Source organism: Lagenorhynchus albirostris, chromosome 11 (assembly GCF_949774975.1).
Source record: "Lagenorhynchus albirostris chromosome 11, mLagAlb1.1, whole genome shotgun sequence".
NCBI lineage: Eukaryota > Metazoa > Chordata > Mammalia > Artiodactyla > Delphinidae > Lagenorhynchus > Lagenorhynchus albirostris.
This window is the reverse complement of record NC_083105.1, coordinates 32,415,330-32,559,508: the sequence shown is the minus strand read 5'-3', so window position 1 is coordinate 32,559,508 and position 144,179 is coordinate 32,415,330.

Sequence of the window (144,179 nt, the reverse complement as noted above, 5' to 3'; positions counted from 1 at the left end):
GAACAATTGACTTACCATAGTTTTCATTTGTCTTCTTATGTGTTTCCTGATTTATTTGGCTTTTGTCCTATTTCACTTTGTGCTGTTTTCTGAACTTCAGCTCTCCAACTTTCCACACAATGCAGGGCTGTGGGTGTGGTGCACTGGGGAGAACAGGGAACTGGCCTTCAGGACATCTAGATTTGGGTTTCCATACCTGACTCAGGCAATCTGCCTTTGGACAACACATGCACCCAGTTTATTCCTGCATTATGTTATGTAGTGATTTGATATGATTTCAAATCCACTTGTTTATGACAGAAATGAAGTTGCTTTTATAGGTAAAGTTGTTTTGATATAAGTGAAATTGTTGTGCCAGGATGTCGACGACATTGACATCTATGGTTGCTGATAAGCATTCAGTAACTCAGTGGCTGAGGGGTGCCACTGGGGGCTTAACAATAAGAACACATGGAGAAGCAACTATGGGGAGGGGACATTTAGACTATAAATACCAAGTTTGTGAGGACTGCCTGGGAGTGTTCAGTCTGAGCAAGGTGACTCTTTGCTGATGTAACTATCTCTACAAAGACCTTGGGGCAATAGCTCCTGCCATGCAGTGAAGAAAACCATGCAGTGGCCCCAAGAAGATTATCTTGCTGGTCAACACCAGTGTCTTTGTTTCCTAGCAATGTGATCTAGCAACAAGGGACTTTCTCCGGTGCTCCAGCAACTGGACTGTCAGCTCTTAGTTGGCTAAGCTGACTCTCCCGAGAACCAACTGGTAAAAAGGTACACCTCAACTAAATTTGGACTTTATTCCTTTTATCTGCCCTTTCCTGGAACAACAGTGTAATTGATCTATCAATGATTTGGAGTATGTTTTTTCTTTATTGGCTTATTAAGAGACATTATCCTGTATGCTATTGTGAAATTATTATAATTCCTGCAATGAACCTATGTTAAATAAAATATTGGCAAAGACAATCTCAATCTCTGAGCATAATTTTTCCCCAAAGAAAGCAAGTTTCCTCAACCATAAAATAGAAAAGTTGGATTAGATGATGACTCCGGCTTTAAAAAACTTAAATGGACACAAATGATTTCTAAGGGAAGAATGTAATGCTATTGTATAATAATCGTATTTTTTTCTTTTCCTCTTGTCTCTTTAGTTTAACTACAGCTCGGTTTTGTTCTGTTTCCTTTCATTCTATTTTGACATTTTATTTATTGGTCTGTCACACTTTTTTTCTAAAATTAACATGGCTTATACTATACTCTTTTGTAGATTTCTCCACTCTGTTCTAATTCTTCTAGTTTATTACCAGAATGCACTTTTCAAAATAAACTTACAAACCATAAAAGGTAGTACCAATCAGAGAATTATTTTCTATAGTTTAGGGAAGAATTAATTGGTCAAGTTGAGATCAATTTTGTTATGTAAATATAGGATTATTCTTTTGCTACATTTTATTCCTTTTAAATAAGATAAGAAGATATAGTCGCTGTTTTGGAAACTTTGCAAACTTAAAAATGAAATAAAGAAATTATTAAAAAACTATTCTGCAAGGTTTGAAAATGACAAAATATTCAAAATTATCTATGACTATTTGAAATACTGATTATGTCAACTATGCTTAACATTAACTTCACTCAAAGAATATATTGTGAGCAAAATTCTTAACTAATGATAGCAGTACATATGCACAATTAATAAATAGAAATGTACTCATATTGGAGAGAGAAGGGCTATTTTTTTCTTTTGCTAAGAGTGCCTAATAAGCATTTTAAAGACTAATAGTCTAAAATATTTGTTAAATGGTGTAAATCAATCAAGTTAGAACACACTCTCACACCACACACAAAAATAAACTCAAAATGGCTTACAGACTTAAATATAAGACATGACACCATAAAACTCTTAGAAGAAACCATAGGCCAAACGTTCTCTGACATAAATTGTACCAATGTCTCATTAGGTCAGGCAATAGAAATAAAAACAAAAAGAGGGACTTCCCTGGGGGCGCAGTGGTTAAGAATCTGCCTGCCAATGCAGGGGAAACAGGTTTGAGCCCTGATCCAGGAAGATCCCACATGCCGTAGAGCAACAAAGCCCGTGCACCACAACAACTGAGCCTGGACTCTAGAGCTTGCGAGCCACAACTACTGAGGCCATAAGCCACAACTTCTGAAGCCTGCATGCCTAGAGCCCATGCTCTGCAACAAGAAGCCACTGCAATGAGAAGCCTGTGCACCGCAACAAAGAGCAGCCCCCGCTCGCTGCAACTAGAGAAAGCCTACACAGCAACGAAGACCCAACGCAGCCAAAAAAATTAATAAATAAATAAACTTAAAAAAAAAAAGGAAAAAGAAACAAATGGGACCTAATCAAACTTACAAGCTTTTGTACAGCAAAGGAAACCATAAACAAATGACCAACAAGGGCTTAATTTCCAGAATATACAAACAGCTCATACAACTCAATAACAAGAAAACAAACAATCCAACTGAAAAATGATCCAATGTCTATTTAGGGCAGAAGACCTAAGTAGACATTTCTCCAAAAAGGGAACCCTCCTACTCTGTTGGAATATAACTTGGTACAGCCACTATGGAAAACAGTATGGAGGTTCCTCAAAAAACTAAAAATAGAGTTAACATATGATCCTGCAATCCCACTCCTGGGAATATATTTGGAGAAAACTCTAATTCAAAAACATATGCGCGCGAAATACATCTATGCGTGGAACAACTCCTACGGAGCACCTACTGAACGCTGGCAGAAGACCTGAGACCTCCCAAAAGGCAAGGAACCCCCCACGTACCTGGTTAGGGCAAAAGAAAACACTAAACAGAGACAAAAGGATAGGGACGGGTCCTGCACCAGCGGGAGAGAGCTGTGAAGGAGGAAAAGTGTCCACACACTAGGAAGCCCCTTCGCGGGTGGAGACTTCGGGAGGCGGAGTGGGGGAGCTTGGGAGCCGCGGAGGAGAGCACAGCAACAGGGGTGTGGAGGGCAAAGCGGACAGATTCCAGCGCAGAGGATCGGGCCGACCGGCACTCACCAGCCGAGAGGCTTGTCTGCTCGCCCGCCGGGGCGGGCGGGACTGGGAGCTGAGGCTCCGGCTTTTGTCGGAGCGCCGGGAGAGGACTGAGGTTGGCGGCGTGAACACAGCCTGCAGGGCGTTGGTGCGCCGCGGCTGGCCGGGAGAGAGTCCGGGGAGGGGTCTGGACCTGCCGAAGAGGCAAGAGACTTTTAAGTCCCTCTTTGTTTCTTGGTGCACGAGGAGAGGGGATTAAGAATGCTGCTTGAGAGAGCTCCAGGGACGGGCGCGAGCCGCGGCTAAGAGTGCGGAGCCCAGAGACGGACATGGGACGCTAAGGCCGCTGCTGCCGCAGCCAGGAGGCCTGTGTGCGAACACAGGTCACTAGCCACACGCCCTTCCGGGGAGCCTGTGCAGCCTGCCACTGCCAGAGTCCCGGGATCCAGGGACGGCTCCCCCGGGAGAGCGCTCGGCGCGCCTCAGGCTGCAGCTTCACGCCGGCCTCTGCCGCTGCAGGCCCGCCCCGCACTCCGTGACCCTCCCTACCCCCCGGCCTGGGTGAGCCAGAGCCTCCGAATCAGCGGCTCCTTTAACCCCGTCCTGTCTGAGCAAAGAACAGATGCCCTCCGGCGACCTACACGCACAGGCGGGGCCAAATCCAAAGCTGAGCCCCTGGGAACTGTGAGAACAAAGAAGAGAAAGGGAAATCTCTCCCAGGAGCCTCAGAAGCAGCGGATTAAAGCTCCACAATCAACTTGATATACCCTGCATCTGTGGAATACCTGAATAGACAACGAATCATCCCAAATTAAGGAGCCTTGTGGATGAAAGGCTCTTGGTGCTGCAGCCAGGAGTCAGTGCTGTGCCTCTGAGGTGGGAGAGCCAACTTCAGGACACTGGTCCACAAGAGGCCTCCCAGCTGCACATATTATCAAACAGCAAAAATCTCCGAGAGATCTCCATCTCAACGCCAGCACCCAGCTTCACTCAACGACCAGCAAGCTACAGTGCTGGACATCCTATGCCAAACAACTAGCAAGACAGGAACACAACCCCACCCATTAGCAGAGAGGCTGCCCAAAATCATAATAAGTCTACAGACACCCCAAAACACACCACCAGACGTGGACCTGCCCACCAGAAAGACAAGATCCAGCCTCATCCACCAGAACACAGGCACTAGTACCCTCCACCAGGAAGCCTACACAACCCACTGAACCAACCTTAGCCACTGGGGACAGACACAAAAAACAACAGGAACTACGAACCTTCAGCCTGCAAAAAAGGAGACCCCAAAAACAGTAAGATAAGCAAAATGAAAAGACAGAAAAACACACAGCAGAGGAAGGAGCAAGATAAAAACCCACCAGACCTAACAAATGAAGAGGAAATAGGCAGTCTACCTGAAAAAGAATTCAGAATAATGATAGTAAGGTTGATCCGAAATCTTGGAGATAGAATGGACAATAGAATGGACAAATTGCAAGAATCAGTTAACAAGGACCTAGAAGAACTAAAGATGAAACAAGCAACGATGAACAACACAATAAATGAAATTAAAAGTACTCTAGATGGGATCAATAGCAGAATAACTGAGGCAGAAGAACGGATAAGTGACCTGGAAGACAAAAACATATGCGCACCCCAATGTTCATAGCAACATTATTTACAATAGCCAAGACACTGAAACAACCTAAATGTCCATCAACAGATGAATGGATAAAGAAGATGTGGGGTGTGTGTGTGTGTGTGTGTGTGTGTGTATACACACACACACACACACACACATATACATATGACGGAATATTACTCAGCCATGAAAAAGAATGAAATAATGCCATTTGCAGCAACATGGATGGACCTAGAGATTATCATATTAAGTGAAGTGATAAAGAGAAAAACAAATACCATATGATATCACTTATATGTGGAATCTAAAATACGACACAAATGAACTTACCTATGAAACAGAAACAGACTCACAGACATAGAGAAGAGACTTGTGGTTGCCAAGGTGGGGAGGAATGGATTAGGAGTTTGGGCTGAATAGATGCAAACTGTCTTACATAGAATGGATAAACAACAAGGTCCTACTGTACAGCACAGGGGAACTATACTCAATGTCCTGTGATAAACCATAACGGGAAAGAATATGAAAAAGTATGTATATACATGTATAACTAAGTCACTTTGCTGTACAGTAGAAAATAGCACAATATTGTAAATCAACTATGCTTCAATGAAATAAATTTAAATAAATAATTTATAAAGTATTTTTTAAACAGATGAGTGAAGCAGAAAAAAATAAGTAGAGTTCAAGCATAGAACAGTAAGAAATATTGAGCCAGTAAAGCTTTTTTGGAGCAGGAACATGACACACTTAGAAAAAGAATTTGGGAGTCATATTCAGTATGAATTTGTCCAGGAAAAGGCTGAGTGGTGAGCAGTACATTTATCTTGGCTGAATTTTTATACCTAGTTTATGGCGCCAAATACCTTTGCTTTGTATTATGGTGTTGTGTCTGCTTGTCATTATTACATTAAATGTATCCTTGAAGTCTTCCTCTCTGTATTCTCCTCAATACTTGAGGAAATGAAAGATGTGAAGTATTTGCTGCATGAGCGAAGGGTCAAATGATGGCAATGATCTAGGGATTCTAATGGTAATCAACTTGATACTGTGATGTGCCAGGATTTAGTCTAGCAAAATTTGTTTCAACCCCTTTTAACATTGGACTTTTTCTTCCTCATCTAAAACAATTAGGATAACAAAAACAATAATAATTGCTTAATCATACAGATGTCATTTATCCAATGCTATCATATATATAACACAAATAGAAGAGCTATTAGAAATAATGGGGATAACAGAAAATAATTGCTTAATCATAGAGGCATCTTATTGATTCAATGCTATCACATATAGAAAACAACTAAAATAGCTATCTATCATAATGCATCCTCCATTTATGCTATTTCCCTCTCTGAACACAGACCTCTAGAAACCATCTCTTGGTCTAATTACTTAACCTAACGTGTAAACATCTTTGTGAACTTTCCTTATGTACACAGGTATGGGAGAAACATAGAAGCAAGTAAAGTGTAATTTATTTGCCAAAAATGTTCAGTGTGATTAGGAAGAATATTATGCCTGATTTGTGTACCAGTCAAATTCAGGAATAGTGATCAAAGCTCCAGAGAAATATTCTAAACTGTAATCTCTGTTTTGGGGTGAAGAGAAACTATCCATAGGAAAAGCAGGTTTCACTGCTTCTCAAGATATCAAACTCCTTTAGGGCACCCAAAACCTGAGAGCTTGTAATGGTGGCTCCAAACCACAGGCCACAAAATCACTTAGTTACTACTGCATATAAAATTGAAGAGAAAAAAAGTCAACATATAATATATAAATAGTAAAAGAGCTTTACAGTTTGAATAGAGAAATGTTTAATCTTTTGGATAAGCTGCTACTTAATCTACTTGAGTTTAAAATTAAGGAGAAACTGAAGTGAGACATAATGTATCTATATTAAGATAGAGTGTTTTGGCAAATATACACAGCTCCTAAATTATTTTCTTCTGAAACGTTTGTACATCCAATCCATTTTGTCTTTCCTAGGCATAATAGGTAAGGTAGATTCTAAGTTAAAAGAAGAAAGTGGAGGAAGGGGAGGAAGAAGGGAAGCATGAGGAAGAGGGTGAGGAAGAAAAGAGGAAAATCCAGATTATAAGATTTTCATAATTTAGTTTCCTTAGTTTCTTTCCTCAGGCAAGATGACTCTGTATATAATGGCGTGTATAAATGTCACTTTTTTTCTTTTTTCTGTCACTTTTTTCCTTAAGTACCATTATTTTATTTTGCTTAGTCTCTGATTTACAGAGAAATCAGTCGACTCTGGCCTGCTATATTACATAAAGAATTTGGGAGAGTTTTATACTGCATTATTTGAAAAAGATATGCTAGAATTTCTCCACAAGTGATTATGCTTTTTGATTCTCAAAGTCTTCCAAAACACTGCAGAGGCAGGAACACTCCCAAATTCATTCTACAAGGCCACCATCAACCTGATACCAAAAACAGACAAAGATATCACACAAAAAGAAAATTACAGACCAATATCACTGATGAATATAGATGCAAAAATCCTCAACAAAGTACTAGCAAACAGAATCCAACAGCACATTAAAAGGATCATACACCGTGATCAAGTCAGGTTTAATCCAGGAATGCAAGGATACTTCAATATACACAAATCAATCAATGTGATACACCATATTCACAAACTGAAGGAGAAAAACCATACGATCACCTCAATAGATGAAGAAAAAGCTTTCAAAAAACTTCAACACCCTTTTACGATAAAAACTCTCCAGAAAGTAGACATGGAGGGAATTTACCTCAACATAATAGAGGCCATATATGACAAACGCACAGCCAACATCATTCTCAATGGTGAAAAACTGAAGCCATTTCCAATAAAATCAGGAAAAAGACAAGGATGCCCAATCTCACCACTATTATTCAACATAGTTTTGGAAGTTTCAGCCACAGCAATCAGAGAAGAAAAAGAAATAAAAGGAATCCAAATCAGAAAAGAAGAAGTAAAACTGTCACTGTTTGCAGATGACATGATACTATACATAGACAATCCTAAAGATGCTACCAGAAAACTACTGGAGCTAATCAATGAATTTAGTAAAGAAGCAGGATACAAAATTAATGCATAGAAATCTCTTGCATTCCTATACACTAATGATGAAAAATCTGAAATAGAAATTAAGGAAACACTCCCATTTACCATTGCAACAAAAAGAAGAAATACCTAGGGATAAACTTACCTAAGGAAAAAACCCTGCATGCAGAAAACTATAAGACACCGATGAAAGAAATTAAAGATGATACAAACAGAGGAAGAGATATACCATGTTCTTGGATTGGAAGAATCAACATTGTGAAAATGACCACACTACCCAAAGCAATCTACATATTCAATGCAATCCCTATCTAACTACCAATGGCATTTTTCACAGAACTAGAACAAAAAAATTCACAATTTGTATGCAAACACAAAAGACCCCGAATAGCCAAAAAAATCTTGAGAAAGAAAAACAGAGCTGGAGTAATCAGGTGCCCTGATTTCAGACTATATTACAAAGCTACAGTAATCAACACAGTATGGTACTGGCACAAAAACAGAAATATTGATCAGTGGAACAGGATAGAAAGCCCAGAGATAAACCCATGCACATATGGTCACCTTATATTTGATAAAGGAGGCAAGAATGTACAATGGAGAAAAGACAGCCTCTTCAATAAGTGGTGCTGGGAAAACTGGACAGCTACATGTAAAAGACTGAAATTAGAACACTCCCTAACACCATACACAAAAATAAACTCAAAATGGATTAAAGACCTAAATATAAGGCCAGACACTAAAAAACTCTTAGAGGAAAACATAGGAAGAACACTATAAGACATAAATCACAGCAAGATTCCTTTGACCCCCCTCTAGAGAAATGGAAATAAAAACAAAAATAAACAAATGGGAGCTAATGAAACTTAAAAGCTTTTGCACAGCAAAGGAAACCATAAACAAGATGAAAAGACAGAGAAGATATTTGCACACAAAGCAACTGACAAAGAATTAATCTCCAGAATTTACAAGCAGCTCATGCAGCCCAATATCAAAACAACAAACAACCCAATCCAAAAAATGGGCAGAAGACCTAAATAGACATTTCTCCAAAGAAGATATACAGTTTGCCAATAAACACATGAAAGGATGCTCAACATCACTAATCATTAGAGAAATGCAAACCAAAACTACAATGAGGTATCACCTTACACAAGTCAGAATGGCCATCATCAAAAAATCTAGAAACAATAAATGCTGGAGAGGGTGTGGAAAAAAGGGAACCCTCTTGCACTGTTGGTGAGAATGTAAATTGATACAGCCACTATGGAGAACAGTATGGAGGTTCCTTAAAAATCTAAAAATAGAACTACCATATGTCCCAGTAATCCCACTACTGGGCATATACCCTGAGTAAACCATAATTCAAAAAGAGTCATGTACCAAAATGTTCACTGCAGTTCTATTTACAACAGCCAGGACATGGAAGCAACCTAAGTGCCCATCGACAGATGAATGGATAAAGAAGATGTGGCATATATATACAATGGAATATTACTCAACCACAAAAAGAAACGAAATTGAGTTATTTGTAGTTAAGTGGATGGACAAAGAGTCTGTCATACAGAGTGAAGTAAGTCAGAAAGACAAAAACAAATACCATACCCTAACAAATATATATATGGAATCTAAAAAAAAAAAAAAAAGCTTTCTCCATAGACATCTAAAAAAAAACAACATAGGGGCAGGACAGGAATAAGACTCAGATGTAGAGAATGGACTTGAGGACACAGGGAGGGGGAATGGTAAGCTGGGACAAAGTGAGAGAGTGGCATGGACATATATACACTACCAAATGTAAAATAGATAGCTAGTGGGAAGCAGCTGCATTCCCCGGGGAGATCAGCTTGGTGCTCTGTGACCACCTAGAGGGGTGGGATAGGGAGGGTGGGAGTGAGATGCAAGAGGGAGGGGATATGGGGATATATGTATACATATAGCTGATTCACTTTGTTAGCAGAAGCTAACACAACATTGTAAAGCAATTATACTCCAATAAAGACGTTAAAATAAAAAAACTGTAAAGATCAGAGGTTCTCACGAAGTAGATTTAAATTCACTGTGAAAAAGATGTGGAAATAATTGCTTGTAACTTTTAATATCTATTTCCATGAAATATGAAAAAGAAATAGTTCACATTTAATTATTCTTAGATCTAAAGAGACACGAAAGAATTTAGTCTGATTGCCACAAAAGGTGAGTATTGCATTTGGATAGTAAGGCTGTAGATTTCATACAATAATACTAGAGGTTTACAAATCTCAAAGAGGACATGTAATTAATTCAACTTTGTATCAGTCACAAAAGTCACAAGAGTTCTCCATGATGCTTATAAGGTTATTTTTTCAATCATTCAATGTTTTTGGTAGAGCAAATTATAACAAGGTCTCTGAGGGACAGCTACTTTTCCTCAAACATACACACAGGTTAAATTCTTATCCTAAACTTTTCTTCTGAATAAAATGGGGCAATGAGAATATTAATATACTCTAAATGACAATATTTTAGGATAGATTTTCATATATATTTATTTTAAATGCTGGGATATAATCATAGGATTTAGATGTAATTTATAAAATATAGGCATATATGCTGTGGTGCAGTGAGACAAACTGTAGTTTCAGATTGACACTACTTGCATGATTTTTATTAAGTCCTATACTGAAAAATGAGAAGGCAGGTAGTTAAATTAATTGATTTGGTAGATCCCTACTGGTTCTAAAATTGTATTATTTTAAGTAATTTTGTTTTATATGAACCTTAAAGAGTACTGAAGGTCAATAAATCATTCACTTCTGAGGACTGATAAATGTATATTTTCTGAATAACTTCCTTCATTTATTTTCCTAAAATTAGTCTAAACCTCAGTGAATGATTCATTAATTCCACGCAGCATAGTTGTTCAGAAATTTCCGTCAAAATGAAAACAGATACATTCTCTCTTGATTCCAGCAGAAAATTACAGCTCTCTTCCTCCATGAACATCTACCAATCCCAGTAGGTCTGAGACAACCCATTTTGTAAAGTAAAAATAGAAAATAAGTGACCTGCAAGGATGAATATTTTTAGAGCAAACATAATATTTTCCTAGGCCATTATTATACTTTATAATATTGTGAAAACTATCATTACTACATGTAAATTACCATGAATTGAGCTTCATCATGTGCAGTGGCCAAAAGTACATCATTACATTTAATATTATCAAGTGCCCTATGTGAGTAGGTACCATTATTACCCAAATATTAGAGATGAAAAACACACAGTAGTTAGGTTGCAAAGGTGGGATTTAAGTTTACTTCTGTCTGATTCCAAAGCCAGAACTCTAAGCCATTACATCTTTTTTTTAAACTATTTATTTTTAAATAATTTTAGATTCTTACAAGAGTTTCATGGGGTACCGAGTATTCCTGTACACCCTTCACCCAGATTCATAATCATAATTGTATCATAATCATGATACAATTTTTAAGATAAGAAATTAACATTGATATAGTACTATTAACTAAACCAGAGGTACGTAAACATTTTCTGTAAATAGATACTTAGTCATTATTTTAGGCTTGTGGACCGTATGGTCTTTTCCCCAAGTCATCAACTCTGCCCTTATACTGTGAAAGCAGCCTTTATGGAAACATTACATAAAGAAATGGGTATGGTTGTACTCCACTAAAACTTGAAAAACAAGCAACTCGACTGATCAGGCCCATGGGCTGTAGATATCAGAGTCCTAAACTAAACTACAGATTTTACTCAGGTTTTACCAGCTTTGCTACCAATGTCCTTTTTCTGTTCCAGGATCCAATCCAGGATGGCACATTGCATTTAGAGGTCATATATCTTTAGTTTTTTTTTCCATTTGTAACATTTTTGCACTCCCCTTTTCTTTCATAACCTTGACACTTCTGAAAATTAATGGCCAGGATTTTGAAAATGTCCCTCAATTTTGTTGTCTGGTGTTTTCTCATGATTAGATTGGGGCTGTGGATTTGGGGAAAGAATATCACAAGTGTGATTTTGCCCTTCTCCTTGCATCATATTATATCTTTTTTAAAGAAAATTTAAGCCATTAGTTTTTAGCATTCCCTAAATCCTGGCATTTCTGATTTCCAATTACTCTAATTCAACTTCTAGCATTATGGAGATCATGAAAAACCTTGGGGATTGTGATGCAAATATTACTATTTATGCTTTATTGTCAACTGTAAAATAATATTCAAGAGCTACCAATATTATTAGCACTTAGACTGGGAACATAGTGAATTATTAGAGCTGTAGTATACTATTAATATAATTTAATATACTATTGATACATTTGTCAAAATTTAACAATAGCCACCAAAAATATACTCATGGAAAAATAACAGTTCTCAGTCATTTGTTAATTATAAGTCAATTAGTTTAAATATGTAAGAAAAAGAACCAAGATATCTAAACTTATAGATAGAACAAGATATCTAAACCATATGATTTACCAAAATTTTTTTCTCATTAGTCTAAAGAGTTTGATATCTCCAGTGAGTCAATCCAAAATTTTTGTTCATCTAGCAAGATCGTCTCCATCTTAATTAGACATGTGAAAGTAGAAATGTATGTTCTAAGTGAATCCCAAAATTAACTTTAAAAATACATTTCTTCAATAATATTTTATGTAATGATGTTAGCTTATTTTTTCATTCTGGGTACCTACTGAGTGACAAGACATTCAAAACTTTTATAATTTACATCTAAAATCTTCTCATCTGAAAATTACAAATATTTAATGTTTTTTATGAGCGTCTTCTCATACTTTATAATCAGATATGGTAGTTTTTGCATTAGTGTCATCAAAAATATAAGAAAAATTTTATGGCCTAAATTTTTCACTCATTATTTCAGATACACGTTAACATCTGTTAACTTGCTGATCATATTTTTGTTGACCCATATGTTTTTATTCTTTCTGGACAAAGTTATCTGAAGTCCAACAAGTCTAAAACTAATCACATTACATTGAACCTTATATGAGTGTGGTCTTTTGTGTTCCATAAGTAAATGGGGTCCATTTGCCCATCCTCATAAACTAAAAATTTTCTGAATAAACTTGACTATTTCATTTAACATAATATCCATTTTCCTTCCAAGTCCAGTCAATTCTGCAACAGAAACTTCTCATAAATATGACTTCAACTCTTAGTCCTCATAGCAATATCTGAGTCCTATACTTTATTATTTTCTTTTTGACCTTAACCCATTATCCTGACAACACCTTCTTCTACTTAGAGTCTGTTCTCCACAATGTTAGCATACTTCTCTTTCTGAGAGATATATCTGATCATGTCACTCTGCAGATTAAAAAACTCTTGTACTCTTTACCTAAGATGAAGGATAAATCCCAAGCTTCTAGGCATGGCATATAAACCCAATATGCTTGCAATCTTACCCCTTATATTCAGAACCCATCACGAACCACCCTCACCTCCTGAACTTGCTCCAGAGTAAATCTGAATTTCATATGATATTCTCGTTGTTGCTCTTCTCTCTTTTATGTCTAGTTCATTCTTTAGATATATTGTCCTAGTATATATTTCCTAATATTAAGATGTTTTCTAATATTTCAATGCAATTTTTCTATATTTTAAATAGTAGTGTATGTTACTTAAACTTTTAGTTCATATGGAAAATATATACATGTATGATAGTATCTTTAATAATGGAAATATATAATATGTGTGATTGATTTTAAGAGAGTTTATTGCCTCTTTCATATATGCCTCAGGAAATGGATCAAGAATACCATTTTTCTTTATAGATGGTCAATATACCAAAGATGGAAAGTTTTTACAAGCTTTAAAACTTAATCTAAAATCAGTTCATTCTATACTTGGTAAGAATAACACTTTGGCAACATGTTCAATTTCTTCTACAGTTACTGGTCTAGTCTGTTCATGTTTTCCATATGATATTGTTTTACATATTTTTGAAGAAAATCTTTCAACTTCATTAAAATTCCAAATTATTATTATTTAACAGCATAGCATTTTCTAATATTGTGAATTTTTTTTTTTTTTTTTTTGCGGTATGGGAGCCTCTCACTGTTGTGGCCTCTCCCGTTGTGGAGCACAGGCTCCGGACGCGCTCCGGACGCGCAGGCTTAGCGGCCATGGTTCACGGGCCCAGCCGCTCCGCGGCATGTGGGATCTTCCCAGACCGGGGCCCAAACCCGTGTGCCCTGCATCGGCAGGTGGACTCTCAACCACTGGGCCACCAGGGAAGCCCTGAAAGTTTTATATATTTTTCTTTTATCATTTTTGTATTAACTTGTATATGTACTGTAGTCATTTTGTATTTATTTTCTATTGCTATGCATCAAAATGCCACAAATTTTGCAGCATAAAGCCATATTGATTTGTTAACTCAGTTTCTGTAGGTCAGAAGTTTAGCATGGTATAACTAGGTTCTCTGCTAAGAATATCACAAGGCTGTTTTCAAGATGTTGGATAGGCTGAGTTCTCGGAAGTCTCTGGGGAAAAATTCGTTTCCAAGATCATTTCTTGTTGTTAGGAAATTTCAGTTCCTTGCACCTATAGTGACTGAATTCCCCTTTCCCTTGCTGGTTATAACCCAGGGGTCACTCTCAGCTTCTAAAGGCTGCCTAGACCCTTGTCACGTGGCCTCTCCATCTTCAAGCCAACAGTGGCTCATTGAATCCTTCTCACACATTGAATCTCTGACTTCCTCCATTGTGACCAGCCAGAAAAAGCTCTCTGCTTTTAAAGGACTCATGTAATTAGGTCAAACCGACCTGGATAATTTCCCTATGTCGACGTCAACTGTGACATATATTATAACCTAGTTACAGGAATAAACTTTGTCGTATTCACTGTGCCTTGGACTATGCCTGGTGTGTGCAACAGGGGTGGGAAATCTTGGAAGCCATCTTAGAATTCTGCCTACCACAGTATCCATAATTCCTTCTAAAATAAACATATTCTTATGTATTCCAGGTAAATGAAGTTCCAATTCATCCATATATCCACACTGGATACTTTAGATTTGCCCAATCCATACACCACACCTATCCTTACATACAAGAAGAATATTTTAGCAAATAACTGAAATGAAATTCTTTCTCACAAGCATCTCTGGAGAATAATCTTTACTGTTTATCCCCACTGACAGAGTGCTAGTTCAGACCTTATCAACTCTGGTCAGACTGCACCTGCCTCTCCCTATTTATACCACCAGCCACTTCTTATTTTAAACCATTTTCAGTCTGTAAATAAATTCAGCTTATTAAAAACCAAATCTGATACCTTTATTTCTGTAATTTAGAATATATTTCGATTCTCTTCCTGCTTTATGATAAATTTCAAACTCCTTGACATATCAGTATAAATCTGTGAGGGCAAAAGGCAGTGTGAAAGAACTGTCTGGTTTATAACATGTATTTGATAAATATTTGTTTACTGAATTATAGGAAAAATGTTAAGCTCAAAAATCATCTTATTTCATTTCCTCAGCTTCAACTTCTGCCACTTTACCTCACTCTGTATTCCGATGACATTAAATATCTCACCTTTCACAGAACAAACAGCCATTTCACACATTTTTTTTTTTTGGCTTGACACATGCTCTTAGCTATCACAGTAAAACCTTTTCTCACATTCTCTGCCTCCTCATTTTGCAAGATCCATCCCAAATGTTTCCTCCAGTATGAACTCTTTTATAATACCCCCAATATTGAAATTGCAGCCCAGTATATGCATAGAGGAGTACTACTGCAGAAGAGTAGGATCAGCACCAACAGTGGTCTACATGGGGGAGGAGTGGGGACTGGAAGTGAGAAAGGGCCGGTAAGAGTAAGTGGGCTCTGCAGTAGCTGGTGTGTTTTAACTTCCAAATCAAGGTCAGTTAGCAGTAACAGCAGAATCAACTTCCCTGCAAGAATAGTGAAGTTGGGATATACGAGGAATTGCTGACATCTGGGAATATCAAGGGGCACAAATTCAAGAAAAAAAGAACAAAAAACACTTAATCAAATTCCAACAAACAGAATTCATTTCTTAGGAGTGTCAGATTAATCAGTATGAATTGTTATTCACAGTCCCAGATTTTCTCATGTAAATGAAATAACACTTCGAAAATCCACTCATCTTTCAAAATTTTCTTTCATTTATTTGAGATATTAAAATTATAGAAAAATATTTTAAATGAACAAAAACAAACAAAATACAGGTATGGGACAAAAAATAGATACATATATATTGACATACTAGACACAGTCTGGTAAGCTAAACAAAATGACCTCCCAAAGATATCCATATCTTAATGGCTGGAACCTGTGGATATTACCTTATATGTCAAAAAAAAAAAAAAAAAAAAGGACCTTGCAGATGTAATTAAAGATTTTTGAGAAGAGGAGATTACTCTAGACTTTCTGGTTGGGCCCTAAATGGACTTACATATATACTTATGAGACACAGAGGAATATTTAATACATGCACAGAAGAAGGTTATATGAAGAAGCAGAGAGAGACTTGAAGATGCTGTCTTTGATGATTGGAGTAATGTGGCCAGAATTCAAGGAAAACTGGCAGCCACTAGAATTTGGAAGAGGTGAGGCTGGATTCTTCCCTAGAGCCTTTGGAGAGAATGTGTCCCTGCTGACTTATTGGTCCCAGCCCAGCGATAAAAATTTTGGACGTCTGGCCTTCAGAACTTTGAGTGAATTAATCAAATACACTTTGAGTGTATCTTGTTTTAAGATAGCAAGTCTGTAATTAGTTACAGCAGCTACAGGACACTGATACACACAGAATGATGAAATAGACAAATTCGGTAAATCAGGAAAAAAAATAGCTTTATATCTTTTAAAATAGCTCAATGAGATTGGTAGTGGTGCTGAAGAAATTTCACTTTTCTAACAATCTAGTCTAAACACAATTAAGGCTTTCCAATTATGATTACTTCATCTTTCACTTTAGCTAATTCTCAAATAACCAGAATAACTGAGTCAGGGGGAATAAAGAGATGCACAGGCGAAGGCAGAGAGTTTTGAAAGATAAAAACAAGCAATTCAAAAATTAGAATGAAAAACAAAATTGTATGAAGTAAATATTGAAGTGTAATATAAAATTGCATCCAGTATTTATGAATATATTTCCATTCTAAAGGCATCATCCAAAAGTATTAATATGTATGAAATAATAATTTTATTATTCAAAAATTACTTAAATAAATCTGGCTAAAATATGACAATCCCCACATAGTAGCTCAGGAAACCATTTTTAAAAACACATCATGCCACTCACTTGTTTAAAATCTTCAAATGGACCTTAACATAAAGCAAACCTTCTTCCTATGACCAGCAAGGAAGCAAGGCCTTAGATAGGCCACATCTTGCTTATCTATTCAATCTCCTCTCCGTTACTCTCTTCTCACTTTTACTCCTCCAGTATCCCGTGATCCAACTCTGTCAGTCTGCACTTTGTTCTTGTACACACCAAGGTCTTTCTGCTCTCAATGCCTTTGCATATCTTGTTCCCTCTGCCTGGCAATCATTCCCCCAGATCTTTTCATTGTTGTTTATTTCTAGCATTCAGGAATCTATCCAATCTATCCCATCAAAGTCTAGTTACTAACTTTTATTTTCTTCATATCACCATCTAAAATGATTTTTTTCATTTATTAAATAGTTTATTTTTCTGTTTCAACTAGAACTTTGAGCAAGAATTTTGGCTTATTCAAAACTGCATAACACTTAGAGTTGTGCCTGACAGGAGACAAGCTTTGAAATATTATTTGAGTGAATAAACATCTCTAGAGAGGATAGTATGCTTTCCCCTTTGACTTTTTAATTAAACCTGTTTATTGTCTTTAGGTCTTCTTGATCGTGCACTGGAGCCAGTCCTTTCTTCACAAAACAATATTCTTAATTATTTTTTCTTTCAATATACCATGAAATACAATCACTGTTCATTTTCCAAACCCAGGTAATTACTAATCTAGTCTAAATTATTGTCAGTTAAGAATTTAAAGACACAAATTCTTAACATCAATTTACTCAAATTCATTTCTCTTTCTACTGAGAGTAACTTGCCTGGCTCAGCAAGGTAAGGTATTGAAAAAAAAAATTCAAAATTGAAAGATTTTAGGGAAACGTCTTTGAATATAGATCCTTAGATCTTAGTCACAGAGTTCAAGATTTCGATATCCAGTACCTCTTCTGGAGAGGAGACTTTCCATCATTCAAACTAGTCATTTATTCAGTTATTTATTGGTGTCAACTACATGCTTGGATCTTAGAACATAGAAGTGGATAAAAACAAAGTGCTTGCCTTCTAGAGCTTACATTCTATGGGTGAAGACAGCCAACTACCAAATAAATGAGTAAATATGTATTGATTAGATGGCGATGAGTATAGTAGAGGGAAAAAAATCTAAGTGGCAAGGGGAGTAATAAATTCAGTGGTTGTGAGTATGCTATTCAGTATCAGATATTGAGAGAAATACCCGCCCTCATGGTGAGCAGAGTCCTGGAAGAACTAAGGATGTAATCCATCCTTATATGTGAAGAAAGAACATTCTAGACAGAAGGAATAGACAGTGAAAAATCCCTGACTGAAGTGAGAGGGTGTCTGGTATGTTCAAGAAATAGCAAGGTCAACGTGGAAGAGCAATGTGAGTAAAAGAGAGAGTGGCAGCAGATGAAGTCTGAAAGGCCAAAGAGTGCAGGGGGTAGGTCATGAAGGGCCTTCTAGACCATTTAAAAACTTTAAACTTTAAATCTGAGTCAAATGGCCAGCTAAGGGAGGGTTTGAACAGAGCAGTAATACGATCTGAAATAGTTCAAATGAGTCATCCTGGCTGTCACGTTGAGAATGTATTTCTCCCACATTTCAACTAAGAAAAATTCTAAAGATTAAGAATTTTCTAATTGCAGCCAAAAAACCATAAGTGGTTAGATAAATATTTGATTGCTAAAGAGGAGAACATCTCCTGATAAAATAAACTGGGGTACCTAATTCTTAACTTGAACCACTGGAAATGTCCAATATTCAAGAGTTTTTGATTTGCAAAAAGAAGAAATTTCATATGTTTAATCTAGTAATTATTCCATAATACTGAAAAAGAAGATGTTTTTAGGTATGTATTTTTTGGTAATTTTATGTATTTTCCAAATATTCTGCCAATTATTCTTCTTCACCATGGTTAACCTCCAAACCCAGGTATCTGTGCCTATATAAGTATGTTGAGTTACACAGTTAACTCTGTTAATAACTTTTCTGAATTTAAGTGATTGTTCTTATTTTGCTTACTCTTTGGGCGTATGATGGTTACATTACTAAATTTTGGTGAGAAATATAAGAATTTAAGTGTAGAATGCAACTTACAATTGGGTAGTTGCCTTCTAGAGCTTACATTCTATGGGTGAATTTTGTGGGGTAATATTCTCCCCACAAAAAAAGATGAAATGAACAGAAATAATTTCATGAAAACTTCTATTTCTAGGATCTGCTTAGTTTACCCTGAACTTTTAGATGTATGCCTTCATTAGCACTTGTAAAATGTGGTAAATACATCTTTCTCTCATATTTCAATGGTTAGTCAGAAAAAAAAATAAATAATTGGGTAAAAATTACTAAAATAACTTGGGGGATATCAAAATCATGGTCATGCAACTTGACCCTTTCAGAAGAAAATGGCATGTGAGGAAATTTTTCATAAATTCAAAAGTGTATTCACATGTCTTTTCTCTAATTTTTATTTTCCCATGATTAAAATCTATTGTGAAATAAATTATGAGGAACAGTGACACATTAGCACAAAATAAGTAATATGGACAGAATTACAGAAAAGAATTATAACCTAGCTTCAACTTAGTAGGAGAAATACACTCCAAAATTATATGTTCCCTCAAGAGAGCTTGGTTAAAGTGTAGTTTATGCTCTTAAATTATCAACTGTACTTGAAAGAACTATTTCCAAAGGAGAATTTTACTCTCCTTTGTGTTAAAATTGCATAGCATGTAGTAAGATAGCTGCACACAAGAAAGACAAAGAGATCCTGCAATATTAACTATGGGTTAGCAATATATAATCCTAAAATATAATATTCTAGGTCACACATATCAACAAAATGACTATTAATGGCAAAATGCCACTGGGATTTTTTTTGCCTCTGATCTAAGCTTTATTTATTTATTTATTTTTAATCAAGTTAATTTAGTTCCCTGACAAGTTGTTTCACAGGTTGTGCACACAAACTAATTAAGCCTGTTTTCTTAGGGACTTATGACTTACGGTTGATTGACTTTGTAACTGAATTACATACTAATGCTCTTGCTTTATAACCCCTGATATTTTTGTCTTTACAATATTCCTTTTACCAGATAATATCTTTAGGAATATGTTCACAGAAACTATTGTTACTCTAGAATACAGATTTAAAATAGCCTCAGTGTTGCAATGGTGCTCATATTATAGCAATGGAAATGCTTCACATGTAAGAGAAGTCCTATCAGAGCAATGGTACAATACATACCAGCCACAGCCATCATTAGATGTTCAGTTATACAAAAGCAGGTAACATAGGTGCATATAACCGAATCACAGAGTAATAAGTACAGTGAAATGAATGTGTAAGTGGTAATACAAACTTTTCTGGACCCGAAACTGTGGTTTGAAAGTAGTTGTAATAATTGAGAAGGGCAAAATACCTAGTGTTTCCAGCTATGGAAAATACTGTAAATGTTTTATGCAATATCATTTTGAACCTCCATATGCAAAAGCTATCGAAAGCTGTTATCCTATGCCAAGAATTTAATAATGAAAATGACCTGATTTTAAAAACATATGATTAGGCTTTTCCTTTCCATTTACACTGTAAAAGGGAAGTAAATCTAAGATCTTCTGAAATATTACATTTTAAATTATATCATGCATATTAGTTCACTCTAGAAGCCCTTTGCTTATTAAAATTTGGTTGTGTCCTCTCCTGTGGAATCTCAACACTTTCTTATTTGCACCACCAATTATAAACTCTATAGAGCAGCGGTCCCCAACCTTTCTGGCACCAGGGACTGGTTTCATGGAAGACAGTTTTTCCACGGATCGGGGAGGGGGACGCTTCAGGCAGTAATGTGAGCGATGGTTCAGGCAGTAATATGAGCAATGGGGAGCTATGCGGGGTGGCAGATGAAGCTTCACTTGCTCGCCCGCCACTCAGCTCCTGCTGTGCGGCCCGGTTCCTAACAGTCCAGTCTGTGGCCCGGGGGTTGGGGGCCCCAGCTATGGAGAGTAGGTAGGTTGTAGTTATGTAGTTCTTCTATGTACACTATTTATTTGATCTAGCTAATTGAATAAGTTTTTGTTTCAAGCCTAGCTCTCTATTGTCTAGGCCCGCTCTCTCCTTTATTTTCAGCACTGAAGAGTTCTTATTTCCACATTTCACCATCACTCCTGTTCCCAGTATCCATCTAAAATATTACTATCATTCTCACCTAAGTGAAAGAAAAATAAGGTCTGTTATCTATCTACACACATTAGTCCAAGGAAAAGTTCCCTGCTCTCAGTTACAAAAACTCTAACCTGGTAATCAAGTTTCCGAGTTCAGCTCAAAGATGTGTAGCCTAACACGTGTTTTCAAATCTTTAAACTTTGTGGGACAGAGAAAAAGAATAATTTAGCCGTCTGGAAAGTATATGTCCAAGGTCTTTCAGATAAGCAGGAGACAAACTCTTGACTGAAAAAAAATTTTGCAAAATGCAAAATTGCTTTCATTTTTTTAATTGCAATTTAAAGATTTGATAGATATTTGTGTACCTGTTAAGAAACAGAATAGGAGAGTGTGTGAGCTTACTTCCAGTGAAGGGTAAACAGATTGAAAGCTCTTGTTTGTTTAGCTTCTAGATAAAAAACAAGATAGTATCCATCAGGAAGCCTAGCCTTACCGCCATCAACAGTCCTGTAGTATGAACACACATCCATTCAGTAAGAGGCCACATGAGTGCACACACAACACACTCAGCTAATCAGAACTATCAGCTATTCCACTCACTATTTGCTTTTTTTTTTAAATTGTGGTAAAATATTCGTAACATAAAATTTACCATTTTAACCAGTTTTAAGTGTAACCATTTACTTTTATAGGCTTTTTTCCTATATGAACCAGATCATTGGGGGCTTATAATTTTCAAACTTTATGTCTCACAAATAGCAAAGTCATCATATAAGTTCTCTGAACTGAATGACAGGCTTGTTCTCCTCTCTGACTTATGCCAGAAAGTTGCATGCAGAAATGCACTGAATGGTCAAAGCAAACTCACACAATCATGATCTTAACCAGCACAAAAATTAATTAATGATTAGAAAAGGATATAAGAAAACAGCAGGCACAGATGAAGCATCAAAGCACTGGTTTCTTGAAGGGATCTAAACCATCAAACACAGCTTAAAACACAAAAGTTCCCTTTTCTGCCTTGAGACATGTCTGTCATCTCAAAGTAACAGATGAGATCTAATGATGTGTCCAGTATGACTTAAGAGACAAGAAAGCTTCTCAGATTTGGGTTTCTTGTTTATACTTCATTATTCATTCAGATTCAGAGCCTACAGGACTAACTTTTGTTCTTCAACCAACTGTATTCCACAGGTCCATAACTCCACGTGTGTTTATAATAAGCAGTCAAGACAGACCAGATATATCCTGTGAAAAACATTCTCAGATAATGGCTTCCTTGGTTAACTCCATGTCAGAAAATGGCAACACAGTGTTGATGAGGTCTATCAAAAAGTTGCCTCTCACATCCCTGAGGAGTAGAGAGCAGGTCACAGTGATAAAAGGTATTTTCATATGTTTAAGAATTGATCTGATACCACTCACCCCCTAAATTGGAGATTACTATAAAATATAAAAGTGCTAGTCTAACTAAGAAAGCTACAAAGCATTTCTTAAAACTACCATTTAGCTATTTGCTTCACATAGCTCTATGTAGATAAGACAAAAAATCCTATTGATTGAAAATGTCACAATTATTCAAAAGTTGAAATGAGAAATGAAAAAGAGACCCAAGTAATTATGATTCACATGAAAAACTGAAATAAACTCATCCCAATTTCAGTGAATCCTAAGTGTGAAAATCACCTGGGTTGCTGGTAAAAATTTCAGTCTCTGATACATACTGGAAATTATACTTTACCAGCCATCTTAGATAACTCCAGTGCAGGTGGTATCCAAGCACATTTTGAGAAACACATTAAATGATACAGATGCATCAGTTCATGGATATTGATGGCCACATATGAGCATGGCTCTTCACTACAGAAATTACGAAGTGTAGTTTCCTAGTACTTAAATTACTACATTAAAAGTACTTGGGAAAATCTTAATGATGAACATGATGGTTGCAGCAAATATTACATTTATGTTTAATGTATTCTGTATGAATTATACAAAGGCTCTTTTTTTTTAAATTGGCAATCCAGCTGTAGATGCTCTTTTTAACCATCATACTCAATTAAGCCTAACACTTCAATGCTCAAACACTTTGAAACAATAGAAGATAATTACTGTGAAAAAAATATGACTGTGAGGAAAATCAGGCAGATGTTTTAACTACCTGAAGAGTGTTTGTGTGTGTGTGTGTGTGCAGTAATTATCTTTGCTTTATTAAAACTGTTCAAATTATGTCAGTTGCTACTATTAAGCAGTACATTTGTATACTTATGCTTGCAATGTGTAGAGATCAAACATGGGAATCACTCTTAAGTCCTAAGGAAGAAAGAATGATGCTATATCATGATCTAGCTTTTTCTCCTCATTTTGAAGACATGGCATCCATGTCAGGCAACTAAATAATAATTCTACTCTAGGCTATTGTTTTCTGTGTGGACCAGAATCATGTATCATACCCTTAATATGTATCATACCATATATATATATATATATATATACACACACACACACACACACACACACACATATATATAAATGTAATTATATATCATATATAAAAATATATATATATGTATATACACACACACACACACACACACACACACACACACACACACACACACACACACACACAGAGGTCCCTGACTTATTATGGTTTAAGACTTTCTGACTTTCAGATGGTGCAAAAGCAGTATGCATTTAGTAGGAACAATGCTTTGAATTTTGATCTTGTGAGACAATTACCAATACGCAGAACAATACTCTCTCCTGATTCTGGGCAGCAGCAGCAAGCTACATCTCCCAGTCAGCCATGTGATCATGAGGGTAAATAACCAATATACTTATTATCATCCTGTACCCATACAAACATTCTGTTTTTCACTTTCAGTAAGATAGTCAATGAATTAAATGAGATATTTAACACTTTATTATAAAATAGGCTTTGTGTTAGATGACTTTGTCCAACTATAGGCTAAGTGTTCTGAGCATCTTTAGGGTGAGCTGCTGTTCAGTAGATTAGGTGTATTAAATCCATTTTCGACTTATAATATTTTCAATTTATGATGGGCTTATTGGGACATAAACCTATAAGTTGATGAAGATCTATCTATCCATCTATCTATTGAGAGAGAATATAGATCCCAATAGGCAGCAGCGTCATAGGAGATGGGAGGTGATTTATTTCTTATCTTTTGATTTGCAGTTACCTTCCTTTAATCACTTTATTAGAGGATGGAGGACATAAGAATCCTGGGAACAATGTGTTTGCAGGAGTGTATTTTTTTCTTGAGCAGCTCTTGGTCAAAGATGTTTTACACACTGTGCTATATTATTGACACATAAAATTATCTACAGAGAAACTATGTAGCACAGGAGAAGATCCATTTAATTCCTTCAGAGCTATACTAGCTGAAGACTTGCTGGATATAAGGAAAAAAAGGAGCCAGTTCTCAGTTATCTCCTCTCCAGTTTTAAATTGAGAGCACGACTCTACATCCACCAAGGGAATGGGGAAGAGGGAAACGTTTTCCAGATATCCCATATGCTGGTCATATAAAGAGGAATAAAATAACTTTCCATTTAAAATCATGTCTAACTAATGGTCTATAAATCAACCTCTTTTAAAAAATATAGATGAAGATTTCAAAAGAAAACACACACACACACACACACACACACACACACACACACACACACACACAAGACTGACAGACACCCAGACAATTGTCACATCCCAGGAGTAAATTCCACTAATTGCAACATCCATGAAACTGAAATCAGAATATCAGTTACCTCACACTCCTTGTAACATAAAAGAGAAACTGAGAGCTCCTAGTAGATGTCTTTCCCCTTTACAATATTTTGTTCCTGGATAGAGTTCTAGGGTCTGTGCCAAAGAAAAAACTGGGCAGCTAACCTTCTGTGGTACAGATACAGCTTTTCAGGTGGCCAAAATATGCATATAGGAGTACAAGTCATTCTGTCTTTTATTCTGAGAATTTAATCCATGAAAAACAGCATATTAGAAGGCAAATAGAATTGGTGGTATCACATTGCAATATTAGTTGAACTGTTTCAACAAGTAAATGCATTTATTGTAAAAAGCCACACTATCTTCACTCTCATCTCCTCCTTCCCAGAAAAACGTGTTCATGTGAAGACAGAGAGGAGGAATATGAGGCCTGAAAAAGAAAATGATGTAGTATCCCCCAAAGCAGAAAATACGAAGTAAATATTGATAAAATTGACTAAATAAAAATAAAAACACCAGTATATCAAAATTCTACCAGGTAAGAAGGTTTGAAGACAAACAGCAAACTTGGGAAAGCATATGCTACATTAATGGAAGGCAAATGTCAGTGTCCTCATTGCCTACAGAGTCATTACAGTGGAAACAAACAAAGGATGAACATTGCATAAGTTAAACAAAGAACCTGAACCTAAAATTTACAACAGAAATAAATGTGGCTGATAGACCTAGAGAATATCATACTAAGTGAAGTCAGACAGAGAAAGACAAATATTATATCATATCACTTGTATGTGGAACCTAAAAAATAATACAAATGAATTTGTTGACAAACCAGAAACAGACTTACAGACATAGAAAACAAACTTATGGTTACCAAAGGGGAAAGGGGGAGAGGTAGAAAAATTAGGAGTATGGGCTAACAGATACATAGCACTATATATAAAATAGGTAAACAACAAGGATTTGTGTATAGCACAGGGAACTATATTCAATATCTTGTAATAATCTATAATGGAAAAGAAGCTGAAGAAAGTATATATATATATATATATAAAACTGAATCATTTTGCTGTACACCTGAAACTAACACAATACTGTAAATCAAGTATACTTTAATTTAAAAAAAGAAGAAATAAAGGTAGTTAAAAGCTAACAATAATGCAATTTCATCAGTTTAAACAAATTAAATACCTTCAAGTAAAAACAAGATTCCATAGTTCATCTAATAAATTAGTTTTTAAAAAAGGAAGGAAGAGGAAGAGAGATAGAAATATTTTGTAAGTGTAATGCTAAATGTCATCAAGAATTCTGTATAATCAATTCTTTATATGCTGCATATAAAGGTATAAATTTATATAACCTAGCTGGTTAACAATTTAGAAATCAAGAGTTCTATAAATATTTATAGTTTTTGACTAAGTAATCCTACTTATTAGAATCTGTACTAGAAAGTAATATCAAATAAGGAAAAAAACAGGCATACACTAACTTATTGAAACATTATTTATAAAAAGATAACTTAAAAACTACTTTAATATTGAAGGATGGGAGAGTCATTCAGTAAATTATAATACATTAATATAATGCATTATTATGCATCTGATTTTTAAATAAAATAATAAAACACTTAGGTTATAGGACAATGTATAACAATATGTTACTAACTATGCAGAAAGAAATCCCAGAGGAAACAAAATGAGAATGATATAAGAATGAAATACACAAAAAGGTCAACAGTGGTCATCTCTGCATCTCCATAACTACCACAGAAGTTCTGAACTATAGTTCTGTGGTGAATACTAGACATTTGCTTCCCAAGGGATTCTGATGCAGGCAGTCCATATTTTGGAACCCTGGCCTAAAGAATAAAATCCATATCCCAATAAAATCCAAACTTGTGTTCTATAAAAGGCACTTCATGACTTAGTTTCTTCCCACATCCAGTTTCATCCACCCCTTTCCACCTACTCCCAAATCATGGGAAGTGTCATTCTTTAAATAATTATTTATTTAAGAGTGGACAAAGGTGAATACGGGAACAGAATCTCTGGGGGAGGGACCTAAAACTACATTTTTAAACATGCCTCATGATTTTGATGCATCAAGATGGACTTAATATTCCCCTTAACTTGACTACACATTAGACAGATTTATTCTTTACTATAGGTCAATGACCTCCCTTTACTTAGAAAATTTACTTTAGAAAGCTTGCAATTAAAAATTCTTTCTCTGCCCCTTTGAAATGTACGTAAATCTTCCAGCCTCTTGCCAGTATTACAACCCAGGACATAGCTTTCTCAAAAATTCAGAAACCACCTCTGAAATGGAAATATCAAAAGGGAAAGCAACCCTACCTCCCAGTCTCTGAGGGAAGGAAGGAAGCTTCACTGGGTGACAATTAGCAAACCCAGATGGCCGTATCACAGACACAAATATTTGTAAACTCAGGAATAACTCCATGTGCTAGACACATTTCATTTATCAACCTTACCCTTAATGTTTTCCAGTACTTTTTCACTAGCTCACTTCAGCACTTACGTATCCTTCTGCTTTTTCTTTCAGTGCAGTTGGAGTTCAGTCTCTCCCCTATTGCAATAATCTGAATAAAGACTTTCTTGCCTGCTTAACTTTGCCCAGTGCAATTTCTACTTTAACAGTACTAAAACTGGAGGCTTCCGTGATGGTCCTCATACTCTTCCCTCTGCCTAGAGGGTTTTCTTCTCCAGCATACTGCTCACCTTGATAAGCTGGCTAATACCTAAAGACTTAGCTTAACTCCCAACTCCACAGAAAGTTTTCTTTAACCATCCCTAATCCTTTCCATTCTTCTCTCTCCAATCCCTGACAAATGATATTGCCTATAATTTATTGTGTTATAACAAAAAAAACATGAGTTTTGGAATCCTAAGTGATCATACCAATTGTACTGCATGCCAGCTTTGTGATCTCAAGCACTGAACTTAACATTGCAGGACATGGGTTTTCTCAGGCTTAACACAGAAATGACAATATCTTTTTCTCAGGGTATATTCATTGGATTAAAAATATATATTTTTAAGTGCCTGTAGCATAAACCTATGTTTTGTTTTGTTTTTGAGTTGTTGTGTTTTTATTAAGACTTTATGGTTTTAAAGCTCTTCTTGGTCCACAATAAAATTAAGGGGAAGGTGCAGAAATTTCCCATATACCCCTGCCCCTACACATGCAGAGCTTCCTCACCATCAATAGCCAGAACCAGAGTGGTACATTTGTTACAACTGATGAACCTACATGGACACATCATAATCACCCAAAGTTCATAGTTTACCTTGGGTTTTACTCTTGGTGTTGTACATTCTACGGGTGTGCACAAACATATAATGACATGTATCTACTATCATATTATCATACTGGTATTTTCACCACCCTAAAAATCCTCTGTGCTCTACATATTCATCGACCCCCACCCCACCCACTCCCCACCCAGCCCATGGCAACCAGTGATTTTTTTTACCGTAGCTTTGCCTTTTCCAGAATGTTCTATAATTGAAATCATATGGTATTTAGCCTTTTCAGATTGGCTTCTTTTACTTAGTAATAAACATTTCAGTTTCCTCCACCACTTTTCATGGCTATTTGACAGCATTTTTGTTTGTTGGATATATGCATAGTTTATTTGAGAGGTGGTGTCTGTTCTGAACAGCTTTCCTCTTCTTCTGATGCAGTATCTCCCTTTCCTTTTTGGAGCTGCTTTTTCTCCCCCAATTAGGACTGTCAATCACTAGATCCTGCCTATCTTAATTAATAGTAGGCATGTGACATACACAAAGAGACAGAAGAGCTTCCTCCAGAATGTAAATCAACAGCTTAAAGAAATTCTTGCTTTGAAAAAGAAAATGACAGCTGATCTAAAGAATATGCTCAGTGACAAAGGTGATGTCCTTCCTGGCAGAAGCCGTGTAACTGCTTGTAGGCTAGTAACAACAGTTGATGGACCTCAGCTGGTTCATGGACAGACTGAATAACACTAACTTTCCCCAGTTTAGGGACTGGCGGGTACATGACCCAAGTTGTTCCAAAAGTACTCATTTCACAGCATATATCACCACATAAAATATGAGAGAGAGTTTACAGAGGATTTCTTTCTCCGTTTGAGATTGTGTAGAGTATAAATAATGAGTCAGAAGCTGCAAAGGTAACATTAAAATGAGGAAAGGTCCCTGATTCTAAGAGAAAGTCAGGAATATAGATTTCTTAAAAATGGTGTATTAGGCAGTGTTCTCTTCAGAAACAGAATCAATAGGATGTGTGTATATAGATTTATAAGAAGAGATTTATTATAATTGGCTCATGTGATTATGGAGGCTGAGAAGTCCCAAGACCTGTATTTGGCAAGCTGGCGACCTGGGAGAGTTGGAGACAGTTCCAGTCAGAGGCTGGAGGCCTGAGAACCAGGAGAGCCAGAGGTGTAAGTTCTAGTCTAAAAATCAACAAGCTTGAGAACCGAGAAGAGATGATGTTTCAGGTAGAGTTGGAAGTCAGGACGAGATATTCAGGTAGGAGTGAGTCCCCCCTCACTCAGTCCTTTTGCTCCTGTCAGGCCTTCTACTGATTGGATGAGGACCACTTTTATTAGGGAGGGTGATCTGCTTTACTCAGTCTACTGATTCAAATGTAAATCTCATCCAGAAATACCCTCATGGACACACCCTGAATAATGTTTGACCAAATATCTGAGAACCCTGTGGTCCATTCAAGTTGACACATACAATTACTATTACGAACAGTAAGAAAAATAAGTAAAAAGATTTGAAATAAATATTGCTGAAGTTGATATCAGATAGTCTCATTTTTCATACCTTGCAAATTGGAATGATATACAACCTAAAACATCTTTTTAGTAAGAGTAATTTCCTTTTTTTTTTTTTTTTTGGCGGTAAGCGGGCCTCTCACTGTTGTGGCCTCTCCCGTTGCAGAGCACAGACTCCGGACGCGCAGGCTCAGCGGCCATGGCTCACAGGCCCAGCCGCTCCGCAGCATGTGGGATCTTCCCAGACCGGGGCACGAACCCGTGTCCCCTGCATCGGCAGGCGGACTCTCAACCACTGCGCCACCAGGGAAGCCCAAGAGTAATTTCTTTTTAAACAATATTCCTATGACAGATCACTTAGAAAACCAAATTTAAAAAAGAAACAGATATAAGGATAACAGACAAGTTATCCTGACCAATGTGGTGGTGGTAGTTACAGAGCCACAATTACTGTGCTCCTCCTGGTCACCCTCACCCACACATATATCCCTACAATGGCTGCCATCCTGGAATAACTTTAATATCATTGGAGAAGATAATTTAAAAGTTGGTTCTAGCTTCAAAAATCCATAATTCATACTGGTAAGGATAGTTAACTTCACTAATTTGTCAGAAAAATTTCACAAAGCCAAAGAACTAAAATAGACAAATAAAATTTATTAGGAAAACATATCCCGAAATTCATGTTTTCTTTCACTTAAGAATAAATTGGGGGGACCTGCAAGATGGTGGAGGAGTAAGACATGGAGATCACCTTTCTCCCCACAAATACATCAAAAACACATCTACATGTGGAACAACTCCTACAGAACACCTACTGAACCCTGGCAGAAGACCTCAGACTTCCCAAAGGGCAAGAAAATCCCCATAACACCTGGGTGGGGCAAAAGAAAAACAGAGACAAAACAATAGGGATGGGACCTGCACCTCTGGGAGGGAGCTGTGAAGGAGGAAAAGTTTCCACACACTAGGAAGCCCCTTCACTGACAGAGATGGGGGGACGGCGGGGGGATGCTTCAGAACCATGGAGGAAAGCGCAGAAACAGGGGTGCAGAGGGCAAAGCAGAGAGATTCCTGCAAAGAGGATCAGTGCCGACCAGTACTCACCAGCCTGAGAGACTTGTCTGCTCACCTGCCAGGGTGGGTGGGGTCTGGGAACTGAGGTTTGGGCTTTGGAGGTCAGATCCCCGGGAGAGGACTGGGGTTGGCTGTGTGAAGACAGCCTGAGGGGGCTAGTGTGCCACAGCTAGCTGGGAGGGAGTCCGGAAAACAGTCTGGACTTCTCTAAGAGGCAAGAGACAATTGTTTTGGGGTGCACGAGGGATGGGGAATCCTTTCTGATCTGTCCACAGAAGGCAGAGCACCGCCTAAATAAGCTCCAGAGATGCGCGTGAGCCGCGGCTATCAGCTTGGACCCCAGAGACGGGCACGTAACGCTAACGCTGCTGCTGCAGCCACCAAGAATTCTGTGCACAAACACAGGTCACTATCCACACCACCCCGGGAGCATGTGAGGCCTGCCACTGCCAGGGTCCCATTATCCAGTGACAAGTTCCCCGGGAGAACACACAGCACACCTCAGGCTGTTGCAATGTCACGCCAGCCTCTGCTGCCACAGGCTTGCCCCGTATTCCAATTATAACTACCGTACCCCTCACTCCTCCCAGCATGAGTGAGCCAGAGGCCCCTAATCAGCCACTGCTTTAACCTCCTCCTATCTGGGCAGGGAATAGATGCCTGAGGGCAACCTAAACCCACAGGTGGGGCCCAAACCAAAGCTGAACCTCAGGGGCTGTGCAAAAAAAGTAGAGAAAAGGAAATTTCTCTCTGTAGCCTCAGCAGCAGGAGAATAAATTCCCACAATCAACTTGACGTACCCTGCATCTGTGGAATACATGAATAGACAACGAATCATCCTAAAACTGAGGTAGCTGACTCTGGGAGCACGAGTACACTTGGGGTTTGCTGTCTGCGACTGATTGTTTCTGATTTTCACGTTTATCTTAGTATAGTTTTTACCTCTTGTTATCATTGCTGGATTTGTTTATTGGTTTGGTTGCTCTCTTCTGTTTTTATTATTATTACATTTTTAATTGTTTTGTTTTAATAATTGAAATTTCTTTTTATTTTAATATTTTTAATTATTATTTTTTTATTTCTCTTTTTCTCCCTTTTCTTCTGAGCCATGTGGCTGACAGAGTCTTGGTGCTCCAGCCTGGTGTCAGGCCTGAGCCTCTGAGATGGGAAAGCTGAGTTCAGGACATTGGACGACAAGAGATTTCCCAGCCCCACATAATACCAATTGGTGACAGCTCTCCCAGACATCTCCACCTCAGCGCTAAGACCCAGTTCCACTCAACAGCCAGCAAGCTTCAATGCTGGATGCCCCATGCCAAACAACTAGCATGACAGGATCAAAACCCCACCTATTAGCAGAGAGGCTGCCTAAAATCATACTAACTTCACAGACACCACAAAACACACCACCTGCCATGGACCTGACCACCAGAAAGACAAGATCCACCCCACCCACGAGAACACAGGCAACAGTCCCCTACAACAGGAAGCCTACACAACCCACCGAACCAACCTGACCCACTGGGGGCAGACACCAAAAACAACGGGAATGATGAGCTTACAGCCTGTGAAAAGGAGACCCCAAACAAAATGAGAAGACAGAGAAATATGCAGCAGATGAAGGAGCAAGGTAAAAACCCACCAGACCAAAAAATGAAGAGGAAATGGGCAGTCTACTTGAAAAACAATTCAGAGTAATGACAGTAAAGATGATCCAAAATCTTGGAAATAGAATGGAGAAAATACAAGAAACGTTTAACAAGGACCTAGAACTAAAGAGCAAACAAACAATGATGAACAACACAATAAATGAAATTAAAAATATTCTAGAATAAATCAATAGCAGAATAACTGAGGCAGAAGAACGGATAGGTGAGCTGGAAAATAAAATAGTGGAAATAACTACCACAGAGCAGAAAAAAGAAAAAAGAACAAAAAGAATTGAGGACAGTCTCAGACTTCTGGGACAACATTAAACACACCAACATTGGAATTACAGGGGACCCAAAAGAAGAAGAGAAAAAGAAAGGGACTGAGAAAATATTTCAAGAGATTATAGTTGAAACTGCCCTAATTTAGGAAAGGAAAAGAGTCAATCAAGTCCAGGAAGTGCAGAGTCCCATACAGGATAAATCCAAAGAGAAACACACCAAGACACATATTAATCAAACTATCAAAATTAAATACAAAGAAAAAATATTAAAAGCAACAATGGAAAAACAACAAATAACATACAAGGGATTCCCCATAAGGTTAACACCTGACCTTTCAGAAGAAACTATGCAAGCCAGAAGGGAGTGGCAGGACATATTTAAAGTGACGAAAGGGAAAAACCAACAACCAAGATACTCTACAAAGCAAGAATCTCATTCAGATTCGATGGAGAAATTAAAACGTTTACAGACAAGCAAAAGTTAAGAGAACTCAGCACCACCAAACCAGCTTTACAACATATGCTAAAGGAACTTCTCTCGGCAGAAACATAAGAGAAGGAAAACACCTACAAAAACAAACCCAAAACAATTAAGAAAATGGTAATAGGAGCATACATATTGATAACTGCCTTAAATGTAAATGGATTAAATACTCCAACCAAAAAACATAGAATGGCTGAATGGATATAACAACAATACCCATATACATGCTGTGTACAAGAGACCCATTTCAGACCTAGGGACACATACAGACTGAAAGTGAGGGGATGGAAAAAGATATTCCATGCAAATGGAAAGCAAAAGAAAGCTGGAATAGCAATTCTCATATCAGACAAAACAGACTTTAAAATAAAGACTATTACAAGAGACAAAGAAGGATACTACATAATGATCAAGGGATCAATCCAAGAAGAAGATATAAAAATTGTAAATATTTATGCACCCAACATAGGAGTACCTCAATGCATAAGGCAAATGCTAACAGCCATAGAAGGGGAAATCAACAGTAACACAATAATAGTAGGGATCCTTAACACCCCACGTCCACCAATGGACAGATCACCCAAAATGAAAATAAATAAGGAAACACAAGCTTCAAATGACACATGAAACAACATGGACTTAATTGCTATTCACAGGACGATCCATCCAAAAACAACAGAATACACTTTCTTCTCAAGTGCTCATGGAACATTCTCCAGGATAGATCACGTATCAAGCATGGTAAATTTCACAAAATTGAAATCATATCAAGTATCTTTTCTGACCACAATGCCATGAGACCAGATATCAATTAAAGGAAAAATCTGTAAAAAATACAAACACATGGAAGCTAAACAATACACTATTAAATAATCAAGAGATCACTGAAGACGTCAACGAGGAAATCAAAAAATACCTAGAAACAAATGACAATGAAAACACAATGACCCAAAACCTATGGGATGCAGCAAAAGCAGTTCTAAGTGGCAAGTTTATAGCAATACAATCCTACTTCAAGAAACAAGAAACACCTCAAATAAACAACCTAATCTTACACCTAAAGCAATTAGAGAAAGAAGAACAAAAAACCCACCAAAGTTAGCACAAGGAAAGAATTCATAAAAATCAGGTCAGAAATAAATGAAAAAGACATGAAGAAAACAATAGCAAAGCTCAATAAACTTAAATGCTGGCTCTTTGAGAAGACAAACAAAACGATAAACCGTTAGCCAGACTCATCAAGAAAAAAAGGGTTAGGCTCAAATCAATAGAATTAGAAATGAAAAAGGAGAAGTAACTACTGACCCTGCAGAAATTAAAGGATCATGAGAGATTACTACAAGCAACTATATGCCAATAAAATGGACAACCTGGAAGTAATTGACAAGTTCTTAGAAAAGTACAAACTTTCAAGAGTGAACCAGGAAGAAATAGAAAATATAAACAGAACAATCACAAGCACTGAAATGGAAAGTCTGATTAAAAATCTTCCAAAAAACAAAAGCCCAGGACAAGATGGCTTCACAAGCAAATTCTATGAAACATTTAGAGAAGAGCTAACACCTATCCTTCTCAAACTCTTCCAAAATATAGCAGAGAGAGGAACACTCCCAAACTCATTCTACATGACCACTATCACCCTGATACCAAAATGAGACAAAGCTTCCACAAAAAAAGAAAACTACAGGACAATATCACTGATGAACATAGATGCAAAAATCCTCAACAAAATCAATCAATGTGATACACCATATTCACAAACTGAAGGAGAAAAACCATACGATCACCTCAATAGATGAAGAAAAAGCTTTCAAAAAACTTCAACACCCTTTTACGATAAAAACTCTCCAGAAAGTAGACATGGAGGGAATTTACCTCAACATAATAGAGGCCATATATGACAAACGCACAGCCAACATCATTCTCAATGGTGAACAACTGAAACCATTTCCTCGAAGATCAGGAACAAGACAAGGCTGCCCACTCTCACACTATTATTCAACATAGTTTTGGAAGTTTTAGCCACAGCAATCAGAGAAGAAAAAGAGATAAAAGGAATCCAAATTGGAAAAGAAGAAGTAAACTGTCACTGTTTGCAGATGACATGATACTATACATGGAGAATCCTGAAGATGCTACCAGAAAACTACTAGAGCTAATCAATGAATTTGGTAAAGCAACTGGGTACAAAATAAATGCAGAGAAATCTCTTGCATTCCTATACACTAATTATGAAAATTCGGAAAGAGAAATTAAGGAAACACCCCATTTATCACTGCAACAAAAAGAATAAAATACCTAGGAATAAACCTACCTAAGGAGACAAAAAACCTGTATGCAGAAAACTGTAAGACACTGATGAAAGAAATTAAAGATGATACAAGTAGATGGAGAGATATACCATGGTCTGGGATTGGAAGAATCAATATTGTGAAAATGACTATACTACCCAAAGCAACCTACAGATTCACTGCAATCCTTATGGCATTTTTCACAGGACTATAACAAAAACTTTCACAATTTGTATGGAAACACAAAACACCCCGAATAGCCAAAGCAATCTTGAGAAAGAAAATAGAGCTGGAAGAATCAGGCTCCCTGACTTCAGACTATATCACAAAGCTTCAGTAATGAAGACAGCATGTTACTGACACAAAAAAAGAAATACAGATCAATGTAACATGATAGAAAGCCCTGAGATAAACCCACGCATATATGGTCACCTTATCTTTGAACAATGAGGCAAGAATATACAATGGAGAAAAGACAGCCTCTTCAATAAGTGGTGCTGGGAAAACTGGACAGCTACATGTAAAAGAATGAAGTTAGAAGACTTTACACAAATAAACTCAAAATCGATTAAAGACCTAAATGTAAGGCCAGACACTATCAAACTCTTAGAGGAAAATATAGGCAGAATACTCTATAACATAAATCACAGCAAGATCCTTTTTGACCCATCTCCTAGAGAAATGGAAATAAAAACAAAAATAAACAAATGGGACCTAATGAAACTTCAAAGCTTTTGCACAGCAAAGGAAACCATAAACAAGACCAAAAGACAACTCTCAGAATGGGAGAAAATATTTGCAAATGAAGCAACTGACTCATCTCCAAATTATACAAGCACCTCATGCAGCTCAATATCAAAAAAACAAACCCATTCCAAAAATGGGCGGAAGACCTAAATAGACCTTTATCCAAAGAAGATATACAGATTGTCAACAAACACATGAAAGGATGCTCAACATCACTAATCACTAGAGAAATGCAAATCAAAACTACAACATGGTATCACCTCACACCAGTCAGAATGGCCATCATCAAAAAGTCTACAAAGAATAAATGTTGGAGAGGGTGTGGAGAAAAGGGAACCCTCTTGTACTGTTGGTGGGAAAGTAAATTGATACAGCCACTATGCAGAACAGTATGGAGGTTCCTTAAAAAACTAAAAACAGAACTACCATATGACCCAGTAATCCCACCACTGGGCACATACCCTGAGTAATCCATAATTCTAAGAGTCATGCAGCACTATTTACAATAGGCAGGTCATGGAAGCAATGTACGTGTCCATCGACAGATGAATGGATAAAAAAGATGTGGCACATATATACAATGGAATATTACTCAGCCATAAAAAGAAACGAAATTGGCTCTTTGTAGTTAAGTGGATGGATCTGTCATACAGAGTGAAGTCAGTCAGATGGAGAAAAACAAATACCGTATGCTAACACATATATATGGAATCTGAAAAAAAAATGATTCTGATGAACCTAGGGGCAGGACAAGAATAAAGACGCAGACGTAGAGAATAGACTTGATGACATGGGGAGGGGGAAGAGTAAGCTGGGATGAAGTGACAGAGTAGCACTGACATATACACACTACCAAATGTAAAATAGATCGCTAGTGGGAAGCAGCTGTATAGCACAGGGAAATCAGCTTGCTGGTTTGTGGCCACCTGGATGGGTGGGATAGGGAGGGTGGAGGGAGATTCAAGAGGGAGGGGATATGGGTATATATGTATACATACAGCTGATTGACTCTGTTATACAGCAGAAACTAACACAATATTGTAAAGCAATTATACTCCAATAAAGATGGCAAAAAACAAAAGAATGAATAGGAAATATAAAATACAGAAAATGTGTTTATTCCCACTGGAATAAAAACCAGATACAAGAAAGTAATAAAACTCATCCAGGTAAGCATGGAATGAAAAATATTTTCCCCTAATCTCATCTGCTCAATTCCAATGGAATGGCAATAAATCCATCTCATTAAGTCCCAACATGAAATTGGCCTGATGAGAGAATATTTAGTCAGTTCATTACCCTGACTTTGTACATTTTCTCTATAAAAGCAGATTTCAAGATTCCAAATGACTTTCAGATTACTGATTCTACCACCAGCTGTTGCAATACAACTCAAGTTTTTGGCTATGAAACATATTTTTGTGTGCTCCGATATTTATACTTTTGCACATCTTTTTAACAGGTGCTAGGCTGCAAAGATAGGCTAAGCATTAGGAGCCTAGAGAAAAGATTTCTGAGGTAAACTAACTTCTTTCTTGGAAATATACTTGCCTCTTGGCACCTATGACTTTTTAGCTATAGCTTGATAAATCTACACTCGAATCTTTGGTTGCTACAGCAGTTGGTCTTGAGAGGCTGTCTGGTTTCAGTTTTCCTACAGTGGAATGGAGCATGAAGACTATCCTCAAGTTATTTATGCAAAACAGCATTGGTTCTACCAATTCTAATCCTAAAGCTAACTGAAAGCTTTATTTAAAAAATCACATAAAATAATTTATGGGCTATTTGTTCTAAATAAAATAGTTTCAAAAGAATTTATGATAGAATGTTGAAAATAATAATTTGGGTGAATTAACTATTTTTTGTGAAACGAGAAAAATTTTGAAAGAATGTGTTGAGGCAGAAACTTACTGCATAGATTTTTCTACTGCCTCTCATGCAAATGCTGGCTTTGTAGACTTTTTTTTGAAGTTTTGAGTTTTCATAGCTCAAGGTCACTCTCCATTTAAAAACTCCAGAAAGAGCTAAAGGAAGCCTCACAAAGACACCTGGCTTATTCAGAGACCTGAGTTATTTCAAAGTGTATTTCTAAATGGAATCACTGTATTCATATATAAGGGTCAGTCATATTTGGCCATAAAAGCTAGATTTTATACTATAAAAATTTTTCTTCTTAGAATAATATTTATAACATGTTTTGAAGCACAGTTGAATCAAGAACAATATATATTTCATTTATAGTTTTCTTTTAAAAATGATTCATTAAATGCTAATAAAGGTAAATATTTTATTGAGAAAAAAATGACTACTGAATCATTACCTTGCTTCAAGATTATCAATACTTTTTTATTAACTTTACTATAAATAAAATTTCTGCAAATAGAAAACACAATTTTCATGACAGCCCCTTACCTAGCCCTTCACCCCCTTCTCTGGCCAAGGCTTCCCTTATATCCTACACTCAAGCATTTTCTCCACAAATTTGTTCATTCTGCTTTCTATGCCTGAAATCATCTAAACGCCATTCCTCCACCTTAATGATTTCAGCTCATTCTTTATGTATCACCTAGATATACTTTTTTTCTGGGTAGTCTCCTTGAAGATACGTTCTGCCCACTCTACCCTCACCTCACCATGTTAGTTGTAATTACCTCTTTACTCTTTGTTTTCTCATAATAATTCCTGAATTCCTTGGAGACAGAAGCTATATCTAGTTCTACTTTGAATTCCTAGCACCTGTCTTTGTGACTGAACAAGGATCAATTTATTAATTGTTTGCTGAATAAATGTATAAATGAAGTGTATACACTGCTCCCGACCCCTGTTGTATCAGGGTTGACTGTGTGAGGGGCAATAAATCCTTATATTGCCTATGTTCTGCTCATACAAACTGCTCTCTAAGGTGCTCTTGAAAAAAGATAATTTGGAAGCTTCTGACATAATAATAAGGTTATCAATAAATGCATGGATGGCTTCTGCATTTAGGTCTATGTTTAAAGAAGTGAATTGATCTGAATAAAGTGCATATTTTTTATGGCATGAAAAATAATTAAGAACTTAGGAGTTGGGGGCAAGTGGGGAATACAGATAAAAGAGAAGATGGGAGGGATGAGAGAAGAGAAAGACCAGGCCAGCTTGCATCAGGTTAGAGCTTATGGGTAAAAGTGTCTCAAAATTCATGTTGATGGATTAACCAAATGTTGTTTAAGGATGGCAATGTCTGCTTTTAATTCTAACATGTTAGCATTACTGTGAAGTAAACCCCTTCCTTAATCTGAAATCTTAGGTTAAGACCATCATGAAATACAAACGTCTAAGGTTTTTGTTTTATATTGCTTTTGTGTACACAAGGGAAATAGGGCTGAGTTTCAAGTTAAGGCAGAGAAAAGAGACAGAAACAGCCTCAAGAGATGAGACACAAGGGATTTTCAGCAGCATCAGAAACTTGGAAGCCAAATGTGCCATGAAATTTTAAGCCCCAGAGAATTCACTTAAACCTGGGGAAGGTCATTGGACAGGGATGTGGTTTAGGATGCTACAATTTAACTGTGTGCATGTGCATGTGCGTGTGCGTGTGCGTGTGTCTGTGTCTGTGTGCCTGTGTGTCTGTGTCTGTGTGAAAGAAAAGGGCAACTTTAGCTGACTTTCAAGATTCACATAACTTAGCTTCATGCAACTATACTAAATCATTAAATTAACGTCAAGAACTGTATATAATTTACTCTGTCATATTATATCCTCAAAGATATCAAAATATTAGTAATATTAGTATCAAAGATACTTACCTATAAAATAGTAATTAGAAAAATACCCCAAACTTTTGTTAAATATTATAAATATGAAGTTTTGGCTTAAGAAATAATTGGAAAATCTAAGAGCAGACTGATTTTTTTCTTTTCTTTTTTAAGAGAAAAAAATTTATCCTAGTACAAGTTTAAAAGAGTAATAAAGAATATTAATTCTTACTTGTACCATCATTTTTATAGTAAATTGCATATTATTGCTTCTCCAACATTATCTAACAACCTTTAAAATGTGTTAATGGGGCTTCCCTGGTGGCGCAGTGGTTGAGAGTCCGCCTGCCGATGCAGGGGACACGGGTTCGTGCCCCGGTCCGGGAAAATCCCAGATGCCGCAGAGCGGCTGGTCCTGTGAGCCATGGCCACTGAGCCTGCGCGTCCAGAGCCTGTGCTCCGCAACAGGTGAAGCCACAACAGTGAGAGGCCCTCTAACCGCAAAAACCACAACAGTGAGAGGCCCTCTTACCGCAAAAAGAAAGTGTTAATGGAGTTTTAATATATGATATACTATATTTTATTTATAAATACTTTAAAATAAACAGCTATGCCTTGTGGCAGATGAAGTTTATTAAAACACATTATACCTTAAGTTAATCTATGAAATAAGTGTGGTGTACTTTTCATATGGTTTTATAACATCAGTAAACTCATATAAAAAGAACAATATTTTGAAATCAATTTAATAAAGTAGATAATTCACAGGTAAAAGAACCACAGTGGTTCTTACATAGTACAAAAGATCCTCTTCATATTAAATGATGGGATAAATGCCCACTACAATATGGACTATGTTGTACATTGCTTTTCTTGTAACTGTTTCTGTTTGGTACTTTTAATTTGACCAGTTCATGATGTGTCAAGATAAATTATGTTATAGTATTACTCTTGTGAGAATGCATAAATTCTAGGGTGTTTATGTCATTTAATATCAGTTCAAAGCTTAAGAATTTTCATATTATATTTTATGGGACCTGGACCTTCTCCAGATCTCTTGAATGCCCTCATTGTAATGAGATCCCATTTTGCCAAGTAACCTTGATTCATATAAAACCATAGGCCATTAGCAAGCTGGCATATATATGTATACATACACACATGTATCTACATATGTATATATATATATGTAAAACACCAAGTGCTACCTTCAAACAATTTATACACCTGCTTCTTCAGTAGTAGCCTATCCCATTTCTTCCCTTTAATCAATGGCACAGCAGTGCAGTTAGCAGTTCATTGACATTCTAATCACTGTGAGGTCTTGCAGCTATTGTTGATATACATAATTATGTAATTAGTTTTAAGAATCTTTGTATCACTCTCAACAAGAATTGAATTTTAACTTATGTTCAGAGAAAACAGACTTACAGTAATCTCTATCTCTGATATCATGACAATTCCCATTAAATACACATATACTAAGATAGTTCAATTAAGCATTTAATTAATAAGGAATTTAATGATTTTCCTTATCTCCCCCCCCAACATCTTCTAGTCCAGTTGTTAGGGCTATATAACAACCACATTAAACCTAGAGTCATAAAACAACCCTTTTATAGACAGATTATCTAGGCTGATTGTATACCACCTGATTAACATATTCAAGATTGTTAGAGTGAGAGTGGGCAGAGAATTTGGCAGAAAATTGTGTACATCAGATAATGTGCTACTACACACAGTGCCCAAGGTGGGCTGGACTCTGTGCTAAGAACTGCTGGAGGCTCTAGGTAGGAATCAACACGGATGCTGGTTTGGGAGCTGGCTGGTGATTGAGAGATGAGATGATCCGTAATGCCAACTGTTACAAGACAAATCTGAGAGCAGGCTGGGGAGAACCAGTGCAGTTCAGAGAAGATAGGAGACAGCATCAACCTGGCAGGACCTGATAAGGAGAGCATGAATAACTCCAGTCTATCAAATGTTGTCTCACATGGAAGGGTTTTAAAGTTTCAAAGATGAAAATCATTAGCATTTCCTTCTTATAATTATAATCATTTAGGTAGTTGCAAGTTTTAAGGTGTACTAACAAAGGTCAGACTTTGCTATAATACATATATATTATTTTTATCGTTTATGTATTCTGTTTTAAAAATCCTATTTGCTTGATGTTTTTTAAAAATTCAGAGCTAAAAACACTTTTTAAAGTTTCTGAAAAACATGATTTTATAAAACTTCATGACTATTTGGGCATTTTCATCATTTTGACATGCTCTGGTATACCAGGAAATGTGCCAGTTTGTGCTGTCCCTGGTTTTGTACTTTGTACATCATTTTGGTAAGTAAACTGCTATCATTTCTGCCAAACACCTGTGAGCAGTTCACCAAGCTGCATATTTTAATTCTGATATGCTTATAAAGGTAAAAATATTATAGCCACCTGGACCTTCTTTTTTATAAAAAACAAGTTAAGCCAGAATATAATTTTTTTTTATTGTGCAAATTGGTAAAACTGTTTCAGCATCGCTAAACTACTTGAACATAAAGTACTAAAAATTTGAAACAATAGCCCAGTAATTAGATACAAGGAAATTGTGTCAAATGTAAAAGGAAGTTTTTGTAAACTGTGTTTTGTTTTAGGTTTGGATTGTAATCATACAAATTGAGTCTCTAGATAACATCTAACATATCTACAGGGCCCTAGATTGCAACATTTTTTTAACTAGAATGTAATATTATGTCTTAAAAATTTTTGTTTTGTTTGTGATCTTGTTTTGAAGAAATCAGTTTTACTCCAAAAAGCCCAAGTAATGGGGAGGGTTATTGTAAAGATTTAAGTAAGATAATAAGGAGATAGCACTGTCATGGAAATGCAATAACAGAACTGGAGGTCATAGAGAGTTGAGCTGGAGGTTAATTTTGGTTTCAAGATGTCTTAGCTCGGGCTGCCAAAACAAAATACATATGGTACACTGAGAGGCTTAAACAACAAAAATTTATTTCTCACAGTTCTGGCGCCTGTAAGTCCAAGATAAAGGTGCCAGTAGATAAGGTTCAGGGTGAGAAACCTCTGCCTGGCCTGCAAACTACCAACTTCTCACTGTGCTCTCCTATGGAGGAAAGAGAATGGGCTCTGGTGTCTCCTTCTTCTTGTAGGGACACTAATGCCATCATTAGAGCCTGACCCTCATGACTTTATCCAAATTTAATGATCTCCCAAAGCCCTTAACTCTAAATACCACCACATTAGAGGTTAGAACTTCAACACATCAATTCTGGAGGAATACAAACATTCAGTCCCTAACACAAGGCATATCCTGGGACATGAGGAACAGGGCCTTGAAAACACTGATTACAGAACTTGGCCATTACTGTGACTAAACAACATTTCCCATTAGCCTCTTTTTAGCCCAATACCAAATGCCTAATACCCAATAATCAATGCATTGGTTTTCCTCTAGTTTTTCAGAAACTCTACTCAAGAATGGATCTGATAATCCTCTGTTAGTGTTATTTGGAGCAAATATACAGTTAGTTTTATTCTCTCTGCACGACTGTATCTTGCGTCTCTGAAAGTTTTAAAATCTGTATTAGGAAATCTTATTCATGTCCCAGAAATTTTTTTAAAAAGACTAAGTGAAAAACTTGAAAATAACATATACAGATGATTGCAAATGAAGGTGGAAATATGGCATGGGGAAAGCATGTTCATCTCTAATTTCATGAAGAAAAAATAAAATTGAAATAGTCTGCATTTATTATGAATCTATAACCTATAGGCCTACTTGTTTAAGGCTAAAGTTGCATGTTGAAAGGTATTTTAAAAGTTTTTCATCAAAATCAGAAGTAAACACCTACCACCATATCCCAGAAATCTATATTCTCCTGCATTACATATTGCATCTTTGAAAGAAAATGTTTATCACATTACATGTTTGAAAGCAAAATTTATGTGTGGGTGAAGGAATGTATATATAAAATCACTTGTGTTTCTTTCACTGTTAATCTTCTTCTAAAGGGCCTCAACAATGTTTCCAAACTCAAGTACACAAATTCCATACGAATATACAGTACTTTTTAATATATTAAATAAACAAACTTTCCCTTTGTAATATTTAGGACACATGCTCCATCAATAAAAGCTCAAGAGGGGACCTCCCTGGTGGTCCAGTGGTTAAGATTTCGCCTTCCAATGCAGGGGGTGCAGGTTCGATCCCTGGTTGGGGAGCTAAGATCCCACATACCTCACGGCCAATAAAAACACCAAAACAAAAAACAGAAGCAATATTGTAACAAATTCAATAAAGACTTTAAAAATGGTCCACATCAAAAAAATCTTTAATAAAAAAGGTTCAGGGAAGTCTTCTTAAAACATTTATTTCTTATTTTATAATGAAAAAAATGCACACCCATTATAAAAACTTGGAAAACAAAGAAAAGCATAAAGAAGAAACAGAAATAACTCACAATTTCACTACCACCAAATATATAGTTACTGAAGCTAAACAGTCCTTAACCAGTTTTTAGTTTTTCTTTGAAAACTTGGGACGTTTTCTCACTATAGTACTTCTTTGAATGTCACATATTAGATTCCAAGATAACTCTACGTACGCACTCTCAGAGATTCTTTATTAGAGGAAACTAAACTTAAGTTCCTTCCTATATCAGCTTCCTCTTCAGATTTCCATTTTTCATTAATGTCCCACTGATTCCATTTCCTTAGGCTCAGTGTCAGAATCATGTTTGGTTCATTTCTATCTTCAAAAGTCTTGTTGATTTTTCTCTATATCTGTCCTGAGACAGACAGGTGTTCTTTAACATCATGTGTTATGTTCTTTAACATGGGACTGTAGCCAACCTGGGAGTTAAAATTAACTATCTCTCAAGAACACAAAATAAAGCATATAAAATCTTCCTCTGAGAGTTAAAAGCAACAAGTCAAATGTTAAAGAAAGTATATCTATTCAACTAAAAGTGACCAAATCACCTGCTTAACTCCAAGGCAATTAAGAGTTAACCATGACCATTGCTTGAAAGTATTAACATACCCTATAAAGGAATGAGTCCATCAGAAGGGAAGATAGCAAGACTGGAATGCCATGGAAAAGGAAAGTTACAGAACAAACATGTTGGGATGAAAAGTATTCATACATTTTTGAATTCATACATTTTGATAGTGTGAATTTTTAATAATGTCATGCTGGATCACTGCCTAACAAGCCTGCTTCAGAATGATCTGATACCAGATAACAGCACTTTGATTTACTGGTTATACCTCCAATCCTTTGCCACGATTAGGAAAATGAATAAGATTAAATGACTTTTATCTGCCCATAGAAGATAACCCCAAAGATTATGGTTTTACTGTCTTATGTTAATTATTTTCTAATTCAGGATTTAAAAAAAATAACTACATTAAATACCAGTTATTATATCTTCCTTTAAACTAGACTTTTAATCTTGCAAACTCTATCACTAGTGAGTTAAATAAACTTTGGCAATAATATCTAAAGTATGGAAATGGATACATCAGATTATCAGTAACTGACATCAGTAAACATATAAATCATCCAATTTCTCTTACTCTGATCCTAGTTGTTCCGATTATCATTTGACTTCCCAGTGGCATGCTTTCTGGAACAGAATGTGCTGGTCAGATACATCAAGTGTCTGGCCTCCTGATTTAGTGTAAGTCCATCTTTAAGAGACAGACGTATTTTTTGGTGTGTATACAAAATCTGGTCTCTAAGAGAAATGAAGGACAGGTTCTAGATCATGACCAAGTTGTTAAATTTATGCTAGGCAACCAGTTAGCCTTCCTCTGTCTAAACATGTCTTAGTGAGCACCTGGCTGTCCTTTACTTCTGTCAAGGAAAAGTTGCCCCTGACCTGATCTGGGAAAGAGCCGTTGTGTGTCATAGGATTCATAACCTCCTTCTGGGAAGAAATCTGTTTTCCTAACAAAATGTGTTAGTAAGGTTTTGATAAATGCATATGAGATTACAAATTTCTGGGGAGTTTGCCCACAACTGAATTTCAGTTTAGAGTATTAATCTTTAACTAAATATTCTTTCCTTTTAATATCTGCTCTACTCTCATAATGGTTATTTAACCTCTTTTTCCAGAACATGTCTCTACAAAGAGAGCAATCTTAGAATTGGTTTGCTTGAGGCCTTTCTCTTGCAGCAAGATTATAATGCAGTTTTGATTGTCTGTTTACTTCTTTCAGTTTCTTTAAGGCCAACAGTCTTTCCTGTCCATTAGTCCTCTAGTTTTATCCCATTCTACTTACAGCAACCAGATTATTTTTTAAAACGTCCCTTATATGTCACTACTTTGACTAAAATATCAATGGTTCATTATTGACTACCAAACAGTACAAACCAGTAGCACATAATTCATACCTCAAGTCATTTTCTTAATCTGAGGCTTCACTGAAGGCTTTCTATGCCAGACAAAAAGAATCATTTACTCAACAAAACTCTGTTCTTTTTTCCCTTTTGGTCTTTCTTTATGCTTTTATCTAAACTCTCCTCTCTTACTCCACTTTCATCTGTTAATATTTATATGTAAATTAGAACTCAAATACCACCTATAATGTATACCTTATCTGTTCAACCAGAATTAATCTCTTCTGCTTCTAAAAATACATTAATTCACCAAGATATTTTTTCTTCCAGTTTTAGTGAGATATAATTGTCATACAGCATTGTACAAGTTTAAGGTTTACAGCATAATGATTTGACTTACATACATCATGAAATTATCATACTAAGTCTTGTAAACATTCATCATCTCATATAGATACAAAATAAGAACACTTACAATGTACTCTCTTAGCTTTCACATACAACATACAGCAGTGTTAATTATATTTTTTATGTTGTACTTTATATCCTTATTTATTTTATAGCTGGAAGTTTGTACCTTTTGACTGCCTTCATCTTCTTCCTCCTCCCCCCAGTCCCTGCCTCTGGTAACCACAAATCTGATCCCTTTTTCTGTGAGTTTGTTTGTTTGTTTGTTTGTTTGTTTTTGAAGTATAATTGACCTACAACACTATGTTAGTTCCTGTTAAACAACATAGTGATTTAATATTTCTATACATTCAAAATGGTCATTATGATAAGTCTAGATACTACCTGTCACCATACAAAGATATTATATAATTATTGATTACATTCCCTACCCTGTACATTTCATACCTGTGACTCATTTCTTGTGCAACTAGAAGGTTGTACCTCTTAATCTCCCTCACCTATTTCTCTCCTCGCACCACCTCTCTCCCCTCTGGCAACCACCTATTTGTTCTCTGTATCTATAACTCTTTCTGTTTTGTTATGTTTATTTGTTTTGCTTTTTTAGATTCCCCATATAAGTGAAATCATACAGTATGCATCTTTCTCTGTCTGACTTACTTCACCTAGCATGATAGGACTTCTGGTGGAAATGAGCTTGGCAGGTTCCAGGTAATTCAGCTTTCCCTACTTACTATACACTACCCTTGATAAAGAAACCAGCCACTATAACAACAAAAGGTCACAAATCCTTCAGTAGAAAAAATATATTTATATCTTCAAGAAACTAATAAATACTTAATGCTTTACTGGACAGATACTGTGACAGCTTTGAAATATATGTAAATAGTACTCTTTAGGGAAAACATTTTGAAGCTTACATTTTTATCTTATGTCTGGAATATCAGCCTTTTCTGAATCTAACCAGTCTTCCCCCCAGCCATTCCCAAATATCACAAGACAATTTTTAAACAGAGTCCTGAGGTGCGTATTTTTACAAGTTTTCTATTTTTAAACTTGTAATTAAAACATAATTAAGAGATAGGTGTGTGAGTGCTCCCTTCATTTCCTTCTTAAATACAGATTTTAATAAATTTTAAAATATATACTATTTAAAATTTTAAGTCTATAACCTTATGTTCCATACCACCTTGTATCATAGTAATGGGAATAGATCTCTCTCAAGGTCATAAACTTCCTGAGAGCAGGAAACATGCTTCATTTATCTTAGTACCTGCTTACTGATTACACATTTTCTTGTATAATAGTTATTCTTAATACCTATTTGTTGAATAAAGAAAATACATATATATGTAACTTCCATAAGGAAAGGCTTTGCAACATTACAGATTCTAAATTTATCTCATTTTTTTAAAATAAGATAATTAATAGTAAGTAGTGTTATGACGACTGTATTGCTTATTACCATTGACTCAATCTAGCAGTCTTGGTCTGTAGTAGGGTAGCAAGTACATTTTGAATATTGAACTATAACTTCTCTGACTGTATTCAACCAAATGAATATTGGTCTGCAAAGTAATCAACTCAGGAGTCCATTTGCTCTCTCCAAAGATTCAACCCTTGCTCAAATGTTACTGAAAAAGAAAAAAGCTAATTGACTTCTGAATAAGATTTCAGGCTTCACAACAAAGTCAGATGGGCTTCCTTACACATCTGGTCATTGACCAGTCACAGCCACTAACTCTAAATTCCAAAAAATATTTTCTGTTTCAGCAGACTTTCTATAATAAAGTAATAGTTGAGGAAGTGCTCAGACTTAAATAAAAAATGTGTTCATTTGATGTAAAAATTCAGGTTTTAGAAAAAAATTACCAATACGTTAATGAGGAAATCAGCTCCTCTGTAATACATGGATGCTGTCAGTAGAAAGAAAAAGTCCCAACATAATAATTGAGCTTAAACATTTGATTAAACAATGTAACTGTTTTCAAGTGTGTATTATTAGCTTAAGTTCCTAACAGTCTTTCTGAGCTTTACTAACTCAAGACTCATTTCCCTTTATCTGGGGAGTATCACAAGCTGTCTCCTCTCCCTGAGAATCACAAAGCCTTGCGTGGTGATTACCGGGTAGTGCTTGGGAAAGCCCTCAGGTTGTACTCACATATAAGTTTTAAAAGCTTATAATCTTGATGAATCACATAACTAGGATGTGGTGGTGGCTACTGCATATGTATCTCTTTCCTGAAATGCAGTTATTAATCATGGCAAAGTGTTGGGAGTCTTTGCATTCTGCACCTATGGCCTTTATTTCCACCATAAAAACCTAAGCTCTAATAGTCATGGTATCAACATGTAGTATATTCTAAAGTATATGTGAGATCCCACTGTCTATAGTATCTTAAGGGTCGTTATCAATTCTCAATCATCAAATTTATGTGCAACAACCAAGCATGCCCAAAAATGTTGCCTTTTCCCTCTACCAGACATTTTTTAATCAGATAACAAATCAGGGTGAGTTTAGTCAAGGGACTCATTTTCCTCTGGCAGTGATTGCATTAGCTGTCATAACTGGAGCTAAAGTCATGTACTTTGGGTCACATTTTCCTTGATCCAGTTCTGTTCCTACCTTTGGCAATATCAACAGCTGTGATTATTATAACTACCCACAGGTGACAAAACTCAGCATTTCATTGTGGGGGGGAAAAAGGCAGTGAAAACAGATGGAAGGTGTAGTATCTATATAATGTTTATGACATTCTCAGGTACCATACAGCTAAAAGAACAAACACCATTTAATCATGCCTGCCTGGGCTAGAGCAGAGGGCACCATATATGGGCAATCGCTCAGGCAATAATGCATTAACAATTTCTGCCCCAGTAATTTGAGTCACATTGAAAAAAAATGTTGCAGTTATTTCAAATCTCTTTCTAACCTCAGTCCTACTGGATGCTACATTGGTGTTCTTTCCTGATTCTCTTTGTTCCTTATTTCTTTCCAGATCAAGGAGAAATCAATGTTTAAAAACAATCTTTCTGAAGATTGATATTTGTTCTGTAATCCAAAATAAAATTATTTAAAAAATCTGATAAATCAGATTTATCAGAAGATAAATGCTAATTTCTCTGAAAACTAAATTGGTTAGTGGGCAACCCAACGTAAGTTCATATACATGCACCACAACAGTTTCCAAATAATATAAATGAAGAGTTTCCCAGTTTAAAGTCAAGCAAGTGGTCTCACATGTGAAATATGCTGCATCTTCAGCATACAAACATTTCTGCCATTACATTTTGTGCTGAGTTTTAACAGTGAAAAGAAACTCTACTGGGGACCAGGGCTCAATTGTGAAAGTTTGCTTTTCATTTTCTTGTTATTTTAGCTGCATCCTTCCCTCCTTACGCAAAATCCACCAAGGTCTTTTCCTGGCTGGTATTTTTGGAAGCAGTTGACCTCCTTTAAAAGCTTTAAATGATTGAAGTGTTCTATTAGATGTGTCAGGAAGAAGAGTTTTTGTGAAGCAGGTAAATAAACACCTATACAGAGGTGTGCCCCAGCCCTTAAGTCCTAAAGACACATGAAAAACTCTAACTTAGTTCATAATTCTAAACCAGTTTAATGTGGAAGCTCTTGATTTGCAATGACAGAAATGATTTTAGAAAATGTTTTTATTTGTTTGAAATTCACCCATCCATCTCACAAGGCCTGCAGATGCTATATCCCTTTCCATTTACATGTGTGTGCATGCATTCTCAATTTGAGTCTCTGAAAATAAGCTATTAAGTGTCCCCGAGCTCTGACTGATACACTGGAGATGGCTTAGTGAAAATAAGAACTTGATATCTTAATCACAGTTCATCTTGAGAGCAAGAGCCAAGGGGTGAAAGCGTTAAGTCCTACTTTCATCTTTTGATACTTCTTTCTGGCTCTATGCTGAGTACCCTTGAGGTCAAAGGTAAGCTAGGATGCAGCAGCCCTGTCACCACCATGGTGGCACTTAGGGATGGTGGGGAAAATTCCTCTTGCCACTAAACCATTCAGGGGCTTTACACAAATCAAGAATCCAAAAATATGCCACATTTCCTCAGCATCCTTTAATTCTGCAGTACATTCCACTCTTTGCAGCCAGAGTTATAGTTGTTATAAACACATTAATGGCTTCTTACATGAAAGCTGTGTCTTTTTAAAGCCTAGATCATATTCACAAGCTGAGTTGTCTTTACCTTGTGAGTATAAGCAACATTGGTGTCTAGCATAAACTAATGAGTTAAAGTGTCTTAGACACTCAACTGTTCCATCTTGTAAGAGAATTAAATTGGAAATATTTGGAAGCTAAAAGACCTTTAATTCCTGAAAAAAAATGCTGGTTTGCTCTTTGACTACAGTATGTGTATATAACCAGTTTACAGAATAGGTTGAATTATGGAAAGGAGGGAGTGAGGGGGTACAAACACAAAACATTTTAAATGTTTCCCAATCACAGCTTTCAACCATGCTATGATAATGTCATTATTCTGCTCAAAACCCTATAATAGATTAAATGCCAATACTCCCCTACTTGCCCTGGTTCCTTCTCTGCTCTCTTCTCCCACTGCTGTCTTCCTGACCTCCTTGTTCTCCGATAAGCATGACAGTCATGCTCCTTTCATAGGACTTTGCATAGCTGTTTCCTCTTCCTGGAATGTTGCTTGACTAACTCGCTTCAAGTCTTCATTTAAACTCCATCCTCTCATTGAGATCCACCTTGATGAGTCTATTTAAAAATGAAACTGTTCTCCCTATCAAATACCTGATTTCCCCCACTTTGCAATATTTTTTTTTTGCCATAGCACTTTTCACCTTTAACATAGAATGCAACTTACTTACTTTTCTGTTTATTATTTATTGTCTGCCTTCTCCCAGCACTATGTAATATCCATGATTACAAGGACCTTTGTTTTGTTCTGTGATCCACCTAAATCACTGAGAACAGTTCATCCTATAGTGTGTGCTCAATAAATCTTTAAATGATGTAGCTTGTCATTTAAGGCTGTTTGGCGGATGCCTTAATATCCAAATCACTTTTAGGTAAAAGAAAAGATCAAGCCAATTTAATACAGTTTAACATTTTAATGTTATATTCTCCTTTGTGTCCAACACTTACTATGCTTCAGTCTGAGGGACTTTGAGAGCATAATAATTTACTTTTCACTCCTCCTGTGAAGGCCCGTTTCTTGTTTCTTTGTTGTTGTTTTATTCCTAGGTATTTTATTCTTCTTGATGCAATTATGACCAGTTTTATGTGTCAACTTTGTTGCGCTATAGTCATCAGTTATTTAATTAAACACTAATCTATGTGTTGTTAAGGTATTTTACAGATGTGATTGAAGTCCATAATCAGTTTAAGTCAGCAAAATTAACCTTGATAATATGGATGGGCCCGATTCAATCAATTTAAAGGCCTTATAAGAAGAACTGGGGCTTCTTTTAAGAAGAAATTTAACTTGTGGATAGCACCTTCAACTTGTGCCGAAGAGTTTCAGTCTACCCTTCCCAAAAGCCTGACCTCCAGATTTCAGAACTGCCCAGCCAGACCTCACAATTACGTAGGTTAATTCCTTTTTTTTTTTTTTTTTTTTTGCGGTACGCGGGCCTCTCACTGTTGTGGCCTCTCCCGTTGCGGAGCACAGGCTCCGGACACGCAGGCTCAGCGGCCATGGCTCACGGGCCCAGCCGCTCCGCGGCATGTGGGATCCTCCCGGACCGGGGCACGAACCCGTGTCCCCTGCATTGGCAGGCAGACTCTCAACCACTGCGCCACCAGGGAAGCCCCCATTACATTTCTTAATGCATACCTCCTACTGGTTCTGTTTCTCTCATATAACCCAGACAGATACACCTCCTATATAGCCAACCCCCTTAAATGTGTGTTGAGGCCACTGCTGAATCAGGGAAAAGAAAAACTTTTTTTTTTTAATCGACTAGGTGTTGTGGTTTTATTTTACTCACACTCCAGGTTACTGATGTCTTTTGTGAGATAGACTAGATAGTCAGGTGCTGCGTGGAGCACACAAAAGAGCTTTTAGGTATGTGGCAGAGATCTCCCTTCTGCATATTCCCCAGGAAGGAATATGTGATCTGATCTGTCATTTCTGGACCACTTCAACTACCCTCAACAAAAATCTGCCCCATAGCCTCTTGATTCTGTTTTCCTCACCTGGAAGCCTTCCCTCTTAGGTCAGGTCTTGCAAGACGTTTCAAACCTTGGTATTTCTGTGACACACACCTTAAGTTTATACATCCTTGACTCATCATATAATGGGAGTGACAATGCTCCATACTGTATCCTCTCTCACCCTTGCATCTTTCTGCAGTCCTCTTCTGCTCAAATATACACAGAGCAAATCACAAGCTTGCTATCAAAATCCAACTTGAGAATACGTTGGTCTATCCATCTCACAGCCATTATTGATATTCTCAAGGGATTTTCTTGGCAACCTACTTACTTGTCATCGAGTGGGGCTGCAGAGGGCAAGCACACAAAGAGAGAGAAAAGCCACAACAATTCCCTTATAAAGCAATGATTCCTAACTCTATTACTAAACATATAGAACTCTGAATATGCAAATACAGATCAGGATGGAAAGTCATGGTAAGGATGAGATAATAATATCAGGGCCAATTTTATAGTCTCTTAGTAAATCCTAAAGGGATGTGTCAGCTGGTGTGATTTTGGGGCTCTTTTTAGCATACGAGCTATTTTGTGCCATTTGTGTTCAGGTATGAGCCTTTAGCCAAATTTCCAGGAAACAGAGAAAGTCTCATTCAGCATCTTGTTACAAGATTCATCAATAATTAAAGAGGAAGGAAATTCTGATAAACGCTGTAACACAGATAAACCTTGAAAACATTATGCTATGTGAAGAAAGCCAGACACAAAAGGACAAATATTGTATAATTCCATTTATATAAAGTACTAGAATCATTAAATTCATGGAGATAGGAAGTAAAATGGTGATTTTCAGGGGCTGGAGGAAGAGGAAAATAGGGAGTTATTGTTTAATAGATACAGAGTTTCAGTTTGAGATGATGAAAAAGTTCTGGAAACGGACAACGGTGATGATTACACAACAATATGAAAGCACTTAGTGTCACAAAACTGTAAACTTAAAATAGTTAAAATTTTATGCAATGTATATCTTACCATGAGAGAGACAGATTCATTACAAGGACTTAACTCCTCTGAAGTTTAAGACCTTATTTGGTGTGTTAAGAACCATAACACAATCTAAGCAAATTTCATAGGAATCTGGCTATTTTCTGTGCATTCAACAGAAATAATCATTACTAATTGGGGACATTTGAAGTGTTAAAGACATTATGTACTACATATATAAATATACAGCATTTCTTAGAATTAAAAAAAATATTTACTCATTACGAACTGAATTTCAGATGCTCTATTACTTTTCTGTGGCTGCCATAATAAATTACCAAAAATTGGGTAGCTTGAAACAATAGAAGTTTATTCTTTTACAGTCCTTAACTCCAGAAGTATGAAATCAAAGCACTGGCAGAGGCACCATTCCTACAGAGGCTCTAAGGGAGAATCTGTTTCCTGCCTCTTCCAGCTTCCACTAGTGACGGTCAGTATTCCAAGGCTTGTGGCTCCATCACCTTCTACTATATGTATTAATCCTCTCTGTGCATCTCTCTTGTAAGGATACTTGCCATTGAACTTGGGGCCTGCCTGGATAATACAAGATTATCTTCTCATCTCAGGATCCTCAATTTATTTAACTCTATAAAGACCCTCTTTCCAAAGAAAGCACAAGTTTCAGGGAGTAGGATGTGGATGTATCTTTTGGGGGCTACAACGCAGATAATGTAGCCCACTACAGATAATTATGTATGGATCATAATTGTTTTTCTTAATCCCAAATAATTTATTTATAAGTAACATGTGGGAAAATGTTTTCATTGAAATTGCCTTTGAACTAGACTCTTGGCTTCCTCCATAGCCCTCTTATCTCTTGTCAATACAGCAGAGAACATGATTCTTCTAAAACATAAGTGAAAACACATCACTTATTTGCTGAAAACCCTCCAGTGATGTCTATACTATCCAACTCTGATCTCACACAGCATAAAAGCTTAGGTGTTGGTGTGCCCACTAGGCCTACAACATCTTCTGTTTCCTGCACTTTATCTTTTCTGGCCTCAGTTTGTAATACTCTCACCCTCATGTCATCTGCTACAGTCACAGCATTCAGTATTTCATTAGCTGTTCTCTGAGCTTGTCAGAAAGGTTCCCACCTTTGTATTTGCTCTCCTTTCTGCCTAAAATTCTTTTTCCTAAGGTATTTATGAGGCTTGCCAATTTCCTTCCTAAATCCTGGCCCAAACATCAAGTTTTTAGTGAGGCTTGTGGTTGCCAGCTGTTCCTATCCACTAACTTTATTTTTCTCCAAAATGTTAATCATCTTTTAATATAGTATATAGTTTGCTTATTAAATTTTTCTATATTATATGTTTCATCCCATAAATTTGGAAGTCCAGGAACATAGAGATTTTTAACAGTTTTGTTCACTACTATATCTCTGGAGACAAAACAACGCTCAACATATATGAGGTTCTCAATAAATATCGGTTGAATGAATGAAACTGTAAAGAACTCATCCATGTGTGGTTCTTAATTCTATACAAATGTTGAAGAAAAACATATAAACTAACCCAAATATCTCCATGTAATTGTACTTTTGACTAAGTTTAATATAAGCCAGCATTCTGATTAACATTAAAATATGATCCATAGATTTCTAAATATGGCAATAATAAGTATTTCTTAATATAATAAAGTATGCAATATTTGGAAGTAGAGGGGAACCTCTTAAAGAAAATTCAGGTAGAAGGCATAAAATAGGAATCAGAATCATGAAGATAATTTTGTTTTAATGCTTTGACATTAACTTATAGAAAGAAGTCATTTTCCATATATGTGTGTGTGTGTGTGTGTGTGTGTGTGTGTGTGTGTATAATTTCCTTAATTCTGAGCCAGAAGGGGCAGATGCACTTGGCAATAATGATAATCAGTGCCTTTCGTACCCTGCCCAGCAGTGTCCTGGAACATCATGTTCAAATTACATATGGGATTAAAAGCTCTTGTCCATGTGGAAATGAGACTTAGTCTATAGCAACTGCTTCTTTCTGGGATTGTGTGATTTTGTTTAGATAGCACAAATACCTTTGAGATTCAAAAATTAACTCATGTCACCAACATACAAAGAAATTAACTGGAACATTTATTTTTCTGTGGGCAAATAGCAATGGCATAAAAACTAGCTTTCTCTGCTTTTCGAAAGTTCCTTATCAGTGATACAGATCTTCGGTATCTGATTTAGGTAGGCAGTAACAGTGCACAGTGAGAAAGGGTGCTGCATTATACCTATCTTTGCAATTCAAATAAGGATGTGATGAAGGTGTCTTTCAAAGCCCCTTAACCACATAGTAATTGTTTTTTTTGTATGTGTGATTTTCCACTTAGTATAAAGAGTTCTGATATCTGTCACTTATTGTTTCTTTGTGGCCCTGTAAGTTCTGAAGTCTTGTAGACCTCTGAAAAACCTGAAGAGGTTAGCAGAGGGTGAAGGTAAAAATTGGGAAATCAGCCTATTATTTAAAAAAAATACTTTTTCTGTGGGAGAAATAACAAAACCGTCAGAAAACCAAATAGGTCCCAATCTCTAAGCTGCCTCTTCAAGCACTGCAAGTTGATTTGAGGTCAATGAAATAGTTCTGCAATACTTTTGTTGGCAACAGAAAAAAATATACTGAGGAAAGAGACATCCATTCAAACTTCTTCTGATACCTTTCCAAAAGAAAAACTAAATAATTTCCCAAAGCAAAAAATAAATCATTCATCCAGTTAATTCCCCAATCCTTCTAAATTCAACTACAAATAACATCAATTTCAATATTAAATTACCAAAGCTCAGAATGAGTATTTACTATTTTAAAGTCAAAATCATAATGTAGTCAAAATGAAACTGTTACACCTGATTTCTGTCTATTAGGCTGTCACTAGCATAACACTCCTTCTTCATCTGTTAATCCCCTCTGAAGGTAGAACAAGTTATCTGCTCCAAGTGTTTGAGATTATGATCTTGGCACGCTATGGCTCAATGCTTCCTCTTCCTTAATTTTGGGACCCAAAATACTGTCCACAGGAAATGTACATTGTCTTTTGCTCCTCCCTGCTGTAAATATTCCAGGGGCAGAGAACAAAACATAGAGAAGTGTACAACGTGTAAATCTTTATAAATTTGAGATTAAGTATTAGGTATCTCATTACTCTCACATGCCTACATTCCCCTGTATCAGCATCTTCAGTAATAAAGAGATATTTTATCTGGCTTCTTTATCTTATATTTCAAATGGTTCAGAACATGGGGGGGGAAGGAAAAGAAGATCATTGTTTTTTGGTCTCTCTTCAAACTTCAGTGATCAAACTGCATTTTTATTTGCTAAAAGTTTAATTTATAAAGCATTGGAATTTCACATATAAACAATACGTGCAATGATCTCTTTTTAATAGCTTTTATTATTTCTAACATTTAAATAAATATTGAAGGTCTTAATGGACATATATTTCTTCCTATGAAGTATTTAACTATACTAATTTGTATAATTATTTAATTTATATTTATTAAATACCAAACAGGGCATCAAGAAACTTATGTTAGGGCCTTCCCTGGTGGCGCAGTGGTTGAGAGTCCGCCTGCCGATGCAGGGGATGTGGGTTCGTGCCCCGGTCCGGGGGGATCCCGCGTGCCGCAGAGCGGCTGGGCCCGTGGGCCATGGCTGCTGGGCCTGCGCGTCCGGAGCCTGTGCTCCGTGGCGGGGGAGGCCGCGGCGGTGGGGGGCCCGCGTACCGCCAAAAAAAAAAAAAAAGAAAAAAAAAAAGAAACTTATGTTAGATTAATAACCTACCATAGGCAGGTGTTTTGAAACACTTCAAAATCTCTTTTAGACTTATGAATAAATGAGTTAAGGTATTCCATCCTCAAAACAAACCCTATTTGAATTTTCTTCCCACAGTTGCTGAGACTATTTGTACACATATTTTTAAAAATAACCAACTCTAAATGTAGTCAGTACCTCTAACTTTTTCCAAAGGAGGTAAATAAAGAACTTAGCGCTTCAACTCTCCACTGTACAGGTCTCATCAATAAAAACCTTATTATTGTTTTCTAGAATTTCAGGTCTACCTCTTATTATAGCACCAAACAATTGGTATGATTTTTTCTGCTATCTACTTAAAGCACTTCTTTCTTCCAAATCCACAGTATTATCTTGTTTTTCTCAAATTATAATTGTATCAGAGTTCATTCAAATACACAGAAGGTTTTAATACAGGTAATTAGAGGCCTGCACAAACCCTGCAAGGGCCCAGTGAGGGAAAGTCAAGGAATCCTCTATAAATAAATCAACCTGAAGCACCAAAGCAGGCACTTCTTAGGAGCTTACTGAGTAGCTACTGAGATCTCAAGAATCTGGGTCGGGAGGAGGGAGCGGCAATTGGTGGTAGTGGCTACTTAATGCTTGAATATCTCCAAATCCCCACATTAAACCAGGCAGATAAACAGCAAAGCCAAAAACTCATGGGCAATAATTATAACAAAACTAAGTAGCAGGATATAACCAGAAACACTAAATTACACGCAGGTGAAAACAAACTGCTGTTACCCATAAGACCTGTAGAGTATTAGAGCAAGAGGAGGCAGAGGAAAGCAGCAGAGCCTCTGAAAGACCTGCAAACAGGAGAACATGAAAACAGTCAATGTGAATTCATAGTGGCTTGAGCTGGGAGAGGGCCTGCCCAATTCAGTAGGTCACAAAGTCCCTCAGCAACGTCTGAAGATGCTAAAGCAGATTACAACCTCTGAAATCTCAAAAATGACCAAACAGGGATCCCTTTCATGAAAGCCTCCTCACTAAGAGAAATCTCCTGGGATTAGAATCAAAATTGAATAGAAAAGGGATAATAGAGATGGAGGAGAGAGAAGCCACCCATAAAAGTGGGAAAAATAATAAGACTGGTGAATTTCAGAATATAATTTGCCATATTTCTGAAGACGTGTAAACAATAGGAGACTCTCTGAAGTTAATAAAGATTATTGTGTATCTAATTCCTTCTAAAATTTAGAGAATTTAATTTAGCATTGAAAATGAGCATAAGAAAATATTGTAGTAACAACCTAGATAAAGAAAAAAGAGAATATGAAGCAAAATAGCAAAATGGCAGTGCTCTGAATAATAACATTATAAGAAGAAGATATAACCACAAAGTAAGTTAAAATAAAACTGTAACTGATGCAACATTTTCCATCTTAAAAAATAACTCTGGAAAAGAAACAGAAATTAAATAAAACAATCTTTTCAGAAATGAAGACTAAAATACAAGAAATGCAAGAGCAAATAAAAACAACAATCAGGCAACTAGAGGATGAAAATAAGTCTTTATTTTCTTAAAAGTGAAAAGAAGAAAAAGATAAGAATGATTTGTCAGAAAATAATGTTTACATTAGGCAAAGAAATCCAACATATTTATAAATGCAGTCCATGAAGAAGAAAACCAAATATGAGAACAAATACTAAATATTATTCAAGAAACTTTCCTGAAATTAAAAAAAAATTATATATTGAGAGAGCACCCTACATAACTGAGAATATCAACTTGGAATAACCAAAAGCAAGTCATATTCTTATAAAATCATTCAACATTAACAATAAAAATTCCTTTGGAGATCTAGGGAAAAGAGCAAGTGACTTATAAAGGAAAGGGTAGTTTATTATCATCAGACTTCATAAAAGCAATGCAATATGCCATAAAATAAATGGAGTAACATATTTAAGATACCTAAGGGAAAAAAATATGAGCCACAGACATATAGCCAGAAAAACTGGCTTTTAAGTACAAAGAGTAGGGCTAAACATTTATCACCAAAAATTTATGGATTCTTATTTTCAAAGGCCTTTCCTGAAGAATTTACTAGAAAATAAGGTGCAGACAGCCAACATAACTGAATAGATATTAAGACCAGCAATGAGCTTTAAATATGTATAGTTACTCATTGAACTAAGAACAAATGAAAGTTAAAAGGGAGAAATAGTGAGTAATGGCTTTATGTTGTGATAAGATATAGTCAACTGTGAACCATGGGTGGAAAATGCGGAGAGCTTAACCAAAAATTGTTAACTGATTTCCAAGTCATACAAGTAGTGGTACTATTAGTATTGTTAATTTGAGATGTTTGTAATTGTCTTAGCTAGGGCTGCCATAACAAAATACCACAGGTTTGGTAGCTTAAAGGACAGAAATTTATTTTCTCACAGTCTGGAGGCTACAAGTTCAAGATCAAGATGCCATCAGAAATGGTGACTCTCTTTCTGGCTTTAAAATGAGCACCTTCTTGCTGTATCCCCCCATGACTTCTTTGTGTGTGCGACAGAAAGAGAACTCTCTGGTGTGTCTCCCTCTTCTTGTTTAGGACAACAGTCCTATCAAATTAAGACCCCATGCTTATAACCTCATTTAACACTTATAACCTCCTTATATGCCCTATCTCCAAATATAGGGAGGTAAGGGCTTCAACATGTGAATTTTGAGGGGATACAATTCAGTCCATAACAGTGACTGTGATGTGGTAAAAGTAAATGAATAATCACGAAACTTTCTAATTGCATCCTCTCCTGTGCACAAGTGAATGAGTATTCTCTGGGTGCAACAAAAGAGATACAGATATAATACAAAAGAGGTTAAGTATAAACCCTGTAACCCTGAATTTAATTGGGTAGGGTCATTGTTTACTTATGTAGTATTTTATTACCATACATACACATACACACATACACACACTACACACTAGCTTTGTCTATTCAAAAGGCCTAGATGAAATTAGCGACTCAATAGCAAAGAGTATCTCTAACATCCACATTGTAAATGACATTCCCTTTGGAACGAAATCAGGGTCCTTTAGAGAAATGGCTGCTTCCAGGAATTGAGCAGTAAATGTATAGAATTATCATGAAATACCTTGTCATATTTCTTGATAGCAAGAAAGCAACTAAAGATCGTTAGAGTCATATCAAAAAAATTTCAGGGGTAACATTAAAAGATATACGCCGGTCAAAGAAGAGAAAATTTGAGCATCAATAAGGAAAATCATTGCAATGGATTGAAACTCATCAAAAACTTTTAAATTAATGAGTTTTTACTTTGGAGAATAATAAAGGAGCTCATTCATTATCTTGACAATTGGAAATAAAAGAGAGAAAAACAAGCATGAATGTCCTACCTTTTTAAAAATTAATTAGTTTATTTATTTATTGGCCACATGACACAGCATGTGGGATCTTAGTTCCCAGATGAGGAATCGAACCTGTGCCTGGCATTGGAAGTGTGGAGTCTTAACCACTGGACTGCCAGGAAAGTCCCTGTCCTAAATTTTTTATATAAGCTGTACCACTGGAAAACCAAATAATACTTTAAAGAAAGTGCCACTTTACAGAAGTATTTCTAGTTGATAATTTTTTAATTACTAAAGTACAATACCATCACTTTGAAGTCCCAATGAATGAACGGATCTAAGCATCGACCATCTACAGCTGTAGATGCTACAAGAATAGAGCGAAGCAGACATTGCATCCCTCCTGAAGAAAGAACACACCACTAACTTAAGTTTTGTCAAAGGAATGGAATCTGAGTCTGAACAAGCCTCTGAACCCACCTGCCAATATACAGAAAAAAAACAATGGACAGAAGTACTTCTTTAACTGCACAATGAGTTTAAAATCAGCAACATTTAGACTGTGGGGAAGTCTACAGGTTAAACAGTTCAGGTTTTTTAACATCTTGAACTGCACCGTTAGTATGAAATCAGCAACATGGAAACAGTAGATCAAAGAACAAGATGAAGGGTGAGCCTGTAGACTATTACATACTAAAAAGATAACACATTTTTTAAGGGGAAGGGGCAAGACAATATTATAGTGTCTACTGTAAAGTAATCAAAATTAGCTCCTTAGAGAGCAGTAGTATACCCTTGTCAGTTTATACCTCCAAGGATTAACATCATGCTCGGTATATGATAAGTTTGAAATGGGTTTTGTTTGTTTATTTTTTGTGGGCAAATGTGTGTATATTATTTTATTATTGGTAATGATAGGTGGCTGTTTTTCCCTGAATAAATGTTGATCATATTTGCAAAAATACAATGCAGAAGAAAATATGTATCTTGTTTTAGTATGAATAAGAATTCACTGTTGCTAGATGTAAATTTCTCCCTAGATATTTCCCATGTATATTACAACACTAAGGCACTCGGACCCTGAAGAGAAATTAGGTTCCTATTGGTTATCTGAAGACGTAGAGCTATGCCACAGTGCAGGTGCAAGGCTATGCCATGATAAGAAACATTGTATTAATACAATAAGAATGCAGTGCTCCTAACTCAGAGTGAATTATCGATAGGAAAATCCCCAAAGAGGCTTTCAGTTATATTGCCCTATTCATCCTCTGCTTGAGACTCTAGGAAGGGGGAAATTTATTGAGATCTTAGAAAATGGCTAATTTATTTCTTGGAAGATAGGAAAACAGTTCTACATGGAACTAGTTACACTGAAATTTCTGGTTCTCTTCAATTTACTTGCATCATTTTCTACCAAATAAACCACATTTCACAGAGATCTTAGAAAAAATTTTAATGACTTTGGGATTACTCCCGGGCCCTAACTCATTAAACAGTCCTGTCAACTTCCACCAAATAACTATCTCTAGTCCCTGCCCAATGAATGTTGGAAAGTTCTAGAGTTACTATCCTTTTGTGAGAATACAAATGAAATACGCCTGTCTTCATCCCTAGAGCCTCACCAACTGGGAATTCCCAACATTATGCCAAACCCAGTGGCATACAGACAAAAACCAAACCAAAACAAAAAAAAAACCTCAAGCAAATTTTCCTAAACAACACTGGTCAACCATTACCTATCATATTTTGAAATGTCCTAAAAGCATCCATGTGAGCATAGATGCAGATTGTAATGTTAGCCATGATAATATTTTTAAAAGATATAATTCACATTTATAAAACAGTTTTACTTTAACAAATATATATTTTATTTCTTCTATATATTTATTTTTATGCTGTTAAATATTAATATTTCTGCACTAAATATCACAAAGAAGTGTTTTAGTTCTTTGATAGTCTATAAAGCTTAAGGACCTATCTCAAATCAGAAAAATCGTGTAAATAAATAAAATATATAAAATTATAAAAAGTAATTATATTCAAATAGCTATTAAAATATTTTAATTGTAATATAGTAAAATAATGTCTGCACTTCTTGATTAATGCATTAAATATTAATATCTTGCAGTGAGTCTAATAACTACCATAATTTTAAAGTAGTGATATTTCAAGATTACCTGTAATGACTGCAATGAGATATGAAGATATCTGATTGATACTGCTAATACTACTATGGGGTAATCAAAATTTATGATTGAAGAAAAGCTAAATTTCAGTGAGAGGTTCATGAAAATAAAGATGTAATTTTTTTTTCCATCCAGCTGTCAGATTATCTAAATTCTGCCCGATTCTAGGGATATTCAGCATTTAAATTAAAGACCTCTGAGTTAAGCCAATATAATGAGGACTCTATTTCTAAAGGAAAGAAGTTGCCTTAAGTTGATTCTTAATCAGTTTATGTATCACATTGCATATATATTTCATATAACATTAGAAGTATTATATTTAAATATTTTAGGTATGCTCAATGGCTTAGATAGCAAGTGCAATTAAGAATATTAATAATTAACATGTATATATTATAATCTTAGTATTTCTTCTACATATGACAGGGAAAACTTTACCTTTATGGTATAATTCTAATATCCGTAACAAAAGAAAAACTCAACTGACTTCACATTATATTGAAGAACTTATAAAAGCTATTTTCCAATTTAGGCTTTATTACATTTCAAAGTATATATATTTTTTCCAAAGCTGAAATTAGCCCTTTGGGTCTAACAAGTCATGGAGGCTCAAAGGACTTTCCACAATCACATGACCAATCAATTTACAACCCTTTGCTGCTCCTCTCCTCTAACAGCCTAAAGAAGAACAGAACACGATTTTCAGGGACAAGCAAAGGGCCAGAGGATAAAGTTAGAAACCTACTACATTCACATTCACAAGAAAATTATTCTTCCCTTAAATCTAAAAAAATTAGTACTAATTTGGTATATATCAGAAGAATACCAGAACAATATATTTAACTCAATTCAATTCAAGATCATTTTCTGTGAAAGTGATACTGTCAGACACTATGCTGTTAGGCACACTTAGATGAATCACAAATATTAAGAGCAAGAAAATAATATTATGAACTATAATATTATGAATTTAAAAACTTAAGCAATGAATATATGAAGGTATGAGATAAAGAAAAGTAGTATAAATGCCTACGTGATTCAAGAATGACAAAAAGTAAAGGTAAATTTTAACAAAGACTTTAAAAGCACATTAAATTATAAAAATAATATTACAGATATCAATATTCCCAAGACCTAGCATTAGTAATGATTAATATTTTTCTATATTTGTTATATATTTATGTTTAATTTGGACCTCAGGTACTATTCATTACACACTATCTCCGTCACTGTGCAAAGCCTCTCCCTTATATTACTTAAATTAAAAATATTTAAAATATATTTTGCTATAAATACAATTTCTTACTTTTAATGTAAAAGTGTATTTTAAGAACTATCCTATTTGCAGTTTAAAAACCTAAATCATTATGAATTCTTGTTATATTGTATTCAAACCTAGGTATATCCCACAATTTATTCATTGTATTAAGTCAGGTTATTCTGCAATAATGCTGCAGAATAAATTCTCAATTTAAATCTCAGGAACATTTGGCTCATTAAAATATGCTTTTTAATACTTGTTCCAGTTTTGACTGTTTATATTTCTAGAATTCATCCACTTCATTGAAATTTTCAAATATATTGGCTTACAAGTTTGGAAAATATATTTTATCAATCAAAATTATATTTTATCTATAGAGTTGGTTCTCATCTTTATTCCATATTTTAATCATTTTTGGTATAACATGTACTACAAAATGCACACATTTAAAGTATGTAGTACATTCCTACACTGATATAATTTAACTTGTTTCTAATTTATAAACATTATTCTATGATTATCTTTGTTGATGTCTCTTTTCTAAAGCCCACGAGTGAGAGATTCTTTGTTGTAGTGTTTTTAAATCTGTGAGTTGTGAGTCAGTAGTAGGTTCTAAAATTAATTTAGTTCACACCCATCATTAAAAAATTAGAAGAAAATAAAATGAAGGATATAAGACTATAACACATAACAGGTGTAAATCATGTTTCATGAATCATAAGTCAATTTAAGGTTTAGGTGTTTTTGCTACTGGATCCTAATGTAAAATGTAATGTTTACTGTGGGTTGTAGTCTAAGAAATTGAAAAAGAGCACTCTAAAACATATTTCCTGAAACAGAGTCCTGTATTCTTAAGATGAAGACTTTATAGTTTAACTTTTCTTTCTTTTAACAAATGTCACTCTTATAGCACAGTTTGGCTGCATTTCCTCAAGTTGCTATAGTTCCCAGGAGAGTCTACCTTCTCCTTTTTCTCCTCTGTTGCTAGACTATAGCCTTTGAGGATCTAAAAGGGAAAGTATATATCTCTGAAATTTGTTTTGGAACCTGGACTCTGAATTTTGTCCTTCTAGCCTAAGAAGTTGCTAAATGTACCCTTCAGTTTCTTAGCTTTTGGTTGCTTATTCCTGGAATCAGCAAATGCCTCCACAAAAGAAATATAGGACTCAACACTCTGGATTTCTGTCTTCCTTTTCCAGTGATTCTTTACTATACTGCTAATTTTCTCATGCTGTCAAAGAGTCTTTTAATTTTTTGTTGTTGCTTTAACCTTTTTTTTTTTTTTTAGTTATACTCATTGCTAGGATAATGAGTTATTTGCCATTACTGGAAAAGATTAAATTTTTTAACAGCAATATTTAATTCAAACTTGAAAAGTCTAAAAATGTCTATTTTCCCTCTCAATAAAATAAGGAAAATAGTACACTTTAATTTCTCTTCAGTCTCCTTCAACTTATAACTTTCTCATGATTATCTATTACCTACGTTTAGCATTTTAAAATACACATATCCACAGTGACAGACATTTTTTTTTATTATTCTGTTTCTGGGACTATTATTTTTGATCCATTACTTATTTTGTATCACCATTATCTACCAATATTTTGGTTCACTATTGCTTTATTAGTGCAGCTTCTTTTCTCTAGGTTAATACTGAGGATATAGAAGATCTTTTTGTAATTCTTCAAGGAAAATTTTGAGTAGGAAATATTTAGGTCTTTGTATGCCTGAAAAAATATTTATTTTGGCCTTATTTTTAAAGAATGGCTCGGCTAGTTTGGAATTTTAGGTTTATGATTATTTTCCTTTTGCACTTTGTCTTCTGGCATCTATTTTTATCTGTGAGTGATATCCTGCCTAGCTGATTGCCATTTCTTTGAAATTTGTTTTTTTACCCAGCATGTTTCAGGAATTTCTGAATAATATTTGATGTTCTACAATTTGGATTAACTGTAGAACTCAATTTTTTTATGAATTTGAAATAATTATCTAACTCATCACTCAGAAGGACCAACCTAGGATTTTATATCTTCTTTTTTCAGTAGTATCATTGAGGTATAATTCACATACCATACAACTCATCCATTTAAAATTGGTTTTAGTATATTCAGAGTTGTGTAACCATCACGACAATCTAATTGTAGGACGTTTTCATCAATCCTCAAAAGAAACTCCATATCCATTAGCAGCCACTTTCCCCTACCCCACCCAAATCACCCATTTTAAGGCAACCACTAATTTAATTCTGGTCTCTATAGGCTAGCCTAATATGGACATTTCATACAAATGGAATCATACAATATATGAATATTTGTGACTGGGTTTCTTCGTCTAATATTTTAAGGTCCATCCATGTTGAACCTTGTATCAGTAGTTTATTACTTTTATTGCTTAATAATATTCCATTTATGGGCATATTATATTTTGTTTATGCATTCATTAGTAGGTGAATATTTGGGTGGTTTCTACTTCTTAGGACACTATAAATAAAATGCTATATCTACTAATATAGTCACGTGATCTTTCTTTTTCAGCCGGTTGATATGATGGGTCACAGTAATTGATTCCATATGCCAAAATGGCCTTGCATACCTGGAATAAATCCTACTTGCTCATGGTATATAAATCTTTTTATACACTGCTGAATTTGATTTGCTAAAATTTTGTTACATCTATATTCATTAGAGATCTTGGTCTGTGGATTTCTCTTCTTGAAATGTCTTTGGTTTTCATATTAGGGTAATACTGGCCTCAAAGTATGAGTTAGGACATATTCCCTCTATTTCTATACTCTGAAAGAGATTGTAGAGAATTGATATAATTTCTTCCTTAAATGTTTGATAGAATTCACCAGGGAACCCATTTGGGCCTTGTACTTTCTGTCTTGGAAGGTTATTAATTATGGATTCAATTTATTTTCCAGACATAGGCCTATTTGGATTGTCTATTTCTTCTTGTGTGAGTTTTGACAAACTATATCTTTCAAGGAATTGATCCATTTCATTCAGGTTATCAAATTTGTGGGAGTAAAATTGTTCATACTATTCATTTACTATCCTTTTAATGTCCATGGGATCTATAGTGATGTCCCCTCTTTCATTTCTGATATTAGCAATTTGTCTCCTCTTTTTTTTTTTTTTTAGTTAGCATTGATCTTTTCAAAGAGACCCCTTTTGGTTTCAGTGATTTTTTTTTTTAACATCTTTATTGGAGTATAATTGCTTTACAATGGTGTGTTAGTTTCTGCTTTATAACAAAGTGAATCAGTTATACATACACATATGTTCCCATATCTCTTCCCTCTTGCGTCTCCCTCCCTCCCATCCTCCCTATCCCACCCCTCTAGGTGGTCACAAACCACCCAGTGATTTTTTTATACTGATTTCCTGTTTTCATTTTCATTGACTTATGTTCTAATTCTTATTATTTATTTCTTCTGTTTATTTTATATTAAATTTATCTTTCTTATTCTAGTTTTGTAAGGAGAAAACTTAGATTGACTTTGTATCTTTCTCCTTTTTTGATATATGCATTCAATGCTATAAATTTCCTTTTAAGCACTGATTTCACTGCATCCCACATATTTTGATAAAGTGTGCTTTCATTTTCATTTAGCTCATAATATTTTGATATTTCTCTTGAGATTTCTTCTTTGGTCCATGTGTTATTTAGAAGTTTATTGTTTAACCTCGATGTAGAGGCATACTTTATTTTATTGCACTTCACTTTATTTTGCTTCACAGATATTGTACTTTTATCAAACTAAAGGTTTTTGGCAACCTTGAGTCCCCAAGTCTATTGGCACCATTTTCCTAACAGCATCTGCTCACTTTCTGTCTCTGTGTCACATTTTGGTAATTCTTGCAATATTTCAAACTTTTTTTCATTATTATTATTATATTTTTGGTGATCTGTGTTCAGTGATTTTTGATGTTATTACTGTCATTGTTTTGAAGTGCCACAATCCATACTCATATAAGACAGCAAACAATCTATAAATGTGTGTGTTCTCACTGTTCCACTGACCAGCCATTTCCCCATTTCTCTCCATTGTCCCGAGCCTATTTCTTAAAACACAAAAATATTGAAATTATGCCAACTAATACCCTACAATGACCTCGAAGTGTTCAAGTGAAAGGAAGAGTCACATGTCTCTCACTTTAAATCAAAAGCTAGAAATTATTAAGCTTAGTGAGGAAGGTACGGCAGAAGTTAAGATAGGCTGAAAACTAGGCCTCTTGTGCCAAACAGCCAAGTTGTGAATGTAAAGGAAAAGTTCTTGAAAGAAATTAAAAGTGCTACTCCAGTAAACACATGAATTATAAGAAAGTAAAACAATCTTATTGTATACAAAGAGAAAGCTTAAGTGCTCTGGATAGAAGACAAAACCAGCCTCAACATTTCCTAAGCGAAAACGTAATCCAGAGCAAACTTCTAGCGCTCTTCAGCTCTGTGAAGGCTAAGCACAATGAGGAAGGTTCAGAAGAAAAGTCTGAAACTAGCAGAGGTTGGTTCATGAAGTTTAAGGAAAGAAGTCCTCTTCATAACATAAAAGTTCAAGGTGAAGCAGCAAGTGCTTATATAGAAGCTGCAGGAAATTATCCAGAAGATCTAGCTAAGATAAGTAATGAAGGTGGCTACCCTGAATAACAGGTTTTCAATGTAGATGAAACAGCCTTATATTGGAAGAAGATGCCATCTAGGACTTTCATAGCTAGAAAGGAAAAGTCAATGCCTGCTTCAAAGCTTCAAAGGACAGGTTGACCCTCTTTTTTAGGGCCAATATAGATGATAACTTTAAGTGGAAACCAATGCTCATTTACCATTCTAAAAACCCTAGGGCCTTTCAGAATTATGCTAAATTGACTCTGCCTTGCTCTATAAATGGAACAGCAAAGCCTGGATAACAGTATACATGTTTAAAAAATGGTTTACTGTATATTTTAGGCCCTCTGTTGAGAACTACTGCTAAGAAGAAAAGGTTTCTTTCAAAATATTAGTTCTCATCTACAATGCACCTGGTCACTCAAGAGCTCTGATGGACATGTACAATAAGATTCATGTTGTTTTCACACCTGCTAACACCACATCCATTCTACAGCCATGGATCAAGGAATAACTTTGACTTTCAAGTCTCATCACTTAAGAAATACATTTTTTAAGGCTATAATTGTCATAGACAGTGATTCATCTGATGAATCTGGGCAAAGTAAATTGAAAACCTTCTGGAAATGATTCACTATTCTAAATGTCATTAAGAACATTTGTAATTCACGGGAAGAAGTCCAAATATCAACATTAACAGGAGTTTGGAAGAAGTTGATTTCAACCCCCATGAATGACTTTGAGGGGCTCAAGACTTCAGTGTGGAAGTAACTGCAGAGGTGGTGGAAATAGCAAGAAAACTAGAATTAGAAGTAGAACCTGAAGATTCTAGAAAACTAGAATTAGAACCTGAAGATTGAATTGCTACAATGTGGTGATAAAAGTTGAATGGATCAGGAGTTGCTTCTTATGGATGAGCAAAGAAAATGGTGTCTTGAAGTAGAATCTACTCCTGGTGAAGATGCTGTGAATATTGTTAAAATGACAACAAGGGATTTAGAATATTACACAAACTTAGGTGATAAAGCAGCAGCAGGGTTTAAGAAGAGTGGCACTGATTCTGTAAGAAGCTCTACTGTGTATATAATGCTATCAAACAGCATTGCATGCTACTACAGAGAAATCGTTCATTAAAAGAGGAGTCAATAGAGCAAACTTCACTGTTGTCTTATTTTAATATCGCCACAGCCACCTTCAGCACCCACCACCCTGATCAGTCAGCAGCCATCAACATCAAGGCAAGAACCTCTGCCCGCAAAAACATTACAACTCGCAGAAGACTCAGATGATGGTTAGCATTTTTTAGCAAGAGTACTTTTTAATTAAGGTACTTTTTAGACATAATGCTGTTGCACACTTACTAGACTATAGCATAGTGTAAACATAACTTTTCTATGCACTGGGAAACAAAAAGTTTTGTGTGACTCACTTAATTGCAGTATTTTGCTTAATTACAGGTATCTGGAACTGAACCCAAAATATCTCCGAGTTATGCCTGTATTGGGGGATTTTCTATTTGTATTTACATTATAGATTTCTAATTCAATTCCATTGTGGTCTGAGAGCAGATATTATATGATTTCTATTTTTTTTTAATTTGTTAAGATTTGTTTTATGGTTCATAATGTAGTCTAGCTTGGTGAATGTCCCATGTGAGCTTGAGAAGAATGTGTATTCTGCTATTATTGGATGATGTAATTTATAGATGTCAGATATATCCAGTTGATTGATGATGTTCTTGCGTTCAACTATTTCCACTCAGATTCTCTGCCTACTGGATATGTCCATTTCTGATAGAGGGGTGTTAAATTCTCCAACTATCATAATGGATTAATATATTTCCCCTTGCAATTCTATCAGTTTTTGCCTCACATTGTTTGATGCTCTTTTTTGGGGGCACATGTCTGCTTGGAGAATTGACTCCTTTACCATTATGTTATACCCTTCTTAATCCCTAATAAATTTTGTTTTGAAGTTTGCTCTGTCTCAAATTAAGATAGTTATTTCTACGTTTTTTCATTAGCATTAGTATAGTGTATTTTTCTCTTTCCATTTATTTTTAATCTATATGTGTCTTTATACTTAAAGTGGGTTTTTAATAGAGAACATATAGCTGCTTCTTGTGGGGGCCTCTTGATGACTAGGTCCCCTAAGAGTTTTTAACTCTCTGAGCTGTCCACACTGAGCCTCCAGCAATTTTCCAATTACAGTTCAGATTTTTCTACCCAGACGTTGCCTCCCATTCTGCTTGCAATTCTCTGCTCCAGTAAGCTATGCCTCCCTGTATTAACTTGTTTGAATGTCCAATTTGGGGGGTAGTAGTTTGCCCTGTGTCCTTTCCTCTCTTACGAATCCAAGAAAAGTTACTGATTCTTCAGTCTGTTGAGCTTTTTACTTGTTGTTAGGACAGAGTGGCGACTTCCAAACTCCTTATTTGCAGAACCAGAAGCCAGGACTTAGCAATATTACTATTATACAATATACAATTAGTAATTTAATAAGTCCATTTATGCTACTATTCTTTATTCTGTAGTATTTAATAGGTTGGGTCTAATGTTATTGTGATTAATATAACAGTATCTTTCCTCAGAGTTTATTACAATCTAGGAATTATGACATGTATAAGGTTACCATGAGCTCTCTAGTGTTTCACTTTTCTACAGTTCAAATTAATATCAATTTACTATTTGCTAATTAATTTTATCACCTGCTAGTATTCATTAGTAGAGAAGAGGTTTCTGGTTCTAAAGGATTACGAAAAATTTTATGAGAGAAAGTTTTACATTAAGAAAAATATCCCAATTTAACTTTTACCACTCACTTCCTGTAAAATGGAAAAAGATTTCTACCATTTGATTTTAGGAACAGAAGATTTGTTTATGTCACAAGCCAACAGTTCCATATAGGAGTAGAGTGTGAATATCAGTGTACTAATTCTTTTTAACCTCCAACCTCCATCCCACACTTTATGGACAAGGAAGCAAGAAAAAGCAAGGCCAAGACAGGAAAATGAGTTAAGAGCAAAGTATGTGTTAAGAATGCAGATCTCTTAAATCTGATCCTTATTTTAATTGTCTAGCCAGAATGGACAATAAGAAATAAAATTTTTCTCTCTGTGAAACTCATCAATATTGACTATCCTTTGACATGAGTTTTAAGCAACTACACTAATACATGAAGTATTTAATTGTTATTATTCTTTTTATAGGAAAAAATCCATGAAGCCATCTCCATTATAGGTAAGGAACAATAGTGCACATAGCTCTGCATAAATAACACTTTGACAAAGGAATAATACAATTATTCATATTCAATATTCGGTATTCAAATTGACTTATCACTAAGTTTGCAATCCATATAGCCTGCAGTCATCTGCCGTTTTCCCAAAGACGTGCATCAGATATCAGCAGATGGAAACAACATATATCTTTTTGTAGTGACATTCTAAGACCTCAAAAAATCTTGACAAAATTAATTTGCTCAAGTTTCAAGAAATGACTAAATTGTAAAATGTTATACTCTTAAAAATTGGCTGAGTTTTAAAGACTCAATAATAGAAATATATATGCATATTGTGATCAAATTATATCTTATCTGTGCAATGAGTATTTGGTTCAATTATTCTCAAATACCAAGGAAGAATCTTCTCTGGGAAGATAAAAATATAAATGGAGTTGTTTACTGTGTAGACTTGAACAAGTTATTTAAGTTCTCTGGACACAGATAGCATCATATCTGCCTTGCAGTGAGGTAAGGAAAGGGAATAATCATAACCAGTGTCCTCAAGTGAAATAATTTAAGTAGAGAGTAAGTCAACAATGAAAAATGGAAGCTTATTAGATGGTGACTATCAAGGGCAATTGTATTTGCTGACATTTAACTAAGGCTCTAAAGTAGAGTCTGTAAGATCTTATTTACATTTGTTAGAGTGACCGACATTTACATAAACATAGAATAGTCACAGTTCTGTTCCTTTCATTTTCAATTCCTCCTTGGTCAGTAGGGATTTCAAGACAGAGACAATGGAAGTGAAACAATTGTATCTGTCACACAGAATCAATGAGGCAGAAGTTAGGTTTAAAATAAGATCAGGCTGGGAGTCCCTTATGCATCCTCTTCCAACTTCCACAAATATACACATAAAAGGCAGAAATTTTTGAAAATTCCCAATGCAGAAAACTATGACAGTCAGCCAATTGCCAGATATGGGAAGGATCTCCTCCAGGTAAAGCCTGAGAGAACTGCATTGAAATATAGCAGAAAGCCTTCCTGTGCTAGGCTACAGTCTGATTTCTGGAAAGTAGGTAAGGAGAGATTTATTTTCTTCTCCATTGTTTGCCATTTTCATTAAAAACAAAACAAAACAAACGGAAGACTGCAGAGTATTGGGAATCTACCTCTTTTTAGTATGTGTGCTGTTTTTTAGATATCCATAAGGCTGATTGATCCTTAATTCTCCTTCCACTGGAACCCTTTCTCCATCCAAAGGAACAGGGCAACTCCCAGAAAGTTTGGCAGAGCCGGAGCATTGGTGATTAAAGGCAGTCTCCTACCAGTTCCCAGCAAAATTACCTGGGAAACCTGATTCCTCAGCAGGATTATCTCTGGAAACCCTGGAAATACAGATTCCTTTTTTCCATTTGCAGAGATTCTGATTTCAGTCAATCTGAAGAGGAGCCTGAGGACCTATCTTTCAACATATCTTCCAAGTGATTAGAGAAACAGTCTTGCATGGGAGTCAGTGATTTAAGGCTCATGACTGATAGGTGCAGTACACTTTTCTTTGGTTATGGACTCTGAAATCACAGTATCACTTTCTATCATGTTTTTCCATCTATCACAAATCAGTTTTCTCTTGATGATGAAAAGTAGGTCCAGTGTAGCAATTCCCCTGAGTGCTTTGTTCACCTTATCATGAAACATTCAGCAGGGCAAATAAGAAATTATCAATAATGTTTAAACCAGGATGGGATTTCTGATTTTTCTGGGTTGTAAAAAGTTCAATGCCATAGCATCATTTAATACCTTAACTTTGTGATGTCTCTTTCTCGTTGCATTTACATCCTCTGTATAATGTTAGCCCAACTTTCACCTTCAAATTTGTTATTTTCTATAGCATAGTATACTCTGCAGACATCTATTGTTACTTCCCTTTATTCTATTAAATATATTTTTAATAGTAAGAACTAAAATATGGCTTGCCATGACAGTAAATAAAGGATGTTGCATCACACTGCTGCAGCCCGGATGGTGAGCATTTAGGGAACTCAGGATGGAGACAAATGGGCTACCCATTGCCAAGCTCACCTAGTAATCAGCTGCTGCTGCCACGTGCCCCAACCAGTGAGCCCTGAGGGAACTCAGGAAGGAAAAAAAAAGAATGTCAGTCATCTAGCAGTCATCAGACTGCAGCTACTCCTGAAGGTGCAGCATGAGGAAACTCAGGATGAGAAAACACAGGATAGTGGCCCAAGATAGCTGAGGTGCATAACAAAGGAAGGATTTCAGTGAGCCCAGACTATTGTATCTTTGCATACATAGAAAAGCACTAAATTCCTTAACTAGAGACGTCTGGTTTCTTTAATTAACAATAATCTTTTGATGTCCCAACTACCTGCCCTTTGTTGCAAAGCTCCTATATATCCTAGCTCCCCCCTCGTCTCCTCAGAGCAGTCTATCAGGGTTATTTGAGATGCTGCCTCCCGGGCTTGAAGTCCTAAGAATGTCTGCCAAATAAAACATAACTCTCAACTTTTAGGTTGTGCATTTTTTTCAGTCAGTAATAAGATAGGTCCTTTCGTTGTATATTCCAATTATGTGTCACACTTTAGCAAATATTAATGACACGTATGAGATTTTCTTTACATTCTTGTGATAAAATTTCCTCTTGACTTTGTTTATTATCATACTCTCCATCTGATTAGACATATCTATGGCTTTTCTAAGATTCTTTTGATATGCTTGCTTTGAGAGAAGAATATCAAAGATGTATATTCTTTTCAATAACAGAAGTGAGTGAATTCTGAAACTTAATATTTATTTACCAAGAAACAATTGAAATGATCATAAGTCAACCTGTCGTAGGAAGACTGTATCTTTTGGCTTTTATCAATGGAAATGATCTTCACGATACAATCAAATTAAACTCGTAGTAGAATTGTAAGTTATTTGATTTTTTATATTACATCAGAACTGTAATTCTATCATTGTAGCAATGTGAAGAAACTGACATTATAACAACTGACTTGCCAAGCATAACTTAATTACTGAAAATAATTATCACTAATATGGAAGCTACTATCATGGTCCCAGAGAGATTAAATAGTTTGACTGAATACCACTCAGTAATATGCTGATTGTCAGCTGTAAGGACTTCAAAATCTAGAATGAATAGGTCTGTTATACTCTTAAATTTAATATTTTATTAACTAGTAAGTATTATAAAAATCAAGCAAAAATTTTAACACATTATGACTTAGCTTTTTATGGTAAAGCAACCTCATAACAGATATTTATTTTCAATTTAGGCAAAATGTTTGAAAGAAATGTTACTGAATAGAAATGTCTCCTGATTACATACAGAGTATGACTCCAAAGAAATGTGATTTATTTTAATAAGCATGTCAGTACTTGGACATTTACGTGAGTAATGTTTTTGAAGTATTAATTTAAGGAGGCTACTTATTTATTGTGACATAGATGTTATTACTCAAAATATATAGGTAACTTCTTGGGAATTGCTATCTGTGCCGATAGAACATGTATTTAAACATCCATAATGGCGAAAAATATCTGTCCCTTCAGAACTGATTTAATTACGAAAACATCTCAGAATCATCTTGAAGCAAGCGTTAGGAATAAATTTGATGATCAGGCTGAATATTAGAGTGTGGGTCAGGGATAAATCTAAAGTAATGAAAACTAATTTGTTTGCACAGCTTATAACCTACTTTTATGGTAATTATCTCTCCCCAAAATACCAAAATACATTTGGAAATGGCAACATTTTTTAGTACGTATATAGATTACCAAAGATAAACCTCACTAGATAGGAAAGTTTGAATATAATAATTAAAATCAATCTCTGCAGAGGGCAAAGTGGAGAGATTCCCGCACAGAGGATCAGTGCCAACCAGCAGTCACCAGCCCAAGAGGCTTGTCTGCTCACCCCCCCGGGGCGGGTGGGGGCTGGGAGCTGAGGCTCCGGCTTTGGAGGTCAGATCCCAGGGAGAGGACTGGGGTTGGCTGCGTGAACACAGCCTGAAGGGGGCTACCTACCAGGGAGGAATCCGGGAAAAAGTCTGGAACTGCCTAAGAGGCAAGAGACCATTGTTTCGGGATGTGCGAGGAGAGGGGATTCAGAGCACTGCCTAAACAAGCTCCAGAGACACCGTGAGCCACAGCTTTCAATGCGGACCCCAGGGACGGGCATGAAACACTGAGGCTGCTGCTGCAGTCACCAAGAAGCCTGTGTGCGAGCACAGGTCACTCTCCACACCTCCCCTCCTGGGAGCCTGTGCAGCCCACCACTGCCAGGGTCCTGTGATCCAGGGACAACTTCCCCAGAAGAACACACAGAGCGCCTCAGGCTGTTGCAACGTCACTCCGGCCTCTGCCAACACAGGCTAACTCCGCATTCTGTACCCCTCCCTACCCCCGGCCTGAGTGAGCCAGAGCCCCCTAACCAGATGCTACTTGAACCTCATCCTGTCTGAGCAAAGAAAAGACGCCCTCGGGTGACCTAAACACAGAGGTGAGGCCAAATCCAAACCTGAAACCCAGGAGCTGTGCAAACAAAGAAGAGAAAGGGAAATCTCTCCCAGCAGCCTCAGGAGCAGCGGATTGAATCTCCACAATCAACTGGATGTACCCTGCATATGTGGAATACCTGAACAGACAACAAATCATACCAAAATTGAGGCGGTGGACTTTGGGAGCAACTGTAGAATTAGGGTTTGCTTTCTGCATCTAATTTGTTTCTGGTATTATGTTTATCTTAGTTCAGCATTTAGAGTTTCTTATTATTGGTAGATTTCTTTATTTATTTGGTTGCTATCTTCCATTTTTTAAAAACATATAGATACATAATTACTTTTCCTTTTTGTCTTTTTGTGAGTGTGTATATCTATGCTTCTTTGTGTGATTTTGTCTGTATAGCTTTGCTTTTACATTTGTCCTACGGTTCTGTCTGTACATTTTTTTTTTCTTTAGTATAGTTTTTAGCACTTGTTATCATTGGTGGACTTGTTTATTGGTTTGGTTGCTCACTTCTTCATTTCTTTTTTTATGACTTTTTAACATTTTTATTTTTAATAATATATATATTTTTTATTTTAATAACTTTATTTTATTTTTTCCTTCTCTTTTTACTTCCTTTTCCTCTGAGCCGTGTGGCTGACAGGGTCTTAGTGCTCCGGCCAGGGGTCAGGCCTGTGCCTCTGAAGTGGGAGAGCCGAGTTCAGGACATTGGTACACCACAGACCTCCCAGTTCCTCATAATATCAAACGGCGAAAGCTCTCTAAGAGATCTCCATTCCCACGCTAAGACCCAGCTCCACTCAATGACCAGAGAGCTACAGTGCTGGACACCTTATGCCAAACAACTAGCAAGACAGGAACACAACCCCACCCATTAGCAGAGAGGCTGCATAAAATCATAATAACGTCACCGACACCCCAAAACACAACACCGGATGCAGTCCTGCCCACCAGAAAGGCAAGATATAGACTCATCCACCAGAACACAGGCGCAAGTCCCTTCAACCAGGAAGCCTACACAACCCACCAACCTTAGCTACTGGGGGCAGACACAAAAAAATAATGGGAACTAAGAATCTGCAGGCTGCAAAAAGGAGACCCCAAACACAGTAAGTTAAGAAAAATGAGAAGACAGAGAAACACATAGCACATGAAGGAGCAAGGTAACACCCACAAGACCAAACAAATGAAGAGGAAAGAGGCAGTCTACCTGAAAAAGAATTCAGAATAATGATAGTAAAGATGATCCAAATACATGGAAATAGAATGGAGAAAATACACGAAACGTTTAACAAGGACCTGGAAGAACGAAAGAGCAAACAAACAATGATGAACAACACAATAGATGAAATTAAAAATTCTCTAGAAGGAATCAACAGCAGAATAACTGAGGCAGAAGAACGGATAAGTGACCTGGAAAATAAAATAGTGGAAATAACGACCAAAGGGCAGGATAAGGGAAAAAGAATGAAAAGAATTGAGGACAGTCTCAGAGACCTCTGGGACAACATTAAATGCAACAACATTCGAATTATAAGGGTCCCAGAAGAAGAAGAGAAAAAGAAAGGGACTCAGAAAATATTTGAAGAGATTTTGGACGAAAACTTCCCTAATATGGAAAAGGAAATAATCAAGTCCAAGAAGCACAGAGAGTTCCATACAGGATAAAACCAAGGAGAAACAAGCCAAGACAAACATTAATCAAACTATCAAAAATTAACTGCAAATAAAAAATATTAACAGCAGCAATGGAAAAACAACAAATAACATACAAGCAAATCCCCATAAGGTTAACAGCTGATCTTTCAGCAGAAACACTGCAAACCAGAGGGAGTGGCAGGACATATTTAAAGTGGTGAAAGGGAATAACCTACAACCAAGATTATTCTACCCAGGAAGGATCCCATTCATATTCAATGGAGAAATTAACACCTTTACAGATAAGCCAAACCTAAGAGAATTCAAACAACAAACCAGCTTCACAACAAATGCTAAAGGAACTTCTCTAGGCAGGAAACACAAGAGAAGGAGAAGACCTACCATAACAAACCCAAAACAATTAAGAAAATGGTAATAGGAACATACATATCGATAACTACCTTAAATGTAAATGGATTAAATGCTCCAACCAAAAGATATAGACTGGCAGAATGGATAAAAAAACAAGACCCATATATATGCTATCCAGGAGACACCCACTTCACACCTAGGGACACATACAGACTGAAAGTGAGGGGATGGAAAAAGATATTCCATGAAAATGGAAATCAAAAGAAAGCTGGGGTAGCAATTCTCATATCAGACAAAATAGACTTTAAAATAAAGACTATTACAAGAGACAAAGAAGGACACTACATAATGATCAAGGGATCAATCGAAGAAGAAGATATAACAATTGTAAATATTTATGCACCCAATATAGAAGTACCTCAATACATAAGGCAAGTGCTAACAGCCATAAAAGGGGAAACTGAAAGTAACAGAGTCATAGTAAGGGACCTTTAACACACCACTTTCAGCAATGGACAGATCATCCAAAATGAAAATAAAAAAGGAAAAACAAGCTTTAAATGTCACATTAAATGAGATGGACTTAACTGATAATTATAGTACATTCAATCCAAAAACCACAGAATACACTTTCTCATCAAGTGCTTATGGACCATCGCCAGGATTGATCATATCTTGGGTAACAAATCAAGCCTTGTTAAATTTAAGAAAACTGAAATCGTATCAAATATCTTTTCTGACCAAAACACTATGAGACTAGATATCAATTACAGGAAAAAAATCTGTAGAAAATACAAACACATGGAAGCTAAACAATACACTACTAAATAACCAAGAGATCACTGAAGAAATCAAAGAGGAAATCAAAAAATACCTAGAAACAAATGACAATGAAAACATGATGACCCAAAACCTATGGAATGCAGCAAAAGCAGTTCTAAGAGGGAAGTTTATAGCAATACAATCCTACCTCAAGAAACAAGAACTATCTCAAATAAACAACCTAACATTACACCTAAAGCAATTAGAGAAAGGAGAACCAAAACCCCTAAATTAGCCAAAGGAAAGAAATCATAAGGATCAGATCAGATATCAATGAAAAACACATGAAGCAAACAACAGCAAAGATCAATGAAACTAAAAGCTGGTTCTTTGAGAAGACAAACAAAATTGATAAACCATTAGCCAGACCCATCACAAAAAAAAGGGAGAAGACTCAAATCAACAGAATTTGAAATGAAAAAGGAAAAGTAACAAGTGACACTGCAGAAATAGATAAAATCATGAGGGATTACTACAAGCAACTACATGCCAATAAAATGGAAAAACTGGAAAAAATGGACAAATTCTTAGAAAAGTACAATCTGCTGAGACTGAACCATGAAGAAATAGAAAATATAAACAGACCAATCACAAGCACTGAAATTGAAACTGTGATTAAAAATCCTCCAACAGGCTTTCCCTGGTGGCGCAGTGGTTGGGAGTCCGCCTGCCGATGCAGGGGACGCGGGTTCGTGCCCCGGTCTGGGAGGATCCCGCATGCCGCAGAGCGGCTGGGCCTGTGGGCCATGGCCGCTAAGCCTGCGCGTCCAGAGCCTGTGCTCTGCAACGGGAGAGGCCGCAACGGGAGAGGCCACAACAGTGAGAGGCCCGCGTAAAAAAAACAAAAAACAAAAAATCCTCCAACAAACAAAAGCCCAGGACCAGACGGCTTCACAGGAGACTTCTATCAAACATTTACAGAAGAGCTAACACCTATCCTTCTCACACTCTTCCAAAATATAGCAGAGGGAGGAACATTCCCAAACTCATTCTATGAGGCCACCATCACCCGGATACCCAAACCAGACAAGATGTCACAAAGAAAGAAAACTACAGGCCAATACCACTGATGAAAATAGATGTAAAAATCCTCAACAAACTACAAGCAAACATAATCCAACAGCACATTAAAAGGATCATACACCATGATCAAATGGAGTTTATCCCAGGAATGCAAGGATTTTTCAATATACGCAAATCAATCAATGTGATAAACCATATTAACAAATTCAAGGAGAAAAACCATCCATATGATCATCTCAATAGATGCAGAAAAGCTTTTGACAAAATTCAACACCCATTTATGATAAAAACTCTCCAGAAATAGGCATAGAGGGAACCTACCTCAACATAATAAAGGTCATAAATGACAAATCCACAGCGAACATCGCTCTCAATGGTGAAAAACTGCAACCATTTCCTCTAAGATCAGGAACAAGACAAGGTTGCCCACTCTCTCCACTATTATTCAATATAGTTTTGGAAGTTTTAGCCACAGCAATCAGAGAAGAAAAAGAAATAACAGGAATCCAAATCAGAAAAGAAGTAAAACTGTCACTGTTGGCAGATGAGAAAATACTATACATAGAGAATTCTAAATATGCTACCAGAAAACTACTACAGCTAATCAATGATTTTGCAAAGTAGCAGGATACAAAATTAATGCACAGAAATCTCCTGCATTCCTATACACTAACGACAAAAAATCTGAAAGAGAAATTAAGGAAACACCCCATTTACCATTGAAACAAAAAGAATAAAATACCTACGGTTAAACCTACCTAAGGAGACAAAAGACCTGTATGCAGAAACCTATAAGACGCTGATGAAAGAAATTAAAGATGATACAAACAGAAGGAGAGAAATACCATGTTCTTGGATTAGAAGCGTCAACATTGTGAAAATAACTACACTACCCAAAACAATCTACAGATTCAGTGCAAGCCCTATCAAACCACTAATGCAATTTTTCAGAGAACTCAAACAAAATATTTCACAATTTGTATGGAAACACAAAAGACCCCGAATAGCCCAAGCAATCTTGAGAAAGAAATCAAAGCTGGAAGAATCAGGCTCCCAGACTTCAGACAATATTACATAGCTACAGTAATCAAGACAGTGTGGTACTGGCACAGTAACAGAAATATAGATCAATGGAACAGGATAGAAAGCCCAGAGATAAACCCACACATAGATGGTCACCTTACTTTTGATAAATGAGGCAAGAATATACAATGGAGAAGAGACAGACTCTTCAATATGTGGTGCAGGGAAAACTGGACAGCTACATGTAAAAGAATGAAATTAGAACACTCCCTAACACCATATACAGAAATAAACCCAGGGGCTTCCCTGGTGTCGCAGTGGTTGAGATTCCACCTGCCAATGCAGGGGACACGGGTTCATGCCCTGGTCCGGGAAGATCCCACAGGCCGCGGAGCAGCTGGGCCCATAAGCCATGGCCGCTGAGTCTGCGCGTCCGGAGCCTGTGCTCCACAATGGGAGAGGCTACAACAGTGAGAGGCCTGCGTACCACAAAAAAAAAACAAAAACACAAAAAACTCAAAATGGATTAAAGATGTAAGGTCAAATGTAGACATCAGACACTATAAAACTCTTAGAAGAAAAGATAGGCAGAACACTCTATGACATAAATCACACCAAGATCCTTTTTGACCCAACTCCTAAAGAAACAGAAGTAAAAACAAAAATAAACCAATGGGACCTAATGAAACTTAAATGCTTTTGCACAGCAATGGAAACCATAAACAAGACGAAAAGACAACCCTCAGAATTGGAGAAAATATTTGGCAACAAAGCAACTGACAAAGGATTAATCTCCAAAATTTACCAGGAGCTCATGCAGCTCAAAATCCAAAAAACAACCCATTCCAATAATGGGCAGAAGACCTAAATAGATATTTCTCCAAACAAGATATACAGATTGCCAACAAACACATGAAAGGATGCTCAACATCACTAATCATTAGAGAAATACAAACCAAAACTACAATGAGGTATCACCTCCCAGTTGTCAGAATGGCCATCATCAAAAAATCTACAAACAATAAATGCTGGAGAGGGTGTGGAGAAAAGGGAACCCTCCTGCACTGTTGGTGGGAATGTAAATTGATACCACCACTGTGGAGAACAGTATGGAGGTTCCTTAAAAAACTAAAAATAGAGCTACCATATGACCCAGCAATCCCTTTTCTGGGTATGTACCCTGAGAAAACCATAATTTGAAAAGGGTCATGTACCACAATGTTCTCTGCAGCTCTATTTACAATAGCCAGAACATGGAAGTAACCTAAGTGTCCCTCAACAGATGAATGGATAAAGAAGATGTGGCACATGTATTCAATGGAATATTACTCAGCCATAAAAAGAAATGAAATTGAGTTTTTTGTAGTGAGGAGGATGGACCTAAGAGTCTGTCATACAGAGTGAAGTAAGTCAGAAAGGGAAAAACAAATACCATATGGTAACACATATATATGGAATCTAAAAAAAAAAAAAAAAAAAGGTTCTGATGAACCTAGGAGCCGGACAGGAATAAAGACACAGAAGTAGAGAATGGATTTGAGGACACAGGAAAGGAGAAGGGTATGCTGCGACTAAGTGAGAGAGTAGCACTGGCATATACACACTACCAAATGTATTATAGATAGCTAGTGGGAAGCAACCATATAGCACAGGGAGATCAGCTCAGTGCTTTGTGACCACCTAGAGGGGTGGGATAGGGAGGGTGGGAGGAAGACGCAGAGGGAGGAGATATGGGGATATATATATATATGTATACTGATTCACTTTGTTATAAAGCAGAAACTAACACACCACTGTAAAGCAATTATATTGCAATAAAGATGTTAATAATAAATAAATAATAAAATAAGATCAATCTTATTACTGCAGAGTGAATTCATATCTTCTGATATGCCTGGAATGTAGTGAAAAAAATGCTAGTAGATTTAAGAAAAGGACACATACATTAATCAAAGAATATCTATTGTAAGAAAAACACTTAGAAAAACCCACAGTGCTTTTAAGGGTATTTTCTAAAATAATCCATACTACATATACTTCATTTATAAAACTGATGTGTATAGTACCTATACTTACTTTTACTTTTATTCATAGTACCTATACTTATATTTTGATAGTATATATATTTTTCTACTTAAGACAGAATGTTGAAGAAGACAGAGGTAATTTTACAAACTGTTATAGATCATGTGAATACCTGCTCTTTAACAAATATACATCCGTGCCTAACTTATTAGATTCTCTAGCTACATAAGGAAAACCACCTTAAAATTATTTAATCACAATCTTTAGTATTTAAATATTTTCTGTAATTCATGACCCCCACCCACCTCTGCAATTTCACATCTCTCATTCAAGACATGGCCATTTTGAACTACTTGCCTTTTCTTGTCCTTTGAGTGTGATTTCACCTTGCCACTGGACAACTTCTACCTATCTTTCAAGCCTTGAACTCAATATTACTTCCTCTGTGCAATTATAACAAAATCAATCAAATAGACTCAGTATCGCCTTCTCTAAAACTATATAACTTCATGTGCATACTTCTATTATTGCACTTATCACTACAAACTGTTTACACGTGTGCCTGCTCTCTTCACCTGTGGGTCTTGCAAACTGAGTCCCTATCTTTCCAACATTGTATCCCAACTATCAACATAGTGTCTGGCACTTAGTAGGCATTTCATAAATATCTGTAGAATAAATAAATGAAACATACTTTCTCTAACAACTCTCAATAATATTCTCAAACCTGAAATTCTTAAGAAACTTTCATTTTTATCCTTCTACTTAGCATCATTATATGCTGTAAAAATCAATTTGAATTATCTATCCGCAGTGAAATCTTTCTAAATATATATATATTTTAGACCATAATCTAGCTTATTATTATTATATACACGATTCTTAAAATAATTAACAATTTTTAAAGTATATCACTGAACAACTTGTTCCTTAATAAATGAGGACAATTTCACTATTCACTGACTCATTAAATAAGTACTGATTCAGAACATGAATGCACAGAAACTCATTTAGCCTGTGAAATGTTTTTTTTTTAAATCTCTTGTATCTCAAAGTAATTCACTTTCTTTGTCCATTTTATATTCTATTATACTCTAAACTTAAAAACATAAGAGAAAAAAGTGAATCTGTGCCATGTTTAATTTTAAGTAGGGACTTTCCTAAAGCAATTTGATCAGGAATATGAAAATGATCCTCCCAACTTTCAGTTGTATAAAAATATGATTTTTAATGCAGTCCCTAGGTTAGTGTTCCTTTAATTTCTATGTTTTCTTTTAGAATTTAGGGCTACCTTAGTTTTCTAAAATAGAAGTCAAAACATTCTCTGCTTTACTGAAACAGGTCTTTTTCAGTTTCTATTTGATGGTTTTGTCTGAGAAAACTTGCTATCCATCATCTACTTTGGTTGACAGCAATATTTTCCAAATCATTTCTTTCAAAACTGCCTCTTTGGACTTACATTCTATATCCAAAATTTCAGAGACACTAAATATTACATCTTTTTCCATATTGACTAATTGCCATTATACATATATATCCTTATTATATTATGTACATATGTAGTGGCAAATAGCATATATACATATGCTTTATTTTAAGAAGCTAAATATATCATCATCTAAATTTATAAAACAGATACCTGAGGGAAATGATGTTTCACTTGAAAACATTTCTTAAGGAGAAATTTTCTTTAAATAGTACTGTGTAATATGATTTATTTTTCCATATTTGACTATAAATACCTAGTAAATTGAATCATCCAGATGAATACTAACATCTTTGCCATAGCTCAGTCTTCATGTATTTTGAATAGTCATCCCAGGAAAAGGAAGGCAATAAAAGGGAAGAAAAAAGTCAACATTGTCATACAGGAGAAAAGAAAGAAGAGATAATGCTACAGTAGTAAAGCAGAAAGGATAAACAGAAAGTTCCAGGAGGTGATAGGGAAAAGCAAACAGCAGATATTCCATGAAATGGAAAGAAACAGAATAGTCTAGATGAGATCAACAATGGAATTGTTCTGTACTCTATTTCAGTAACTTAAAATTTTTGAAACAGGACTGCGCTATTGTGCATGTGGTAGGGAAGAGAAAAGGAAGAGTAGTCAATGGAGATTAATTTTAATATTTTATGAGGCTTTAAGGGTGAGCTTGGGACACTGAAATTATTGAGTACATATTAAGTGCCAGAAATTGCATAAAATGCTTCTTATAGTTAGCCCTTCACAAAATTCACCTCTGAATTACTTGTAAAATGAGAAAAGGGTGAAATTTGCTCCAAGAGAGGAATTGAAACACAATTAAAATAGCTTTCTAGAGTATAAAATGTCCAGTACTTTAAAAAAAAGGTCAATTTTCATTTTTATTTTATAGTATATATATGACTACTTTAAGATAAAAAATGATGCTTAGGAGAGGAGCCAAGGTGGTGGAGTAGAAGGACGTGCTTTCACTCCCTCTTGCGAGAACACCAGAATCACAACTAGCTGCTGGACAATCATCAAAAGGAAGACACTGGAACTCACCAAAAAGGATACCCCACATCCAAAGACAAAGAAGAAGCCACAATGAGACGGTAGGAGGGGCGTGATCACAGTAAAATCAAATCCCATAACTGGTGGGTGGGTGACTCACAGACTGAAGAACACTTATACCACAGAAGTCCACCCACTGGAGTGAAGGATCTGAGCCCCACGTCAGGCTTCCCAACCTGGGGGCCCGGCAATGGGAGGAGGAATTCCTAGAGAATCAGACTTTGAAGCCTAGTTGGAATTGATTGCAGAACTTCGACAGGAGAGGGGTAAACAGAGACTCCACTCTTAGAGGGCACACACAAAGTAGTGTGCCCATCAGGACCCAGGGGAAGGAGCAGTGATGCCAGGGAAGACTGAACCAGACCTGCCTGCTAATGTTGGAGGGTCCCCTGCAGAGGTGGGGGGTGGCTGTGGCTTGTGGGGAAAAGGACACTGGCAGCAGAAGCTCTGGGAAGTATTCATCATCATGAGCGCTCCCAGAGTGTGTAATTAGCCCCACCAAAGAGCCCAGGTAGGCTCCAGTGTTGGGTTGCCTCAGGCCAAACAACCAACAGGGAGGGAACCCAGCCCCACCCATCAACAGTCAAGTGGATTAAAGCTTTACTGAGCTCTGCCCACCAGATCAACAGTCAGCTCTATCCACCACGTGTCCCTCCCATCAAGCCTCTCAGATAGCCTCATCCACCAGAGGGAAGACAGCAGAAGCAAGAAGAATTACAATCCCACAGCCTGTGGAACAAAAACCACATTCACAGAAAGATAGACAAGATGAAAAGGCAGAGGGCTATGTACCAGATGAAGGAACAAGATAAAAACCCCAGAAAAACAACTAAATGAAATGGACATAGGCAACCTTCCAGAAAAAGAATTCAGAATAATGATAGTGAAGATGATCCAGGACCTCGGAAAAAGAATGGAGGCAAAGATCGAGAAGATGCAAGAAATGTTTAACAAAGATCTGGAAGAATTAAAGAACAAGCAAACAGAGATGAACAATACAATAACTGAAATGAAAACTACACTAGAAGGAATCAACAGCAGAATAACTGAGGCAGAAGAACGGATAAGTGACCAGGAAGACAGAATGGTGGAATTCACTGATGCAGAACAGAATAAAGAAAAAAGAATGAAAAGAAATGAAGACAGCCTAAGAGACCTCTGGGACAACATTAAACGCAACAACATTCACATTATAGGGGTCCCAGAAGGAGAAGAGAGAAAGAGCCAGAGAAAATATTTGAAGACATTATAGTCGAAAACGTCCCTAACATGGGAAAGGAAATAGCCACCCAAGCCGAGGAAGCACAGCGAGTTCCATACAGGATAAACCCAAGCAGAAACACGCCAAGACACATAGTAATCAAATTGGAAAAAATTAAAGACAAAGAAAAATTATTGAAAGCAGCAAGGGAAAAAAGACAAATACCATACAAGGGAACTCCCATAATGTTAACAGCTGATTTCTCAGCACAAACTTTACAAGCAAGAAGGGACTGGAATGATATACTTAAAGTGATGAAAGGGAAGAACCTAAAACCAGGATTACTCTACCCACCAAGGATCTCACTCAGATTCGATGCAGAAATCAGAAGCTTTACAGAAAAGCAAAAGCTAAGAGAATTCAGCACCACCAAACCAGCTCTACAACAAATGTTAAAGGAACTTCTCTAAGTGGGGAACACAAGAGAAGAAAAGGACCTACAAAAACAAACCTAAAACAACTAAGAAAATGGTCATAGGAACATATATATAAATAATTACCTTAAACGTGAATGGATTAAATGCTCCAACCAAAAGACACAGGCTTGCTGAATGGATACAAAAGCAACACCCATATATATGCTGTCTACAAGAGAACCACTTCAGACCTAGAGACACATACAGACTGAAAGTGAGGGGATGGAAAAAGATATTCCATGCAAATGGAAATCAAAAGAAAGCTGGAGTACCTATACTCACATCAGATAAAATATACTTTAAAATAAAGAATGTTACAAGAGACAAGGAAGGACACTACATAATGATCAAGAGATCAATCCAAGAAGAAGATATAACAATTAGAAATATATATGCACCCAACATAGGAGCACCTCAATACATAAGGCAACAGCTAACAGCTATAAAAGAGGAAATCGAGAGTAACACAATAATAGTGGGGGACTTTCATACCTCACTTACACCAATGGACAGTTCATCCAAAATGAAAATAAATAAGGAAACACAAGCTTTAAATGACACAATAGACCAGGTAGATTTAATTGATATTTAAAGGACATTCCATGCCAAAACAGCAGATTACACTTAATTCTCAAGTGTGCATGGAATATTCTCCAGGAAAGATCAAATCTTGGGTGACAAATCAAGCTTCAGTAAATTTAAGAAAACTGAAATCATATCAAGCATCTTTTCTGACCAGAATGCTATGGGATTAGAAATGAATTACAAGGAAAAAATTGTAAAAATCACAAACACATGGAGGCTTAACAATACGTTACTAAATAACCAAGAGATCACTGAAGAAATCAAAGAGGAAATCAAAAAATACCTACAGACAAATGACAATGAAAACATGACGATCCAAAACCTATGGGATGCAGCAAAAGCAGTTCTAAGAGGGACGTTTATAGGTATACAAGCCTACCTCAAGAAACAAGAAAAATCTCAAGTAAACAATCTAACCTTACACTTAAAGGAACTAGAGAAAGAAGAACAAACAAAAGTCAATGTTAGCAGAAGTAAAGAAAACATAAAGATCAGAGCAGAAATAACTGAAATAGAAACAATAGCAAAGATCAATAAAATTAAAAGCTGGTTCTTTGACAAGATAAACAAAACTGATAAACCATTAGCCAGACTCTTCAAGAAAAAGAGGGAGAGGACCCAGTCAATAAAATTATAAATGAAAAAGGAGAGGTTACAACAGACACCGCAGAAATACAAAGCATCCTAAGTGACTACTACAAGCAACTCTATGCTAATAAAATGGACAACCTGGAAGAAATGGACGAATTCTTAGAAATCTATAACCTTCCAAGACAAACCAGGAAGAAACAGAAAATAAGAACAGACCAATCATAAGTAATGAAATTGATGCTGTGATTAAAAATCTTCCAACAAATAAAAGTCCAGAGCCAGATGGCTTCACAGGTGAATTCTATCAAACATTTAGAGAAGAGCTAACACCCATTCTTCTCAAACTCTTCTAAAATATTGCAGAGGACAGAACACACCCAAACTCATTCTATGAGGCCACCAGCACCCTGATACCAAAACCAGACAAAGATACAACAAAAAAAGAAAATTACAGATCAATATCACTGATGAATATAGATGCAAAAATCCTCAACACAATACTAGCAAACAGAATGCAACATCACATTAAAAGGATCATACACCATGATCAGGTGTGATTTATCCCAGGGATGCAAGGAACCTTCAAAATACACAAATCAATCAGTGTGATACACCATATTAACAAATTGAAGAATAAAAACCATATGATCATCTCAATAGACGCAGAAAAAGCTTTTGACAAAATTCAACACCCATTTATGATAAAAACTCTCCAGAAAGTGGGCATAGAGGGAACCTACCTCAACATAATAAAGGCCATATACGACAAACCCACAGCAAACATCATTCTCAATGGTAAAAAACTGAAACCATTTCCTCTAAGATCAGGAATGAGACAAGGATGTCCACTCTCACCACTATTATTCAACGTAGTTTTCGAAGTCCTAGCCATGGCAATCAGAGAAGAAAAATAAATAAAAAGAATAAAAATTGGAAAAGAAGAAGTAAAACTCTCACTGTTTGCTGATGACATGATACTATACATAGAGAATCCTAAAAAGGCCACCAGAAAACTACTAGAGCTAATCAATGAATTTGCTAAAGTTGCAGGATACAAAATTAATGCACAGTAATCTCGCACATTCCTCTACACTAATGATAAAAAATCTGAAAGAGAAATTATGAAAACACTCCCATTTACCATTGCAGCAAAAAGAATAAAATACCTAGGAATAAACCTACCTAGGGAGACAAAAGACCTGTATACAGAAAACTATAAGACACTGATGAAAGAAATTAAAGATGATACCAACAGATAGAGAGATATACCATGTTCTCGGATTGGAAGAATCAATATTGTGAAAATGACCATACTACCCAAAGCAATCTACAGATTCAATGCAATCCCTATTAAATTACCAACGGCATTTCTTATGGAACTAGAACAAATCATCTTAAAATTTGTATGGAGACACAAAAGACCCCGAAGAGCCAAAGAAGTCTTGAGGGAAAAACATGGAGCTGGAGTAATCAGACTCCCTGACTTCATACTATACTACAAAGCTACAGTGATCAAGACAATATGATACTGGCACAAAAACAGAAACATAGATCAATGGAACACGACAGAAAGCCCAGAGATATACCTACATACCTATGGTCAACTAATCTATGACAAAGGAGGCAAAGATATACAATGGAGAAAAGACAGTCTCTTCAATAAGTGGTGCTAGGAAAACTGGACAGCTACATGTAAAAGAATGAAATTAGAACACTCCCTAACGCCATACACAAAAATAAACTGAAAATGGATTAGAGACCTGAATGTAAGATGGAACATTGTAAAACTCTTAGAGGAAAACATAGAAAGAACACTCTTTGACATAAATCACAGCAAGATCTTTTTTGATCCACCTCCTACAGTAATGGAAATAAAAAGAAAAATAAACAAATGGGACCTAATGAAACTTCAAAGCTTTTGCACAGCAAAGGAAACCATAAGCAAGACACAAAGACAGCCCTCAGAATGGAAGAAAATATTTGCAAACGAATCAACGGACAAAGAATTAATCTCCAAAATATATAAACAGCTCATGCAGCTCAATATTAAAGAAACAAACAACCCAATCCAAAAATGGGCAGAAGACCTAAATAGACATTTCTCCAAAGAAGATACACATGTGGCCAAGAAGCACATGAAAAGCTGCTCAACATCACAAATTATTAGACAAATGCAAATCAAAACTACAATGAGGTATCACCTCACATCAGCTAGAATGGGCATCATCAGAAAATGAACAAACAACAAATGCTGGAGAGGGTGTGGAGAAAAGGGAACCCTTTTGCACTGTTGGTGGGAATGTAAATTGATATAGTCACTATGGAGAACAGTATGGAGGTTCCTTAAAAAACTAAAAATAGAATTACCATATGATCCAGCAATCCCACTACTGGGCATATACCTAGAGAAAACCATAATTCAAAAAGACACATGCACCCCAATGTTCACTGCAGCACTATTTACAATAGCCAGGTAATAGAATCAACGTAAATGGCCATCAACAGACGAATGGATAAAGAAGTTGTGGTACATATATACAATGGAATATTACTCAGCCATAAAAAGGAATGAAATTGCGTCATTTGTTGAGACGTGGATGGATCTAGAGACTGTCATACAGAGTGAAATAAGCCAGAAAGAGAAAAACAAATATTGTATATTAATGCATGTATGTGGAACCTGGAACAGTGGTACAGATGAACCAGTTTGCAGGGCAGAAGTTGAGACACAGATGTAGAGAACAAACGTATGGACACCAACGGGCAGAAACTGCGGTGGGGTGGGGATGGTGGTATGCTGAATTGGGTGATTGGGATTGACATGTATACACTGATGTGTATAAAATTAATGACTAATAAGAACCTGCAGTATAAAAAAACAAAGAAAACAACTAATACTAAACTTTCTTTGGGCTATTTGTATAGAAATATGTTAATATAAATGTTTCAGACATTACATGAAATTTCTAAAAATCTTATAGGTTCTGGTATAATGTTATAAGTCATAATTCTAGTTATTACTTTAAAATGTATATCTCAGAAATAACTAAATTTCCTTGTCAATTGCATTATTATGAACTTTCATCAAATCTTTAACCATGGTCATTTTTAAGTCTTTTGTCCTTTGCAGACAGTTCTGGGTGTACTCTGATGCTTTTGCAAAAATGTTCCTGTTAAAGGTTTTCATCTTCAAAGAATTCATGGAAAAGACTCTGACAAGTATAGGTTTCTGGTAACTGACTATACTGCTGATCTGAATGAATAAGAATTTTCTGAACTCTAATGGAAAACTGATGAATTCATAAAAGTGCTACCAAAAATCAAGATAAAAAAATGAATTACATGGGACTGAGTGAACTGATGAGGATGATTATAATTTTTGTGACTTTCTTTTTGAATAAAATAAAATAAAAGCATCATAATTAAAGAAAATTTTCCTGTTTATGAATTATAGGTTTATGAATTATCTAGGTATTTCTAAGTTTTTTTTCAAAGAATAAATTGTGCTGCTATGTAGTTCCAAAAAAAAAAAGATGCTTAAAATTCTTCAGCACTGAGTGAAAACAATGATCAAAACTATGGACATATTTCCCACACCCTCAAGTGCAGGAAATTTGAGTTTAGCAGAATGACATACACAATCTTACTTAATTCTTAATCTTGTTAGCAGTGCTAGGTTTGCAATATTATCCCTGATTTACAGTTGAGAAAACTGGAATTAATAAGTGAAAAATTGACATTTTTATTGATGCCAAATCCGTGTAATTTCCACCAAATCATACTCCCTTTTTAACAAGAAACTGTCTTTGTCTTCAGTCTACGTTTTCATACTAAACATAAAATGAAAATTGTGACGGTTATAAACTCCAGTATGTTGAACTTGAATGTAGGGTCTAGAGGGAAAGGGAGGGAATTAACATTGCAGTAATGTCTATACAGATCATAGAGTTGAATCCTTAAAGCCACTTAATCAATAGCTATCATTGTTCATGTTTTATAAATATTAATAGCTTCCCTTTTGAACATCTACTCTATTTCAAGTATGTTTTAAATCATTTATATATTAAATAACTTAATCTTCAAAATAGTTATTCTGAAGTTGAAACAGCTTCCCACAGTAAAAGTTTCTCTTATTCCATCCTAAAAGTATTATATTATATAAAATATTATATCTATTATATCCATATTATATCTGTTTTAGATTTTGTACCATATATAATGATTAATTTTCTATTAAAATTGTTTACAAGATAAAATAATAAATTTAAATATATATGTATGTATATGTACATACGTATATATATACATCGACATACACACATATATACACGGAAAGAGAGAGTTTAGGTGCACAGGCTCAGAAGTCAGTAGACTGCCTGTGTTCAAATACAGCTCCACTAACACAGTGAAATACTGGGAAAATTCATTTATTAATTCAATTGTTAACTTAACAATTCATTATTGATCATAGCTATGTGTCAGGGTGTCTGGCACTGTTCTATGTACTTGACATTCATCAATGAACAAAAAGCTCTGCCCTCATGGAGCTGATCTTATAGCTGATGGCAGGTAAGCAATAAAACACTAAACATAATAAGTGAATTATATAGCATGATAGAAAAGTTAAATATTATGAGAGGAAAAAGAAAAAGAAAAGACAGTGGTTTAAGGAAGATGAGGAGTATGGGGTGGTAGAGAAGGCAAGTTGCAATATTAAATACACTAGTCAGGATAAGCCTCATGATAAGGTTGAGATTTGAGGAAAAAACAGGAGTGAATGTTAACCCAGACGGTGCTATGAAGAAGCACAGGGAACAGGAAGACAAAAGGCCTAAGAGTGTGTGAGCGTTTGAGAAACAGGAAGGAATTCTCTGTGGCTAGAACAGAATCACCCGGAGGGAAAAGAGTGGAACAAGTCCAAGTGGTAAGGGTGGGAAAGAGGTAAATATCAATAACATGGATCCTTGTAGACCATTGCAGGGACTTTGGCTTTCACTGCAGGGTTTTGAGCAGAGAAGGGACATGAGAAAAGACTAGTATAAAGAGGTGAGGGGGTTAAAACAGCAAGACCTATTGGAAAGTTAACTGCAGTATAATCCAATGAGAAATAATGGCAGCTCATACCAGGGCAGAAGCAGTGGAAGTGCTGAAAAGTGGTCAGATTCTGGATGTATGAACAATGACTTCTTAATGTGACTAACCCACCTCTGAAAGTCAGACTTTCTACCTCCAAATACTCTTTCTCTTTATTTTAAATTATTTAAACCGTAATGTATTATCAAAGCACAGTAACAAAAACATAATAAAAAGACTATACACAAGTAATAAATTATTATGTTAGAGAGCAAAATGCTTGTGATCACCAAACAGTAAATACGAATATTGACAATGATTTGTTTTGTCAGTAATTTCACTGGTTAGTACTAGAAAAATCCAAGGGGTCATTTGTTTTGTTGAAACTTTTTTAAAATTGAAGTATAGCTGATTTATAATATTGTGTTAGTTTCAGGTGTATAGCATAGTGAGTCAGTATTTTTGCAGATTATATTCCATTATAGGTTATTACAAGATAATTGATATAAATCCCTGTGTTATACAGTAAATCCTTGTTGTTCATCTATTTTGTATTTAGAAGTTTGTATCTGTTAAGTTTGTATCTGTATCCTGTACCCCTAATTTGTCTCTTCTCCCTTATCTCTCCCCTATGGTAACTAAAAGTTTGTTTTCTGTCTATGAATCTGTTTTTGTTTTGTATATACATTCATTTGTATTATTTCTTAGATTTCACATATAAGTGATATCATATAGTATTTGTCCTTATCTGACTTATTTTACGAAGCATGATATTCTCTAGGTCCAACCACATTGGTGCAGTCAGTATTTAAATCTTTTTAATGGTTGAGTAATAACACACACATCTTCTTAATCCAAATGCCTATTGATGGGCACTTGGGTTGCTTCCATGTCTTGGCTATTGTAAACAGTGCTTCTATGAACACTGAGATGCATGTACCTTTTTGAATTAGTGTTTTCATATTGAAAATCCTTTTTTAAACGTCTCCACATGATTCTGACATTTTGTAAATTGTATTTGGAATGTATTCAAGATTTTTCCCACACATCAATTTGTTAAAATGTTAATTTTAAATATTGTGTTAAAGTATTTGTTGATATATCTTGTTAAAATGTTAAACATTTTATTGAATTGAGTTTTGGGAATGTGGGTATAATTTTTTCCTATGTAAAATTCATCTGAAAAGTGTTTTTTTGAGAGAGATATACATCCTCCCAAGTTTGACTTAAAAATCAAGAGGTGCTTGTTTTACTGAAAATGTCGAGTCTATTTTGAAGACATAAACAACAGGATTTTAATCGACAATGGACTAGAGATAGTGTGTAAGAGAAAGACGAGAGTCAGGGATAATTCTAGGATAACTGACTTAAGCAAACAGGAAAAATGGAATTACCATCACATGAAATGAGGAAGGTTATGGGGTGAAGTGAATCTGGGGGAGGTATGGTAAGGTGTACATCAAGATTTCCATTTAGAATACACTGAGTTAGAAATATCTACTAATATCTAATACAGATGTCAAGTACATGAATATTCTAGTCTTGAAGGTTAAAAAAAACTGGGGCTAGAGATGTAAATTTGAGACTCCAATGTATAATTGACATTTCAGGTTTTTAAAGATGAGAGTACCAAAAGCATGAAAGAAGATAGGAGAGAGAAGACAACGAAGCCTTGAGCACAACTATATTAAGATGCCTGGAGAAGAGAAAAACCATCAGAGACAGTGCCAGGCAGAATAACGTCTCCACAAAAATGTCTACATCCGAACGCCAAGAATCTATGAATATATTATGTCACAATAAAAGGGGGAATTAAGGTTGCTAACCAGCTGACTTTAAAACAAGAAGATTCTAATGGACTAGCTGAGGAATTCTTGAAAGTGGGAGTGAGAGGCATTAAGAGTCAGCGTCAAAGTGATGCAATGTGGGAAAAATTTGACCAATCACTCCTGGGTTTGAAGATGGAAGGGGGCCACAAGCCAAGGAATGTGCTCAGCCTCTAAAAATGGGATATAACAGTATTTACTTCTATTTTCATGTTTCTCAACTTGAGCTGCATGTTAGAATAATCTTGGAAACAAAAAGTATCTCATGCCACCACCCTGCAGCCCCATCCTGAGAATCTTGTTTTTCTTATTTCATGAGAATCACCTCATGATTCTGATGTGTATCTAGGATTGAGACCCCTGCTCTGTAGGGTTTGTCCTGAGAATTATCTTAGATAATCAATGTAAAGTGCTTAGAACACACTTCCCAAGTGCTCGATTAATTCTGATCTATTTTAATGATCATTATTTTACAGTTGAAAATATTAAACTTAAAGAGATAAGGAAACTTGCCCTAGATCACAGCTGATAGGAGGTAATGTCAGGTTTAAGTTCAAACACCGGGTCATTCTAGTAAATGAATCTGACCACAGAAACAAAAGAAAGATAGCAAATGAAAGTCCTTCTGATTTCAAATACATTTTTTTTATCAATAGTTGTTTATCCTGGGATTATTAAACAGCTAAAATGTTACATACTGATTTTATTCCAAAACATTTGTTTACTTATTTTTAATATTTTACAAGTAATGCGTTAAAATAATGTAAAATATGTTGAAGATGGCTGCTCCACAGTCCATCTTATTGTGTTCTTCTGAAAGTTTTGCATCATCAGATAGTACATTTCAAAAAAAATTGTAGTTTCCACCAAAAGGAAGTTATGGTGGAAATGAACCCACTCAAACACCAATACTACCATTTACTATCTGGTTAACCTATGTCCTTAATAATGAACATAAAGATACAACAATAGCTAAGATTTATTGAGTTCTTGTAGAGTACTTTATATGTATTAAGTAATCTAATTTTCTCAATAGTTCCATGAGTTAGATAATTTATTGCTCCATTTTTTTCTGATGAGAACCTCACTGAACCAGTTACCTTATCTGTAAAATAAAGAGAATAATATTATAATGCCACAGAAAAACTGAAAATAGAAAGATAATGTGGGTTTTCTAATAAGACATACTAGAAGAAACAGAATCTGGATTTTTGGAGGAACAAAAGTTGCAAGAAAGATGCTTGAAATGATTCTTGCTAGTAGTGAAGCTGGAAAGCTAACTTGTGTGGGAAAGAAACAAGTGCCAATAAAAGGAAATACTTTCCCAAAAATGAACTAATTTCCACAATCTCTACTCATTGTTTTGTGTCTGAACATTCAGAGAGGCTTTGTGCTTAAAGTGGAAGCATGCCAAGGTAACAACTATTGATACTAAAAGTTGTGGCCTATAGTTTCCAGGAAAGCAGGATCAAGGGCAGAGGAGTCTGAGCTACTGGGAAAGGGGTGAAGGATGGTAGCAATGCAGAAAAGGAAAGATCGCAGTTGACTCAGATAAAAGTCTGAAGGGAAATTCATGGTTACCTTCAAAAAATTAAGCACCATTTTTTTTCTAGTCTTGAACTTTGATGAGGCAAAAAGAACTCCTTCTTCCCTAGACCACAAAGCCCATTCTATTTCTGAATATAAACTACACTCCTTTCCCTAGTGATGGGTCCAGCATAGTTTGGGAGAGTACTGAAATACTGTACTGAATCCCTAGGAGATCTGTCAACGTTTCAGTGTGAACACAGAAGTGAGTACCTCTCAAGGACTCATAGGCTTACATGCAAATGGAGAAAAGGGCAATGATATCTGCTGACACGAAAAAGATTTTACAGTCTGAGTTATCTGAGAGTTCTCATCACATTGTTTAGTCTATATATTTACTAGTTGTTATATTGTTATTGTTTATTATTGTTATATTAATTGTTATATTGCATTGTTTATTATTTTTGCTAAGTTCAACTCCTAAATACAATTTTCTTCATAAGAGTACTTGTACATTATTTCAAATAAGAAAACAGGAATGTGCCACCTGACATTATGTCATAAACCAATTCCATGAGAAATAGTCATGTAAAATAGTACTGAGATGGGTGTTAAATAATATCCATATTAAAGAGTTTTTTATTAGGATTAGAGATAATGCAGATAAAGCATCACACAGTTGTTTACATGTTTATAGCACCTGATACAGATATTAGTATTATTAGAGGGAGAGTATCATTTCAAGTAGAACAGAATTTGTAATTGCAAAAGTTTGCCTTGTAACTATAATAAAATCATAGAATCCAATTCCCCAGGTAAAATAAATAAGCATTAAATAACAAAAAACCCTTCCTCAGGAAGAATCATATCTGGAAATAAACTGAACAAGAAATTCTATGCCAAAATATTATGGGAGTACCTGTCTATCTGCTAGGCACCTCCTACCTGGTAGACATATTTCTAACGGGTCCTTCAACCACAGTCTCATATTTTTCTCATTATCTTTTTCTTGGAGGTCTTGACTGAAAATACTAACCAGATGCAAGTCTGTTTGTGCTCCATCAGAGTAAATCCAATATTCAAAGTACCAAATTCCTTACCTGATATAAACTCCTCCTTGTTTCCAAGTGTAAAACTATTGAAATATACTCTCTAGCATGCATGTAAACATTCCTCCAAAATTTGTATGAAAGCAGCTGACAATTTAAAATTTTCATGTCCCTTCTTTACTTTAGACACCAAATTCACAGTGTCATTTCAGTTCACATGTAAATTGTGAATAAAGTACGGTAAGTCCCCTACATATGAACAAGTTCCATTCTGAGAGCAAGTTTGTAAGTCCAATTTGTTCGTAAATCCACCAAACTTAGGCTAGGTACCCAGCTAACACAATAGGCTATATAGTACTGTACTGTAATAGGTTTATAATACTTTTCACGCAAATAATACATAAAAAATAAACACAAAAAATAAAACATTTTTAATCTTATATAGTACAGTACCTTGAAAAATACAATACAGTACCATACCTTGAAAAGTACAATACAGTACCAGCTACATCACCACTGCTTTTACGCTTGCTTCTGGACATCCTGGGCTGGAAATAAAGATACTGTACTACTGTACTCTATACAGTATTGTACAGTAAAGTACACAAAAGCACAACCACTTTTAGAAGATGCATGCATGTGACAGTGTACGCCAAACATGTGAACTAACTTACATGATGAGACATGGGAACGCGTGTTTGCATCTTTGAAAGTTCGCAACTTGAAGTTTCACGTGTAGGAGACTTACTGTACAAAGATTCACTCTCTACACATTTATAAAACCATATCACCTCTTCCCTTTTCCTATATGCATAGTGTTTCCAATCACAGCAGTGTCATTGCTCATGCAAAAATCTGCACCTGTGACCATTTACAAAAATCGTAAATTAGTATGTACTAGAAATCAGAATATTCATGAGTTGTGCATGATATTTTTTCGAAACTAATGCAAACTAAGAGACTGTAGAAAAAGCCCATTATTTGAATATAATATTCTGTAAAAAAAAAAAACAAAAAACATACACACACACAGTTTGGCCTTTTCTTATCAATTGTAGGGACCATTTTCAGGATGTGATGTTTTTGTCAAAGTTAAGATAGGAAAATAAAAGCCATGCCTACCAAGTCTATTTTCATACTATCTTCTCTCATCAGTATTCTGAAGGGTTTTTTTTTCTCCCTGAAGAATCGCTGTCACTTTTCACATTTTAACACCCAGCCATCAACTCTTCCACAAATGCAATCACACCAGGAATTTCTTTATCTGCATGTGTCAAAAGGAAAATGTAAAAGATGTGTACTTCATGACATAATAACTTTCTACAAATTCATAATGGAATTCTGCAAACTTTGGAGATATTTCTTTTCTCAGACTGAGCCAATAGTTGAGTCGTTCATATATGCAAGTTTGCAACTTTGTGTTTCATTTTGAGCTTTCCTTTATTTTTCAGATCATCTCTATTTCTATGATGTCTATCCAGAAGCTACCTTAGAAGATGTCTTTATTCTCTATTTGTGCTATAGAAAAATGCAATTTGTTCAGAACTTTAATTTCTTAGGCTGAACATTAGAATATAAAGGTGACTTCAAAGTGGTTTAACATATCACCTATCTAGCCTAAAATAAAATTCCAGTTTGAATAAACAAGTGCTTTATTTTTAGATGAAGAATATGGCCTCTAAAAATCTGCTGCTGGACCTAGAATCTGATCATCAGGACTACTGTGTACAACTGTGTAGAGTGTGCACTTCATAAACACTAAGGGCTGGGTACACCTGGTATACAAACCGGATGCCCTTCTTCTAAGCCAGGATAACACAGGATTGTTGTGAGTGTTGAGATTATGCATGCCAAGTCCAAAGCTTGGCACATAGAAAATGGTTTTATACATTTCCTACTAGTACTGTATTGAATTATCACAAAATTGGTGTCTTAAAGCAACATAGATTGGGCTTCCCTGGTGGTGCAGTGGTTGAGAGTCTGCCTGCCAATGCAGGGGACACGGGTTCGTGCCCCGGTCCGGGAAGATCCCACATGCCGCGGAGCGGCTGGGCCCGTGAGCCATGGCCGCTGAGGCTGCGTGTCCAGAGCCTGTGCTCCGCAACGGGAGAGGCCACGACAGTGAGAGGCCCGCATACCGCAAAAAAAACCCCAAAAACAACATAGATTTATTCTCATACAGTTCTAAAGGTCAGAAATCCAAAATCAGTTTTACTGGGCTAGAGTCAAGGTGTCAGCAGGGCTGGTTCCTTCTAGAAGCTCTGAGAGGAAAATCCTTTTCCTTGCCTTCTCTGGCTCCTAGAGCTACATGCTTTCCTTTCATTGACTCCTGGTGCCTTGCTCCATCTGCAAAGCCAGTAATGTGGGATCTTTCCCCCATATCCTCTGCTTTAATTCCTCTCTGAAGTACCTAGATAACCGTATTTGATGCACATTTCCTGAGTTGTTTTATAGATGCGAAAACTCCCTACCAAATGGAAGATGTTAACTACTTGATGACCATGAGCACATAGCCCCAAGCCTCCTGGAGCCTAAGGATAGATAATGTTAACCCCTATGACACCATCCTGTGACCTCACCATCAGCCAATCAGAGAACTGTGTACAAGCTGATCACTTACCCTGTGACCTACACCCCCCACCCCCCACCCCCGCCCTTACCTGGGTTTTAAAAATGCTTTGCCAAAATCCTTTGGGGAACTCAGGGCTTTTTAGGGCATGAGGCACCCATCTCCTTGCATGGCCCTGCAATGAAACTCTCTGCTCCAAACGTCAATGTTTCAGTTTGTTTGGCCTCGCTGTGCATTCGGCACACGAACTTGCAGTAACAATATCACTTTCTGTTGCTCTGGTCTTCTGCCTCTCTCTTTATATAAGGGCCCCTGTGATCACATTAGACCCAGCTGGATAATCCAGGATAATATCCCCGATTCAAGATTCTTAATCACATCTGCAAATCCTTTTGCCACGTGAGGTAACATATGCATAGCACATTCCAGGAGCAGGACAAGGACGTAATAAATTACAGCATTTATTATGTTTTTCAGTAGCAGAATACAAATGGAATGGTAGGGTGGTGGTGGTGGCATTAGTAATAGTAATAGTAGCACAGTAGCAGCAGTAGTAGTAAACAAGTTATGGTTAACAACCATGTATAAGATAACATATTTTAAAAGATACTGCCTCTCTATATCTTTCTGACCAGCCTACAATTGGACCCAAAGTATCTAAGTTTAATTTCAACCCTTTAATTTTAGCACTTCTTAGACAGCTAGCATGTTAATCCATCAAGTTCCTACATGATTTAATAAAGAGGTAATAAGAGGAGTGATAAATGCTTTCTCTTTAAATCACTGGAGTCCAGTAAATCCTTGAAGTGATACACAAAATGAGTGAATTTTAATGGGAAAGGAGAAGAGATTAAAAGAAAAAAAAAAGGAAAGGTAAAGATTATAATGTGTTACCCTAAGAGGTAGGATAAAAGGATACATAGAAGGAAAAAGAGCAGACAGATGAGGAGGATATTCACTGAGTTCTTAAAAATCTCCAGATACTGTTTTTAGCACTCAACTTAAATTTATTCTGTTAATAATCACAACATTATTAGGTAGTTACTATTATTATCCCATTTTACAGATGAAGAAACTGAAACATTGAGCTAAACAGTGGTGGGCCTTGTGTTCCAGGTACAGCTCTTGGCTCCAGAGCCCACATTCTTAACGATTAAATCAAATAGAGATCTGTGGCTTGTCAAGGGTCAGCATGCTCCTCTAGACTCCAGGCTGTAGGCTGCATCCAAATAGAAGTTATTATTGCCTGAGGTAGAAGGTGAGGAAAGATACAGACCATCAATTTGCCAGTGTTGTCACCTCATTTATCTTTTTTAAGTTTGAGAATTTCATAAAATCCCATTCATGTGAGATGGGAAGGGATAGAGCAGAGGAAGGTGTATAAAAATTGAAATATACTAGTGAATATTGGATTGTGTATTTAATTAAAATAATGTCTATTTCTTTTTTTTTTTAAATGAAGCCTTCTGGAAGTCTAGCCTTTATTCTTTTAAAGCAGCTGGCTATGCTATAAAGTGGTCCTGGATGTACACCTGAAACTTACATAACATAAACAAACAAACAAAAATCATTAACAAAATGAATTGACAAACCACAGGTTGGGATAAAATATTTTCAAATCATACTTGATAAAGAACTTATATCCAGGTTACATAAAGAATTCTTGAAACTCAAAAATAAGACAACTCAATTTTTAAGTGGGCAAAAATTTGAATAGATATTTCAGCAAAGAAGATATCCAAATGGCTTAGCATATGAAAAGATCACTAGTCACTAGGGAATGCAAGTTAAAACCAAAATTAGATACCACTTCATAGCCACTAGGATGACTATAATAAAGACAAAGATAGTGTTGGTGAGGATGTGGAAAGACTGGAGCCCTAATACACTGCTGGTGGGAATATAAAATGATGCAGTCACTTTGGAAAGTGGTCTGGCAGTTTCTTAAAAGTTAAGCAGTTTACCATAGGACCCAACAATTCCATTAAATGTTCCATCCTAAGAGAAATGAAAAGTGTTCACAAAGACTTGGATGTGAATGTTCATAACATTATCCATACTAGTGAAAAAGCAGGAACAATCCAAATGACCATCAACTGGTAAATGGGTAAACAAAAAACTCACACAATACTGCTACGACATGAACGAACCTCAGAAACATCATGCTACGTAAAAGAAGTCTGACACACAAACCATACAAGGTATGATTCCATGTATAATGAAATGACAAAAAAGGAAAATATCTGAAACATATACTAAATTGATGGTTATATGGGAGTGGGGAGTCTGCAAATGGCCACGAATGGGGTGATGAAACTGTTCTACAACTAAATTGTGACACATTACATTCAGGTGTAATAACTTCTTTTTCTCATTTGAAAGTTAACACATGGTTCATAGAAAATTTGGAAAATACAGAAATGTACAAAATAAAAATCATGATAATCTGACTATCTTCCTTTAGAGAATTAAGATGTTTGGTATCCTGATTATTTTTTGATTATATGTTATCATTTATGAAATTTAAATAGGAATGAGTTTGAAAGTCGGTATCCAGTAGTCCTTACACTTTGGAAATTTTGAGGATCACAATACTTTGAGAAGCTGATGAAAGCTAGAAGAATGCAGCATAATATAATATTTTGAATATAATTTCAGGGGGTTTCATTTGCAACCCCTCTCATATTCATGTGCAGCTAAGAATTAAAATTATCTCCATCAGACTCTGCCATGCAATCTGGGACACTGCCAACACTCAGTGCTATTATTTTGATAATGGAACACCAGGAGGTCTTGTTTTAATGGACAGTTTTTCAACGTTTCCAAATATGTTCTTTTAGTAAAGCACAGTTCTTGTTAAATATGGATTTTCATATTCTTATCTCTGTACTAAAGTTACAAGAGACGAAGTATGATGCTAAGAAAGTAGTAGTTCCAATTTAAGGTTTACTTTTTTTTTTTTTTTTTTTTTTTTGCGGTACGCGGGCCTCTCACTGTTGTGGCCTCTCCCGTTGCAGAGCACAGGCTCCGGACGCGTAGGCTCAGCGGCCATGGCTCACAGGCCCAGCTGCTCCGCAGCATGTGGGATCTTCCCAGACCGGGGCACGAACCCGTGTCCCCTGCATCGGCAGGCGGACCCTCAACCACTGCGCCACCAGGGAAGCCCTAAGGTTTACCTTTGATTACTTTGACAATTTGTTTAAAATGTGGTGTTTTCTTATTTTACTGTGATTGATTCTCATTGCAGAATATAAGAAAAAATGTAGAAAAGTGCAAAGAAGGAAAAAATTATAATATTCCACAAATTAATAATAAACTTTATGGTAGATTATTTTGATTTCTTTTTTATACATAAATAATTGAGATTATATTGTATAAGAAAAGATAACAGGGAATGCTTATGTGAAAGACACCATTCTGAACATTTTACATGTAACTCATTTTATTCTCCTGACATATCAGTCAGCTTCATTGCACAGAATAAGAAGCAGAGATTTTAAGTAACTTCCTTAGGGTCATAAGCTAGTAATGTGGACTAAGATTTGAAGGCTATTTAGTTCAAGAATCTGCTCTCTCAAACCACTAAGTAATGTTGCTTTTTAAAAGTAGGAGAAGGTGGAGGAGAGCGCAATGCCATAGAAATCACAGCAGACCTTTCAGAAAGTAGTGGATAGCAAATTAACTCATAAGGCAGACAAGTCGAGAGGCAAAAAGATTGAAACAATACCCTATAAGGTTGGGAATCTCTGAAAAAATTTCATTTCAGTGTTTGATGCAGATGCTAAAGAAGGGATGAAAAGTGAGAGTTTTGTGAGTTAGCACCCATGTGGAAATGGCTTTGAATGTAGAAAACTCTTTCAAGATGTTATCCACAAAAAATGGAGGAAAATACAATGGTAGCTTTAGATATAGCAGAAATAGCACAGAGAAGAGAATTCTGGAAGCAATTTAAATACATGTGTTAAATGAATGAATAAAATAATTTAATGGGTACTTAGTTTATTTAATACTCACAACAAATCCTTAAGATCAGTGTTATTTTTATCTACATTTTTATCACATGTGGATTAAAAGAAGTTACTAGATTTACTCTATTCTCTCAGATAGTTAGAGGTCGAGCAAGGATTCAAATCCAGCTGCTAACCAAAGCCCAAGCCTCTAAGTACTAAAATTTTACTTAATAAGAAGCTTAAAACTATTTACATCAAATTATTAAGAAATAAATTCAGCAGACTCATTAATAAAATTAGAAATTTGACTGTAGTCATATCCCTCACAATGACTCCTAGTTCTCACCTATGAATCTAGGAATAAAAACCAAACTTGGGGGCTTCCCTGGTGGCGCAGTTGTTGAGAGTCCGCCTGCCGATGCAGGGGACACGGTTTCGTGCCCCGGTCCAGGAAGATCCCACATGCCACGGAGCGGCTGGGCCCGTGAGCCAATGGCCTCTGAGCCTGCGCGTCCGGAGCCTTTGCTCCGCAACGGGAGAGGCCACAACAGTGAGAGGCCCGGATACCGCAAAAACAAACAAACAAAAAACCAAACTTGGTTCTTGGTCACTAAAATTCAATGTTTTTACAAGGAAAGACATTTAAATATTTTACAGTTTGGTTAATATGATCTTTTAAAATAAATTTATTGAAATAATGGAATCAAGAAAACAGTAGAATATTGGCTGTCACTGCTGGAAATTCTTACCAGGAACCTAACATCACTGGATTTAGCTTAAGGAGTTTAATGAAGGTCATTCTTGACTGTGGAACAATTTAATAAATTATAAGATCGTGAGGTTCCTTACAAATACAGAGAGCCTTTAGATTATTTTAGTCACTAACTCTAAGCCGTCATTTACTTTTGGCATTGACTATAAAGACTATTTTTATTTTTTTAGGATGTGTATAATATTTGGAATCACATATATTTGTAAGCAATAATGAGTTTTTATTTTTTTGCTGAGTTTTTTAATTATAAGAAAAAGATATTTAAATATGGGCTACTGCTGCTGTAATTTATTTGTCACTTCAAATGAAGACATATATTGTTCTACCTATTATTATATCCTATTATTTTTTTATAGTTTAGTTTATGTAGTAAACTTTATACTGTATTTTCATTCAATATTCTTCATCAAAAGCTATTCTAATATTCAGTAAAGCTTGAAGGCAATCTTTATTTGTATTAACTCTTTGTCTATTTATGTAGAGAAATGCAATGTAATTAATAAATTATAAATGAAACTACTAATTTCATTATGGGGGAAATGCTTCTGCCTTCAAAACCCAACTTAAGCTTTCTGAGGGATTTGAAATTTTATTTGTTCACTATATCAGCCATTTGGATTTGGAAAGGATTTTCAGTTTCCAATAGGGTCAAATGCAAACATTTGTACTCATTTTATTTATCCAATTAATCACTGATAATGGTAAGGACTTCTGGCATAAAAAGATACTGGGGACATTAAACATTAAAGTGTTAGTGTATATTTTCATTTCTGTATTAACTTCAACTTCTAGCAATTATTCCTTAGGCAGATTCCCCCAAGTCTTTCTTATAGGTCTTATTTTTTTAGTTTGTTGTTTGTTTTAGAAAATAAGAATAGTTCATTTCTACTCAGTTACTTGAGCAAAAATAACCAGGAAGCTCTTCAGAGCTAGACACTGACTTGTTGCCAGGACACCTGATAACTGGTCCTGATGCTATCATGTCAGCCATTTGCTCCCGAGTCTCTGTTTCCTCATCTAGAAAATGAGGAAGGTATCTGCATGGCCTACCACTAGAAAATCATGTCTGCGAAGACCACAATGCAAAGTATAAAACCCCTGGAAGTATAAGTGAGTGATAGCATTTCCACTGACCTTGAGTCCTAAATCACAGGACCTTCCTAAAATAAAAAGTTTCTCCATATATTTCTAAGAAATACCATATTCAGGTGCAGAGTGATTCACCATGCATAAGAAACCATAAGACGGGTTTGCCAAGCTAAAAGGGGCTGGGGGGGCGGTTTGAAGACATATATTATTTGATAAGTTTGTCCAGAAGGACAATGAATGATAATGTATATATGCAGGATCATGTTCTCAGCCTATACAGTGCTATCATCTAATAAATGTACCCTTTTCTTAAACAGAGTACACAAAGGTACATGTCTAAGAATATTTTTACAAAGTACACACAGACTAGTAATTCATACAACTTACATTTTCACTTTTTGTCCACTTGACAAGCCTCTAAAAGAATAAGATTTGATTTCAGTATTTTCAACTTGTGTTTAAATGCAAGCATGTATGTGTGTATTCACACACACACACACACACACACACACACACACACACACACAATGTACTGAGCAACAGTCAATTAGCAAACCTTCCAAGTTCCTAAGGTGTGCACAGGAACAAACGAGCTGCAATGGCAGCAGCAGAAATGAGAGACCGATCTCAAACATCCAGCCTCCCTCACACAGTAGCTAACACAACTAAAACACAACTACCTTGATTAAAGTAAATAAAGATCACAACTCTAAGACTTGAAAAAGAAAATGTTTTGGCTTTTTACTGACTCACTGATTTAAATAAAATCTTAAAAAAAAAATTTCTCCTAGAGCCATTATTTGACTCTTCAAAAACAAGAAAGGAGATATACTTCCCTTTGCAGGTTAGAGACTGCAAAGCTCACAGAAAGATGAGGTTAGAATGAGGTCAGTGTCAGAGATCAATAAATACTACTCCATGCCTTTCACTTTGAAGGCCTCCAAAGTACACAGGGCTCATTCAGGTGCCTCAAACCCCTCGCCCAGATCAGTCCTGAAATATCCCTAATGCCATTTCTGAACAGCATATCGTATAACCTTTTTTTCTTTCTGCTCAGATATTCATTCTCTGTGGTAATGCTCACTACAGGATAGCTACACTTTTATACACATATTCTTTTTCCAATTAAGAGTCAAGTCACAGCTATGATAACTAAAATCTTAAAAACAGTGGAATAAAAAGAAACATTAACTCTTTAAAATGAGTTTGAAGAAGAAAATACTCAAAAAGAGTCTTCTGTGGCTGTTTTTAAAGAAAGGACAAAAGAAAAGCTGTAAAATGCAAAATATCAGAAATTTGTTCAATAGGCCAAAAGTATTTATTCAGGGATATATTACTGTAAAAAAAAGTTGAAGGTGACATTCCACCAAATCATTTAGCCAGCATCTTTCATATGTCTGTTCCAAAATTTCCAGGACCAAATTTACGAAAGAGCACAACAGAGTTCCAGATAAGAACCTCCTTCTCACATGCTATGATTCACACTGCAAAGCATTTCAAACGAGTCCTGTGAAATAAATGAGCTCTTCCCTCAGCAAAGAATAGATGATCAGAAAAACCTTAATTACATCATTCTCTCCATCCTGTTTTTAGATATATTTCCTATTTCAGTTCACAATGGGGAAGGCAACACCTACAAGGAAGAAGGGTATGCAAACCTTTGGGCAACTTGACAGCTTGTCAGAAATCTAGCTTGTGTTGCAAGACAGAATGAGAACAACAAGGTTTGTCTGACATTCTCCATCTCAGCAACTAAAGGACGATGTAACTTTTTCTACTGGGGTTGTTATTTCCCAGGGGACAGAAAACCTTTTCTAATGTACTACATCTAAAATGCTTCCTAGAGATCATGCACAGAACATCACTACAAAATGAAAAATCTGTTTTTAAAGGAAATTTTTCATTGATTTCAGTTTTGCTCTACTGAGTAAACTAGACCTTCCCTAGCTCTGGGAACTTTTTTTTGTTCAGCCTGCCTTTAACTGATAGAAATCCAAAGTCCAAGGTTTTATAAATCATTTTCTTATTCCTTCCCTCCCCTCTCTTCACAACCCTGATACCTTAAATACCTTCACAGCAAACATAATTAATCAATTGCAAGGCAAAGAGAAAGGATCATTTATAGGTAAAGTGTCAGGTATTTGCTGGACAACCATTGAAAAATACCTTCCTATAGTAAAATCAGTTGTTTATAATGGGGTAAATAGGAAGGTAGAGAGAGACCATAACCTACCCATATTTGGAGTAATCAATTTGAAACAGGACTCACATTCTACACACTGCTGCTGTTTATACAAGCCATGAAAAGTAGTCTAAAACTGCAGAGCTGGAAAGAAATTATGTTTGGCTAAGGAACAAATAAAATGAAAGTATATAAAAATTATGACTAGAAATGTAAAATGAGCTTGATATTGTATCATGTTTTATTTTTATACATACTACTAGCAGATGTGCTATCACTAATACATTGGTCTAATACACTGGTCACAATGTGAACAGCTGATTTAAAGTCTTGTCGTTTATTCTATCTATAAGATTGATTTTATTCTTTTATTTAAACTGGACACTAACTTGATAGATATAAAATCAAGATTCAATATCTAATCGATAAAAATCTTCCATGAAAATAGAAACAGTTACCATTTCATTTATTTTCTGCCCAATTGCAATCCTCCCTTCTCCTAAATAAGTGGGTTACCATAAATTTTTTGTTTTTTTTTCCCTAAAGATAGGAAAACTTGTCCTAATGTTTCTAATTCCTACGAATATGGATGAGAAATCCAGGCTTAACCTGTGGGTATAAACTCAAAGAATACATTTTGACAACTTTCCTGTTTTAGTGAATATTTATACATGGGAATCTCTTTCCAGAGGAGATCTTAAGCTGCACAGGTGCCCACCCACATGGTATTCTCTGATCATCTCTGGAAATGACAAATGCATTTTACTAAATGAAAGTCAATTGCCTCACCCATAAAGGTGAAAAGGAGACAATTAATAGGAGAGGCTTAGTGACTATGACTTAGTTAATGATTGGGAAGCTCTCTCAAACACATAAAAGAGAAGGAAAAGACTTCTTCAGAATGTCTGTGGTGTGTTTTGCTAGTCATCTTAATTGATTTCTCACATCAAAAAGCAAATGTGCAAAGAAGACAAAAGCAGAGGGCTACACCTCCGACATTATGCACCATTAGCTGAGCACTTCTCCATTTTAATGTTCCTATAATTGATTGGGCGGCCCCAGACAAGTACAAAGAGCAAATGATTGCAAGTACAGGGTAGCTCTGACTCCTTGAAAAATGCATGCACCTTATGAATACTTTCTTTAGAAAAAAGCTTCCCCTGGGCACTTCATTTCAGCTGTTAGTGCAAGTAAACCCCTCGCTGATGTCAATGGGCACTTTGCTTCTCTGGGTATCAGAGCTAAATGAATGGTCAAGAAGTCAGAGTGTATAAATATCCTCAAAGACTTTGGAAACTGCAGAAAAGGGCAGAGCAACATCATAATTGACAGCTAGATCTCTCTCTCAATGTTGAAGCTATTTTTACAAGACATAACACTACATAAAAATCTCCATCTCTCACAATTACTTCCCTAAAGTTTACATGGATTTATGTATGTTCACATGTGTTGGTATAACCCGTTTTACAGAGAAAAACAAAAAACACAACAAAAACCCTTGCTGTTTGAGATTAGTCCTGAGATATATGATGTAAGAAACGCTAGTATAATCATAGCATTTAGTAGTTAAAGCTCTTATGGCTGTTTCTCAAATAAAATTTGTATTCGGGTTGCCAACATATAAATGTCCTATTTTTGCTCACGGGATTGACGATGGAAGAAAGTAGAGCTTGCCACTTTCAAAGAAAGTTCAATATACCAGTTTAAATCAGAACTTAATACCAACTTTAGTATTCCAGGTCTGCTGTTTAAAGGAATATGGGGCATGCACTTTTGTATTCCATCATTGTATTTCTCACATGGACTTTTCCCCATCTTTCTTTTTGACAACTTGCCTTTTCTTTTCGTGTTTGCCTAGTCAGACTAACAGCTTTTGTAAACTGATGATTTCAGCTCCCTTATTATTCCACATTACACTGCTGCACACTGCCAGTCAAACATTACCATTTTTTTTCACTCCAGCTGTGCTGAACCACAAATAGATATGAAGCAATTGACCTTGTTAATCACTGACTTGTATGATGCTTTACTACCCACTGTTTTGTGCCACTAACTTCACTTCACGCATCTTCTAAAGTCATGACCTTTGTAGGAGATATTACTCTCCAAGCAAGTTTTAGAAAAGTATAACATTAAATACAATATGGCCAGTGTTATGAAAATATCAAAGATAAACAGATTTTTCTTGTCTAAGAGCAAAGGAACTAAGACTGCTTGCTTTCTAAAAGAAAAACATAGAAATAACTTTGGGCCATTTCGAAAAGACTATTGTGCATAGTTATTTCTAACATTTTTAAAGTACTGATTTAACTTGCTTGTTTGTTTGCTTATTTGTTTATTGCAAACACAGCTAATGCTTTCTGTTTTAGTGACTCTTCCAGTGAATAGTCAGATGGTGATGGTACAATGGATTTCAAACATTCGAAATAATTAGGAACGGAAGTCGTAAATAAATAAAATCTATCACTGAATTCTGTCATAATCCATAATTTTGGAAGCAGGCATTTTACCTTCAAACTGACATACCCTTTACATAATTATGAAAAATATGTGAAACCATAGCATTTGTAAGAGTAGTAAAAGGCTTTTTAGTGAGTTACAAATATCAATCAAATATTAATGACATAGTCAATATTTGCAAGATGTCACTGAGAAAATCATAGTCAAGCTATACAAATGTAGATATAATATGTGTTAATAATATATTTCCTCTTTTAGTTAGTGACCACTTTTAGGGCAGAGTTTTATTATCCACTACATTTCATGAGTATGTGATAATGATGGTCCATAGAGAGACTACTTCATTGCATAACAGTATTAATAAGAAATCTGGTATCATTAAATATTATTAAAATACTAATTGTATCAATCAGTCAATGTTAAGCCAGGAAAAGAGAGAGTTAAAACTATAGTGGGGAAAATAGAAATTACTGCTGGAAAAATTGAGGTGTGGAAGACAGGAGTTGGAGAAATAAAGAAAGTTACTCACCATCACAGCCTCTACACTGACTTGATTGGGCAACTCGGAGCTTGCAGGAAAATTCCTCCAGCCATACTCTTCTGGCTGCTGAAGTGGACCCACAAAAGGAGAGCTCATGGAGAGGTCTTCGGAAGCTGTCATTTCTATTGAAAGTGTACTCTAGTGCTTGAGGCCACTGTTGTTTAACTAGACTAGTAGTGAGGAGGATGATCTGGAAGCTGGAGACTGCCAGGCATCTATACATCAACCTTCTGAGAGCAATGGCTTCTGCTATACTTCCATCTTCCAATCTCATGCAAATTCCTCCCTCAGTCAGTGCCAACCTGAAACCAATAAGGAAAAGGAATTGTGGTAAATATTTTTCTAGCTTTAGACTGGGACAGTAACTACAAGTTAACAAAACACAATCCAGCACAGTCCAACCTCCTGTCAACTTGATATCCACACATACATATTTTAATCATATCTAATTCTAAGTAAAACAGTAGCAAAATTATGATTCCACTAAAAGAGTACAACTATATTCATAAAACCAAAAATACAGTGGCTATCTTTTTAAAGGAAGATGCAAAACATCCTGTATGTCTTTTTTCCACCTGTATGTCTGTTTTTCCACTCCAAGTAGGACTCATCCTTCTTACCGGGATTTTCCCCATTCTTTCCTTTTTAAAATTTTTTTTATTTTATTGGAGTGTAGTTGATTTACAGTGTTGTGTTACTTTCAGGTGTACAGCATAGTGATTCAGTTATACATATATTCATTCTTTTTTCAGATTCTTTTCCATATATGTTATTACAGAATATTGAGTAGAGTTCTCTGTGCTATACAGTAGGTCCTTATTGGTTATCTCTCCATTCTTTCCTTTTGATAATCAACTCGAGTAATAGTTCTTCACTAAGTTGGCTCATACCTCTCCTTCAGTATCCTGTACTTACATATTGAGATTTAAGGTTAATCATTATCAATTAATATTTTATTAGGTGAGAGGGTGATACAAGAAAGAAAAAGATTTTCAAGTGACTCTCAACTTCTTTACAAGTTCAAGTTTGGGTACTGGTTAAAGATCCTTAACTCTATTTTGTGCTAATTCAAGTTAACTTTTTTTTTTTACCAGACTGAGAATTTGTCTATTTATACAAATCACATAAAAGGCTATATGGTAGGGTACCCATCTATTTCAGTAGTAGAGACACCTGAATCAATTAGTCAAAGGTTCCTGAAGGTCAAACCATTCTGACTAACTGTATCAACCCTGCTATTCATGCAGTAATCAGGCCTACCATTTCACTGCAGGTTAATTGTTGCCACTTGGTCCCTGCCACTCTGGGATCCCATTATCCCACTGAATTCAGAGTGCCCATTTTAGTGGCAACTTCTCCCACTGTCATTGCTGATCTTCAGGAAACAGTCACCTCAGAGCTCTTCAAGGATGCTTATGCTCCTCTTAATAATATATTTGTCAAAGATTCTGTGTCCACCTGGAGGACATAGGAGAGGATTGAAGAGCAGAGCAGGCCATACGTAGTAAATACATCCTAGCATCCAATCTCTCTAAACCTTAGTGTGTCTTTCTCTACCATATATCCAGGAAATTCTGACACATCAACTTAATTTACCTTTGTGTCCAGATTCCAGTGAACCAATCCAAGAAACTGCTAGATCCACTCCAAGTTTCTCAAGTTAATTAATTACCTCCACAATTTCTAGTTAAGTGTGGTTATATTAATGAATTCAATCCACTCCAACATCACATCCTTCTATCCTCTCCTTCTACTTTTAGGATATGTTCTCATACATATGCCTCTTCAACTGTAAAAGTCTTGCAATTAGTTTGGTGCATAAGATAACTCTTACTAATGACACTGTGTACCCAACATCCTAAAGCCTAGGAAAATCTGAGTCTGCTTATAGATCTAGAAGCCACAGAGGTGCTGGAGTATATCTTGAGGCACTGCAGAATTTTCTATTCTATTAGTTTCCTAAGGCTGCTATTAAAAAAAAAAAAAAAAAAGGACTGCAAACTTGGTAGATTAAAACAACAGAAATGTACTTCTCAACAGTTCTGGAGGCCAGAGGTCCAAAATCAGTTTCCATCACCAAAATTAAGGTGTCTTCTCCTTCTGGAGGTTCTCAAAAAGAATCCATTTCTTGCTTCTCCTAGTTTCTAGTGAATGACAGCATTCCTTGCCTTGTGGCTGCACCACTTCAATCTCTGCCTCTATCTTCACATCACCATCCCCTCTTCTTTCTATGTGGTGGGGTATCTCACTGTACCTCTCTCTTATAAGGCCATTTGTCATGTTATACCATTTAGGGTCCACCCAGATTATCCTGGATTATCTCCTCATTTAACATTCTTAACTTAATCATATCTGCAAAGACCTTTCTTCCAAATAAGTAACATTTAAAGGTACCAGGGATTAAGACCTGATATTACTGGAGGACATTTCTCAGCCTATTATACCTACCAAATATTTATTTATTTACTTATAAGTGGTCATTACAGTTTATTTAGGCAGGAGTTGGCTACCCTCTTCCTGCTAGGGTATACTAACAGAAAAGATTTTTCAGAATTTAGAGTGTTAAATTTTACTGTGGTCTTATGTCTGCAATCCCATATTCCGCATGTTACTATTCCCCGATCAATATTCTAAGTTTAACATGAGACCCTGCAAGGCTGTAATTTTAATTTACAGAAGAATTTAACCACAAAAGGAACAAATGTAGGTTTGGTTTCATAAATATTAAACCTGTGATTAACAGGGGATAAGGGTATATTTCAGAACAAACAGAAATTTGCTAGTACTCTGGTCTTTAGATGGAAATGTAAAGCTGTGAGTTCATCATTTTTCCTCCTTCAAATTTTCCAGTGCTCTTATAGGAAACCAACCCCAAGCACCTTATGCTCTTTATTTCCACTATAATTTTGAATGGCAGCAGCTATGTGGTCATATAAAGCCTAGACATCTACAAACCTTTGACTCCAGATAATTAAAAGTAATGATTTCAGTAACTATTTTGTCACTAACTGTCATGGACTCCCAGTGTTTCACTTACCACTGGCAAAGGGGCTATTAATGTCTTTAAATCCGTCAGATCAAAAAACAAATTCCAAAATCACAGCCTTAAGGTTCTACCCCCAAGGAACTGATACATAAAATCTCTGTTAGGGCTCATTCAGGAAACCACAGCCACAGAAGATACTGTGCAAACAGGTAGTTTGCTATAGGAATTACAATGTACACATATATAAGAGGACACGAGGAAGTTAGAATTCTGGAAAAGGGGATGTCAAAGGACCAGAGAGTCACTATCCATGATACTTGCAGCAGCAGTCTGTGTGAATAAGTCACAGCTTACAGGAAAATCCCAGAAACAGTGCACATCTGGCTATCAAAGTGGTAGCACTAAGAAGATGGAGGAGAAAAGACATGCAAAGATCCTGGAAGTTTTCTCTCTACAGAGTACAATCAAGCCCTTGGTAATTAGCTTAAGACCTCTGTTCATTATCAAGGCCAACAGTCGGGAAGACAAGCTAGAAGCTAGAGCCTGCTGACACCATCTCTGATAAATATAACTTGCTGAGAGTAGTGGTTTCCACTTCAGTTTCACTTTTCAAATCATGCACAAGTTATATTCTTGGCTAACTGCAACCCAGAAACATAAGGGAAGAGGATTCTGAGAAATATAACTCCTAGCCATACACAAAAGCGGTAATATTAAGTTCACAAAACAGACTCCAGAACACTAACCATATTGTAAATACAGTTTCAATTATAAAAACAAAAAGAGGGGAGACCTTCAAGATGGCAGAAAAGTAAGATGTGGAGAACAGCTTCCTCCCCACAAATACATCAGAAATACATCTTCATGTGGAACAACTAGTACAGAACACCTACTGAACGCTGGCAGAAGACCTCAGACCTGCCAAAAGGCAAGAAATTCCCCACGTACCTGGGTAGGACAAAAGAAAAAAGAAAAAACAAAAACAAAAGAATAGGGACAGTAACTGCACCTCTGGGAGGGAGCTGTGAAGGAGGAAAAGTTTCCACGAGGAAGCTCCTTCACTGGTGGAGACGGCGGGGCGGCGGGGCGGGGAGCTTCGGATCGATGGAGGAGAACACAGCAACAGGGATGCAGAAGGCAAAAGCAGAGAGATTCCCGCACAGAGGATCGGTGCCGACCAGCACTCACCAGCCCGAGAGGCTTGTCTGCTCACCCGCCGGGGCAGGCGGGGGCTGGGAGCTGAGGTTCAGGCTTCAGGATCTGAGGTCAGATCCCAGGGAGAGGACTGGTGTTGGCTGCGTGAACATAGCCTGAAGGGGGCTAGTGCACCACAGCTAGCCCGGAGGGAGTCCAGGAAAAAGTCTGGAGCTGCCAAGGCGGCAAGAGACTCTTTCTTGCCTCTTCGTTTCGTGGTGCATGAGGAGAGGGGATTCAGAGCACCATCTAAACAAGCTCCAGACACGGGCGGGAGTCGTGGCTATCAGCGCAGACCCCACAGAGTGGCATGAGACGCTAAGGCTGCTGCTGCGGCCACCAAGAAGCCTGTGTGCGAGCACAGGTCACTACCCACACCTCCCCTCCTGGGAGCCTATGCAGCCAGCCACTGCCAGGGTCCTGTGATCCAGGGACAACTTCCCTGGGAGAAGTCATGGAGTGCCTCAGGCTAGTGCAACGTCACGCTGGCCTCTGCTGCCACAGGCTCGCCCCACATCCGTACCCCTTCCCCCCACCCCCAGCCTGAGTGAGCCAGAGTCCCCTAGTCAGCTGCTCCTTTAACCCCATCCAGTCTGAGCAGAAAAAACAGACACCCTCAGGCGACCTACACTCAGGGGCGGGGCCAAATCCAAAGCTGAACCAAAGGAGCTGTGCAAACAAAGAAGAGAAAGGGAAATTTCTCCCAGCAGCCTCAGGAGCAGCGGATTATATCTCCACAATGAACTTGATGTACCCTGCACCTGTGGAATACCTGAATAGACAACGAATCATCCCAAATTGAGGCAGTGAAGTTTGGGAGTAACTATATATATTTTTCCTGTTTCTCTTTTTGTGAGTGTGTATGTGTACATTTCTGTGTAATTTTGTGTGTATAGCTTTGCTTTTACCATTTGTCCTAGGTTTCTGACTGCCCATTTTGTTTTTTTCTTTAGTACAGTTTTTAGCGCTTCTAATCATTGGTGGATTTGTTTTTTGGATTGGTTGCTCTCTTCTTTTTCTCTTTTTTTAAAATTACTTTATAATTGTTTTATTTTTAATAATTATATTTTACTTTTATTTTAATAAATTTATTTTATGTTATTATTTTTCATTTATTTCTTTCTTTTTTTCTCCCTTCTATTCTGAGCCGTGCAGATGACAGGATCTTGTAGCTCTGGCCAGGAGTCAGGCCTGTGCCTCTGAGGTGGGAGAGCCGAGTTCAAGACATTGGTCCACAAGAGACCTCAATCTCCACACCAAGACCCAGATCCACTCAATGACCAGCAAGCTACAGTGCTGGACACCCTATGCCAAACAACTAGCAAGACAGGAACAAAACCCCACCCATTAGCATGGAGGCTGCCTAAAATCATAATAAGGCCACAGACACCCCAAAACACACCACCGGATGGAGACCTGCCCACCAGAAAGACAAGATCCAGCCTCATCCACCAGAACACAGGCACTAGTCCCCTCAACCAGGAAGCATACACAACCCACTGAACCAACCTTAGACACTGAGGGCAGACACCAAAAACAATGGGAACTAAGAACCTGCAGCCTGTGAAAAGGAGACCCCAAACACAGTAAGTTAAGGAACATGAGAAGGCAGAGAAACACACAGCAGATGAAGGAGCAGGTAAAAACCCATCAGACCAAACAAATGAAGAGGAAAAAGGCAGTGTACCTGAAAAATAATTCAGAGCAATGACACTATACATGATCCAAAATCTTGGAAATAGAATGGAGAAAATACAAGAAATGATTGACAAGGACCTAGAAGAACTAAAGAGTAAACGAACAATGATGAACAACACAATAAATGAAATTAAAAATTCTCTAGAAGGAATCAATAGCAGAATAACTGAGGTAGAAGAATGGATAAGTGATCTGGAAGATAAAATAGTGGAAATAATTACCGCAGAGCAGAATAAAGAAAAAAGAATGAAAAGAATTGAGGACAGTCTCAGAGACCGGTGAGACAACATTGAACGCAGCAACATTCGAATTATAGGGGTCCCAGAAAAGAAGAGAAAAAGAAAGGAACTGAGAAAATATTTAAAGATACTATACTTGAAACTTCCCTAGTATGGGAAAGGAAATACTTAAGTCCAGGAAGCGCAGAGTCCCATACAGAATAAATCCAAGGAGAAACACGCAAAGACATGTATTAATCAAACTATCAAAAGTTAATTTAAATACAAAGAAAAAATAGTAAAAGCAGCAAGGGAAAAACAACAAATAACACACAAGGGAATCCCCATAAGGTTAACAGCTGATCTTTCAGCAGAAACTCTGCAAGCCAGAACGGAGAGGCAGGACATATTTAAAGTGATGAAAGGGAAAAACCCACAACCAAGATTACTCTATCCAGCAAGGATCTCTTTCAGATTTGACAGAAAAATTAAAACCTTTACAGACAAGCAAAAGCTAAGGGAATTCAGCACCACCAACCAGCTTTACAACAAATGCTAAAGGAACTTTTCTAGGCAGGAAACACAAGAGAAGGAAAAGACCTACAATAACAAACCGCAGACGACTAAGAAAATGGTATTAGGAACATACATATCGATAATTACCTTAAATGTAAATGGATTAAATGCTCCAACAAAAAGACATAGACTGGCTGAATGGATACAAAAATAAGACCCGTACATATACTGTCTACAGGAGACCCACTTCAGACCTAGGGACACATACAGACTGAAAGTGAGGGGATGGAAAATGATATTCTATGCAAATGGGAATCAAAAGATAGTTGGAGTACCAATCCTCATATCAGACAAAACAGACTTTAAAATAAAGACTATTAGAAGAGACAAAGAAGGAGACTACATAATGATAAAAGGATCAATCCAAGAAGAAGATATAACAATTGTAAATATTTCTGCACCCAACAGAAGAGCACCTCAATACATAAGGCAAATGGTAACAGCTATAAAAGGGAAATCAACAGAAACAGAATAATAGTAGGGGACTTTAACACTCCACTTTCACGAATGGGCAGATCATCCAAAACGAAATAAATAAGGAACCACAAGCTCTAAATGATACATTAAACAAAATGATTTACTTGATATTTATCAGACATTCCATCCAAACACAACAGAATACAATTTCTTCTCAAGTGCTCATGGAACATTCTCCTGGATTGCTCATATCTTGGGTAACAAATCAAGCCTTGTTAAATTTAAGATAATTGAAATTGTAACAAGCATCTTTTCTGACCACAACACTATGACACTAGAAATCAATTACAGGAAAAAAGCTGTAAAAAATACAAATACATGGAGGCTAAACAGTACACTACTTAATAACCAAGAGATCACTGAAGAAATCAAAGAGGAAATCAAAAAATACCTACAAACAAATGACAATGACAACACGACGACCCAAAACCTATGGCATGCAGCAAGAGCAATTCTAGAAGGGAAGTTTATACCCAAAGCAATCGACAGATTCAATGCAATCCCTATCAAAGTACCACTGGTATTTTGCACAGAAATAGAACAAAAAATTTCACAACATGTATGGAAACACAAAAGACCCCGAATAGCAAAAGCAATCTTCAGAAAGAAATATGGAGCTGGAGGAATCAGGCGCCTGGACTTCAGACTATACTACAAAGCTACACTAATCAAGACACTATAGTACTGGCACAAAAACAGAAATATAGATCAATGGAACAGGATAGAAAGCCTAGAGGTAAACCCATGAACATATGGTCACTATATCTTTGATAAAGGAGTCAAGAATATACAATAGAGAAAAGACAGCTTCTTCAATAAGTGGTGCAGGGAAAACTGGACAGATACACGTAAAAGAATGAATGTAGAACACTCCTTAACACCATACACAAAAATAAACTCAAAATGGATTAAAACCTAAATGTAAGGCCAGACACTATCAAACTCTTAGAGGAAAGCATAGGCAGAACACTCTATGACATACAACAAAGCAAGATCCTTTTTGACCCACCTCCTAGAGAAATGGAAATAAAAACAAAAATAAACAAATGGGAGCTAATGAAACTTAAAAGCTTTTGCACATCAAAGGAAACCATAAACAAGACAAAAAGATAACCCTCAAAGTGGGAGAAAATATTTACAAATGAAGGAACTGACAAAGGATTAATCTCTAAAATTTACAAGCAGCTCATGCAGCTCAATATCAAAAAACAAACCCAATCCAAACATGGGCAGAAGACCTATATAGACATTTCTCCAAAGAAGACATAGATTGCCAACAAACACATGAAAGAATGCTAAACATCATTAATCATTAGAGAAATGCAAATAAAAACTACAATGAGATATCATCTCACACCAGTCAGAATGGCCATAATCAAAAAATCTACAAACAATAAATGCTGGAGAGGGTTTGGAGAAAGGGGAACCCTCTTGAACTGTTGGTGGGAATGTAAATTCATACAGCCACTATGGAGACCAGTATAGAGGTTCCTTCAAAACCTAAAAATAGAACTACCATATGATGCAGCAACCCCACTACTGGGCATATACCCTGAGAAAACACAAAAATAGAACTAGCACATGACCCAGCAATCCCACTACTGGGCATATACCTTGAGAAAACCATAATTCAAAGAGAGACATATACCACAATGTTAACTGCAGCTCTATTTACAATAGCCAGCACATGGAAGCAACGTAAGTGTCCATCGACAGATGAATGGATAAAGAAGATGTGGCACATATATACAATGGAATATTACTCAGCTATAAAAGGAAACGAAATTGAGTTATTTGTAGTGAGGTGGATGGACCCAGAGTCTGTCATACAGACTGAACGAAGTCAGAAAGAGAAAAACAAATACTGTATGCTAACACATATATATGGATTCTACAAAAAAAAAAAAAAGAAAAAAAAGGTCATGTAGAACCTAGGGGCAAGACAGGAATAAAGAGGCAGACCTACTAGAGAATGGACTTGAGGACACAGGGAGCTTACTTAATGTAAGCTGGGACAAAGTGAGAGACTGGCATAGACATATATACACTACCAAACATAAAACAGCTAGTGGGAAACAGCCACATAGCATAGAGAGATCACCTCCGTGCTTTGTGACTACCTAGAGGGGTGGGAAAGGGAGGGTGGGAGGGAGGGAGATGCAAGAGTGAAGAGATATGTGAACATATGTATATGTATAACTGATTCACTTTGTCATAAAGCAGAAACTAACACACCATTGTAAAGCAATTATACTCCAACAAAGATGTTAAAAAAGAAAATGAACAAACGTAAAAAAAAAAAGTCAAGTTTATAGCAATATAATCTTACCTCAAGAAACAATAAACTTCTCAAATAAACAATGTAACCTTACACCTAAAGCAATTAGAGAAAGAAGAACAAAACAACCCCAAGCTTAGCAGAAGGAAAGAAATGAAAAAGATCTCATCAGAAATAAATGAAAAAGAAAGGAAGGAAACAATAGCAAAGATCAATAAAACTAAAAGCTGGTTCTTTGAGAAGATAAACAAAATTGATAAACCATTAGCCAGAATCATCAGCAAAAAAAGGGAGTAGACTCAAATCAATAGAATTAGAAATGAAAAAGGAGAAGAAACAACTGACACTGCAGAAATACAAGGGAACATGCGAGATTACTACAAGCAACTCTATGCCAATAACATGGACAACCTGAAAGAAATGGACACATGCTTAGAAAAGCATAACCTTCTGAGACTGAACCAGGAAGAAATAGAAAATATAAACAGACAATCACAAGCACTGAAATTGAAACTGTGATTAAAAATCTTCCAACAAACAAAAGCCCAGGATCAGATGGCTTCACAGGTGAATTCTATCAAACATTTAGAGAAGAGCTAATGACTATATTTCTCAAAATCTTCCAAAATATAGCAGAGGGAAGAACACTCCCAAATGCATTCTACGAGACCACCCTCACCCTGATACCAAGACCAGACAAAGATGTCAAAACAGAAAGAAAACTACAGGCCAATATCACTGATGAACATAGATGCAAAAATCCTCAACAAAATACTAGGGAACAGAATCCAACAGCAAATTAAAGGCATCATACATCATGATCAACTGGGGTTTATACCAGGAATGCAAGAATTCTTCAATATACAAAAATCAATCACTGTGATACACCATTATTACAAAATGAGGGATAAAAACCATATGATCATCTCAATAGATGCAGAAAAAGCTTTTGACAAAATTCAACACCTATTTATAATAAAAACCCTCCAGAAAGTAGGCATAGAGGGAACTTATCTCAACATAATAAAGGCCATGCATGACCAACCCACAGCAAACATCATCCTCAATGGTGAAAACACCAAAACCATTTCCACTTACATCAGGAACAATACAAGGTTGCCTACTCTTCCTACTATTATTGAACATTGTTTTGGAAGCTTTAGCCACAGCAATCAGAGAAGAAAAAGAAATAAAAGGAATCCAAATTGGAAAAGAAGAACTAAAACTGTCACTGTTTGCAGATGACATGATACTGTACATAGAGAATCCTAATGATGCTAACAGAAAACGACTAGAGGTAATCAATGAATTTCGGAAAGTAGCAGGATACAAAATTAATGCACAGAAATCTCTTCAATTCCTATACACTAATGATGAAAAATATGAAACAGAAATTAAGGAAACACTCCCATTAACCACTGTAACAAAAAGAATAAAATACCTAGGAATAAACCTAACTAAGGAGAAAAAAGACCTGTATGCAGAAAACTATAAGACACTGATGAAAGAAATTAAGGATGATACAAAAGATGGAGAGATAAACCATGTTCTTCGATTGGAAGAATCAACATTGTGATAAGAAGTATACTACCCAAAGCAATCTACAGATTCAGTGCAATCCCTATCAATTTACCAATGGCATTTTTTTTTAGAACTTGAACCGAAAATTTCACAATCTGTATAGAAACACAAAGACCCCGAACAGCCAAAGCAATCTTGAGAAAGAAAAACAGAATTGCAGGAATCAGACTCCCTGACTTCAGACTATACTAGAAAGCTACAGTAATCAAGACAATATGGTACTGGCACAAAAACAGAAACATAGATCAACGGAACAGATTAGAAAGCACAGACAAAAACCCATGCTCATCTGGTCACCTTACTTTTGATAAAGGAGGCAAGAATATACAATTGAGAAAATAAAGCCTCGTCAATAAGTGGTGCTGCCATTAAAAGGATCATACACCATGACGAAGTTGGATTTATCCCAGGGATGCAAGGATTCTTCAATATACGTAAATCAATCAATGTGATAAACCACATTAACAAATTGAAGAAAAAAAACCATATGACCATCTCAATAGATACAGAAAAACCTTTTGACAAAATTCAACACCAATTTATGATAAAAACTCTCCAGATAGCAGGCACAGAGGGAACCTACCTCAACGTAATAAAGGCCATATACGACAAACCCACAGCAAACATCATTCTCAATGGTGAAAAACTGAAACCATTTCCTCTAAGAGCAGGAACGAGACAAGGTTGTCCACTCTCACCACTATTATTCAACATAGTTGTGGAAGTCCTAGCCATGGCAATCAAAGGAGAAAAAGAAATAACAGGAATACCAATTGGAAAAGAAGAAGTAAAACTGTCACTGTTTGCAGCTGACATGATACTATACATAGAGAATCCTAAAGATGCCACCGGAAAACTACTAGAGCTAATCAATGAATTTGGTAAAGTTGCATGATACAAAATCAATGCACAGAAATCTCTTGCGTTCCTATACACGAATGATGAAAAATCTGAAAGAGAAATTAGGGAAACACTCCCATTTACCACTGCAACAAGAAGAATAAAATACCTAGGAATAAACCTACCTAGGGAGACAAAAGACCTGAATGCAGAAAACTATTAGACACTGATGAAAAATTAAAGATGATACCAACAGATGGAGAGATATATACCACGTTCTTGGATTGGAAGAATCAATATTGTGAAAATGACTATACTACCCAAAGCAATCTACAGATTCAGTACAATCCCTATCAAATTACCAATGGCATTTTTTTTTACAGAACACGAACAAAAACATCTTAAAATTTGTATGGAGACACAAAAGACCCCAAATAGCCAAAGCAGTCTTGAGGGAAAAAAAACAGAGCTGGAGGAATCAGACTCCCTGACTTCAGACTATACTACAAAGATACAGTAATCAAGACAATATGGTACTGGCACAAAAACAGAAACATAGATCAATGGAACAAGATAGAAAGCCCAGAGATAAACCCACGCACGTATGGTCAACTAATCTATGACAAAAGAGGCAAGGATATATAATGGAGAAAAGACAGCCTCTTCAATAAGTGGTGCTGGGAAAACTGGACAGCTACATGTAAAAGAATGAAATTAAAACACTCCCTAACACCATACAGAAAAATAAACTCAAAATGGACTGGAGACCTAAATGTAAGAATGGACAATATACAACTCTTAGAGGAAAACATAGGAGGAACAGTCTTTGACATAAATCACAGAAACATCTTTTTTGATCCACCTCTTAGAGTAATGGAAATAAAAACAAAAATAAACAAATGGGACCTATGAAACTTCAAAGCTTTTACACAGCAAAGGAAACCATAAATAAGACACAAAGACAACCCTCAGAATGGGAAAAATATTTGCAAACGAATCAACAGACAAAGGATTAATCTCCAAAATATATAAACAGCTCATGCAGGTCAATATTAAGAAAACAAACAACCCAATCCAAAAACGGGCAAAAGAGACCTAAATAGACCTTTCTCCAAAGAAGACATACAGATGGCCAAGGAGCACATGAAAAGCTGCTCAACATCACAGTTATTAGAGAAATGCAAATCAAAACTACAATGAGGTATCACCTCACATCAGCTAGAATGGGCATCATCAGAAAATGAACAAACAACAAATGCTGGAGAGGGTGTGGAGAAAAGGGAACCTTCTTGCACTGTTGGTGGGAATGTAAATTGATACAGCCACTATGGAGAACAGCATGGAGGTTCCTTAAATAGCTAAAAATAGAATAACCATATGATCCAGCAATCCCACTACTGGGCATATACTCAGAGAAAACCATAATTCAAAAAGACACATGTGCCCCAATGTTCACTGCAGCACCATTTAGAACAGCCATGTCATGGAAGCAACCTAAATGCCCATCAACAGATGTATGGATAAAGAAGATGTGGTACATATATACAACGGGACATTACTCAGCTATAAAAAGTAACGAAATTTGGTCATTTGTAGAAACGTCGATGGATCTAAAGACTGTCATACAGAGTGAAGTAAGTCAGAAAGAGAAAAACAAATATCGTATATTAACGCAGATATAGGGAACCTAGAAAAACAGTACAGGTGAACCGGTCTGCAGGGCAGAAACTGAGACACAGATGTAGAGAACAAACATATGGACACCAAGGGGGGAAAGCGGCGGGGGTTCGGGGTGGTGGTGTAATGAACTGGGAGATTGGGATTGACATGTATACACCGATGTGTATAAAATTGATGACTAGTGAGGACCTGCTGTATAAAAAAAAATAATTAAATAAAACTCAAAAATTAAAATTTAAAAGAAAAGTGGTGCTGGGAAAACTGGTCAGCTACATGTAAAAGAATGAATTTAGAACATTCCCTGAAATCATACACAAAAATAAACTCAAAATGGACTGCAGACCTAAATGTAAGGCCAGACACTATAAAACTTTTAGAGGAAAGCATAGGCAGAACACTCTATGACATAAATCACAGAAAGATCCTTTTTGACCCACCTCTTAGAAAAATGGAAATGAAAACAAAAATAAACAAATGGGACCTAATGAAACTTAAAAGCCTTTGCACAGCAAAGGAAACCATAAACAAGATGTAAAGACAGCTCTCAGAATGGGAGAAAATATTTGCAAATGAAGCAACTGACAAAGGATTAATGTCCAAAATTTACAAGCAGCTCATGCAGATCAATATCAAAAAAACAAACAACCCAATCCAAAAATGGGCAGAAGACCTAAACAGACATTTCTCCAAAGAAGATATGCAGTTTGCCAACAAACACATGAAAGATGCTCAACATCACTAATCATTAGAGAAATGCAAATGAGAAGTACAATGAGGTATCACCTCACAGTAGTCAGAATGGCTATCATCAAAAAATCTACAAACAATAAATGCTGGAGAGGGTGTGGAGAAAAGGGAACCCTCTTGCACTTTTGCTGGGAATGTAAATTGATACAGCCACTATGGAGAACAGTATGGAGGTTTCCTAAAATACCAAAAACAGAACTACCGTACGACCCAGCAATCCCACTACTGGGCATATACCCTGAGAAAACCATAATTCAAAAAGAGTCACGTGCCACAATGTTCATTGCAGCTCTATTTACACTAGCTAGGATATGGAAACAAGCTAAATGTCCATCGACAAATGAATGGATAAAGAAGATGTGGCACATATATACAATGGAATATTACTCAGCCATAAAAGAAATGAAATTGAGTTATTTGTAGTGAAGTGGATGGACCTAGAGTCTGTCATACAGAGTGAAGTAAGTCAGAAAGAGAAACACAAATACCGTATGCTAACACATATATATGGAATCTAAAAAAAAAAAAAAAAAGTTATGAAGAACCTAGGGGCAGGACGGCAATAAAGATGCAGACCTACTAGAGAATGGACTTGAGGATACAGGGAGGGGGCAGGGTAAGCTGGGACAAAGTGAGAGAGTGGCATGGGCATATATACACTACCAAATGTAAAACAGATTAGCTAGTGGGAAGCAGCCCCATAGCACAGGGAGATCAGCTTGTTGCTTTGTGACCACCTGGAGGGATGGGATAGGGAGGATGGGAGGGAGGGAGACGCAAGAGGGAGGAGAGATGGGGATATATGAATATGTGTAGCTGATTCACTTTGTCATAAAGCAGAAACTTACACACCATTGTAAAGCAATTATACTTCAATAAAGATGTTAAAAATAAATTTAAAAAAAAAACAACGAAAACCCTAACAATGAAATCTTTTCCACTACAAAGAGAAGGATATATACTATTAAGTATATGATCAAGTAGTTGTTAATAAATTGGTGCTTTTGTTTACTATCCATTCACCTAATGCTCAGTAGAATGCACAGGAAAACAAAGCAATCTCCCAATTTGGAGATAAAAATTGTCTCCCAATTTGGAGACAAAAGGGTTAGCACAACAGCTATGAGAATATATAAGCTACAGAAAGATGAAGTGAGAGTGGGGTGATCTGAAGTGAATGTCCAACCTATTTAAATTGGGATCCTAAACCTCCTAAGCATCTTGCTACTTCCCACGATGGTAATGTTTTCTGAACAATCTCAGATAAAAGATACCCTAGTTGGGGCTTCCCTGGTGGCGCAGTGGTTGAGAGTCCACCTGCCGATGCAGGGGACACGGGTTTGTGCCCCGTTCCGGGAAGATCCCACATGCCGCGGAGCGGCTGGGCCCGTGAGCCATGGCCACTGAGCCTGCGCATCCGGAGCCTGTGCTCCGCAATGGAAGAGGCCACAACGGAGAGAGGCCCGCGTACCGCAAACAAAACAAAACAAAACAAACAAACAAAAAAAACCCCTAGTTGACCCACATTGTAGTGGGAGGCAGAACTATCTGGTCTTCTATCTGCTGAACTGGGCCAGCATACTATAATAATATAAATATGCCAAGCATTCCCATTATTCCCTTAATTATTTTCTTAAATTATTTCACGTTTCCTGTATGATCCTCAAAGGTAGTAACTCTGAGAAAAAGATAACTCAGTCCTCATAATTCTCCATGAAACCTTGCAAAAGGGGTAAAAGAGAGCTATCTTAACCAGTTCTATTTAAAATCAACACTATTCCTTAATGCTGTTTTTTTTTTCTACTTACAAGCCTGAGGCAGGGATTGCATAGAGATTTACCTTGTAGTGGCCTAACTGTAGCATTTTGCCTAACAGTTATTCTTGATTTATGCCACAAGTTATCTTATTAGCAAGGAGGGTGAACGAATGTGAACAGGTGGAAAAATTCAAATGGCAAAGACTGGCTATCTTGGGATGTAGTAGTAGCCAGAACTGACACTAATTTTATGCTTTCCCCTCCAATATTAGCTGAATATTATCATTTTGATGATATAAACTGGGTGAGTCTCTTTCCTAGTCTTCACTTTCTAAGGCTGAGACATATTATGAACTCTGCACATGCAAGGGACACTTGCCTAGGAGCAATCTTTTCACCCCACCATCTTTCTTCTTTGCTACTATATACCTTCACTCTTGTCCTAAGCTCCACCAGAGCAGCTTAGCAAATGGAAAGTGTCAGGTATTGGAAAGTAATGCAGAAGTCATGGTTTTCTCTAAATTTTTTTCAATTTCTTAAGTGCTAAGAAAATTATAGCAGCTATACTGTTTGTGATCTTAGCGCCCTCCATGATCCTGAAAATGCAGGGCTGTTAGCAGTAAAATCAAAGGATGGAAGGCAGGGTTTTATAAGCAACAAAAATTTTGAGATTCTTTGAATGTCAATCCTTTCTTCTTTCTCTCTTGTAGACCATGATGAAAGAAACACTTTTGAAATCTTGAGGCATTAGTCCCTAAGCCCTCTGTAATTTTTTTCCCCTTTCTTCAGCATGTCTGAGGCCTTGATCTCTGCCATCTGCTTATTCTCATACTGTGGTGCTCCACCTTTCATTTGTACTGGGTCATCTTCTTTTCAGGTGCGCTGCCTCTCCATCTTACCTCTGAACTAAACTTCTTTTGAAAAGCCATAAATCTACCAAGTGCTACAGGGAGGAAAAGTGAAGGGAAGTTCACTTAAAATAAACTATAGTATTTTTCAGATAAAGTTTAAGAGAAGTCTTTTGGATATTTTTTAGCCTATCTTTTAGAATACTTTATACAAACTGTATAGTTTTCACTTTCCTCCTTTCTTTTTTTTTTTTTTAAGATGTTGGGGTAGGAGTTTATTTTTGCTGTGTTGGGTCTTCATTTCTGTGCAAGGGCTCTCTCTAGTTGTGGCAAGCGGGGGCCACTCTTCATCGCGGTGCATGGGCCTCTCACCATTGCGGCCTCTCCTGTTGTGGAGCACAGGCTCCAGACTCGCAGGCTCAGTAGTTGTGGCTCACAGGCCCAGTTGCTCCATGGCATGTGGGATCCTCCCAGACCAGGGCTCGAACCCGTGTCCCCTGCATTAGCAGGCAGACTCTCAACCACTGCACCACCAGGGAAGCCCAACTTTCCTCCTTTCTAGTTTGGTGATTGGCATGGTCAAATACTAATTGTTGTGATTAAATACAGGGAATTACAGCCAAATAGCTAAGATAATGATTTTAAATGATTTAATAATAATAGTTAGTAGCATTGAAATGTCTTAGATTTTCTTTTTTTAAAGTCTTTTTCATATCTGACTAAAGTAGATGTTTTATGTAGCAAACACAAGTATACTCTATAATATCATTATTTCCATTCTAAAGATGAGAAAACAGTCTATGTAAAGGCCTCACAGATAGCAAGTTACATAGCACTTTTATAACCAGTTTAGATCTCTACACGTTGTCAAGAAATGTATATTTAACTGAGATCTACTAAATTTAGGCATATTAACCAAACTATCACTTATTTCTTACAGAATGAAGACATATATGCTCTCAATTGAGCAGTTGTATATTCATTCATTTTTTGCAAAAATATTAACTGAGAAACTAGTGCTAATAGTTATTTTGCTTGGTGATGGGAATACAAGGTTGAATAAAACAATAAATAAGAGAGTGAAGATCCTAAGTATTTTAGATGAAATAGTTAAGATACCAAGCTAATGCATGGGAAGGTACTAGCTCCTTCCACATGGTGACTGATCAGTGAAGACTTAGAAGATATTTAAATTAAGTCCTGGAAGATTAGAAAAAGTGAGTTATAAAAAAAAGGGGGCATGTATTTTAGGTAAAGGAAACTGTAATCAAGAAGCCCATTAGGCAAGCAACAGCTTGTTATGTTCTATTGACTTTTAGAGGATCAGTGTGGCTCTAAAATAGTGGGTGAGAAGGAAAATCATTCAGTGAATTGGGAAAGGTGGTCAGGAATCCTACAGGCATGTATGCTCCATCTCAGTGAATAACACAGGGTGTCATTGGTGACTTTTTTTCAACAGGAATTTTACTGATGTGGTAGGGCAGATAAGCCAGAAAGATGTGCTTCAACGTAAATTAGAAGTGAGAAAGTGGAGACAGCATCTGTGTGTAGACAACCCTTCCTTTCAGGACGTTTTGCTATAAAGAGCCCCAGATGGGGAAAAATTTAGCATATATATATGCATTGATGATCAGAGTTTTGTAGAAACATATAGATGAACAATAAAATGTAAAATATATTAAGTTAATTTATGTGTTGTAGAGTAGAATACACCTAAAGAAAATTACTTTCTATATTCAACTTTCAAGCATTAATATGTAGTTCATGAGTTTAAAACAAATTCGGCAAATAATTTATTGGCTTGGTATTAAAATTTAAAATATATAAAACTGAAGTATCTGATACCCATATTTTCTTAGAATTTCATGTCAAATTAATTGCCTACGAATATAAATGCTAAACAAGAAATAAATATGGTCTCAATTCTGACATAAAATCTATTGCATTGAACAGGTTGCTGTAGGACTCAATTCTATAGTTGTTATGTACCCATAAAGTGTTAGAATAAAGTTAAATTTTCTTTGTATACCCTGAAATCTATGATTTTATCAGATCATATAATAAATATTTTTGTTTTTCATTTGCTTTTTTTGATTGCAGTAAGAGAGACACAACAAGTTGACTCAAGCTGTATATCATCCTTGATATTTGAACAAATGGAACGCTAGGCTAAGTGCTTGAATAGGAAAGTTCACCATCATAAAGTTATTAATTATTTCTAAGACAAGTTACAAACTTACAATCTAATAAACATAGGGACAATTTTTGACTTGTTTTGCTTCTTTGTAACTAAACTGATTACAGATTTCATATACATGAAAGCATACAATTATTTTATGAACTGGGTAGGAATTTGCAGGAAAATAAATAAATTCACACTTCACTCTTGACATCAAGAAAACTTCCAAAGGTATCAGAGAAGGGGGAAATTGTGGCATTGCATGGAGCATGAATCTTGCCAGGAATCCTTGTCCACTCCCACTCCATGAGATTCTGCCCTGCTTACCCCTTACTCTCTGCCATCTCTGAAGTTTCTATCTCCGGAATCTCTCTGACCTTCTGCTCTGCCAGTTGCATCCCTCTCCACTTTTGAATTCATTATTCAGCAACCCTCCCAATCTACTTTCTGTCATTCAGAAATAAAATGAAATAACATAGTTTCACATGCACATGCACACATATATGAAGGCTTTATTGCTATTTGTTTTTACCTTTTTCTTCCTTTACTATACTTTAAAAGGAACCAGGGAATAAAATGCATAAAGCTTATGTGTTTAGTCCGTACTTAATTAAATACAGTTTCATTTGGCAAAATGACGGCTCAACCTAACACTAAGTCTGATCTAAAACTAAAAAACACTTAAATCAGAGCAATGTCTAAGTGATACTATCTCTTGTCTTTATAAGGGACATAGAGTCTCAAGTATTCCATTAAGATCATTTATATATTGTGTTTTAGCTTATGTCATGTGTTTTCACTTATGTCATCTTATAACTCTCAACTTTTAGAAACATGTTCCCCTCTATACTTTGCTGTTCTTATTAATAATAGTTTAAGTTCCTTTGCTACTTAGATTTATATTTAGTATCTTGTAAAGTCATCCTATATGCCTATCTCACATTTCAGGTGATAACAAACATTTAAAAAGTCTGAGGTTTAAATAACCTTTGCTTTCATCTCTTTCCATTTCCCTAACCACACCTTTTTCTAGCATGGGCCCAGACTCTTATTCTGGGTTAATGATGTAGGTATGAGCTTCTCAAGCAGAAATAGTTACCTCTTCAGTTATATAATCATGTTCCAGGAAAAGGATTCTAAAAATCTGTGTCCCATACAGGTGTACAGTGGCTAACTGGAGGGGGTGAACAATTCAGGGACTTTGATTTTGAAACTGAGTTGCTATTCTTTTGTTTGAATGAAGAAAAATTCTGACAAAAGTTATACCAAGGTAAGTTAATTCAGTACATTGCTTACCTAAGTGATAAATGGCTCTTCATGGAGTCAGTTTATTTAGCAGAAATTGTTTTTTAAGGCACAGTACTCTCAATCAGCACCTGCATGGAAAACTGTAACATTTTTTTTCCCAATGTGATGTTTTTATTTTGAATGCAAGAGAACCAAGTCCATAACTCAAAACGAGGGAGAATTTGTACAGATAGTAAATAATTTAAATCAGATTTTATTAAAACAAGGATATGTTACAGAATTTTTAAATTTTAAAATATTTAAGGACAAGACATGAGACTCTAAAAAAAAACCTTTAAAAATAGTTCAGTTATGTTAGACTAATGCTCTTCAAACTTTCCCAACTAGTAAGAAAGAGGAGAATATTAATATCCATGGATATTTGAGAGTAGATCCCCAAGAAGCTAACCATAAGTGTGAAATATCTTTAGAGTCTAGTCTAACATAACTGAACTATTTTTAAAGGTTTTTATTTTAAATTAAATATTCAGAGAATTTAGATTCATAGAGCTTTAAGCATGTGAACAATTTAAAAAGTTTGACTAGATTGCCCAGATGATATAAGGACATAGTAGCACATATATTTAGAAGTAAAATTGTTCAGTCATGGGCTTCCCTGGTGGCGCAGTGGTTGAGAGTCCGCCTGCTGATGCAGGGGACACGGGTTCGTGCCCCGGTCTGGGAAGATCCCACATGCCACGGAGCGGCTGGACCCGGGAGCCATGGCTGCTGAGCCTGCACGTCTGGAGCCTGTGCTCCGCAACGGGAGAGGCCACAACATGTTCAGTCATATTATTTGGTGGTTTTATATAGAATGCCTGAAATAGTTTCATAAACATCAATATTGTGAAAATCAAACCTAATATTGGAGAAGGAGCCTCCAATTCATGTCTATTATGTCAACTGAACATGGAGATTTTCAATCCTTATCAGGTAAAGATGAGACAATCTCATAAAGTTGATGAATATTTTTTAAATTGATGACATCTATAGCATAATAGCACAGGCTCTAGAGTCTAAAAGTTACAGCTATGATACTGCTATATTATAGGATTGTGAAATCAGACAAGTTATTTAACTTCTCTGAGTTTCAGATTATTCATTTATAACACACAAATAATACCATTGTTCATCGTGGAAACACTATAAGTGGTCACATATGCTCTGTGGATTACCTGAGGAATGCAGAGATTGAGATCTTTTAAAAATGCATCTAAGGGCTTCCCTGGTGGCGCAGTGGTTGAGAGTCCGCCTGCCGATGCAGGGGACACGGGTTCGTGCCCTGGTCTGGGAAGATGCCACATGCCGCGGAGCGGCTGGGCCTGTGAGCCATGGCCGCTGAGCCTGCGTGTCTGGAGCCTGTGCTCCGCAACGGGAGAGGCCACAGCAGTGAGAGGCCCGCATACCGCAAAAAAAAAAAAAAAAAAAAAAAAATGCATCTAAGAAGTTTTTGTTTTGTTTTCGTTTTGTTTTTGTTTGGCTTCTCACCAGCAAGAGAAGAAGGTATGCCAAGCTCCACAGACTACTTAGATTGCATGCCCTTGAATGCTCTATGATGCTCCTCAGCGCTCCATGAAAATATGGTGCGTCTTTCACCTGAATTATAATACAGGCAAAACAAATAAACAAAAACACCTAAGTATTTTAAAAATTATTTTACTACCTTCTGGTATTGCTTATATTCAATTGATCTCCCAATTTAATATCCCCAGGTTTTGATTCCATGAGTTTGCTCTGCCTGAATACACTTTTGCCTTCCTACACTCTGTCATTTACAACGCTAACCTTAGATTCCATCCAGAATTACACCATTTTCTTAGGGAGTGAAAAGGGCTAAAGAAGAAAGAACAAACACATGGTAGGGAAATGAATGCATGTACAATGCTGGGCTTAAGTGATAAGCTGTGGGTATGGTGATGCAAATGCTGTACATGTGTACCCTACTTAAAAGATAAGCAGTGCCTTGTTGTAGTATTCAGAGTTTAAAAGATAAGTCATGCAAGGGTTTGAACTAGAAGTAGGAAATCTGTGCACAGACTAGCTAAACTTTGGTTAAATGGAACATTTAAATGTAAACAACTAAAATCAATACTGATTTCTTATTTTGGCTCGTCAATGGAGGTAACACCTACTGTCACATCATGAGCTAAAGATACTACGTTGACACTGTAAGGTTCTCAAATAAACATATTCATTGACTTGAATTTGGATTTTTCCTGTATATTTTTAATGTTACCTGGAGACTTAGACCACTTATTGAAGGGACATCAGATGTGACACTTCCTAAAATGGAAATCTTAGGACACTATTTACCTGATTGCAATCTTTCAATCTCTACACAAACCTTTCACAACAAATTCAGACTTCTTGAGATGACATATCATGCCCTTCAGGACCTCTGCAAACCTCTCTAATCTGACTCTATTTCACACACCTACACACACACACACACACTCTACCAGTAACATCAATATACATGCAGTTCTTGCAAAAGGATAACTTTTTAGACCTATAACCTTCACAGCTTTACACAGGCACTTTCTTGTGCTCTTACCCACTTTTTCAATATTTAGACTCAGCTCAAATATTTTTCTGGCCCCTACAATTTGGGGAGAGTGAAATTACTTAGCACTACAACACCAATCTATGCATACCTCTACCCACTGCATCCAAGTCATTCTACTGTAAATTGTAGGTACATGTTTCTACCTCTCCCTTAAATATAAGAACTGTGGTTTGTTTATAATATTTGGTATATGGAATATAAAATATTCAAATACAATTTATAAAATGAATTATGGGTTAATTAATGGAATTTTTATTGATATACATAGAAATTGATATTTCTCTTGTGATTTGGGGGTGCATCTATTTTTAAAACATTTAAAAAAGTATTAAATACAAACACAAGTTAAAATCATCTGCTATCCTACTATCCAGAAAACAAATAATTGTTTATATTTTGCTTTATTTCCTAAACTCTTTCACAGTTCTAGAATGTTGTTATTTTAAATTGTAAACACATGTGGATGTGTGAATGAGTTTTTATCATGTATCTTTCAAAGGAAAACAATGGCTATTTTTAACAGGCTGGCTACTGCCACCAAAATTCCAGTATAGTAGCAGGCTATTTTCAAAAAGAAGAGCAACTTTTTTGTTTGGAAGAAATTTTAATGAGCCTTTTAGTTATTCTAAGAGGCTAGAGTAGATTGGAAAGACTGAGACAAATTGGAGTTAATTTGCTCAGTGAAACAATGTAAAAGAGACTCCCTTTCTCACATTATAATAGAATTTCTGGTTTTTAGCTGGACACATGGCTGCCTAAAATGAAAACATTTCCCAGTGTTTTATGCAAAGTGACTAAGAGCTGCACAGTTAGATGTCACATAAAGCCTCCTGCAACTGTCCATAACAGAGAGCGGCTGCATATTTCTTGCCCCTTCCTCTTCATTCATTCCTTCATTCTGCTGCTTAGAATGTGGTGTGATGGCTGGAACTCTGCTCACCTATAAATATTCTATAACGACCTTTTTTGAACATGAATCTCTTACATGTCTCTGATTGGTTTGTGTGGGAATATTCCTAGAAATGGAATGCATGCTTAATGCATTTGACTGACATTGTCAAATTGCACTCTAGAATAACTGCAGCAAAATAGTCACACAATGAATGAATGTTCCAATTCAAAATATTCTAAATATCACTGGACACTCTTGTGTTTGAATCTTCATTAATTTTTAAACAAAAGCATCTCATTGATGCTTTAACATGTATTTTTTGTATTTACTGATTAGGTTAAATTTTATTCATAATTACGCCTTTTACAATTTTTTTTCCTAGTCTTTTCTTTGTCAACTTTTTCCTCTATTAGTTCACATTTTCATCGTAACTGAAGGAGTTGTGTATCTAAATTTTATTAATTTTTTAATTGAGGTAACATTCGTTTATAACCTTATATAAGTTTCATGTATACAACATTATATTTCTACCTCTGCATACCCTACAGCATGCTCACCACCACATATTTAGTTTTCATCCATTACCACAGTTAATCCCCTTTAACCATTTCTCCCTCCTGTCCTCTGTTCCTTCCCTTCTGATAACCACTACTCTGTTCTCTGTATCTATATGTTTTTATTGTTGTTGTTGTTGTTTGGTTTGCTCATTTATTTTGTTTGTTTGTTATATGCTAAACACAAGTGAAATCATACAGTATTTGTCTTTCTCCATATGACTTATTTCACTTAGTATAATACCCTCAAGGTCCATTCATGTCCAAAGGGCAAGATTTCTCCTTTTCTTATGGTTCCATAGTGTATATACATCACATCTTTATCCATTTAACTGTTGATGGGCACTTAGGTTGTTTCCGTAACTTGGCTATTGTAAATAATGCTGTGATGAACATAGGGGTGCAATTCTCCTTGCCATTAAAGATGAAAATTTTTTTTTCTAATTTGAAATATGTCTTTAATTCTCATTATGGTATGACTCAAGATACAAAATTTTAAATTATATATTAAAATATACTTCTATGAGAAACATTATTAGAAAGAAGAACTTGGATTATTTATTGTTTTATAAAAAAACCTTATATCTCTACACATCCACACATTCAGAGAGAATAGAGAAGAATGTCCAACACTGGCCTTTAGATTTGTGTAGATCTTCTAATTTACTTTGAAAAAACCTTGCCTGCATCCACACAGATTAATAGAATCAAGAACTATTTCAGCAGTTGGCATTAAAAAGGCCTCACTACTAAAAACAATCCCAGACCAAGCAGATAAATTTGTAACTATACTGTTTATTTCAGGAACTTTCTAAAAAAACACTTCTCAGAACAACATACTGCTCAAATAGCCCTCTGTCAGGACAATCAATTTCCCCTTAAGGTAAACAGCCCCCTTTTTAGGGTAATAAGTCACTCAACTGGGCAAACTTTTTGCTTATCAAAATACTTTTCTCATCAAGTCCTTGCCTCACTGTGTCCACCAACCCTAAACAATTCTGTCATAAACTTAACCCAGTACTAATAAAATATCTACATCAGTGAGCTTAGACCTTCTTAATACCAGATCCTAAAACCTTATGAATATATGGCCTTGATAACCGCACCCCCCACACACACTTCAGAAGTACTACCAAAAAACATACCAAGGTAGCAAGATGAAGTCTCCCTTACTGCAACAAGTGATAGTTTGACTTACACTGAATGATAGGTCATTGACAGTTTATTTGGTGGCATTTTTGAAGAGTTGGAGGTAGATAATATGGACTCTCCAGGAAACTGAGAATTTTTTGTGGCTCCTCTTGCCTAATGTAACTCCCCTTCCCTCGTGCCCTTCTTTATCCTGTCTTTTGGTATCAGCTAGAGGACATTTTCAATTCTAGTCTCTAGGAAATCCACACATTCCTTAAGGATAGTCTCTATTTTTTGTTGTTTGGTTTTCACTTCTTTTGCCTCCTTTTCATCTTTGATTCTAGCACAGGTTCTCAGTCATTCAGCTCCTTTAAGACCTGTTTTTGTGCGGAGGTGGAATGGTGGAGGAGTCGTAAGAAGAGTGGAAGACCCAAAGCTGGCCAAAATAAGCTTTTAATAAAATTATATTTCCAGTTAGTTATTGTGTAAAACTGGATGCTTTTCTTCCTCTGTCTTGGTTCACTTCATCAAATTCCCCCATTTTAATCCTAGTGGATGAATTTGAGGAAAGTATGAAAGCTACATCCCATTATACGTGGCACTGTCCAGGAGATATTGTAGATCCTGCATCTCTAAGTAATTGGGTGTGCACTGAGGGAGGCACAAATCACTTCCTTTAAATTCCACAAACTGCAATGTTTCTATCTTTCATGCAGTAAAGTGTGTGTCAGAGTCAACCTTCAACTTTGACTGCTTTTCAGTGTTACAGCAAGGAAAATCATCTGGACTTTATCAACAGGTAGATTGCAAACTTGGCTTGTCAGAAGCATTGAGTTCCGAAATAAATGTTTGCCATAAGTGTATACAAACCTTTCTGAAATGTTCTTCAATTTTACTTTACATGTAAGTACAACGTTTTGGAAGTTTCATTTATACAAAATCAATTGACTGCTTTCAGCATTTTCAAAAGGAATATAATTCTTATTTTATCTTGTCTCATCATTGAGGTATTAAACTACAATGTTCGTATTCTATACATATAATTTTTTTTATATATAGATGTATTTTCAGAGTATTCACTGCATTTCCCAGAGGGAAACTTACTTATCCTTTATTATGTTATAACTAAAATTTTTCAAATATTTTGCCAATTAACTATAAATTCTAAATAAAATATGTAAGTGATTCATAATATTTACATAGGTATAAATACTTTGTTTTTTCAATTAAGTGTTTATAAATATATTCAGGTATTCTCTTCTTGTCCTTAATCAGAAAACACCCTAAATTTTACATTAAGCCATTATATTGCAGCTGCCATATTTAATATTATGGCTGCTGTTTTATTAAAAAAATTTTTTTAACATCTTTATTGGAGTATAAATACTTTACAATATCGTGTTACATTTTGCTGTATAACAACGTCAATCAGCTTTAGGTATACATATATCCACATATTCCCTCCCTTATGCGTGTCCCTCCCACCCTCCCTATCCCACTCCTCTAGGTGCTCACAAAGCACCCAGCTGATCTCGCTATGCTATGCGGCTGCTTCCCACTAGCTGTCTATTTTACATTTCGTAGTGCATATATGTCACTTCATCCCAGCTTATCCTTCCACCTCCCTGTGGCCTCAAGTCCACTCGCTATGTCTGTGTCTTTATTCCTGTCCTGACTCTAGGTTCATGAGAACCTTTTTTTTTTTTTTCAGATTCCATATATATGTGTTAGCATACAGTATTTGTTTTTCTAACATACTTCACTCTGTATGACAGACTCTAGGTCCACCCCACTCAATACAAACAGCTCAGTTTTGTTTCTTTTCCTGGCTGAGTAATATTCAATTGTATATATGTGCCACATCTTCTTTATCCATTCATCTGTAAATGGACACTTGGTGTGCTTCCATGTCCTGGCTATTGTAAATAGTGCCGCAGTGAACATTGTGCTACTTGACAATTTTTGAATTATGGGTTTCTCAGGGTATATGCCCAGGAGCGGGACTGCCGGGTCATATGGTAGTTCTATTTGTAGTTTTTTAAGGAACCTCCATACTGTTCTCAACAGTGGCTGTATCAATTTACATTCCCACCAACAGTGCAAGAGGGTTCCATTTTCCCACACCCTCTCCAGCATTTATTATTTGTAGATTTTTTGATGACGGCCATTCTGACTGGTGTGAGTAATACCTCATTGTAGTTTTGATTTGCATTTCTCCAATGATTAGTGATGTTGAGCATCCTTTCATCTGTTTGTCGGCAATCTGTATTTCTGCTTTGGAGAACTGTCTCCTTAGTCTCTTTAGGTCTTCTGCCCATTTTTGGATTGGGTTGTTTGTTTTTTTTGATATTGAGCTTCTTGAGATGCTTCTATATTTTACAGATTAATCCTGTGTCAGCTGCTTTGTTTGCAAATATCTTCTCCCATTCTGAGGGCTGTCTTTTCGTGTTGGTTATGGTTTCCATTGCTGTGCAAAAGTTTTAAGTTTCATTAGGTCCCATTTCTTTATTTTTGTTTTTATTTCCATTTCTCTAGGAGGTGGGTCAAAAAGGATCTTGCTGTGATTTAACTCAGAGAGTGTTCTGCCTATGTTTTCCTCTAAGAGTTTTATACTATCTGACCTTATATTTAGGTCTTTAATCCGTTTTGAGTTTATTTTGGTGTATGGTGTTAGGGAGTGTTCTAATTTCATTGTTTTACATGTAGCTGTCCAGTTTTCCCAGCACCACTTACTGAAGAGGCTGCCTTTTCTCCACTGTATATTCTTGCCTCCTTTATCAAAGATAAGGTGACCATATATGAGTGAGTTTATCTCTGGGCTTTCTATCCTGTTCCATTGATTTATATTTCTGTTTTTGTGCCAGTATCATACTGTCTTAATTACTGTAGCTTTGTAATATAGTCTGAAGTCAGGGAGCCTGATTCCTCCAGCTCTGTTTTTCTTTCTCAAGATTGCTTTTGCTATCTGGGGTCTTTTGTGTTTCCACACAAATTGTAAAATTTTTGTTCTACTTCTGTGAAGAATGCCATTGGTAGTTTGACAGGGATTGTTCTGAATCTGTAGATTGCTTTGGGTAGTATAGTCACTTTCACAATGTTGATTCTTCCAATCCAAGAACACGGTATATCTCTCCACCTGTTTGTATCATCTTTAATTTCTTTCATCAGTGTCTTATAGTTTTCTGCACACAGGTCTTTTGTCTCTTTAGGTAGGTTTCTTCCCAGGTATTTTATTCTTTTTGTTGCAGTGGTAAATGGGAGTGTTTCCTTAATTTCTTGCTCAGATTTTTCATCATTAGTATATAGGAATGCAAGAGATTTCTGTGCATTAATCTTCTATCCTGCTATGCTACCAAATTCATTACTTAGCTCTAGTAGTTTTCTGGTAGCAACTTTAGGATTCTCTATGTATAGTAAGTATGTCATATGCAAACAGTGACACCTTTACTTCTTCTTTTCTGATTTAGATTCCTTTTATTTGTTTTTCTTCTAAAACTTCCAAAAGTATGTTGAATAATAGTGGTGAAAATGGGCAACCTTGTCTTGTTCTTGATCTTACAGGAAATGGTTTCAGTGTTTCAACCTTGAGAATGATGTTTCACCCTTGAGAACAATGTGGGTGTGTCATATATGGCCTTTATTATGTTGAGGTCAGTCCCCTCTCTGCCTACTTTCTGGAGAGTTTTTATCCAGAATAGGTTTTGAATTTTTTCAAAAGCTTTTTCTGAATCTACTGAGATTATTGTATGGTTTTTATCCTTCAATTTGTTAATATGGTGTATCTCATTGATTGATATGCATATATTGAAGAATCCTTGCTTCCTGGGATAAACCCCACTGGATCATGGTGTATGATCCTTTTAATGCGCTGTGGGATTCTGTTTGCTAGAATTTTGTTGAGGATTTTTGCATCTATATTCATCAGTGATATTGGCCTGTAGCTTTCTTTTCTTTGTGACAACATTCTCTGGTTTTGGTATCAGGGTGATGGTGGCCTCGTAGAATGAGTTTTGGAATGCACCTCCCTCTGCTATGTTGTGGAAGAGCTTGTAAAGGATAGATGTTAGCTCTTCTCTAAATGTTTGATAGAATTTGCCTGTGAAGCCATCTGGTCCTGGGCTTTTGTTTGTTGGAAGATTTTTCATCACAGTTTCCATTTCAGTGCTTGTGATTGGTCTGTTTATATTTTCTATTTCTTCCTGGTTCAGTCTGGGAAGGTTGTGCTTTTCTCAGAATTTGTCCATTTCTTCCAGGTTGTCCATTTTATTGGCATATAGTTGCCTGTAGTAATCTCTCATGATCCTTTGTATTTCTGCAGTGTCAGTTGTTACTTCTCCTTTTTCATTTGTAATTCTGTTGATTTGAGTCTTCTCCCTTTTTTCTTGATGAGTCTGGCTAATGGTTCATCAATTTTGTTTATCTTCTCAAAGAAGCAGCTTTTAGTTTTAAAGATCTGTGTTATTAGTTGCTTCATTTCTTTTCCATTTATTTCTGATCTGATCTTTATGATTTCTTTCCTTCTGGTAACTTTGGGTTTTTTTAGGTCTTCTTTCTCTAATTGCTTTAGGTGTAAGGTTAGGTTGTTTGAGATTTTTCTTACTTCTTGAGGTATGATGGTACTTCTATAAACTTCCCTCTTAGAACTGCTTTTGCTGCATCCCATAGGTTTTGGGTCATCATGTTTTCATTGTCATTTGTTTCTAGGTATTTGTTGATTTTCTCATTGACTTCTTCAGTGATCTCTTGGTTACTTAGTAGCATATTGCTTAGCCTCGACATGGTTTTATTTTTTACAGTTTTTTTCCCCTGTAATTGATATCTAGTCTCATAGAGTTGTGGTCGGAAGACATACTTGATACAATTTCAAACTTCTTAAATTTACCCAAGGTTGGTTTTGTAATGATCTATCCTGGAAATTGTTCCATGAGCACTTGAGTAGAAAGAGTATTCTGTTGTTTTTGGACAGAATGTCCTATAAATATCAATTAAGTCCATCTTGTTTCATGTGTCATTTAAAGCTTGTGTTTCCTTATCTATTTTCATTTTGGTTGATCTGTCCATTGGTGAAAGTGGAATGTTAAAGTCCAATAATATTCTTGTGTTACTGTTGATTTCCCATTTTATGGCTGTTAGCATTTGCCTTATGTATTAAGATTCTCCTATGTTGGGTGCATAAATATTTACAATTGTTATATCTTCTTCTTGGATTGATCCTGTGATCATCAGGTAGAGTTCTCCTTTTCTCTTGTAATCATCTTTATTTTAAAGTCTATTTTGTCCGATAAGAGGATTGCCACTCCTGCTTCTGATTTCCATTTGGATGGGATAGCTTTTTCCATCCCCTCACTTTCAGTCTGTATGTGTCCCTAGGTCTGAAGTGGGTCTCTTGTCGAGAACATATACATGGGTCTTGTTTTTGTATCCATTCAGCAGTCTATGTCTTTTGGTTGGAGCATTTAATCCATTTACATTTAAGGTAATTATCAATATGTATGTTCCTATTACCATTTTCTTAATTGTTCTGAGGTTTTCTTTGTAAGTCTTTACCTTCTCTTGTGTTTCCTGACTAGAGAAGTTCCTTTAGCATTTGTTGTAAAGCTGGTTTGGTGGTGCTGAACTCTCTCAGCTTTGGCTTGTCTGTAAAGATTTTAATTTCTCCATCGAATCTGAATGAGATCCTTGCTGGGTAGAGTAATCTTGGTTGTAGGTTTTTCCCTTTCATCACTTTAAATATGTTCTGCCAGTCCCTTCTGGCTTGCAGAGTTTCTGCTGAAAGTTCAGCTGTTAACCTTATGGGGATTCCCTTGTATGTTATTTGTTTCTTTTCCCTTGCTGCTGTTAATATTTTTTCTTTGTATTTAACTTTTGAGAGTTTGATTTATTATGTGTCTTGGCATGTTTCTCCTTTGATCTATCCTGTATGGGACTGTCTGTGCTTCCTGGACTTGACTATTTCCTTTCTCATGTTAGGGAAGTTTTCAACTATAATCCTTCAAATATTTTCTCAGTCCCTTTCTTTTTCTCTTCGTCTTCTGAGACCACTATAAATCCAATGTTGTTGCATTTAATGTTGTCCCAGAGGTGTCTGAGACTGTCCTCAATTCTTTGCATTCTTTTTTCTTTATTCTTCTCTGCAGTAGTTATTTCCACTATTTTATCTTCCAGGTCACTTATCCATTCTTTTGCCTCAGTTATTCTGCTACTGATTCCTTTTAGAGAATTTTTAATTTCATTTATTGTCCTGTTCATAGTTTGTTTGCTCTTTAGTTCTTCTAGGTCCTTGTTAAACGTTTCTTGTATTTTCTCCATTCTATTTCCAAGATTTTGGATCATCTTTACTATCATTACTCTGAATTGTTTTTCAGGTAGACTGTCTATTTCATCTTCATTTGTTTTGTCTTGTGGGTTTTTACTTTGCTCCTTCATCTGCGGCATATTTCTCTGTCTTCTCATTTTGTTTAACTTACTGTGTTTGGGTCTCCTTTTCACAGCCTGCAGGTTCATAGTTCCCATTGATTTCAGTGTCTGCCCGCAGTGGGTCAGGTT